Source organism: Coregonus clupeaformis, chromosome 40 (assembly GCF_020615455.1).
Source record: "Coregonus clupeaformis isolate EN_2021a chromosome 40, ASM2061545v1, whole genome shotgun sequence".
NCBI classification, from domain to species: Eukaryota; Metazoa; Chordata; class Actinopteri; order Salmoniformes; family Salmonidae; genus Coregonus; species Coregonus clupeaformis.
In genome coordinates, this window is record NC_059231.1 from 23,007,139 (window position 1) to 23,139,080 (window position 131,942).

General features: G+C 43.8%; 5 protein-coding genes across 8 annotated transcripts; 2 read left to right on the forward strand and 3 right to left on the reverse strand.

The window, feature by feature from the left end:
- Positions 1-4,144: 4,144 nt before the first annotated feature.
- Positions 4,145-6,093, reverse strand: LOC121572820 (NAD(P)H dehydrogenase [quinone] 1). Its single transcript, XM_041884848.2, has 6 exons — positions 6,038-6,093; positions 5,695-5,859; positions 5,413-5,543; positions 5,132-5,245; positions 4,925-5,026; positions 4,145-4,697 (listed from the first exon to the last, which is right to left on the reverse strand). The coding sequence occupies exons 1-6, from the start codon at positions 6,039-6,041 to the stop codon at positions 4,398-4,400; spliced, it is 816 nt and encodes a 271-aa protein (XP_041740782.2). The 5' UTR covers positions 6,042-6,093; the 3' UTR covers positions 4,145-4,397.
- Positions 6,094-46,357: 40,264 nt separating this feature from the next.
- LOC121571658 (helix-loop-helix protein 2-like) lies at positions 46,358-49,199 on the forward strand. The gene is made up of 2 exons (XM_041883251.2): positions 46,358-46,989; positions 47,784-49,199. The coding sequence occupies exon 2, from the start codon at positions 47,833-47,835 to the stop codon at positions 48,205-48,207; it is 375 nt and encodes a 124-aa protein (XP_041739185.1). The 5' UTR covers positions 46,358-46,989; positions 47,784-47,832; the 3' UTR covers positions 48,208-49,199.
- Positions 49,200-57,131: 7,932 nt separating this feature from the next.
- On the forward strand, positions 57,132-98,014 carry LOC121571657 (vang-like protein 1). Of its 2 annotated transcripts, XM_041883250.2 has the most exons (9): positions 57,132-57,214; positions 77,915-78,158; positions 78,773-78,947; positions 90,762-91,193; positions 91,311-91,486; positions 94,030-94,163; positions 96,100-96,265; positions 96,562-96,796; positions 96,938-98,014. In XM_041883250.2, the coding sequence occupies exons 2-9, from the start codon at positions 78,106-78,108 to the stop codon at positions 97,196-97,198; spliced, it is 1,632 nt and encodes a 543-aa protein (XP_041739184.1). In that variant the 5' UTR covers positions 57,132-57,214; positions 77,915-78,105; the 3' UTR covers positions 97,199-98,014. The 2 variants fall into 2 exon arrangements, with proteins under 2 accessions (XP_041739184.1, XP_041739183.1); XM_041883249.2 differs by having other exon boundaries at positions 90,762-91,486.
- A 2,557-nt stretch (positions 98,015-100,571) lies between these two features.
- LOC121571656 (calsequestrin-2) lies at positions 100,572-118,013 on the reverse strand. 2 transcript variants are annotated; one of them, XM_041883247.2, is made up of 11 exons: positions 117,424-118,013; positions 105,700-105,784; positions 105,423-105,523; positions 105,221-105,332; positions 102,856-102,929; positions 102,616-102,746; positions 102,330-102,375; positions 102,151-102,205; positions 101,653-101,753; positions 101,481-101,555; positions 100,572-101,350 (listed from the first exon to the last, which is right to left on the reverse strand). In XM_041883247.2, exons 1-11 carry the CDS (start codon positions 117,658-117,660, stop codon positions 101,009-101,011), a joined length of 1,359 nt encoding a protein of 452 aa, XP_041739181.2. In that variant the 5' UTR covers positions 117,661-118,013; the 3' UTR covers positions 100,572-101,008. The 2 variants fall into 2 exon arrangements, with proteins under 2 accessions (XP_041739181.2, XP_041739182.2); XM_041883248.2 differs by lacking the exon at positions 117,424-118,013 and adding an exon at positions 117,180-117,276.
- A 5,314-nt stretch (positions 118,014-123,327) lies between these two features.
- On the reverse strand, positions 123,328-124,364 carry LOC121572819 (potassium voltage-gated channel subfamily E member 2). 2 transcript variants are annotated; one of them, XM_041884846.2, is made up of 2 exons: positions 124,188-124,364; positions 123,328-123,982 (listed from the first exon to the last, which is right to left on the reverse strand). In XM_041884846.2, exons 1-2 carry the CDS (start codon positions 124,245-124,247, stop codon positions 123,644-123,646), a joined length of 399 nt encoding a protein of 132 aa, XP_041740780.1. In that variant the 5' UTR covers positions 124,248-124,364; the 3' UTR covers positions 123,328-123,643. The 2 variants fall into 2 exon arrangements, with proteins under 2 accessions (XP_041740780.1, XP_041740781.1); XM_041884847.2 differs by having other exon boundaries at positions 124,202-124,358.
- Positions 124,365-131,942: the final 7,578 nt, after the last annotated feature.

Genomic DNA, 131,942 nt, shown 5'->3' on the forward strand with positions numbered 1-131,942 from the left:
TATTTTAAAAAATTTTTACATTGTAGAACAATAGTGAAGGCATCAAAACTATGAAATAACACATATGGAATCATGTAGTAACCAAAAAGGTGTCAAACAAATCAAAATATATTTTATATTTGAGATTCTGATGATCCAAAAATAGCCACCCTTTGTCTTAATGACAGCTTTTCACACTCTTGGCATTTTCTCAACCAGCTTCATGAGGTAGTCACCTGGAATGCATTTCGATTAACAGGTGTGCCTTCTTAAAAGTTCATTTGTGGAATTTCTTTCCTTCTTAATGCGTTTGAGCCAATCAGTTGTGTTGTGACAAGGTAGGGGGGGTATACAGAAGATAGCCCTATTTGGTAAAAGACCAAGTCCATATTATGGCAAGAACAGCTCAAATAAGCAAAGAGAAACGACAGTCCATCATTACTTTAAGACATGAAGCTCAGTCAATCTGGAACATTTCAAGAACTTTGAAAGTTTCTTCAAGTACAGTCGCAAAAACCATCAAGCACTATGATGAAACTGGCTCTTATGAGGATAAGTCACCAGCCTCAGAAATTGCAGCCCAAATAAATGCTTCACAGAGTTAATTTTTTTGTCATTTCGCAGACGCTCTTATCCAGAGCAATTAGGGTTAAGTGCGTTGCTCAAGGGCACAGCGGCAGATTTTTCACCTAGTCAGCTCGGGGATTAGAACCAGCAACCTTTCGGTTACTGGCACAACGCTCTTAACCACTAAGCTACCTGCCGAGTTAAAGTCACAGACACATCTCAACATCAACTGTTAAGAGGGGACTGTGTGAATCAGGCCTTCATGGTCGAATTGCTGCAAAGAATCCACTACTAAAGGACACCAATAAGAAGAAGAGACCTGCTTGGGTCAAGAAACACGAGCAATGGACATTAGACCGATGAGAATTTGTCCTAATTGGGGATTTTTGGTTCCAACCGCCGTGTCTTTGTGAGACGCGGTGTGGGTGAACGGATGATCTCCGCATGTGTATTTCCCACTGTAAAGCATGGAGGAGGAGGTGTGGCGCAGCACATGTGCCACTAGAGATCCTGGTTCGAATCCAGGCTCTGTCGTAGCCGGCTGCAACCGGGAGACCCATGGGGCAGCACACAATTGGTCCAGTGTAGGGGAGGGAATAGCCAGCAGGGATGTAGCTCAGTTGGTAGAGCATGGTGTTTGCAATGCCAGGGTTGTGGGTTCGATTCCCACAGGGTGCCAGTATGTAAAAATTTAAGAAATAATGTATGCACTCACTAACTGTAAGTTGCTCTGGATAAGAGCGTCTGCTAAATGACTAAGGTGTGGGGGTGATTTGCTGTCTGTGATTTATTTAGAATTCAAGGCACACTTAACCAGCATGTCTACCACAGCATTCTGCAGCGATACGCCATCCCATCTGGTTTGGGCTTAGTGGGACTATCATTTTTTTTCAACAGGACAATGACCCAACACACTTCCAGGCTGTGTAAGTGTGTTGGAGTGCTGCATCAGATGACCTTGCCTCCACAATCCCTCAACCCAATTGAGATGGTTTGGGATGAGTCGGACGGCAGAGTGAAGGGAAAGCAGCCATCAAGTGCTCACCATATGTGGGAACTCCTTCAAGACTGTTGGAAAAGCATTCCAGGTGAAGCTGGTTGAGATAATGCCAAGAGTGTGCAAAGCTGTCATCAAGGCAAAGGGTGGCTATTTGAAGAATCTCAAATATATTTAGATTTGTTTAACACTTTTTTGGTTACTACATGATTCCATATGTGTTATTCTACAATGTATAAAATAGTAAAAATAAAGAAAAACCCTTGAATGAGTAGGTGTGTCCAAACTTTTGACTGGTACTGTACATGTTATTCAATAACTTCATCCAAACTGCTCACGGGCGTCTGAATAGCCAGGTGCTAAAACAGAACTCTCCCATCTACTCTCCTATCTACTTAATTGGTTTTCACGAGCATACTAACCCACTTGGATGACTGAAAGATGAAAGAAAACTAAAAACGAACTAGGTTTCCCCTTTTATCTGTGGATTAATTGTCGGAATATAGAACACACGATTTTGTATGACTCAAAAATGGGTCCACATTTTACAAAGATCCAGCAAAAAAAGGACCATATGCACTTCAGATAAAATAACAATCCAGTGTTTATCTCCCAGGATAAAAAAGATAACAGCAAGCTAGCTAAATGTCCATGAATGTTTCATGTGTGTTTCAACCTGTCCCCAAATTAATATATTTGTTTCACAGTTCTTTTTGGTATTTTAATCTGCATGTGATGAATGCGTCTGGTGGAGATAGACAAAATCAACATGCGCACGATGGCGCAACTGGCTCAGGTGAACTACAATCCCGACGCTGTGTTTTAATGTTTATAAACTTCAATGATCATCACTTGCGATACGGCTTTTGAAACATATGGCCCTTATCTTTCATCAGCGAGAAAGAAAAAGAGACTTACTGTAGGAGTTTTGCACAGATCCATCAGATGAAACTACATTTTCCGAGATATGCTTACACACAGATGTTTGTAGCACACTACATAGCTAATTAGCACTGGTGGTCGATTCTGTCTTCCATCTGTTTTCCATAAACAAGCGCTGTAACATGGAGATACAGTGCTATGAACAAGTATTTGCCCCCTTTCTAATTTTCTCTATTTTTGCATATTTGTGATACTGAATCTTATCAGATCTGTAACCAAACACTGCATTCCACAGTAAGAACATCATACCAAAGATCAAGCATGGTGGTGGTGGTGTGATGGTTTGGGGATGCTTTGCTGCCTCAGGACCTGGACAACTTGCCTTAATAGAAGGAACCATGAATTCTGCTCTGTATCAGAGAATTCTACAGGAGAATGTCAGACCATCCGTCTGTGAGCTGAAGCTGAAGCGCAGCTGGGTCATGCAGCAAGACAATGATCCAAAACACACAATCAAGTCTACATGAAAATAGCTAAAAAGCAACAAATTGGAAGTTTTGGAATGGCCTAGTCAAAGTCCAGACCTAATCCCAATTGAGATGTTGTGGCAGGACTTGAAATGAGCAGTTCATGCTTGAAAACCCACACGTCACTGAGTTAAAGCAGTTCTGCATGGAAGAGTGGAAGAGTAGGCAGTTAGCGCCTATGAATTGGGTAAGGCGTGCCCCATGCCTGAATGCTATTGGAGAACCACTGAAACAGATGGGGCGACTGGGTCTTGTCCGGATTGAGGCAGGCCGGGACGTATTGGAGAGGGGGAACAGTCTCCAAAAGAGGCACCACTGATATTCCCTCTCAGGCTGGATCACTAACTGTAAGTCGTTCTGGATAAGAGCGTCTGCTAAATGACTAAAATGTAAATTACGTATGCCAATCTGTCAGGCGTGAAACTGGTAGGACAGAGGGACCAAGTGGATGGATGGTCTAACACAGGGAGTAAGAACCAGGAATGGGAGCGCCACAGCAAGTCCATGATCTGCCTGCACCATCACTAGGGCCAGGTTAAAGAACAAGACCCTCCCCTGAAGGCAGACCGACCCAGAGGTTGCCAGAGCAATGGTCAAATGCAAAGTGAAAAACCAGGTGTGGGAGAACGTAAAATTTGCACTCAATCACTTAAGGTTGTAAATTACAACAGGATACAAAATAGGGCTACTGCAAAGTGTTTAAGTTCATTCAATTTTTACATCAGTATGTATTATGAGATTACTGTAGGATCTAGGAACACCATTTCACTACACACACAATATCTGCTAAGTGCGTATGCAGCCAACACAATTTGAAGTTTAAAAGTCCTTAGGTTATTTGCTTCTATCCCCTGGAGTGACAGCCATTTCCTCTGGTACGACACGGTCATACCAATAAAAATAAAGTCACTTCTCATAGGCCCCCACCCTTTTTAAAGGGAGTCACCCCAAAAGAAGAATGCAATACATCTGTAAATATATTTATAATGAAGCTTACAATTTGACCAGGCCATGTGCTCTAGCAATATCGTCGGTACTTCATTGCAAGAGAACCCTACGCAATAGTGCCCAAAAGCGTTAGTGTTTAAAACCGAATTGTGTCACACCGAGTGGACATTAGTGAACAAAATCAGAATTATTTGTAAATATAACTAACTTGGGACTATTGTTCCTTGAAATAAACTGTTAGAACTACAAGAGCAGGGAATTTTATTCATTAGTTATGTTCACAACCTTAATGAGAACAGTCACACCATTGGACAGTTGTCAAATCTGGATCAACATTAAGAAACCAAAATGATGCATGAATTTACTCATGATTGAAGTAAAGAAGCTTTTAGAAATATCACAAGCTACCCAATTTAAGTTATTCATTTGCCATCATGAAAAATGTTGTTACAGCAACTACCCAGGTACAGAAGAGCAAGACACTATCCCAGAATCCTTCACACCCCAGCTTTGATTTGGCTGTTGGGTGGTAGGGGCTTGCCCAGGTGGGTTCCAACCGTCAGGCCGAACTTTTTGGCTGCATGCTTCTCCTGGATATCCTCTTTAAGCTGGAAGCCCCGCCCACCATCGAAGCTGTCTGAGGGGGTGAAGGAGAGCGGAGTTTCTCCCAGAAGCCCTTCCAGCCTTGTGCGCCATGCCTCTAGCATACTGCAGCGAGCCTCAGAGGGGATGTGGGGTAGAGCCCAGAAGATCTGAGGAGCCAGAACCTGGAAGCCACAGTAGTGCAGGATGCCATTCTACAGGGGAAGACAATTAACTGGTTTAGCAAACATGCGCAAGTAGATAGTAAAACATGTATTGTCCAAATGAAGCAATCCTCCCATCATTGAAATGAGCACTTGCCAATCTGGAAGTGAAATGCTTGTAATAAAAGCAGACGTCAAATGGGAATAACAGAGCAAAGGAAAAGTGCATTATGCTACAGCAGTCGACATGCTGGTAGTGTCAGCCAAGCCCAACATACCTGCAGTGGCCACAGGGTGACATTCATGTCTCCATTGATGCCATTGGCACTGAACGTGGACTCATGGGATCCAGTGGTGAAGGACAGCATGGCCTTCTTGTCCTGGAGGAAGACAGGGAAACAACCAGGTAAATGATATGGAGGGACCACAGAAAAGGATTAACTATTTGAAGTTTAACAGGGATTATATGGGATTGTCTCACTTACCTTGAAGATGCCGTGGCTGTACCGCTTCTCAGAGGTGTATGCAAACCCCAGTGTGAGGACCCGGTCCATCCAGCCCTTCATGATGGCAGGAACAGTGAACCAGTACATGGGGAACTGGGACAGATAATGGCAGACACTAGTCAACCTGGAATGGTGCATTTCAACCATCCAAAACATAAAGCAGTCATTGTAAGAGCTGAAGGTGCTACACTATTAAAATTAATTTAAAAGGCCAAAGCCAGTTTTCTTAAGACACTTAACAGTACTGCAGGAGAGCTTACCTGGAATATGACAACCTCCGCATCAGAGAGTTTTTGATGTTCCTCAGTGATGTCAGCAGAGAGTCGGCCCTCCTTCCATGCCAGCATGGTCTCCTCTCCATACTGGAAGTGCTCAGCATCCTTCACCTCCCCTGGGAAAGAAGGACAGAATGGGGACAGTCACTAAAAAAAATAAAACCACTTGCAAAATAGTTCAGTGAACTACAGCAGTTAAGAGGCACTCAGGTTTACAAAAAACATGACCATTCACTACTGTAATTAAACAACTTATGATTAACTTACCAGTGACATCTTCAGCAGTAGCAGAGGCTTTGAACCTCATGGCATAGAGGTCAGACACCTCCACTTTACAGCCCTGAGAGATCAGAACCTCAACAGCTGCGTCTTTGGCTGCAGCATTAAACGACCCAGCACTCTGGTGGGCGTACACGATCAGTATCTTCTCAGCTGCAACACAAGATCACAGATAAGCCACAAACACATCAACAAGCAAAATATTGTAGTTATACAATGCTTTTCTTTCTCAAGAGGAAACTACAGTCGTTTCTCTAGTATAAAGACAAAGTCAAAATGGCACCCAATCTGGAACACCTAAAAGCATTTAGGACTGTTAGCAAACTCTCACCCATTTTAGTATGGTCTGCTGCGCTAAGGGTAAAGCTGGTTTGGAGAGAAACTATCACATACTGACAGAGGACTGAGATGGCCACTTTTATACTGCTCTCCTGCACCAAACATGTCATCTCACACAGCTGCCTGTCAATCAGAAATCAAGCTAATCATCTGTCAGCCAATCAATCAATCAGTCTGTCGTCTCTCTCTCCCTCCTTCTCCCACTCTCTCACGTTCACACATTCACGCACTATTACATAGTCAACCTGCCAAATGCTTAGCCAATGTACTATTGTGATGAACACAAGTTAAACTAATCACAGTCTTGGACAGTGTTTCTTATTGCCTGTGAAACATGCCAAGCATTGTTGAAGCAATTCTGGCCAATATTTGTATCCTGTGGTGCAGGCCAATGTGGGACAACTGTCCGAGGCCAACCAAGCGTGTGTACGTGCATGTGTACGTGTACGAGCTTACAGTACTTGCATGCTGGTGTCAGTGTGTGTTTACGTGTTATGTGTATAACTTCGCTATAGGCACAGTGAAGATGCGGTTGAGTAGCTCTGTGCTGTATCATGCTGCTGTAGTTCTGTTATACTTCCCCTCTCCAGGCAGTGGTCTCTCTGCTGTTGAACTGACTCACGGGTTGCGGTCTCATGAAAAGGAACCCTGACCAAAACAAAACGGGCATCAAAGCCAGCCTTGGCTGGCACACATCTGGAGACACACACGTACACACACACATACTCACCAACCCTGTCCCCATGGGGGTACTAAGTAACAGCTGCTACACATTATCACATGGGTATGCATGCATGCAAACACAGCATGAGCCAGAACATGAGTGAGACATATGTGTTCAGTTTGTCACCCCATTCTCTCCATATCTATCTCTTGTTTGCGTGACATCAGAATCACCTTTATTCGCAAAGTACATTTACACATACCTGGAAGTTGCCTTAGTGAGAAGGTGCTACCAGCAATAGATATACAAACAGAATATAGACACAAGTCCTCATAGACATCATGCAGAATACAGTGGTGTAAAGTACGTACTTAAGTAGTTTTTTGGGGTATCTGTACTTTACTATTTATAACTTTTACTTTTACTCCACTACATTTAAAAAAAGATATACTTTTTACTCCATACATTTTCCCTGACATCCAAAAGTACTCATTACATTTCGAATGCTTAGCAGGACAGGAAAATTGTCAAATTCAAGCCTCTGATCTGGCGGACTCACTAAACACAAATGCTTCATTTGTAAATTATGTCTGAGTGTTGGAGTGTGCCCCTGGCTATCCGTAAATAAAAATAGCAAGAATATTGTTTTTACTTCAATTTATTTGATCATTTAAAACACAACATAACCACACATGTGGATAATGCATTTCAAATCATCGAGGATGACACAAAAAAGTTTGAAAACGTATTTCCATTGTGGTCGTCCTAAATAAATGGCAGAAAAATGTACAAACAACCTAGTAGGCCCAGGCTACACAGTAGATCTAGCCAACTAGGCATACTTGGGTTACAGATCTAATAATAATTAACCTGTGTGGCGTTTTACAAATAATCTCAAAGTGTATAAAAAGTTAAACAATAAACAAGAAATTGAAATGATGGAGATTGAAAGTCTCAGTCTGCTTGGGGTGAAGTTGAGGCAATTTGGGTTGGAAAGGCAGTGGAGGTTCAGTGGAGGGGGCATTGATGGGACAGCCAAGGAGAAACAAAGATAGTCTGAAAAAACAGGTACTGGTACTGGTCCTCCATTGCCAGGAATGTAGCACCCACCTGGGTGATGCCATGGCTGCTGAAAAGCTCATGAAAAGCCACCACATCTTGGCAGTGGTTAGGAGCATTCCCTGAACAGTCCATGAACATCCTTTGCTACCTCTGGACACAGCATGCAGTCCTTCATGTAATATTTCCAAACAAATGAAACAGTAAGGTAGCCCACATTATTTCAATCCAAACAGCCAACTAGCAAGCTAGCTATCAAGCCAAAAGATAAAGATAGACTTTTCATCACGAGTCAAGACCACAGGATATAGTGATCAAACCCTAGAGCAGCCAAACCCCAAAAAATACATTAAAAGAAAAACCACGTACAAATAATAAAGAATATGTACAACATTTACAGAGCTCTCTGCCTAGGCTACCTTACAGTGCCATGGCAACCACAGCACCCCTCTGGTTTGCTTAATATAAGGAATGTGAAATGATTTATACTTTTACTTTTGATACTTAAGTATATTTAAAACCAAATACTTTTAGTCTTTTACTCAAGTAGTATTTTACTGAGTCATTTTCTATTAAGGTTTCTTTACTTTTACTTAAGTATGACAATTGGGTACTTTTTCCACCACTGGCAGAATTAAGCAATAAGGCACCTCGAGGGATTGTGATACAGTGCCTTCAGAAAGTATTCAGACCCCTTGACTTTTTCCACATTTTGTTACGTTACAGCCTTATTCTAAAATTGATTAAATAAATAAAAATCCTCAGCAACCTACACACAAGACCCCATAAAGACAAAGCAAAAACAGGTTTCTAGAAATCTTTGCAAATGTATGAAAAATAAAAAACAGAAATACCTTATTAACATAAGTATTCAGACCCTTTGCTATGAGACTCGAAATTGATCTCAGGTGCATCCTGTTTCCATTGATCATCCTTGAGATGTTTCTACAACTTGATTGGAGTCCACCTGTGGTAAATTCAATTGATTGGACATGATTTGGAAAGGCACATACCTGTCTATATAAGGTCCCACAGTTGACAGTGCATGTCAGAGCAAAAACCAAGCCATGAGGTCGAAGGAATTGTCTGTAGAGTTCAGAGACAGGATTGTGTCGAGGCACAGATCTGGGGAAGGGTACCAAAAACATTCTGCAGCATTGAAGATCCATCATTCTTAAATGGAAGAAGTTTGGAACCACCAAGACTCTTCCTAGAGCTGGCCGCCCGGCCAAACTGAGCAATCGGGGGAGAAGGGCTTTAGTCATGGAGGTGACCAAGAACCTGATGGTCACTGAGAGCGCTCTAGAGTTCCTCTGTGAAGATGGGAGAACCTTCAGAAGTACAAACATCTCTGCAGCACTCCACCAATCAGGCCTTTATGGTAGAGTGGCCAGACGGAAGCCACTCCTCAGTAAAAGGCACATGACAGCCCGCTTAGAGTTTGCCAATAGGCACCTAAAGACTCTCAGACCATGAGAAACAAGATTCTCTGGTCTGATGAAACCAAGATTCAACTCTTTGGCCTGAATGCCAAGCGTCACGTCTGGAGAAAACCTGGCACCATCCCTACGGTGACACATGGTGATGGCAGCATCATGCTGTGTGGGTGTTTTTCAGCGGCAGGGACTAGGAGAATAGTCAGGATCGAGGCAAAGATGAACGGAGCAAAGTACAGAGAGATCCTTGATGAAAACCTGCTCCATAACGCTCAGGACCTCAGACTGGGGCGAAAGTTCACCTTCAAACAGCGCAACGACCCTAAGCACACAGCCAAGACAACGCAGGAGTGGCTTCGGGACAAGTCTCTGAATGTCCTTGAGTGGCCCAGCCAGAGCCCGGACTTGAAACCGATCGAACATCTCTGGAGAGACCTGAAAATAGCTGTACAGCAACACTCCCCATCCAACCTGACAGAGCTTGAGAGGATCTGCAGAGAAGAATGGGAGAAACTCCCCAAATGCTGGTGTGCCAAGCTTGTAGCGTCATACCCAAGAAGACTCGATTATGTAATTGCTGCCAAAAGTTCTTCAACAAAGTACTGAGGAAAGCGTCTGAATATTTATGTAAATGTGATATTTATGTTTTTTATATTTAATAAATTACCCACAATTTATAAAAACATGTTTTTGCTTTGTCAATATGGGGTATTGTGTGTAGATTGATGAGGGAAATTTTTTTTAAATCAATTTTAGAACAAGGCTGTAACCTTACAAAATGTGGAAAAAGTCAAGGGGTCTGAATACTTTCCGAAGGCACTGTATATGGCCAATATACCATGGCTAACGGCTGTTCTTATGCACGACGCAACGCGGAGTGCTAGGACACAGCCCTTAGCCGTGGTATAATGGCCATATATCACAAACCCCCGAGGTGCATATTGCTATTATAAACTGGTTACCAACGCAATTAGAGCAGTAAAAATAAATGTTTTGTCATACCCATGGTATACGGTCTGATATTCCACGGCTTTCAGCCAATCAGCATTCAGGGCTCGAACCACCCAGTTTATAATATACAATATGGCGTATAGGCTGATTACAGTGGGAATATACAATTTAGAGATGGAATATATCTATATAAGCAGAGGGAGGGATTCTGCCGTGGCGAATATATACAGTGAAAAAGCACTGTACATCAGTACAGAACTGCCTTTTGGGGAGTCTTGTAAGTCTTTTTGTGTGTGGTATGTATTGCATCTGTATGGACTTGTACAGGACATTGCAAGATGGTAGCAGTCCAGTGTGAAGATATACAGCATATGTTTGGCCCATGCTGGTATGTTTTCCGGCTGTTGTGTGATGGTGTATCATGTGTTGCACTCACACTGGAATTTTTCACAGTCCACTGTAAAGGCATACACTGAGTGTACAAAACATTAGGAATACCTTCCTAATATTGAGTTGCACCCCCTTTTGCCCTCAGAACAGCCTCAATTCGTCAGGGCATGGACTCTACAAGGTGTCGAAAGCGTTCCACTGGGATGCTGGCCCATGCTGGCCCTATGCTTCCCGCAGTTGTGTCAAGTTGGCTGGATGTCCTTTGGGTGGTGGACCAGTCTTGATACACACAGGAAACTGTTGAGCGTGATAAACCCAGCAGCGTTGCAGTTCTTGACACACTCAAACCGGTTCGCCTGGCACCTACTACCAGTATGAAAATGTATGCACTCACTAACTGTAAGTCGCTCTGGATAAGAGCATCTGCTAAATGACTCAAATGTAAAAATTTAATACCCCGTTCAAAGGCACTTCAATCTTTTGTCTTGCCCATTCACCCTCTGAATGGCACACATACACAATCCATGTCTCAATTGTCTCAAGGCTTTTATATCCTTCTTTAAACTGTATCATCCCCTTCATCTACAAATGTTGATGTGGATTTAACAAGTGATATCAATAAGGGATCATAGCTTTCACCTGGATTCACTTGGTCAGTCTATGTCATGGAAAGAGCAGATGTTCATAATGTGTTGTACACTCAAGGTATGTGTTATGCTCAATATGTTGTGAAGATAAGGTATGTCATATGTTTTGCTTGGGGATAGGTTTCTTGTGAGTCTTGTCTATATCATGTGTTGTGCTGGGGGGGTATTTGTCTCACTGTGTTGTGAGGGTGTGTCATGTGTTGTGTACGGTTATGTGTCAGACTGGGGCACACAGGCTCCAGGCTCGTTTATAACACCACAAAGGAAACATCTGCAGCCCACCTTTAAGAGGTCCCCTTGTATAATTAAGACCATGCAGTTTACAGAGTGAACAGACCACACAAACTCACATGAAAACACATTCAAGTATACACATATTCATTCTGACGACATCAGGTGATGCTCAATTTGAGAATAGGGAGGTATTACCGCCATCTTGTGGTCATTGTAGTGTTACAGTGCACTTTATGAAAATTAAATAAATGTGTTTATGTTTCATGAAGTGCAAATACTAAGTGGAACAAATTTTAATTAAAAAAAAGACATGAAGAATGATGAGTTTTTCAAGGTTCACTCGTTTCATTTCAAATCCATTTGCAGAAACAAAAATGCTGATAAACGGCTGCATTTACACAAGCAGCCCAATTCTGATATTTTGCCCAATTATTGGCAAAATATGGTTTTGAACACTATAATTTGTTTACAAGCATGATAGCTGTACTTTTAGGTTATGGTTGACACAGCTTGTTTGCCAATCGCCATTTCTCAACAAGTTCAAAGCACGTGAATGCATCCAACTTGTATTTTCAACTTCACAACTGGTAAATACCACCTTCCCACTATAAATATGTATGTGGCCTGGTCACAGGATGTGTGTGATGCGTCTAGTGCAGTAGTAGTTAGTGCATACTGCATGACTGCTTGCCGCCTGCCTGCTTGCTGCTTGCTACTTTCTGCTTTAAGCTAATGCCGCTGGCTAGTCCCAGCAACTCTGCGGAGTGAAAGGAGGAGCTGTGTATGTAAGTACATAGCCTCTCCACCACCAAGACTCCAGTAGTGCCTCCCGTGACAACACATGGTAACTGGGTATCAAGCGACCCCAGGCTAAACTACAGGGGATCTCAGAGCAGTAGTGGTCCCCAGAGACGAGGTGTGCAGGCCCGCCGGTGAGTGGACAGACCCTGGCAGCCGTCAACCGCTACCTATGGGTTTAACACCTATGGGTTAAATAGCAACAATACATTGTGGAGTGCAAAAGGGCAGGACACACGTGTCCCTGGCAATCCACTGCAGCTGAAGAAGCTTCCTGCTGTAACGCCTCTGAGCCCAAGCTTAGGATGCTGAGAGAGTGGGACTGTCCCAGTGCAATGGCTCTCCCACTATAAATCAACTCACGCACAGGTAACTACAGCGATGGGGGAATGACGATGCGACAGGTGGAGATGATCACTGGCAGTTGTAGCCACAAACCTGCATGCAGGCAGTCCAGGATATTGGCCGCTCATCTTCGTAACTAGGACAGAGAAGATGTTCGGCAGCACCCTGGATGTCTGAGCAGCATTTTTTAGGACATCAATGCTCACCCTAACCTAGGGAAGGGGCTAGAAAAGGTGGCCAAGAAATTGCCTGCCCTGCTGAATCCGGCCAGTTTACCGTGGCTGGCAGATCATCCCCCAAACGGTAGAAACACAAGCCAAAAAATAAATAAAAGAAAACCAGGCAAACCGGACAAAAAGCAGCTCGTAATAGCTGCTTGGAATGTTAGAACAATGGACAAAAACTCTGTCCCATGTCCCGAGAGAAGAACTGCCTTGCTGTCCAGGAAACTGAGCAGATATAAGATCAACATAGCAGCTCTGAGTGAAACAACCAGGAAGTGACTATACGTTTTTCTGGAAAAGGAAATCAAACGATGAGGACAGAATACTGTACATGGGGTGGGACTTGCCATAAGAACCAACCTTCTCAGGCACCTGCAAGATTTACCCTCCGGCATAAATGAGAGGCTAATGAAAATCAGGATTCCTCTCAACAAGACCAGGCATGCCACAATAATCAGTGCCTACGCATCTACATTACCAAGCCCTGACAATGTGAAAGAGCAGTTCTACTCAGAGCTAGACATCATCCAATCAACTCCCCAGAGTAACAAACAAATCATTGCTGGAGACTTCAATGCCAGGGTGGGCAAAGACAGCACCAACTGGCAAGGAGTGATTGGCAAAGATGGGAATCATGAATGGAAATGGGCTCCTACTCCTGAGCAAATGCTCAGAGCATAGCCTCACCATCACCAACACCATCTTCAGGCAAGCAGGCAAGTACAAAGCTACATGGATGCCCCCAAAATCCAAGCACCTAATGGATTATGTCATTGTGCGACAGCGCGACATTAAGGACTTCAAAAGCCATGCATGGCGCAGAGTGCTGCACAGACCATAGAATGGTCAGAGCGATCCTTGGCATGTACATCGTGCCAAACCACCCAAGGCTGAACATAAAATCTAGAACCTCCACAGATTTCCAGAAGCTGCAAGATGCACACCTCAGGGCTCAGTTGCAAGGCAACATGGAAACCCAACTTGCAAACTGCATCACCCCCTCAGATTCGCCTTCAGGAAAATGGGAGAAGTTCAAAGAGACTGTACAGGAATCAGCAACAAAAATCCTTGGCACTAAAAAGAGAACCCATCAAAACTGGTTCGATGACAACAATGATGAAATCACGATGCTCCTGAAGCAAAAGAATGCTGCATTCCTGTCTTTCCAAAACAACCCCCAATCTACCTCCAAGAGGGTCTAGCAGATCACACACAAATGTATGCAGACACACACTGTACCAAACAGTGCTTTGAATGCCTCAAAACCATCTACGGACCGGTGAAGTCTTGAACATCACCTCTGAGATCAGCAGATGGCAAAACACTCCTCAGAGACAAAACAAGTATTGCAGAGAGGTGGGTGGAACACTTCAGCAATCTCCTGAAAAGACCATCCACTGTCGACTCCCTCAGCCATAAACCTGATGCCCCAAAAGGCCCTCCAACATCACCTGGACAAACCACCTACACTCCAGGTAACTGAAAAAGCTATCAGCATTATGAGCTCGGGGAGAGCACCAGGCAAAGATGGTATTCCAACCGAACTCTATAAGAGAGCTGGCCCAATGGCGACAGAAGTACTCCATGACATCTTTACCAGCATCTGGGAAACCGAGGAAATGCCCCAGGACTACAAAGATGCTACCATTGTTGCCCTGTACAAAAACAAAGGCAGCAAAGCGGACTGCGGCAACTATAGAGGGATTGCACTTCTCTCCATAGCTGCCAAGATCCTTGCCCGACTTATCCTCAATAGGCTAACCTCCATCTCAGAAGTGAACCTTCCAGAAGCGCAATGTGGATTCAGGCCTGATTGCAGTACAACAGACATGATATTTACCATCAGGCAAATACAAGAACAATTTATTGAGCTAAACATGGACCTCTACTGCATGTTCATAGAGCTCAGCAAGGCTTTTGACACAGTGAACAGGGAGGGGTTATGGAAGATCCTCCACAAATTTGTCTGTTCACAGAAACGAGTCAACGTCATCCATCTACTCCATGACGGAATGCAAGGGCAGATCCTCTGTGGTGCTGATATCTCTGAAGCCTTTCCCATCTCCAACAGCATCAAGCAAGGATGTATCTTGTGCCCGGTGCTGTTCAACTTCTTTTTCACTGCCACTCTAGAATGTCGACCACTTTACACATCTGGGGAGCACCATCTCCAAGGACGGTTCACTCGACCAATAAATAACTAGCAAAATCCAGAAAGCAAGCAAGTCATTGGGAAGGCTGAGGAAGAGGATACGAAACTATCACACAATCACTCTTTCCCCAAAGATGAAAATCTACAATGCGGTAGTCATCACAACTCTGATGGCTGTGAAACTTGGACCCTGTACAGTTGCCACGTCAAACAGCTGGAGACATTCCATACACGATCTCTGAGATCTATTACGGGAATACGGTGGCAAGACAAGGTCTCCAACCTGGAGGTAGTGCAGAAAGCTAACAGCACCAGCATTGAGGCTAAGATCATTAAGGCACAGCTCCGATAGACCGGCCACACCATCAGGATGCTGCAGTAGGGGCACCAGAAGACGACCCAAAAAGCGCTTCAAATACAACCTTAAACACAAACTCAAGTTCTGCAATATCCAGCCCAGCCAGCTCAGAGACATCGCCTCTTCCCGATCCACCTGGCACTCCAAAACCCTCACAGCAGTAGACAACTTACAGCGGGACAGAAACAATCGTCTACCTGCAGCCAAGGCAAAGCGTCATTCCCGCACAACCGGCCCCACAACCCCAGCGGCAGCAAACAGTATGTATGTCCCTCATGCCTCAGAGTCTGCAATTCAAAACTCAGAAGCCACTCAAGAACCCACAATAAACCGAAGTGACATGCATTAGTCGTCAACGTCGAAACTGACGGACTACCAGAGAGAGAGAGAGAGAGAGACTTGGTTATGAGTGCAGCATTAGTACAAATGGCTTTATTGTGGTTGCTAAAAAGCTGACCATAGACGTATCATCAAAGCTGTACTCACAGAGAGGGTCTATACTGATCCACAGACAGCCAGCTAGACAGTCTGCATCATTGAGCTATGATGATGCTTCACCCACCAGCTAATCCTGAGCCCAGGGAGCCAGTCCAGACCCCACCACAATTCTTACAACTTAATATTAGGAAGGTGTTCCTAATGTTGGGTATACTCAGTGTAGAAAAGCATAAAGGAGCCAGAATACATCTGACCTGTATGGCGGAAAGTTGGCTAAATTATTTAAATAGCGCTAGAATAGCCCTAGACGAAAGCTACAGGCAACTGCCAAAATAATAGAAACACTTGAGTAAATTAGGGACACAAAGTATATTGAAAGCAGGGTGTGTCCCTGAGTTAATTAAGACATTAAATCATCCCATCATGCTTAGTGTCATCTATAAAAAATTCCCAGTTGCCCATTATTTTGGCTACCATGGCTAGAAGAAGAGACCACAGTTACTTTGAAAAGAGGGGTCTCAAAGGAGCATAGGGGGTTTAAAGGGTGTGTATGTGTGTGTCTCAGTCACCAGATCTCAACCCAATTGAACACTTATGGGGGATTCTGAAGCGGTGCCTGAGACAGCATTTTCCACCACCATCAACAAAACTCTTGTGGAAGGCATCCCTCCAATAGAGTTCCAGACACTTGTAGAATCTATGCCAAGGCGCATTGAAGCTGTTGTGGCGGCTCGTGATGGCCCAACACCCTATTAAGACACTTTATGTTGATTTTGGCAGTTACCTGTGGTGTTCCTCTCTCTCCTGATGTAGATTGGGAGGAGGATGCTGGGGCCCATCTTCATCCAGGAAATCTATGTGGAAGGGGACCAGGAAATTCATGCTGAAGCACAGGGCTCTCATATGTTGCCTGAGGATCGGTCCACTGCAGGTAGCTATGCCTCAACACTTCAGCTTTACCTTAATGAATTCATTGATTTGCATGTTCATACTTTTAAATAATTTCTTCCATACCAATACTGAGCAGTATTTTATGAACATGTTAACTCCAGGCCCTTATGTATCCCAGGTGTGTCTGCAGAGGCAGTAGCCAGTGGGTTAGTTTCCAGGGACCACCCATAAGTAAAATGTATGCACACATAACTGTAAATCGCTTTGGATAAAAGCGTCTGCTAAATGGCATACATTTATTTATTTATTTATATATACATTTATTTATTTATATATACAGTACCAGTCAAAAGTTTTAGAACACCTACTCATTCAAGGGTTTTCCTTTATTTTTTACTATTTTCTACATTGTAGAATAATAGTGAAGACATTAAAACAATAAAATAACACATATGGAATCATGTAGTAACCCAAAAAGTGTTAAACAAATCAAAATATATTTTATATTTGAAATTCTTCAAAGTAGCCACCCTTTGCCTTGATGACAGCTTTGCACACTCTTGGCATTCTCTCAACAAGCTTCATGAGGTAGTCACCTGGAATGCATTTCAATTAACAGTTGTGCCTTGTTAAAAGTTAATTTGTGGAATTTCTTTCCTTCTTAATGCGTTTGAGACAATCAGTTGTGTTGTGACAATGTAGGGATGTTATACAGAAGATAGCCCTATTTGGTAATAGTCCAAGTCCATATTATGGCAAGAACAGCTCAAATAAGCAAAGAGAAACGACAGTCCATCATTACTTTAAGACATGAAGGTCAGTCAATCCGGAACATTTCAAGAACTTTGAAAGTTTATTCAAGTGCAGTCACAAAAACCATCAAGAGCTATGATGAAACTGGCTCTCATGAGGACCGCCACAGGAAAGGAAGACCCAGAGTTACCTCTGCTGCAGAGGATAAATTCATTAGAGTTAACTGCACCTCAGATTGCAGCCCAAATAAATGCTTCACAGATTTAAAGTAACAGACACATCTCAACATCAACTGTTCAGAGGAGACTACGTGAATCAGCCCTTCATGGTCGAATTGCTGCAAAGAAACCACTACTAAAGGACACCAATAAGAAGAAGAGACTTGATTGGGCCAAGAAACATGAGCAATGGACATTAGACCGGTGGAAATCTGTCCTTTGGTCTGATGAGTCCAAATTTGAGATTTTTGGTTCCAACCGCCGTGTCTTTGTGAGACGCAGATTAGGTGAACGGATTATCTCCGCATGTGTGCTTCCCACCGTGAAGCATGGAGGAGGTGTGATGGTGTGGGGGTGTACTCCTGAGTGGCGCAGTGGTCTAAGGCACTGCATTGCAGTGCTAACTGTGCCACTAGAGATCCTGGTTCGAATCCAGGCTCTGTCACAGCCGGCCGCGACCGGGAGACTCATGGGCGGCGCACAATTGGCCCAGCGTCGTCCAGGGTAGGGGAGGGAATGGCCGGCAGGGATGTAGCTCAGTTGATAGAGCATGGCGTTTGCAATGCCATGGTTGTGGGTTCGATTCCCACGGGGGGCCAGTATAAAAAATAAATAATAATATGTATTCACTAACTGTAAGTCACTCTGGATAAGAGCGTCTGCTAAATGACTAAAATGTAAATGTGCTTTGTTGGTGACACTGTCTGTGATTTATTTAGAATTTAAGGCACACTTAACCAGCATGGCTACCACAGCATTCTGCAGCGATACGCCATCCCATCTGGTTTGCGCTTAGTGGGACTATCATTTGTTTTTCAACAGGACAATGACCCAAAACACACCTCAAGGCTGTGTAAGGGCTATTTGACCAAGAAGGAGAGTGATGGAGTGCTGCATCAGATGACCTGGCCTCCACAATCACCCGACCACAACCCAATTGAGATGGTTTGGGATGAGTTGGACCACAGAGTGAAGGAAAAGCAGCCAATAAGTGCTCAGCATATGTGGGAACTCCTTCAAGACTGTTGGAAAAGCATTCCTTATGAAGCTGGTTTAGAGAATGCCAACAGTGTGCAAAGCTGTCATCAAGTCAAATGGTGGCTTCTTTGAAGAATCTAAAATATATTTGTATTTGTTTAACACTTTTTTGGTTACTACATGATTCCATATGTGTTATTTCATAGTTTTGATGTCTTCACTATTATTCTACAATGTAGAAAAAAATAAAAAGAAAGAAAGAAAATCCCTTGACTGGTAGTGTATATATATATGAGTGGTGATGGTGTTTGGCATGATCTCTGTGGTCATCCTGGTAACAGTCCTAATCAGGAAAAACTAGCCCACTAGCTGCTCCTGTGGTTGACCGATAGAGATAGATAGAGGACTCATCTTTGTATCTCTGACAGGGAGGTGCCATTGAAAATAGTACATTTTCTTCTTCTTTTGTGTTTGAAAAAAGCGTATAGCTAATATTGGGTCACTGACTACATTTTCAGATTGCCAGCACGATGCATGTCATAGCCAGTCTCTCCTTTTCACCACTAGATGGAGACCGATGTTAGCCTCTCATACCCAAGCCTCCCATGCCAGTCATGAGTGACTTGGGACTTTCATCTTAGAGTTTATGGTTTAATCATTGGGTTTCAGATTGTCTGCCATATCTCATTTAGGTTAAGTCCAAAGTGAATAATGAGCATCCCAAATGGTGGAACATGAATTGTGGCTATATTTTGGAAGGACACGGTGCCTCTAAGCCAGGGACGCAAACTCCAACCATAAACAGATTAATGTGACTGATCTAATCACAGTAACGACCACAAGTAAACACTGTCAGAATTTACTGTTAAGTCTTTGGCACTGGCACAACATTGCTAATTGGGTGGCAGACAGATTAAAATGACCTACTGGTAAATGTATAGGTGTGATGGGTATGTTTTTCAAATCAAATCAAATGTTATGTCACATGCGCCGAATACAACAGGTGTAGACGTTACTGTGAAATGCTTACTTACAAGCCCTTAACCAACAATGCAGTTTTAAGAAAATAGAGGTAAGAAAATATTTACTAAATAAACTTAAAGTAAAAAATTAAATAAAAAGTAACACAATAAAATAACAATTACGAGGATATATACAGGGGGTACCGGTACCGAGTCAATGTGAGGGGGTACAGGTTAGTCGAGGTAATATGTACATGTAGGTAGGGGTAAAGTGACTATGCATAGATAATAAACAGCGAGTAGCAGCAGTGTAAAAACAAAGGGGGTGGGCGGGTCCATGCAAATAGTAATGGTAGCCATTTGATTAATTGTTCAGCAGTCTTATGGCTTGGGGGTAAAAGCTGTTAAGGAGCCTTTTGAACCTAGACTTGGCGCTCCGGTACCGCTTGCCGTGTGGTAGCAGAGAGAACAGTCTATGACTTGGGTCTTTGACCATTTTTGGGGCCTTCTCTGACACTGCCTAGTATAGAGGTCCTGGGTGGCAGGAAGCTTGGCCCCAGTGATGTACTGGGCCGTACGCACTACCCTCTGTAGCGCCTTATGGTTGGATGCAGAGCAGTTGCCATACCAGGCGGTGATGCAATCGGTCAGGATGCACTCGATGGTGCAGCTGTATAACCTTTTGAGGATCTGGGGACCCACACCAAATCTTTTCAGTCACCTGGGGGGGGAAAGACATTGTCATGCCCTCTTCACGACTGTCTTGGTGTGTTTGGACCATGATCGTTTGTTGGTGATGTGGACACCAAGGAACTTGAAACTCTTGACCTGCTCCACTACAGCCCTGTCCATGTGAATAGGGGCGTGTTCGGCCCTCCTTTTCCTGTAGTCCATGATCAGCTCCTTTGTCTTGCTCACGTTGAGGAAGAGGTTGTTGTGCTGGCACCACACTGCCACGTCTCTGACCTCCTCCCTATACGCTTTCTCATCGTTGTCGGTGATCAGGCCTACCACTGTTGTGTCGTCAGCAGACTTAATGATGGTGTTAGAGTCTGCCACGCTGATCCTCAACAGGGGGGCCCCTCAGGGGTGCGTGCTTAGTCCCCTCCTGTACTCCCTGTTCAACCACGACTGCGTGGCAGATGTGTTGTTGCCTACCCTTACCACCTGGGGGAGGCCCATCAGGAAGTTCAGGAAGTTCACCATGTTTATTTATGTCATTCATTGATGACCCAAGATTGAACCATAGGCTACCTTCAGATGTAGAGGCCTTGCTTTAGAGTCCACAACTTAAAGATAAAGTTATTTAGGTTACCCTACTGTCAATCAGCTCTCTAACACAGCGGTGTAATCACTAGGAACCAAACAGAACAAAACGGGGAGGGACCTACCTGAATTTGTCCAATAGGATCTCTTGTTTTCGTTACAAAACGTTGTCCATTTGCAACTGTTTGGATCTGTTGCTAAGGTGTGCAGTGTGCACTAATGATTACACCCCTGTTGAACATACTCCTGTGCTGCAATTCTCAGCATCACTGATTCTATCACTGAGGTGTCATTTCACCCTTTCACCACCAGGAGGCAGAATTTTGCATGCGCTCAGGGCCCATGCTCTGACCACCCATCCCCAAAGACTAATATAAGGGAGCATCTGGGACCCCAGATAGAGCATAGTAGGGCTATCTGATCCCAAATGCTTTATTAACATGGCTTGTGATGGTAGCAGGTGCAGCGTAGATTAATGTTATGTTAGCCAAATTGTTCATTTGTATTTTATAAGCATTTCTGCTGTTTTGAGCCATCCATTGATAATTTGTAATTATTCTGATAGTGGCAATATCGCACTAAGGGATAATACTGTACACAATATAGGCCTATGTATTGGGAACACACACAAGCTACATTATGAGATATGTGTGATGAAACAGATGGGACTTCCAATAGAGACGTTAAATGTTATGTCTTGTTCCCTTGCAATGCTGTCAAACAGAGTGTTAAATTATCGGTTTTATTCGAGACAGATTTCAACATTATTGCCGCGGCTGTTAGGCTACACATATAAATCCTTCTCTTCTCGCATCACTGTCCAATAATATAGACCAACACGCCCTCCTCAAGGAGAAATAGATTAGATAAATATTATTGAAAAACAAATCAATGCAATATGAGGCCTATATCTTGGTTAGGCATTGTAAGGAGCCATGATTTTTGTTTTTCCTGTCCTATACTGAACTTCAATTTGAAAATATAAAAATGGTCATTAGATCTGGCCAAACACTTAATCGCACTGAACAAACTAAGCAATCAATTTTGATATGTTATACCACAGTGTGTGGGACTTCCCAAGAAAAATGTCCAAACAAATCTTAATTTCCCATCTTTGTCTACAGCTGTGGGTTTATAAATGGCATGATTGGCTTTGGGGCAGGTTCGGGTCCGTCCACCCTCGAATGGCTCGGTTCTGCTGCTAGAATCGATTAATTCCCGTTCCGTCACTCTTCATTCCCTGTCCCCAAGTTGCATCCATTAGCGCCGTATAATATTATAACAACAATCAGCCAAGGCGCGGGATGGAGAGGAGATGGGCAGATGGCGCTTAATTGGTTCGCGGCGCAAGCCAGGGGAGTCTACGCTTGCGGGTCTAGAGGGAGAGAACGTTTCTAAAAGTGCAGGTGCGTTGTGTTTTGATCAAAAATGGCCCCGAGGAACTGTTCGAGATTTAAAGCATCAAAAACCGATCCTCTCTTCAGATGAGAAACTTCTCAAAAGCACTTTTACTTAATTAGAGAAGGCAGGGTGCACCTGGACTCTCCAATTAAGTCCAAGGAGTTGAAACAACAGGGGGATTGGTTGGTTCCACCGCTTTATAGAGCCCCACAGTCGAGGGGTCATAATACCCATAAAACCTAGTGGTCAAACAGGGAAATGGTTCCAATCGTTTGCCACCATTCATTTTTCTCATAGGGAAACACTTAAAATAAGGGCTGTGTTTGGTGTAGGCTTACCCTGGTGTGACTTTTGATAATGTAAGTGTAAGTCTCTCTGAAACAAAAATGTTAATTAGCATCAAAGTAGACATCATGCAAGACTACAAATCCCTGCAAGCTCCTGCACATCATCTCTAGCTGGCACCTTTGCTAACAGGTATTGTGTCAATTTAAAACTTGCACAAGACAGTTCACAGAATTGTCCACTACATATTTTTTTGCAAATGTATTCATTACTACATTTAGCTAACATTTTATCGTTAATCCAGAGAATCTTACCTTTACCTTGATTCGGCAGTCTCCTCCAGATCATCATGGCATTTGTGACTGACCACCTCGATTTGGTCTTAAGAATCAACATTTGATTTTTTATTTTTTATTATTGGATAAAAGTAGAGACTCAGCGCTACAAAATGGTGTATCATACACTACAGTTGAGGAACAATGGGAAAGAAATTCTGCTTTGAAAGTCGATAAACTTCTAACCCCACTTTTGAGAAAATGGCCCTTGAATGTACACATGTTCATGAAATACAATAGATGGCCGTAATAACCCCAGACACACCTGGCTAACTTGATGGGTCATGTAATCATCTGGCGAAGTGGAGTCTTTTGTTTAGACATGTAGCTAGCTAGCTAAACAATGAACTGTAATCCCAACCCATAGCTACAGTACAAACGGATTGTCATCGATAGCCACAATGCATGAAATGCTGTAGTATGAATCTGCAGGTAGCTAAAGCTAATCAACTAGGTTCAATGTTAGCTAGCTAGCTAACATTAGGCTATAACTAGCAATGCAAATGGATTTCTGAGATACAAATAATATTACTACACAGATCATACACGTAACGTTAGCTAGCGAGCCAGCAAGCTAACGTTTGCTAGCTAGCTAACAGTACACTTTAACTTGCGATGAAAATTACTTTCTTACAAAATTAGAAACGCATAATATCCGAAAATGTAGCTAGCTAGACTCTTACCCATATACATGGACTAATGCTTCATGGCAGCTTGTCTTTTCCGTTGTTTGCAGCTAGCTACAGCTTGTTTGGCCTGTTGTGTCAAGTCACTCCGGTTCACACTGACTGTGTGCATAAAGTAATCCATTATAACTTTTTCCCACTGATCTTTGTCGATAGTACCTGCTAAATTCAGGGCTGCAATGTTGTTGAGAGCAGTAGCAACACTTTTTCAGTTCTCCATGGCTAACGTTATATCTTTCAAAAAAGCCACGGTAGAAAGGATTATCTACACATACTGAGCAGCTTTTATTATAGACAGAAGCGTGCTACATGGCAGACCAATCCGGACTCATCTCTCGGCATGTCCAGCCCATCCATTATCTCAGCCAATCATGGCTACATTTACATTTTAGTCATTTAGCAGACGACTTACAGTTAAGTGAGTGCATACATTTTCATGCTGGCCCCCCGTGGGAAACGAACCCACAACCCTGGCGTTGCAAGCGCCATGCTCTACCAACTGAGCTACAGGGAAGGTTCCTGTCTTTTCCGTGGCTAAATCAACTAGGCTCGTAATGTAACAATTGTATTCGTATTGACATACACGTTTGTTATTAAGGCACATGAAAATTCACAAGTTCCAGAAGGCATTTCTGCCAAAAAACATTTAGATTTAAAATAAAATAAAAAATAAAGGAACAAATTCAAATGCCTGTCCTTTGAAGTAGTGACTTGTGACATACGCCTAGCTTCTTGAAATCGGTAACATTTGTAGTTCTTTATGATAGCCACATTGCCAGCTAATTAGCATTTCATTTTTTGGGGGTAAATACAGGCGAATATATTGATAAAAGTCACCTTGTCCTAGAGAGATTTACACGGTTATCAAAACGTCATGCAAGGGTAAGCCTACACGGAACACAGCCCTTATTTTAAGTGTTTCTAAAAAAACCTATGGGAAAAATGAATGTTGGAAAAACGATTGGAACCATTTTACTGTTTGACTGCTAGGTTTGAGGTATTATGACTCCTAATGTGGTACTCTATAGTGTAGGCCTAAATTAATCTTTAGTAGGCCATACACATTTCCAAATCTCCAAATATAGATGGATGACACAGCATGACACTTTTAGGAGCTGTCAATATAAGCTACATTTCAGCTGCTGAATTGTAGCTTATATTCAGCACCATGGACAGCTTCGTGGATTCCACAGTCGTGGTGTTGAATCTGCACTCACTTTTCGCCAATCTTCCACTAGCGCCAACCACAGTGTGCTGTCCACGGTGCTGAATTATTTGGTGATCCTGTGGGTTATCAAGACGTAATAATCTTACTTGCAGCCTCTCTCCTACTAAATCTGCCTGTGGTAGGTCTATGTGTGTAAATTATACACTGAGAATAGGGATAAAAGAGGGCGCGAAGCCCTGAGCTGTCCCTACCAGTCCCATATCAACTGACTGACTTCCTATGTGGGGGATGTCACTGGAGGTTGACTTCCATATTACCCCCCAATGCACTCCTAAGCTTAATTAAATCATTGTTTCATCATCCCTCTGAAAACAAACTTACTATACACCTGGGGTGTGTCCTCATGGCACAAACACCTAACCATGCTAACAACGTTACCATGGGAGCTAGGCTAAAGCGTTTAGACTAATTGGTCTTTCGACCAATCACATCAGATGATTTCACATCAGATCAGAGCTGATCTGATTGGTCAAAAGACCAGTTAGTGAAAAAAAGGTCCGAATTTGGCTGATATGCAGATGTACCTCATCAGTAAGGTAGCAGGTCCAATGTACCTACAGAAATAGTCTGTATGAAATAGAATGTTCCATGAGAAATGCAGCAGAAATTGGATATGACACTGAGTTGTGCGGTAGCATTTTGCGAAGCCCTACTCCTGTACAAGACCCTCATCCTGCCTGTATCAGACTAATAAATTAGGCCCAGCTCCACCATAACAGGAGAATAAGAGTCTGACTTAGCCAACGGCTGTGACCCAGGGTTACCTAGCAACAGGTTGGGCCCAGAAAATAGTGCATAGGGTAGGTAGAGAGATACCTCATGCAAGTCTGAGAGAGATGGAGACAGAAGAGTGAGCGAGACACCCATACAGAGGAGAGATTGCGTCTGAGTAGTTATAAGTCTACGGGTCAGTTTCCCAGACACATACACTAAACCTTCGAAAAGTATTCAGAACCCTTGACTTTTTCCACATTGTGTTACATTACAGCCTAATTCTAAAGTGGATTTTTTTAAAACATCCTCAGCAATCTACACACAATACCCCATGATGAAGAAGCGAAACAGGTTTTTAGAGATTTTTGCAAATGTATAAAAAATTTAAAACATACCTTATTTACATAAGTATTCAGACCCTTTGCTATGAGACTCGAAATTGAGCTCAGGTGCATCCTGTTTTCATTGATCATCCTTGAGATGTTTCTACAACTTGATTGGAGTCCACCTGTGGTAAATTAAATTGATTGGACATGATTTTGAAAGGCACACACCTGTCTATATAAGGTTCGACAGTTGACAGTGCATGTCAGAGCAAAAACCAAGCCATGAGGTCGAAGGAATTGTCCGTAGAGCTCCAAGACAGGATTGTGTCGAGGCACAGATCTGGGGAAGGATACCTAAAAATGTCTGCAGCATTGAAAGTCCCCAAGAACACAGTGGCCTCCATCATTCTTAAATGGAAGAAGTTTGGAACCACCAACACTCTTCCTAGAGCTGGCCGCCCGGCCAAACTGAGCAATCGGGGGAGAAGGGCCTTGGTCAGGGAGGTGACCAAGAACCCAATGGTCACTCTGACAAAAACCAGTTTTTACTTTTTCATTATGGGGTATTGTGTGTAGATTGATGAGGGGAAAAAACTATTTAATCAATTTTAGAATACGGCTGTAACCTAACAAAATGTGGAAAAAGTCAAGGGGTCTGAATACTTTCAGAACGCACTGTACATACAAACATATATGGACACCCCTTCAAATTAGTGGATTCGGCTGTTTCAGCCACACCCGTTGCTGACAGGTGTATAAAATCGATCACACCGCCATGCAATCTCCATAGACAAACATTGGCAGTAGAATGGTCTTACTGAAAAGCTCAGTGACTTTCAACGTGGCACCATCATAGGATGCCACATTTCCAACAAGTCAGTTCGTCAAATTTCTGCCCTGCTAGAGCTGCCCCGGTCAACTGTAAGTGCTGTTATTGTGAAGTGGAAATGTCTAGGAGTAACAATGTCTCAGCCGCGAAGTGGTAGGCCACACAAGCTCACAGAACGGGACTGCCGAGTGCTGAAGCACATAGCGTGTAAAGATGGTTTGTCCTCAGTTGCGTCACTCACTACCGAGTTCCAAACTGCCTCTGGAAGCAACGTCAGCACAATAACTGTTCGTCGGGAGCTTCATGAAATGGGTTTCCATGGCCGAGCAGCCGCACACAAGCCTATGATCACCATGCGCAATGCCAAGCGTCGGCTGAAGTGGTGTAAAGCTTGCCGCCATTGGAAATGCGTTCTCTGGCTTCACCATCTGGCAGTCCGACGGACGTATCTGGGTTTGGCGGATGCCAGGTGAAAGCTACCTGCCCTAATGCATAGTGCAAACTGTAAAGTTTGGTGGAGAATGAATAATGTTCTGGGGCTGTTTTTCATGGTTTGGGCTAGGCCCCTTAGTTCCAGTGAAGGGAAATCTTAATGCTACAGCATACAATGACATTTGAGACGATTCTGTGCTTCCAACTTTGTGGCAGCAGTTTGGGGAAGGCCCTTTCCTGTTTCAGCATGACAATGCCCCCATGCACAAAGAGGTCCATATGGAAATTGTTTGTCTAGATCGGTGTGCGAGCCAGGCCAAATCGTCCAACATCAGTGCCAGACCTCACAATACTCTTGTGGCTGAATGGAAGCAAGTCCCCGCAGCAATCTTCCAACATCTAGTGGAAAGCCTTCCCAGAAGAGTGGAGGCTGAGAAGGAGGGACCAACTCCATATTAATGCCAATGATTTTGGAATGAGATGTTCGACAAGCAGGTGTCCACAAACTTTTGGTCATGCAGTGTATGAAGATAGTTATGGAATAAAAAGCTCCATTCATGGGGAATCTCCATTGAAAATGCTTTTAGTCCTGAACTAGGGTTAATATGTGTCTGGGAAATTGGATAGATCCCTTAGAGAGGGAGAGACTTAACAGACTGTTATTAGACTGACTCTGAGCCTACAGGCAAACACACATCTGTGGAAGTGAGCAAACAGGAAAGATGAGGCGGTCTTATCACACACATGCATGCATACACACACACACACAAACACATACACGCACACACGTTCTGCATGTCCTGGTACAGCCAACATAAATGATCTCCAGCCTGTATAGATTGCTCTGTGGCAGGTGAAGACCTTGAGAGCACAGTGTGTCACAGTCAGGTCTGAATATATGTATTAGACCCTGAGTATACTGCATGGTCATATAGTGGAAAGGTCACATTCTCCAAGGGTGTGTATTATCTTTTATTCTCCTCTCTCTCTCCTCCCATCCTCTCTTTTTTCTCCTCTCCTCTCTCTCTCTCCTCCCATCCTCTCCTTTTTCTCCTCTCCTCTCTCTCTCCTCCCATCCTCTCCTTTTTTCTCCTCTCCTCTCTCTCTCTCCTCCCATCCTCTCCTTTTTCTCCTCTCCTCTCTCTCTCTCCTCCCATCCCTCTCCTTTTTCTCCTCTCCTCTCTCTCTCTCCTCCCATCCTCTCCTTTTTCTCCTCTCCTCTCTCTCTCTCCTCCCATCCTCTCCTTTTTCTCCTCTCCTCTCTCTCTCTCCTCCCATCCTCTCCTTTTTCTCCTCTCCTCTCTCTCTCTCCTCCCATCCTCTCCTTTTTCTCCTCTCCTCTCTCTCTCCTCCCATCCTCTCCTTTTTCTCCTCTCTCTCTCTCTCTCTCTCTCCTCCCATCCTCTCATTTTCTCCTCTCCTCCTCCTCCTCCTCCTTCTCTCATAAGGATGATTGGGCACCCATTTTGGGATGTTTTTGTTTTCTTTACCTCTACTCCCTCAGGGCAAGGGGGCTGAAGTGATGTTCACTCATCCATAACAGAGAAAGCCCCGACACACGTAGAGGGCGTGTATAATAGGAAGTCTCTTGCGTGGGTCTGTACATTACTGTAGCATGTTACAGATCAACCGTACACTAGTTCATTGATCCTGACAGATATTGTTCAGAATCACTCCTTGGGACACCATGGGTCTATGGTAGGGTAGAGGCAAGTGGTAATCTTTCTTTCTTTCTTTCTTTCTTTCTTTCTTTCTTTCTTTCTTTCTTTCTTTCTTTCTTTCTTTCTTTCTTTCTTTCTTTCTTTCTTTCTTTCTTTCTTTCTTTCTTTCTCTCTCCCCATTTCTGTGGATTACAGGTATTACATTGTTCTTTGTGAATTTTTCAGAGGGACCCCTGTCACACTGACATACCCATCCAGTTCCCTCTCGGTCACCCTGTAAAGCAGAAACAGGTGTCCTGTCTGATGCCTATTTCAGTACATCACTGAGATTTTCATAGCATTTAGCGTGCATCACTAATTGAAGTGGATGTTTTTTTTAATGGGGAAGCTAACATTAGCGTTTCACCAACAGTCATATACACACATGGGGATTCCCAGCAGTGATGCTCTCAGTCTCAGGTGTGTGCTCTGCGCACAGCGAATGCATCTCCTCTGATTTTCCATTCACGCTTCTCTGAACCAATTACACATTTGCTAAGAGTTTGTTTTTCTGCTGATTTGTTTTTTTTCCCCCTCTTGCTTGTATTTTAATTACTGTTCAGTGTGGGAATTACGTGGAAGCTTGGGTGAAAAACTGGAGTGGATTAGAAGCTAAGTTGGAATGAATAGACTATTGTATTGTATTCTACTATTTTCTATATTCTATTCTATTCCTGACAGTCTTCATTAGAGAGGGTGAGAAATGTTGCTCGGGAGACCACTGCGCCAGTCTCCCGAGTGGTGCAGTGGTCTAAGGCACTGCATCGCAGTGCTAGCTGTGCCACTAGAGATCCTGGTTCAAATCCAGGCTCTGTCGTAGCCGGCCGCGACCGGGAGGCCTCAAGGGGCGGCGCACAATTGGCCCAGCGTCGTCCAGGGTAGGGGAGGGAATGGCCAGCAGGGATGTAGCTCAGTTGGTAGAGCATGGCGCTTGCAACGCCAGGGTTGTGGGTTCGATTCCCACGGGGGGCCAGTATGAAAAAATGAAAAAATAATGTATGCACTCACTAACTGTAAGTCGCTCTGGATAAGAGCGTCTGCTAAATGACTAAAATGTAAATGTAAAAAATGAGATGACTGAATGGGAAGTGTGTGGGGACGCACACACAGACACACACACAATGTCTGTATGTCTCTGAGATCTAGCAGCCAGACAGTTGGGCTAGTATTATTCCATAAATAAAATACCTCTGCCTATAAAATCATATTCCGATTCAGATCAATATGACATGGAAAACCTTGGAATAATTGTTCATGATTTCTTGGAATAATTGTTCTTGATTTCTGAAGGCACCTTTCCTGAGCTCAGTCTGTCTCAGCATGAACCTAAAAGCAGGGGATTAATTATTACCCCAATTCTTTTCAGCACACATGCAGCACTGGGGAATTTATTTAACATTATGGGGAATGTGAGTGGTCCTGTTGTGCGTAGTTGTGCACGCTTGTGTGTGAAGCAATGGAGTTCTCACTGCATCCCTCCTTTTATTCCCTCCCTTACTCCTCATCTCCTGTAGGTCCAGTAGCCATGGTTACAAAGCCGATCGATTAAATGCCATCTGATTCCAGACCAGCAGAAACAAAAGATGACAACAGATGGCAAACAGACGGAAAGAGAGAAAACAGATAAATGAACTGAGTTTCACTCTGCATGTTGGTCAATTACGGTACTTCAAAATCTACAGTTGATGAGAGTCACCACTCAAACAATGGAAGATACAGAGACAAGCAAACAGTCAGAATATGGGTGAGTGAGAGAAATGGGACAGCTTCAAAACCTTGGCAATTCAAACCGTTGTGATATAAACCTTGGACAGAAAACACTGTAGGGAGGAAGAGAGGAATGAGAGAGAGGGAATCGTGAAAGGAAGGAAAAAGAAAGCTTAATATAGGGAAACAGATGGTCCTCAAACGCACCCTGGACTCAAGGGAGACAGGGAGAGCGCACACAAATGCACCAACAGGCACACACACAGAATGACACATACACACACTAATATTTTATTGGAATCTACAATGAAACATTGAGCTACAAGGAAGGACCCATATTTTAAGGGGCCCAGATTGACTTGGTTTCACACACAGAGAGACAGATGAGAGAGGAAGTGATGGTTAGAGGTTTGAGGCTCCCTCCATCCTTTTACATGATGGAACAGATGGTGTCCAGGCTAGAGCAGACCAGGGGTACACCCAGGAGAGAGAGAGGAGAGAGGGGAAGAATGAGAGAGTGAGGACAGGAGGAAGAAGAGAAGAAGGAGAGTATTTGATTCAGTCACACAGAAATGTACTTGACAACAAAGTGACATTGTTTCTCTTGTACTATACAATTAGCATAGGTGCTTCCCATAAGGGCCAATTGTTTGGGTGGCTAACTGGTTGGTATAGGCTACCCACTGGGCACAGACGTCAGTTCAACGTCTAGTTTTGATTTACATTTGGTTGAGTTGTCAACTAACGTGAATTCAACGTGAAATTAACAAAACATTTCACCATGTCATTGGATTTAGGTTAAAAGGTGTGAAAAAAATACGAACTGCCCTTACGTTGATGACTTTTTGCAAATCAAATTCGTTTTCCACATTGATTCAACGCCATCACATCGATTTTTTGGGTTTCAATTACGTGAAAACAATGTTGATTCAACCAGTTTTTGCCCAGTGGGTACATTCTATCTGGACTGAGCACAGCTTGGTATAATTGATCTCCATTGATTCAGTGTTTAAGGCAAACTAAGCTGTTGAAAGGATTCCCAATTTGTCATCCTGTCAAAAGGAGCCACAGAAAATCAATAGTTGTGATCTATCCTTCCTGTCTGGGTGACAGGCAGCTGAATATGCTGTTGCACAATTACAGCACCACAACATGAGGACAACAAGGAACTGAGACGCTTCCTTTTCATAGTACTCAAAATTACTTCTCACACAAATCTAGTGGGCTTCATAATGCAAGCATGTTTCTTAATCTGCATAGTATTTCTGAAGCATTACCAAAAGTATGTTACAAATTAACGTTCATGTGGTGCTGTCGTATCATGTAAAGTTACAGGGAAACTGTATGTGTGTTTTTTTTGTGTGTGTGTATGTGTGTGTGTGGTCTCTGAACTGCGAGGAGTAACAGCGTATCCTACGTTGCTAACTACCATGACAAAGACCAAAGCCGGCGGGAGTACCGTTGTCGAGTACAGTGGTGTCTCTCTATCACATGTGAAGGATCTTTTAGTGCTTTGTCCAAATACTGGTGGATTCGACTAATAAAAGAATGGACGACCTGACCAGAGAGGTCCAGGCCCTAAAGAACAGTTTGCAGTTCTCCCAGGGTCAGCTCGATGAGTTGAAACAGGAGAACAGCAAGATTACAGCAATCTGTAAGTCATTGAGAGAGGACATCAGTTCTGTCTGTGAATCCATCATAACAATGACAGATAAATCAGACTATCTCGAGGGACAATCAAGGCATAACAACATGGTTGTGAACGGAATTGCAGAATCTCCACATGAGACCTGGACGGAGTCTGAGGACAAAGTGAGGGAAATGATCTCTGAGAAATTGAAGATGGACCACAGGAAGATTGAGGTGGAGCGCGCCCACAGGACTGGAAAAACCACCACCGGCCCAGGTGACAGGCCCAGGCCAATAGTGGTCAAGTTCCTGAGGTTCAAGGACAAGGTAACTGTTCTGGAAAGAGCCAAGAACTTGAGAGGAACGTATATCTTTCTCAACGAGGACTATCCTGAAGCTGTGTGCCAGAAGAGGAAATAACTTATCCCAGCCATGAAAGCTGCCAGAGCGTGTGGGGACTTTGCTTACATCCGCTATGACAGGCTCATTGTCCACCCTCCCTCCCAGAAGCCTGGAAGGGATGAGAGAGCCAAGCCTATGGGTTCGTAGCTTCAACTTCGCAGCACACACACACACACCAATTGATTAATGGACTGTATATTATTTTATATTGCTTTGTTTGCTCTTCCAGTATTACAGTGGGGGAAAAAAGTATTTAGTCAGCCACCAATTGTGCAAGTTCTCCCACTTAAAAAGATGAGAGAGGCCTGTAAAAATCCAGAAAATCACATTGTAGGATTTTTTATGAATTTATTTGCAAATTATGGTGGAAAATAAGTATTTGGTCAATAACAAACGTTTCTCAATACTTTGTTATATACCCTTTGTTGGCAATGACACAGGTCAAACGTTTTCTGTAAGTCTTCACAAGGTTTTCACACACTGTTGCTGGTATTTTGGCCCATTCCTCCATGCAGATCTCCTCTAGAGCAGTGATGTTTTGGGGCTGTCGCTGGGCAACACGGACTTTCAACTCCCTCCAAAGATTTTCTATGGGGTTGAGATCTGGAGACAGGCTAGGCCACTCCAGGACCTTGAAATGCTTCTTACGAAGCCACTCCTTCGTTGCCCGGGCGGTGTGTTTGGGATCATTGTCATGCTGAAAGACCCAGCCACGTTTCATCTTCAATGCCCTTGCTGATGGAAGGAGGTTTTCACTCAAAATCTCACGATACATGGCCCCATTCATTCTTTCCTTTACACGGATCAGTCGTCCTGGTCCCTTTGCAGAAAAACAGCCCCAAAGCATGATGTTTCCACCCCCATGCTTCACAGTAGGTATGGTGTTCTTTGGATGCAACTCAGCATTCTTTGTCCTCCAAACACGACAAGTTGAGTTTTTACCAAAAAGTTCTATTTTGGTTTCATCTGACCATATGACATTCTCCCAATCCTCTTCTGGATCATCCAAATGCACTCTAGCAAACTTCAGACGGGCCTGGACATGTACTGGCTTAAGCAGGGGGACACGTCTGGCACTGCAGGATTTGAGTCCCTGGCGGCGTAGTGTGTTACTGATGGTAGGCTTTGTTACTTTGGTCCCAGCTCTCTGCAGGTCATTCACTAGGTCCCCCCGTGTGGTTCTGGGATTTTTGCTCACCGTTCTTGTGATCATTTTGAGCCCACGGGGTGAGATCTTGCGTGGAGCCCCAGATTGAGGGAGATTATCAGTGGTCTTGTATGTCTTCCATTTCCTAAAAATTGCTCCCACAGTTGATTTCTTCAAACCAAGCTGCTTACCTATTGCAGATTCAGTCTTCCCAGCCTGGTGCAGGTCTACAATTCTGTTTCTGGTGTCCTTTGACAGCTCTTTGGTCTTGGCCATAGTGGAGTTTGGAGTGTGACTGTTTGAGGTTGTGGACAGGTGTCTTTTATACTGATAACAAGTTCAAACAGGTGCCATTAATACAGGTAACGAGTGGAGGACAGAGGAGCCTCTTAAAGAAGAAGTTACAGGTCTGTGAGAGCCAGAAATCTTGCTTGTTTGTAGGTGACCAAATACTTATTTTCCACCATAATTTGCAAATAAATTCATTAAAAAATGTGATTTTCTGGATTCTTTTTTCTCATTTTGTCTGTCATAGTTGACGTGTACCTATGATGAAAATTACAGGCCTCTCTCATCTTTTTAAGTGGGAGAACTTGCACAATTGGTGGCTAACTAAATACTTTTTCCCCCCACTGTATGTCCATCTCTGATAAGCTACCCAGGAAAGGGCTGAAAATAGCCCATATTAATATAAATATATATAGCCTTAGAAATAAGGTTAATGAAATCAATAACTTGCTAACATCAGATAACATTCATATATTAGCCATTTCTGAGACTCACTTAGATAATTCATTTGATGATACAGCAGTAGCAATACAAAAATATAACATCTATAGAAGAGACAAATGCTTATGGGGGAGGTGTTGCTTTATATATATATATATATATATTCAGAGCCATATCCCTGTAATGCTTAGAGAATATCTTATGTCAAGTGTTATTGAAGTGTCGTGGTTGCAGGTTCACTTGCTACATCTAAAGCCTTTTCTTTTGGGGTGTTGCTATAGGCCACCAAGTGCGAACAGTCAGTATTTAAATAATATGTGTGAAATGCTTGATAATGTATGTGATGTAAACAGAGAGGTCTACTTTCTTGGGGACCTGAATATTGACTGGTTTTCATCAAGCTGTCCGCTCAAGAGGAAGCTTCTTACTGTAACCAGTGCCTGTAATCTAGTTCAGGTTATTAATTAACCTACCAGGGTGTTTACAAACACTACAGGAACAAGATCATCCACATGTATCGATCACATTTTTACTAATACTGTAGAACTTTGTTCTAAAGCTGTATCCATACCCATTTGATGCAGTGATCACAATATTGTGGCTATATCCAGGAAAGCCAAAGTTCCAACAACTGGGCCTAAAATAGTGTATAAGAGATCATACAAAATATTTTGCTGTGACTCATATGTGGATGATGTAAAAATATATATTTGCTGGTCTGATGTGATTAATAAGAGCATCCAGATGCTGCACTTGATGAATTTATGAAATTGCTTCTTCCAATTATTGATAAACATGCACCTGTTATGAAATTGACTGTTAGAACTGTTAACACTCCATGGTTTGATGAGGAATTGAAAAACTGTATGGTTGAAAGAGATGGGGCAAAAGGAGTGGCTAATAAGTCTGGCTGCACATCTGGCTGGCTGACTTACTGCAAATTGAGAAATTATGTGACTAAACTTAACAAAAAGAAGAAGAAACTGTATTATGAAGCCAAGATCAATGATATAAAGAATGATGGAAAAAAAACTTTGGAGTACTTCAAATTCAATTCCATCTTTCATCAAATCAGATGGCTTATTCATCACAAAACCATTTGACGTTGCCAATTATTTTGGCAAAGTGGGCAAACTTAGGCAGGAAATGCCAACAATGAACAGTGAGCCATCGTATTCATGCATAAAAAAACAAATAATGAAAGAAAAAGCATTGCGAGTTTGAATTTTGTAAAGTTAGTGTGGGAGAGGTGGAAAAATTATTGTTATCGATCAATAATGACAAACCTCCTGGCATTGACAACTTAGATGGAAAGCTGCTGAGGATGGTAGCTGACTCTATAGCCACTCCTATCTGTCATATCTTTAATCTGAGCCTAGAGGAAAGTCTTTATCCTCAGGCCTGGAGGGAAGCCAAAGTAATTCCGCTACCCAACAATGGTAAAGTGGCATTTACTGGTTCTAACAGTAGACCTATAAGCTTTCTGCCAGATCGTAGCAAACTGTTGGAAAAAATTGTGTTTGACAAAATACAATGCTATTTCTCTGTAAACAAATTAACAACAGACTTTCAACATGCTTATAGGGAAGGGCACTCAACATGTACTGCACTGACACAAATTACTGATGATTGGTTGAAAGAAATTGATAATAAGAAGATTGTGGGAGCTGTACTGTTAGATTTCAGTACAGCCTTTGATATTATTGACCATAACCTGTTGTTGAAAAAACGTATGTGTTATGGCTTTTCAACCTCTGCCATATCGTGGATTCAGAGCTATCTATCTAATAGAACTCAGAGTTTTCTTTAATGGAAGCTTCTCTAATGTCAAACATGTAAAGTGTGTGATGTACCACAGGGCAGCTCTCTAGGCCCTCTACTCTTTTCTATTTTTTACCAATGACCTGCCACTGGCATTAAACAAAGCATGTGTGTCCATGTATGCTGATGATTCAACCATATACGCATCAGCAACCACAGCTAATGAAGTCAACGAAACCCTTAACAAAGAGTTGCAGTCTGTTTTGGAATGGGTGGCCAGTAATAAACTGGTCCTGAACATCTCTAAAACTAAGAGCATTGTATTTGGTACAAATCATTCCCTAAATTCTAGACCTCAGCTGAATCTGGTAATGAATGGTGTGGCTGTTGAACAAGTTGAGGAGACTAAATTACTTGGCGTTACCTTAGATTGTAAACTATCATAGTCATAACATATAGATTCAATGGTTGTAAAGATGGGGAGAGGTCTGTCCGTAATAAGAGATGCTCTGATGTTTTGACACCACACTCCAAAAAGCAAGTTCTGCAGGCTCTAGTTTTGTCTAATCTTGATTATTGTCCAGTCGTGTGGTCCAGTGCTGCAAGGAAATACCTAGTTAAGCTGCAGCTGGCCCAAAACAGAGTGGCACATCTTGCTCTTCATTGTAATCAGAGTGTCACGAGTTGCTAAGCCAGAACCCAGAAGCAGACCAGGACAAGGTAAGTTGAACGAAGGTGAGTGTTTATTTACAAGTTCAAGAGTGATGCTGAATAATCCAGGGAACAGAGCGGGCGGCGTTGATTAGTTGTTGGGGGTGCAGTGGTTGATCCCATCCTGGGTCGGCAGCCGCCGACCACCAGGCAGAGGTTGGATGAAGGTTCCGGACGGGTGACTGCAGATGGAACAAAACGGGGGTAAGTAAGCAACAAACCAACAAGGTGCAAAAACAACAAAACTAACGCTAGGCTCTAAGACTGATACTCTGGTAAACCTACTGTTCATGGCTAACGATCCGGCAGGAAATGGATGTTAGGCCAGAGCCTAAGAAGGGTGATGATCAGGACCAGGTGTGCAGATTGCTGATGGGATGCAGGTGCGGAAATCAAGAGAGCTCCCCGGAGCGTTCCAGAACCCTCGGGAAACTGGAGATCACGAACATAACAACTAGTCCACAGACAGGACCCGACTCAGACTGCCGGGATCGTTACAGTACCCCCCCTCCGACGAACGCCACCGGGCGGACTCCCGGAGCGCCAGGATGGAGGCGGTAGAAGTCACTGATGAGGTCAGCATCTAGGACCTGTCGCCGCGGAATCCAACTCCTCTCTTCAGGACCATACCCCTCCCAGTCCACGAGATACTGGAAACCCCGGCCCCGCCGTCTGGAATCCATGATGCGACGCACCGTGTAGGCAGGACCACCTCCGATCATCCGAGGAGGAGGAGGAGGAGGCGGAGGAGGCAACAGAGGACTGAGGAAAACAGGCTTGAGGCAGGAGACATGAAAGGTGGGATGGACTCTGAGCGTCCTCGGGAGTTTGAGTCGAACTGCCACCGGATTGATCACCTTCTCCACCACAAACGGACCAATGAACTTCGGTAACAACTTCCTAGACTCAGTCCGTAAAGGAAGATCCCGTGTGGCCAACCAGACCCTATCTCCGATGGTGTAGGTGGGAGCGGGGATCCGGCGACGATTCGCCTGGAGCTGATACCGGTCCGAAACTCTAAGGAGTGCTTTTCTGGCCCGATGCCAGGTCCGGTGGCAACGACGAATATGGACCTGAACAGAAGGCACTGAGAGCTCCTTCTCCTGAGAAGGGAACAAGGGAGGTTGGTAGCCATACAGGCACTGGAAGGGAGACATCCCAGTGGCAGATGTAGGGAGAGTATTGTGGGCATACTCAACCCAAGGCAACTGAGAGACCCAGGAGGTGGGGTTGGAAGAGGCCAGACAGCGTAGCGTGGATTCCATCTTCTGGTTGGCTCTCTCCGCCTGACCATTAGATTGGGGGTGAAAACCAGATGTGAGACTGACTGTAGCTCCAATGGCCAAACAGAAGGACTTCCAGACAGCAGAGGTAAACTGAGGGCCACGGTCGGAAACGATATCACTGGGCAACCCGTGGACCCTGAAAACCTCCCTAACCAGGATCTCGGACGTCTCCGAGGCAGAGGGAAGCTTGGCAATAGGCACAAAGTGGGCGAACTTGCTGAATCTGTCCACGATAGTCAGAACGACCGTGTTCCCCTCAGAAGCGGGCAACCCAGTGACAAAGTCCAGGGCCAGATGCGACCATGGTCGCCGGGGAATAGGAAGGGGGTGAAGTAGTCCAGAGCTGGGCCGATTGGTACTCTTATTCTGCGCACACACTGGACAGGCAGCAACATAACCCCGAGTATCCTCGGCCATGGCGGGCCACCAAAAACGTCTGCGAAGAAACGCCATTGTCCGAGCCACGCCAGGGTGACAAGCCATCTTGCTGGCGTGGGACCATTTGAGGACAGCAGGACGAACCGACTCAGGCACAAACAACCGACCGGGTGGACCGTTACCGGGACCGGGCTGAGTCCGAAGGGCCGCCAGCACCTCCTCCTCAATCTTCCACATAACTGCTCCCACGACGCAGTTCCGGGGGAGAATTGTCTCGGTCTTGGACCCACTCTCCTCCGTCTTGGAGAACATCCGGGACAAGGCGTCCGCCTTGCCGTTCTTAGATCCAGGTCGGAACGTCAGGGAAAACTTGAATCGTCCGAAAAACAACGCCCACCTGGCCTGGCCGGGGAGTTGAGACGTTTAGCCGATTGCACGTAAGCAAGATTCTTGTGGTCAGTCCAGACAATAAACGGTTGCTCCGCCCCCTCCAACCAGTGGCGCCACTCCTCCAAGGCAAGTTTCACCGCGAGAAGCTCCCGGTTACCCACATCGTAATTCCTCTCCGCAGGCGAAAGGCGACGAGTAGTAGGCGCAGGGATGGAGTTTACTGTCCGTGGAGCATCGCTGCGACAGGATGGCGCCAACTCCCACATCAGACGCGTCCACTTCAACGACGAACTGACGGGCCGTGTCCGGTTGAGAGAGAATCGGTGCGTTGGTGAATCGCCTCTTCAAATCCAGAAACGCTCGATCCGCCTCCGGATTCCACTTGAAGGTCCTGATACTGGAAGTCAAGGCAGTTAACGGAGCGGCCACACGGCTGTAATCCCGGATGAATCTGCGGTAGAAATTCGCAAACCCCAAAAATCTCTGGAGCTGCAATCTCGTACCGGGCTGGGCCCATTCCAGAACCGCTCTAACCTTCTCCTGGTCCATCCTAATCTCTCCCCTGGAGATGATGTACCCGAGAAAGGATGTCGTGTGGGCGTGAAACTCGCACTTCTCGGCCTTCACGAACAGGCGATTCTCCAACAATCGCTGCAGAACCTGCCGGACATGCTGGACGTGGTCGGAAGGTTCCTTCGAGAAGATCAGAATGTCATCCAGGTAAACAAACACAAAGAGACCGATCATATCTCTCAGGACGTCGTTCACCATACTCTGGAATACCGCTGGAGCATTGGTCAGTCCAAACGGCATCACCTGATACTCGAAGTGACCCATCGGTGTATTGAAACCCGTCAACCACTCGTCCCCCTCTCTGATCCGGACCATGTGATACGCATTGCGTAGGTCTAGCTTGGTGAACACCGTAGCACCCTGTAAGGAGTCGAAGGCAGAACTCATCAAGGGCAGGGGATACTTGTTCTTGACCGTGATGTCATTCAACCCCCGATAATCAATACACGGTCGAAGAGAGCCATCCTTCTTACCCACAAAGAAGAATCCTGCCCCCAGGGGGTGATGACGAGGGACGAACGAGACCAGCAGCTAGGGACTCCTTGATGTAGGTCTCCAAAGCCTCACGTTCAGGTCGGGAGATACTGTATAACCTTCCCTTGGGGTAGACAGCTCCAGGGAACAGGTTGATGGCACAATCATATGGTCGGTGGGGAGGGAGTGACAGAGCCTTCTGCTTACTGAAAACTTCCCCCAAATCGTGATATGTCTCGGGAACCAGGGACAAATCTGGGGGTTTAGCCTCAATCACCTGACTGGGAACCGAATGGGGCCAGGCAGTCTTGAGACAGTTAGCATGACAATCAAGGCTCCAACTCGTTACCTTGCCCGTCACCCAATCGAACGTGGGATTGTGTTCCTTCAGCCAGGGGTATCCAAGGACCAGAGGAACCTGGGAAGACGGCAGAATGAAGAATGAAATCATCTCAGAATGATTCCCCGACAACCGCATCTTAACCGGTTCAGTCCTCATCGTGATACGTGCCAGACTACTGCCGTCCAGAGTGGTAGCTTCAATGGCTTCCGGCAATTGCTCCTTGGAAAGCCCCAGCTGTTCCACCAACTCGGCATCTAGAAAGCTTCCATCGGCACCTGAATCGATAAAAGCGTTAATCGCTAAGCTCTGATTCCTGTTCATAAGGGTAGCCGGGAACGGGGGTCTGACAGAGGTATTGAGAGGTCGAAACTGGCTCGCTAAAAGTCCTCCCAACTTTAGCGAGCCGCGCAGTTTGACGACCCGACTGGAACCTGAGAAGCTGATCGGTTGGACGGAGCCCATTGCTTCTCCCTCCTTCGCTCTCGGACTCGATTATCCACCCGAATAGACAAGGCTACCAAGCTGTCCAGGTCACTAGACTCGGATAGGAGATCAACTCATCCTTGAGCTGCTCCGACAGACCCTGGTAAAAGGCCGCTTGCAGAGCCTCCTCATTCCACCCACTCTCCACAGCCAACGTCTTGAACTCGATCACGAAGTCGGCCACGCTGCGAGTTCCTTGGCGAAGCGAAAACAGGCGCCTAGCTGCGTCCCTCCCTCGGACGGAATGGTCGAAGAGCTTCCTCATCTCGGCCGTGAACCCCTGGTATGAAGCCATGCAGGGATCCTGTCGTTCCCAAACGGCTGAAGCCCACTCCAGCGCTCGACCACGCAGCAACTCAATCACAAAGGCTATCCTAGCCTTGTCTGTGGCATAAGAGTAGGGCTGTAGATCGAACACTAATCCACACTGCATAAGGAAGGAACGGCATCTTCCCAGCTCCCCCTCATATTTATCCGGTGTCGGAACCTTGGGCTCACGGAAGGACACAGCTTCAGAAGCGGCAGGCGAGATGGGTGAAACCGGTAGTGGATCTTCCACCGGACACTTGCGTTGGTTCTGGACCTCCGTCAGACCGGTAGAAAGGTTCCGAACTGACAACGCGATCTCCTGTAGTACCGTGCTATGATGGCCCAACATCTTCTCCTGCTGGGTAATGGCATGGCGAACAGAGTCCAGGTCCGCTGGGTTCATTACGGGCCGGATCGTTCTGTCACGAGTTGCTAAGCCAGAACCCAGAAGCAGACCAGGACAAGGTAAGTTGAACGAAGGTGAGTGTTTATTTACAAGTTCAAGAGTGATGCTGAATAATCCAGGGAACAGAGCGGGCGGCGTTGATTAGTTGTTGGGGGTGCAGTGGTTGATCCCATCCTGGGTCGGCAGCCGCCGACCACCAGGCAGAGGTTGGATGAAGGTTCCGGACGGGTGACTGCAGATGGAACAAAACGGGGGTAAGTAAGCAACAAACCAACAAGGTGCAAAAACAACAAAACTAACGCTAGGCTCTAAGACTGATACTCTGGTAAACCTACTGTTCATGGCTAACGATCCGGCAGGAAATGGATGTTAGGCCAGAGCCTAAGAAGGGTGATGATCAGGACCAGGTGTGCAGATTGCTGATGGGATGCAGGTGCGGAAATCAAGAGAGCTCCCCGGAGCGTTCCAGAACCCTCGGGAAACTGGAGATCACGAACATAACAACTAGTCCACAGACAGGACCCGACTCAGACTGCCGGGATCGTTACACAGAGGGCTGATATAAATACTATGCATGCCAGTCTCTCTTGGCTAAGAGTTGAGGAGAGACTGACTGCATCACTTTTTATAAGAAACATGAATGTGTTGAAAATCCCAAATTGTTTGCATAATGAACTTACACACAGCTCTGACACACACACTTACCTCACCAGACATGCCACCAGGGGTCTTTTCACAGTCCCCAAATCCAGAACAAATTCAAGAAAGCGTACAGTATTGTCACGTTCGTTGTATAAAGGATCGCACCAAGGTGCAGCGTGGTATGTTTAATATATTAAAGAAACACTTGACAAAATAACAAAAGCAACTGAACGTGAAGTTCTAAACGCTAACAGCAACAAGCCTAAACAGAAACAGAATCAGAAACAAGATCCCACAACATAGGTAGGCAAAATGGCTGCCTAAGTATGATCCCCAATCAGAGACAACGATATACAGCTGCCTCTGATTGGGAACCACACCCGGCCAACATAGAAATAGAATAAACTAGATTCTATCCAAATCACACCCTGACCTAACCAAACAGAGAATACAGGTGATCTCTAAGGTCAGGGCGTGACAGTACCCCCCCCCCAAAGGTGCAGACTCCGGCCGCAAAAACCTGACTCATTAGGGGAGGGTCCGGGTGGGCTTCCAGCCTCGGTGGCGGCTCCGGCTTCGGACGTGACGTAGGCAGTAAACTCCTCTTCCATCCTGCCTCCCCTTTGCATGCCCGGTCCGGTCTTGACCCCAGCGCGATGCTTCCCCTCTCAGTCCTCCCACGATGCACTAAGCCCTGTCTGGACCCTGGTGTGGGAGCCCTCGACCCTGGAGAGGGGCTGCCGTCTGGTCCCGGCCCAGCAGTCCTCCCACGATGCACCAAGCCCTGTCTGGACCCTGGTGTGGGAGACCCCGACCCTGGAAAGGGGTTAACGTCTGGTTCCAGCCCGGCAGTCCTCCTGCGATGCACCAAGTCCTGTCTGGACCCTGGTTGAGCGGATGGCTCTGGCATGGGGGAAGAGTAGACGACCGGACCCGGACTGGGCACCGGTGAAGCGGACTGTCCCTGCTCTGGTAGGGAGCAGATAACCAGAGCTGGACTAGGCACCGGTGGAGCGGACTGCTCTGGCACTGGAGTGAAACAGCTGACCGGAGCTGGACTAGGCACCGGTGGAGCGGACTGCTCTGGCACTGGAGTGAAGCAGCTGACTGGAGCTGGACTAGGCACCGGTGGAGCGGACTGCTCAGGCACTGGAGTGGAGCAGCAGACCGGAGCTGGACTAGGCACCGGTGGAGCGGACTGCTCTGGCACTGGAGTAGAGCAGCTGACCGGAGCTGGACTAGGCACCGGTGGAGCGGACTGCTCTGGCACTGGAGTGGAGCAGCTGACCGGAGCTGGACTCTTCGGGCCATGGATCATCACTGGTGGCTTCGTGCCAGTGCGGGGCGCTGGCACAGGACGCACCGGGCTGGCGACACGCACCACTGGTTTGGTGCGAGGAGCAGGTACGGGCCGTACAGGACTGGAGACACGCACCACTGGTTTGGTGCGAGGAGTAGGTACGGGGCGCACCGGGCTGGCGACACGCACCACTGGTTTGGTGCAAGGAGCAGGTACGGGGCGCACTGGGCTGGTGACACGCACCACTGGTTTGGTGCAAGGAGCAGGTACGGGCCGTACAGGACTGGAGACACGCACCACAGGTTTGGTGCGAGGAACAGGTATGGGGCGCACCGGGCTGGTGACACGCAACACTGGTTTGGTGTGAGGAGCAGGTACGGGCCGTACAGGACTGGAGACACGCACCACAGGTTTGGTGCGAGGATCAGGTACGGGGCGCACCGGGCTGGTGACACGCACCACTGGTTTGGTGCGAGGAGCAGGTACTGGCCATACAGTACTGGAGATGCACCACTGGTTTGGTGCGAGGAACAGGTACGGGGCGCACCGGGCTGGCGACACGCACCACTGGTTTAGTGCGAGGAGCAGGTACGGGCCGTACATGACTGCAGACACGCACCACTGGTTTGGTGCGAGGAGCAGGTACGGGCCGTACAGGACTGGAGACACGCACCACTGGTTTGGCGCGAGGAGCAGGCACGGGCCGTACCAGGCTGGGGACACGCACCACTGGTTTGGTGCGAGGAGCAGGTACGGTCCGTACCGGACTGGAGACACGCACCACTGGTTTGTTGCGTGGAGCAGGCACAGGCCATACCGGGCTGGGAAGTCGCTCTGGCGACTTTTTTATTACAGCCCAGTGCGTAGAGCCGGTGCAGGATATACTGGGCCGTGGAGGCGCACTGGAGGTCTGGAGCATAGAGCTGGCACAACCTGTCCTGGCTGGATGCCCACTTCCGCACGGCACGTGCGTGGCGCTAGCACAGGACGCACTGGGCTTTGAAGGCGCACTGGCGACACAGTGCGTATCTCCGCATAACACGGAGCCTGAACGGTCACACGCTTCTTAATGCGAAGGCGGGGAGTTGGCTCTGCTCTGAAACCTGGCTCCGCCAACCACCCCGTGTTCCCCCGAATTTTTTTTTATTGGGGCTGCCTCTCAGGCTTCCTTCCTAATCGTGCACTTTGGAGTTGCCGTTTTTTCTCCCTCGCTGCCTCCGTTTGCTCCCAAGGAAGGCGATCCATACCAGCCTGGATCTCTTCCCACGTCCATGATCCCTTTCCATTTAATATCTACTCCCATGTCCATGATGTCTGCTCCTCCTGGCCTCGCTGCTTGGTCCGTTGGTGGTGGGATCTTCTGTCACGTTTGTTGTGTAAAGGATCGGACCAAGGTGCAGCGTGGTATGCTTACATGTTTAATATATTAAAGAAACACTTGACAAAATAACAAAAGCAACTGAACGTGAAGTTCTAAACGCTAACAGCAACAAGCCTAAACCGAAACAGAAACAAGATCCCACAACATAGGTAGGCAAAATGGCTGCCTAAGTATGATCCCCAATCAGAGACAACGATAGACAGCTGCCTCTGATTGGGAACCACACCCGGCCAAGATAGAAATAGAATAAACTAGATTCTATCCAAATCACACCCTGACCTAACCAAACAGAGAATACAGGTGATCTCTAAGGTCAGGGCGTGACAAGTATTATATAGAGCCATTATTGCATGGAACTCCGTTCCATCTCCTATTGCTCAAATAAACAGCAAGCCTTGTTTCAAAAAACAGATAAAGCAACACCTCACGGCATAACGCCTCTCCCCTATTTGACCTAGATAGTTTGTGTATGTATTGATATGTAGGCTGTGTGCCTTTGTTTTTAAATGTATGTAGTTCTGTCCTTGAGCTGTTCTTGTCTATTAATGTTCTGTATTATGTCATGTTTCATGTTTTGTGTGGACTCCAGGAAGAGTAGCTGCTGCTTTTGCAACAGCTAATGGGGATCCTAATAAAATACCAATACCAAAAGGTGAGGGGTACAGCAGTCTATGGACCAATTACTGTAGACAGCTGCTTTATTGTGGAACACACATTCAACACACACACACACACACAGTCTCTATTTTTCTTACCTACACCCATACACACACACTCCCCTCCCCTGTGACAGTGTAACAGTGTGTGTTAGGTCTGACAGTATGGCTGCTGCCCCTATGGCCACCCTATTCCCATGACACCCCTACACAATCAGATTGGGATGGGGCCACACCATGGTTCCATATGTCCCTTTTTCAGCTATGCTGTTTCCTTCATTTATTAGAGTCTGTTCGTTTCTCTGTGTAAGAAGGAGCAATATTGTAGCATTAGCTTCATATCATGATATTTGGATAATTGGTCCAAGTAATAGAGTAACCTTTATTGAGCTTGCTGTTGATCTGTTTATGTCTCTCATTGATTATACAGTATAACATGTGACTTCCAATATACCTTCCATCTCTTCTCTGCCTCACCATCCCAACCTTGTATAGTAGCTTTATTATCTCCCCAGGCCAATTAAAGTGACAATGATAGCAGAGCAGGTGTTATGCTGTAGTTTTAGAGTGACAAAGCCCTATATTCTCTCCACCTTTACTGCTCCCAGATCGTCTATGAGCATATTGAACTGTTAAACTTCAATTTATCATCACCATGACCAGGTCCACCCAGGTGCTGGAACAGTTGGTATTCATTACATCAATCAATTGATTAATAAATATGTTATGTGTGGTTTGCTTGCACTGATCAACACCGTGATCATCTTACTAACACCTTTACTCAAATGGTCAAAGTGTGTCAGTACAGGGATCTGTCCAATACACACCACGATATGTCACCATTGGTGTCCATATACTATCGCAGGGGAGAGGAGGAGGGAGGGTGAAAGAAGAACGAGGCAGACAATACCATTCCACATATATTCCTCATGCTGCAGTCACTCCGTGCGAGGCTTTATTAGGGGGTCGGCTCTTCTTATCTCTCACACAATCTGGCACGCGCAAGAGGGTCGGCATGCGCGAAGGTGAGACATGAGGAGGCAGAAGGATTCCCTGTAATCGGTCCCCTCACAGAAGAATGGTCCCTGGCATGCAGTCTACTAAAGCGCATCTAACATTATCATAATATCACGGAAAAACAAGACGGACTACAGGAGTCACTCTCTCCACGAGCGCAGCCTGTCCTGACAACAACCTCCTTTATTTTCTACAGCAGAGGTCAAGAGACAACAGTTCAGAAAATCTGTCCTCAGACAATCAAGTGATGCTCAAATGAAGAGAACGAAAGAACGACAACAGAAACACCTGCCGTCCGCTTATAGTTAATGGACACAAAATAGTTTTGAATAGACAAACATCTAATTTGAAGACTTTTGTTCGCATCACTTATAATAAAATTAGTTTTGCGCGAAACTGAAATGTTGATGAGAGGGTTGAAGATGTGTGACCGTGAGTGACACCAACGAGAGACAGTTTTTACAGTGGAAATAACTCCTCAGGGGTGCACCCTTGGACAAAGTTGAACAAATTTAAACTGGTGAGTTTCAACATTCCTCAAATTGAAACTAATAACTGCTTTATGCTGGCTGGTTTTATAGCATATCTGTTTCCTCTTTACAGTTGGGCTACCTTTTATAGGCTATATCTGTTTATTTTATTACAGAAAAAAATACAGTGTTGTATGATCATTTTTGTTATCCCCTTTAAACTCTAAAAGTTCCATGTTGAATGTTGGTGCCTTTATATGACCCACCATATAAAGGATATCCCGTTTGTGTCTCGGCATATTTCAAACGCGCATCATTCAACCATACAGCGCGTGAATCGTCTGCAAGACAGATGATCAGCTGCTCAGGTGAATCCAGAGCTCTCCCAATAATTAATTTCAATTAAGTCAGATAATGATTTAATGTCTGCTGTGTTAGGTGGTCTCTGTTTGCAGCTATCGGATTTAATGAAATGCAGCCTCGAAATTTGCTTCGATAAAATGGGCAGATGAGACAGTTTAAAATGGGCAAGACTAGCCAGATTTGCAAAACTTTATGAATAGTAATAAGCTATTTTCGATAGATCCTACATAGGGCTTTTTAATAATCCAGATAAGACACGCCACATTGTATCAACCGGGAAAGAAGCACTTAAATCAGACAATAGGCCTAGACAAAAGTGATTTGTTAGAATCAGCACCAAGGACAGCGCACAACAGGTTTGCGAACATGCCCATCTTGCTAAAATATTCTATAATTTTTTTTAAATCGAATTGTCCACAGAAACTAAACATATTCTCTCACATATACTCTGTTATAAGACTAAACCCTATTTCTCCCACAGGGGTTGAACCTTTGATCTGAAAACAGACCACAAAACAGACGGCCTGAAGATGATGCTGAGTCCTGACCAGCCAGACGTCGACCTTCCCTGGGGGCAGCCCGACACAGAGACCCTGCTGAACAGCATCAAGATGGAGTGCGCCCCCCTGCCCGCAGAGCCCGCAGAGGGCGAAGGCAAAGCGCGCTCTCTGTCCATTCCTTCCCTCAGCAGAGAGGAGAAGAGGAGGCGGAGGCGCGCTACAGCCAAGTACCGGTCCGCGCACGCAACAAGAGAGCGCATCCGCGTCGAGGCTTTCAACGTTGGGTTCGCCGAGCTGAGGAAACTTCTCCCGACACTTCCGCCAGACAAGAAGCTGTCCAAGATTGAGATCCTCCGACTCGCAATCTGCTACATCACCTACCTCAACCATGTGCTGGATGCTTAGGGTACGAGTCAAGGATGGACAGCGTCAGTGAAGGAGAGAAGACTAAAGATGGAGACTGGGTAGGGTGAACTGCATAAGAATGCTTGATAGACATTGTTGCCACATATATGGCCTGGGAGCTCTGCTGTGCCTGTGGTGTGTCCCCAAGTGCCCTGTTTGCTGCCACTGTAGGCCAGAGTCACACAATAAAACAGGACCTACTGTCTTTCTCAGTGTTGTGACGGAGAGAAACTGCTGCCCCACTGGACTTACCCACAGACTTACCCAATCCAATCCAAATTTGCGGTGTCAGAAAACGCAATAATGTCGGGCCGTCCTACTTCTTATAGGTCTAGTAGCCTAGTATTGAAAAGCTGTCCTGTTAGCCAATATTTGCCATGGCGAAACTTCTCTCCGGACAGGGCTGATTTAAAGGACATATAGCTGTAGAGATTCGCTGAAATCAGTGATCAAGATCAAAGTAGAATATAAGTGCCACTTATTTACAGAAATTATATGGTGTATATTGTATTCGTCATTTGTTTTTAGATTAGGCTTAGTAAGTTTATTTATTGATCAATTCATGTTTAGTCATTTCTTATGTCTGGTGTTTGCACATGCATATTTATATGTAATATATGTATAAAACAATTATTTATACTCTGACAACAGAACGAATACTGTTGCTCTTTGATGCACTTTTTATCGGATTTTATCTAGTAAAAATTTCCTAAAATGTATTTGAAATCCCTGTTAAATCCAGAGGTTGCAATGGAAATTGTAGTATTTCATTTAGGAGGGTGAGACACAGTTTCAGCTTTAAGCCTACAATTTCATTATTCGATTTTGCGATTGTCCAGAAGTTTGTTGGTTTCATGTTGAGCTTTTTAAGACAATACATTTTTTTTCTGTGACAAAAACTCCATCGTTTCTGTAGACAATACCTGCTTTCCAAAGATTGCTTAACATTTCAGGGGGGCATAGATATAACACACTGAAACAGCTTTGCTAAATCAAATAAACACTTTTTTTTTTTAATGAAATGTTTGTTGTTGTATGGACATTCTGGCAGACGTTCAGGTGGAAATTCGACTAAAACATTTCTAAGCTAGAGATGTCTGTGACGCCAGGCTATTCCATCATTTCCCCAGATTGAAGAGGCGAGGTCTGGGCCAGTGTCTGAGCTGGGGCTTCGCTCTGCAGCGGGCGGCCAAACGCTCTCCCCACGGACGGGGCAGGTGTTCCTGCAGACGAGCAGAGACAATCACATTACAGCCCATCCGTCTGCCAAATCCCCCGGGACACGCGCGGGCACACACACGCACGCATACATTTAGGGAGAGGTGACATGGGTATTATGGACAATAGAAAAAGCATCATATTGGCTGGACAAAGAGAGCTTATTCAATCGAGAAATAATAAGAACAATAATTGTAGGCTGTAGGTCTAATAAAAATAGGCTAATTCTACGTTTATTATTTGAATTTGGATAGCCCATTGATAAATAATGCAACCTAAAGCAGCACAGCAAATACTGCATGAAAACCATTAAATATTTATAAACAAACAAGATTTTCTACATGGAAATTCATGTCAGTTTTGTGAATACAGAAGAAGCATGTTGTGGGCCTAATTCATAAAAAAAATAAAAAATAAACGATTGAAAAAGACTAGGCTAATACTTTGTTCAAGGTAATTAATTACAAATAAATAATCTATAAAAAAATATACAGCACCAGTCAAAAGTTTGGACACACCTACTCATTCAAGGGTTTTTCTTTATTTGTACTATTTTCTACATTGTTGAATAATAGTGAAGACATCAAAACGATGAAATAACACATATGGAATCATGTAGTAACCAAACAAGTGTTATAGCCCTTATACAGCCTGGAGGTGTGTTTTGGGTCATTGTCCTTTTGAAAAACGAATTATAGTCCCACTAAGCGCAAACCAGATGGGATGACATATCGCTGCAGAATGCTGTGGTAGCCATGCTGGTTAAGTGTGCCTTCAATTCTAAATAAATCACAGATAAATCACCAGCAAAGCACCCCCACACTATCACACCTCCTCCTCCATGCTTCAAGGTGGGAACCACACATGCAGAGATCATCCGTTCATCTAATCTGCATCTCACAAAGACACGGCAGTTGGAACCAAAAATCTCACATTTAGACTCATCAGACCAAAGAACAGATTTCCACCGGTCTAATGTCCATTGCTCGTGTTTCTTGGCCCAAGCAAGTCTCTTCTTCTTATTGGTGTCCTTTAGTAGTGGTTTCTTTGCAGCAATTCGACCATGAAGGCTTGATTCACGCAGTCTCCTCTGAATATAATCAAAATGGTGGCTTTGGGGTAAATTGTGCCATTTTGCCAGGGGCAAGTTGAGGCAATGGCTAATCAATATACCCCATAATGATTACACTTTGTCAGTTTTATGCACAGTACTTTGAAGACACCTTGCATTCGTGTGCTTAGTCAAATTCAAATAATGAAAAACGCCTTCCTGGGCCTCCCGAGTGGCGCAGCGGTCTAAGGCACTGCATCGCAGTGCTAGAGGCGTCACTACAGACCCGGGTTCTATCCCGGGCTGTATCACAACCGACCGTGATCGGGAGTCCCATAGGGCAGTGCACAATTGGCCCAGCGTTGTCCGGGTTAGGGGAGGGTTTGGCCGGGGGGGCTTTACTTGGCTTATCGCGTTCTAGCGACTCCTTGTGGCGGGCCGGGTGCCTGTAGGCTTTTGTCAGTTGAACAGTGTTTCCTCCGACACATTGGTGCGGCTGACTTCCGGGTTAAGCGGGCGGGTGTTAAGAAGCGCGGTTTGGCGGGTCAAAAAGGGGGTACATTTAAGTGCTTTCTTCCCAGGCGTAATGCAAGGCATTATCGCTGGGATATGAGGTTACACCAGGGCCTGAGCCTATGTTCTTTTTTTGTACAACGTGTTAGAATAGGCTTACCCTGACCCTATGTTCAATTTACCCTATACCTGGGGTAAGTTGTGCCAAGAATCCACTTTCTTTTGGATAAGCTATGTTTTTAAAACTGTTGTTTACATGAATTCTGAATATGTCCAGGGATACACAAAATCCTGAAATATATGTACAGTGCCTTCAGAAAGTATTCATACCCCTTGACTTGTTCCACATTTTGTTGTGTTACAGCCTGAATTCAAAATTGTTTTTTTTCTTACCCATCTACACACAATACACTATAATGATCAAGGGAAAACATGTTTTTATACATTTTAGCAAATTTATTGAGAATTAAATATAGAAATGTCTCATTTACATAAGTATTCACACCACTGAGTCAATACATTTTAGAATCACCTTTGGCGGCGATTACAGCTGTGAGTCTTTCTGGGTAAGTCTCTAAGAGCTTTGCACACCTGGATTGTACAATATTTGCCCATTATTCTTTTCAAAATTCTTCAAGCTCTGCCAAATTATTTGTTGATCATTGCTAGACAACCATTTTCAAGTCTTGCCATAACAAAGGGGTTGAATACTTATTGACTTAAGACATTTCAGGTTTCATTTCTAATAAATGTGTTAAAAAAATTCTAAAAACATTATTCCACTTTGACATTATGGGGTATTGTGTGTAGACCAGTGGCAAAAAATCTCTCTCTCGGCCATAGGGGGGATGGGGTATTGTCTGAGTCCCAAACGCCTCGAGGTGGGGGGACGGATAGTGGAGAAAAAGCTCTGTATGACTGGTAAAAGACGCAAAACCACACACACATAAACAGGTAGCCGAGTGGTTAAGGGCGTAATTGCTCCAGGGTCAATGTCAATAATGGCTGATCCCTGGTCGTTACCCCACTCTCCGAAGGTGTCTCATGGGGAGTTGGCATATGCAAAAAACACATTTCCAATTCACACATTTGTACATGTGTGAAATAGGACAAAAGCACCCACCCAAAAAAAATATAATAGAAACACACACACACACACAGACAGAATCAATGTCAATGGGTGTGAAAGAGTTCTGTGGTACAAGGCTGCCCTCTGTTGGTCTATAATACTATAGACTTTTGCAGAAATCCAGCCAGCACCAGCATATCAATGATTAGCAGCCCTTCAAATGTGAGTGCATTAAAAAGCTGGGAACACACACAAACAAATTGAGTAAGGAGAGTCTGGCAATTCTCAATTTAGATATTTAGCCACAACTACCCCTTTAAAATTCACAGATCTGAGAGAATTGGACAGGTAAAAGCGTAGGCTATCCTTTCACATCTGCAAAGACCGTATGAATTTAGTTTAATAAGACGAAGTGGCTAGGGACAGAAATGGTACAATGCTTCTGGGGGTCCTTATCTTTTGTACAGCAGAGTAAAGCCCAGACTACAGTGTCATGGATTAGGGTTGTCACAGCTGACTGCCTTTGACCCCTGTGTGTGTGTGTGTGTGTGTGTGTGTGTGTGTGTGTGTGTGTGTGTGTGTGTGTGTGCAGGCAAACACAACCGCATGGGTTCCAGTATTATTTCCAGCAACATTGCAAACTGTTTTAGAGACTGACTGACTGACAGACAGGGTCTGGTAGTGCTCCAGTTCTCCCTGTCAGAATAAACAACAGAGGAATTGGAAAGCATATCAACTCCTGTAGAAATGGCACTATGGTTATTGTGAGTAACCTAATTTATGTTCCTTTAACTCCGCCTTCTAGTGAGTTTATACAAACTGTCATCTCCTACGATTCTGATAGATTGGAGACTGTCATGAAACATGGTTGTAACATTAATAATTTGGTTGTTATTCCATTGGTTACCTCGAGGCAGATGCCCCAGGGGCAGAGTGGCGCTTGTAACGCCAGGGTAGTGGGTTCGATCCCCGGGACCACCCATACGTTAAAATGTATGCGCACATGACTGTAAGTCGCTTTGGATAAAAGCGTCTGCTAAATGGCATATTATTATTATTAATATGGCACTTTTAAATGTTAGAGCAATCACTAGTAAAACCTTTCTTGTGAATGACCTCATTACTTTGCGCAAAGTTGATTGCATGTTTCTCACTGTACACAGACTGTAGTGTCGCTCTATTTTTACTAATGCTCACAGCTGTAAGAACATTTTGTTTGGCAACTTTGGGTCTTTTGAGAATCATGCTATACTGTTTAAATGTCAGCCATCAGTGCTGGCCATAACCCTGTATAGGCCACCAAAGCATGGCCCCACTTCCTTTACTGATTTCTCAGAACTATTGTCTATTATCCTTGAGAACTATGATAAAAATCATTGTGTTGGGCGATTTTAATATTCTTGTTGACAAAGAGGCCGACTCCAATGTCATTGAATTTATGAATCTTTTGAGCTCTATGGAGTTTATCCAACATGTTACTGGGCCCACCCATAACCGCGGCCATACTCTGGACTTGGTTATTACCAAGGGGCTTCCTATTGACATATCCTCCATTGTTGATGTTTCTTTATCAGATCACCACTGTGTAGTTTTTAGTACCTTGTTGCCCATAGCACAGGATAATACATTATTAAGAAACACTATCTTACCTCTGAAGTTGCTACAGATTTGATTGATCGTATGAACAATACTCATTCACCTATTCTGCCTTCCTCTTGTGATGATTTAGTTGATAACTTTAATAGCAAATTAAGGGCAACCATTGATGCCATTGCTCCAGTACGGCTGAAAAAGGCCACATCCAAACAGAGAGCCCCTTGGATGAGTGATGAAACTAATCAATTCAAGAGAAATTGCAGAAAGGCAGTTAAGATAATAAACATTAGGCTGGGTATCAGTCAAGCAAAACCTGATGAGAAGTTTGATGATATGTGCCCTAGCCTACCACGCAAAGGCACTATGGATTATTTTCCCTGGTTGACACAGACATGCTCAAGAAAGTGATATCACAAATTAAGCCTTCTACCTTCCTTCTTGATCCTACCCCCACCACATCCTTCAAAACAGTTTTTAATTGCATATCTGAAGAAGTGCAAGCTATTGTTAATCACACCCTGTTCACAGGCACTTTCCCCACTGCACTATAAACTGCTATGGTGAAACCACTTCTGAAGAAAAGTATTCTAGATTCTTCAGCTCTTAGCAATTTTCGGCCAATCTCCAACTTTCCAAATTGGTTTTCAAACAGCTAAATGACAGCCTTAGTTAAAGTGATAAATGATCTTAGAGCCAAAACAGATGCCAAACAGTTCTCTGGATTTAAGTGCTGCATTCAACCCTGTTGACCATGATGTCCTTCTGAACAGACTGGAGAGGTGGGTTGGCCTCTCCAGTCCAGTTCTAAATCAGTTTAGGACCTATTTAACCAGTCAAGAGTTTTTTTTGTCACCCTTGGTGATCATAACTCAGAGAAAATACATATCACATGTGGCGTTCCACAAGGTTTGATTTTGGATCCGCTACTGTTCAGTTTATATATGTTACTCCTTGGCAGCGTTATCAGAAAGCACAGCAGACAATACACAACTTTACATTTCTGTGTCACCAGAGGATTTTAACTCCACTGATAAATTATTAGACTGTATTATTTATTGAAATACTTGCATGGCTCACAACTTCTTCCAGCTAAATCAATACAAGACCGAGGTACTTATTGTTGGAGTCAAAACACAGAGAGAGAATCTGGCCGCACATTTTAATTCACGGGCAAGAAAGATAAAACAGCAGGTAAAAAACCTAGGTGTCATTTTAGATTCTGAACTCAATTTAGAATCACACATTAGGAATGTGACCAAAATAGATTTTTACCACCTGAGGAACATTGCCAAGGTGTGGCCGTTTCTCTCTCAGGCTGATACAGAGAGACTCATCCATGCTTTTATTACAAGAAGGCTTAACTACTGTAATGCGCTCCTGTCTGGTCTACCCAAGAAAGCCATTGGTCAACTACAAAACATACAAAATGCTGCAGTATGGGTACTGAACAAGACCAGACAGAGAGCACACACTACACTGGTTTTAAGGTCTCTGCACTTGCTGCCTGTGAGTTTTAGAATTAATTTTAAGATTCTTCTATTGGTTTTTAAATAAATCCACGATTGCACACCGAAATACATGTCAGACATGCTTTTAAGTTATGTACCCAGTAGGTCCCTCAGGTCCTCTGACACTGGCCTTTTAACTATCCCAAAGCCTAGTACCAAGAGGCATGGAGAGGCAGCCTTAAGTTACTATGCCCCCAGCCACTGGAATAGCCTGCCAGAGAACCTGAGGGGGGCCGAAACTGTGGACATATTTAAAAGAGATCTTAAAACACACCTTTTTAGCTTTGCTTTTCCTTAGGGTGCTTTTTAGTTATTCCGTTTTCATTGTTATTCTTTTGTTTTTTATCCTCTTATGTTTGTTGTGTAGTAAATATCTACATTTTTATTTTCATAGTTTTTTCCTGTGAAGCACATTGCATTGCATTCCCTGTCTGAAATGTGCTGTATAAATAAAGCTTGATTTGATTTGATTTATAATTCTACAGAGAAAAAAAAGAAACCAACCATTTTCACTGGTAAAAAACAAAAAAACTCATTTATTCACTGCATGAATTGCTAATTAATTAAATTCAAAATTTGGGGCATGCTGATAACTGCCTACACACCAATGCCCCCTATTATACACACCTCTCATTGCCCATATCTCCCCCAGAATCCATTCACTGTCTGTCCACCACAATCGCACTAGAGTCGAACAGGCTTCCTGTGTAGATTAAGACACCACGGAGCTGGCGCGAGATATGGCTCCGAAAACATACCTCAATCCAGGGATGATGTGCCCTTGACTGCTAGTTTTTAAGTAAACTGATGTTTTTGTCCTCATGCTAGTCCCACCTGATCTTGCCTTCTCCCGACTGCCTTCCATTTTTGAAGACATTTATTTTCATTGTTAGAGCGGCCACTAGAGTATCTGGTCAATATATTGGATAATCTGTGTCCTTATGCTAGGTACCAGAAGCCACAGCAGCCATTATGGAATGGCACGTTGCGTTGAACAACAAAGGAGCTGATTGGCTGACACTGCCATTCCAAAATGGCTGCTGTGGCTTCTGCTACCTAGCATAAGGACACAGATTATCCAATATATTGACCAGATACTCTAGTGGCCGCTCTAACAATGAAAATAAATGTCTTCAAAAATGGAAGGCAGTCGGGAGAAGGCAAGATCAGGTGGGACCATTTTTGCCAATGAGAGGACAGATACGCATGTGAATAACAGGTACAAAGGTTTCCTCCACTAGTTAGTACAAGCACAAAGTCAAAATTGGCTATATCATAAAAAATTAATGAAAACAAACATTTGCTTTTTGGTTTTAATTTAAGGTTAGGGTTAGGCGTAAGGTTAGCAGTGTGGTTACGGTTAGGTTTAAAATCACGTTTTAAGAAGATAAATTGTAGAAATGCTTGGTTTGTGGCTGTTGTAACTAGTGATGACAGGCACAACTCCAATATAAAGTGTTTTACTGGGATGTCACATGTCCTACTTATATCAGTACAGTCGTAACAACCTAATCATTACGAAACTTTGATTCGATCAAATAAGCCACAAGTAGCAAATAAGCAATTACATTTTTTGTTAACCAAATTCGACTCTCATTAACCTCAATACATAAACTCCTCTCTTTGTGAGTGAAATAAAAACCAAAAATGCCACCCCTGGAGAAGACAGATTTTGGGTCCAGTTATCCCTCTCTCTTTGCCTCTTCCTCTCTGATAAGGACAAAAACAGCATTTTACTTCAACACTAGCAGTAGGTCAAACTTCTCAGTTGGGATAGTGGGACAATTAGGAGTTCAATGCATTTCTCATACCTGGATTGAGGTACATTTTCCGAGCGGTTACTCCCTCCAGCTCCGCCTTAATCTACACAGGAAGCCTGTTGGACCCTAGTGCGGCTGTAAGCGGGTTGGATCTGCTGGCTATCCGCTGGAGAAGCAGCAACACCGCCTCGGGATCAGTTGGATTTGCAGCCTAGGTGTGCCCAGCTGCAAGTACAGCAGGCTGTATTTCACGCCAAAACGCAGGTGAAGGAATGTCGCCACCGTAAAAAAGGTGAGTTATTAGCGATGCATGTGCGCATTGTAGATATCATGTAGTCAATTAATTTGTGCTTTGCATCGGAATTCAGCGGTATTCGGTGGCTCAACAACTGGAGCTCGAATCACGAAACCAAAATCAGAGGGAAGTTCAGAGCCGCTGCATCGAGTTGAGTACATTGAGTACGCTTTACATTGACGCGGTTGATATTTGTCACTGCTATGATAAATGGTTGATTTTCATGTAACATGCTACAATGTAACGCCATACATTCATGCATGCAGTTATTTGTCACAATGTAGGCCTAACTGCATAACGTTTGAAATTCGCCGATTCCTCGGTGGCATGTGAGCTGGCATGTCATTCATGATCCACTCGAAACCAGATACGGTGCATGTGACTGTCTGAAACTGTAGCCTACCCCGTGTAACAGATATTCGGCCCGTGTTATAGCTTTCTTGGGTCGTTAACCCTGGTCACTATATCTCAAGAGTCGTCTATTTTCTTTGAACTCGTGGATGGATTGATCGGATGCGGGTTCACTGGGTTATGTTCATCACTACTGACTATTGCTGGTGATAGTAGTACACAGCTGGAAGAGCCTGTTATAGACCCTTTGAAGGAGGAGGTCTATTTACACCAGGGTTTCCCAACTGGCAGTCCGTTTTATTTAACCCCCCAAGTTGTCTGAGGAACAATTGTTGTTGTTGTTGTTTTTTATTGCTGGACATAAAATACTAAAAACACCAGGAAAGCAGTTCCAAGTGATTAACATTTTGGAAATCTGTATCAAATCAAGTATTCCTACTCATAATAGAGACACGTGATCGTATACAAACGTAAGCAAGGTTGGAAATTATTAGGTTTTAGTCAAATATTACATATGTTTGGGCTTCTTGCGGTCAATTTAGAGTCTACAAATTATTTTATGTTCCGGCCCCCGGAACATAAAAGAGACCGATGCTCAAGAAAATATCGGCTCGGGGCTCAATCTAGTTGATGATCACGGTTTACACTGTTGTTGGCTGATGCTTATCCATCCTGTATACTGAAGTGACCAGTGGAGGCTGCTGAGGGGAGATCGGCTTATAATAATGGTTGAAACGGAGTGTTATGGCTGGTATGGAGTGAATGGAATGGTTTGATACCATTCCATTTACTCCATTCAAGCCATTAAGAGCCGTCATGCCCTCAGCAACCTCCACTGGAAGGGACCTCCTGCCCTTTCCTGTCATTATTCTCACTGTGATAAACATGCAAGGTGTTTGTATCATTATTTAGTGTATTGAAGAAGGTTGCTAGAGACCTAATCTAGGCCATATATTTTTCTATACCTTTATTGCCCACTGGCAATGCAGGAGACTTTGTGGCTGCCTGTCACCTGCCATGCACTCATAATGGATATATCAGTGGATGAGGTAGCCTACTACACTATGTGTTCTTTTGAGAGGCATCACTGGGGCGGAGCTCCCTGCCATCCAGGACCTCTATATCAGGCGATGTCAGAGGAAGGCCCGATTTGCTTTGAAAATTGCCAAAGACCCTGCTACCCAAGCCATAGACTGTTCTCTCTGCTACTGTCCGGAAAATGGTACCGGAGCATCCACTCTCGGACCAACAGGCTCCGAGACAGCTTCTACCCCCAATCCATAAGACTGCTAAATAGCCAGACTGCTAAATAGTCAGTTAATGGTACCCAAACTATCTGCAGTGACTCTGTTGCACTAACCCTAAGCACACTCACTAGACTATATATACACACTCACACACTCTACATTGACACTCCCACACAAAACCCACACACATACACACAACACAAACACACATTCATACACGTTACACACACACTCTCTCTCTCTCACCCACACACTTTTACACTCATTATTTGCTGCTGCTACTCTGTTCTTTATTTTACTTTTATTATTATCTATCCTGATGCCTAGTCACTTTATCCTGCCTTCATGTACATATCTACCTCAAATACCTTGTTCCTCTGCACATTGATCTAATACTGGTACTCGCTGGATATAGCTACATTCTTGTGTATTTGAAATGTTACTATTTTCTTGGGGGAAGGGAAAGGGGATACCTAGTCATTTAACCAAAATGTGTCTTCCACATTTAACCCAACCCCTCTGAATCAGAGAGGTGCGGGGGCTGCATTAATCAACGTCATCGTCGCCTGGGAAGCAGTTGTTGTAGGGTTAACTGCCTTGCAGAACGGCGTTGAGCAACGGCATATCCTGACCCTGTTACCTGTTAAGAAACATCCAGTCAGCCATTCAACCAGACAAGTGTTAGTTCTCAAGTCTTACAAGCCTTCCTTCTCTCATCCTGAATCATGATGCGCTGTACTTGGGCTACTATTTCATTTCACATGAAGGGGTTTGGAACCAGGGAGGTTGGATTGCGTACCAGAAAAGTGTGTCAGCTCGCTTCTCTCTCTTTACATTTGAGGTTCTGGGTGTTTGTGACTTATCAACTCTCTCTTCTCTTGTGTGTGTATATGTAGGACCTGTGTGTGTGTCTTAGCACAAATGTTCTCCCGCTAGCTGACCTTGGATGATAATATCTCAAGTGAATGCAGGTTTTTTTGTTTGTACTTGAACACACCAGTATGATGATTCATGAGTCATCATGTATTATGGTATCTTAACCAGCTCAATGAAAATACTAACTCGATGTACACACACACACACACACACACACACACACACACACACACACACACACACACCTCACACAAGCATACATAATATGTAACCATATGCATCCTGAGCTGTATATGTTTTAAAGGTTATGTTCTACCCTTCTGGCTTTATTTGACTCTCACTGTTAACCCACACTGTCAGACATGTCTGGCTTCACCAGGCAGAGTTCACAACACAAGCTGCAGGATTACCTCTTTCTGGGTCCCCACACTGCCCAAAGGCCCCCCTGTGTGTGTGTGTACACTGCAGTATTGTGTTAATCAACAGCTGTTATAGGCTTATCTATAGTCCATGGCCAGATTGCTCTCTCTATAAATAGCACTGTTAAGGTTCTCTGTCACCATTTATTTCATTTCCAACAGACTTAAACCTCATCATGTGCTTGCATGTATGTGTATGTCTTCCTGTGTTCCTATATCTGCCTTGGAGTCTGTGTGTGTTATTTGTTGTTTATTACTAAGTGTGTTTTTGTGTTTCTGTCTTCTTTCATCTACCTTGTTTGTTGTCCATGTAAATATGTTTGTGTTTAGGGTGGGGTGATGGGTATAGGCATATGTTTGACTGCTAAACAAACAAATACACGCTAAATGCCTGGCATATCGTGGCACTTTGCCACAATCAGGGCAGGACATTCAGAGAGAGAGGGAAGAGGGGAGGAGGGCTAATAGGGGTGGGTGGGTGAGGGAGGGCACAGTGTGGATGCCATGGTAACCAGGGATCCCTGCAGGCTAGGTTAATGTGTGCCACACAAGATGATGGCATGCTGGCAGGCTGCAAACAGCTGAATGTGTTGGCATCTCTGATCACACTCCCTTCCCCTCTACCCTGTCTATGGGCCAAATGATTCTACAACTGGGGTAAATTAGTACAAAGAGAGGTATATGCACACACACACATACAAACAAACACATTTTTAGTCCACACAGGCACGCACACATAGCACATAATTCCCTGGCTGTGTAACTGATGACATGAGATGAGAGTGATCTGTAGGGAAAAGGTTAATGAGTGACCTAACTAGGCCTGTTACAGTGACCTTATTACTGAGTCATGACTGCAGTCAAATTCCACGTGACCATTTAGTCACGGTAATTAGACTTCTCCAAGCTCTGCTGGTTATTAGTAGCCTACCAAACTTGCTAACTGCCTGGTACTCGGCACTCTATTGTCCCTCTAGTCACTCTGACATCAATGCAAATGAATTTCGAAAATCGAATCAAACACTTCATGAGAGCCCATGAGCTCATGTTGCGCAACATTTCTATAGGCTATGCAATTGCGTAAGAAAACGGAGTGATGGCCTCTGTTTAAAATAGGAGGATCCCATCAGCTTTCTGTTGGCTAGGCCTACTATATTTATTTCTCAACTTTCCTAATAATAAGCACATTGCTTCTTTTTACAACAGGAGTATAGCCTACCTGCCTGGCATGAAAATGAACCACGAGAAAAGCGTCCTCCATTCGCTATTTAAGTGCATAGATGACATGCATTGTTTTCCCCTGCCCCTGTTTCCAGACAGGTGCATGATAATGGTCCGTTCTAAATCAAAATAAATTTTACACATACATTATTTAGTATATGTAAAGACAAGATTAAATCAAGAATAGTCTGATGGGTGACAATATTAGCCTATCACTTGTGAATTATATAGTATCACTTGTGAATGATGCCCAGCTTGTGTGCAGTAAGGCAAGAAACAACGCATTCCTTTTCTTTGGAAACTTTTTCAAATTATAGTCGCACACCTCATGTAGCCTAGCCCATAGGCCTATATGTTTTGATAAGGTTCGTATCACAACTAAAGTGGCCAAATAACTTCTTAAAATTAAGCACATTAATCCACTTTACAAGGGGTTTAGAGCCTAACTGGCATACATACACAGCGTGTGAGTTTCACGTTTGGGGAAGATAATTTTCACCATAAAAATGCACCTTTATAATGAAAGCATTACATGCATAATCGCATTTGCGGTCACTTTTGAGAATGGTGTTTTCCCGCTAATTGATTGCATTTTGGAACATTTGCGCTTATAATGTGAAGTAATAGCCTAATAGTTTATCAACATTTTAAGCTAAATGTTCTGAGCTGTTGCGTAAGCCTCATTGCTTAACATTTTTTTTTTGATGCTAGTGGTTGTATTAATTTGGGATCTATTGCATCCCACAAATATCCCAGACTATGTTTGGAATATTTATTTCTCGCACAGAATAGGTCAACTTTTGTAATATGGGGGATAGTCGATTGACATAGGCAACCTATGTCAATCTACTATCCCCCATAGTACAAAAGTTGATAGGCTAGTGCTTTTGCTGTTCGTTAGGCCTACTCATCTTGTTGGCTGACGAAAAGTAAATATGGGAAGTTTTTCCAATATCTTCATTGTGTCCCCGATGTGTCTGTCTTCACTTGTAGCCTGTGAGAAAGCCCAGATCACGTGATGGGCATTGGCTAATAAGAATTGAGCTATCTGAGAGAGTGATGTGAGTGAGAGGTGCTTCGGAGCACACAGCACATTATTATATTCAGCCCAAGGGCACAACGCCCACTGACCGCAAAAGGCATGGATTTCTTTTAGGGGGCATTACGGCCACGCAAAGGGGATGCCGCTGGGAAATTCGAGGCATTATCAAGTGCTTGTCAAATTGTGAATGAGAGACTGATGAAATGTGTGCAGCCTGCGCAAATAACAAAGCAGAGCTCATGCCTTTCATGCAACTTTTTTCAAATCATCATTAGAGTTGCATCATACAGCCTTAGAATGTATTAAAAATACAAACGTTGGGCTATATGTTGTTATCACAATTAAAGTTGCATAAATAACTCTAAATTAGGCATATAGGAAGACCTGTTTCTTTGTTAACTGCTCAACACAGAGTAGTTGCATGTGCGCAGTCCCTCAGAAATCTTTTGGTGAAAACATCCTTTCTATTTTATTCAGTTATGTTCAATTGTATTCTTCATACTAAAATAATGCCATGGAATTCTAAGCAAATCTTGTCTGCTAAATGAACTAGTGTAGTCCTCAGCCATATGGCATAGCCAGATCAGGGCCTAACATAAGGACAAGGAGTATGCTATTCTGTTCTTCTGAAATAGACTACATTTTCTTCATTACATTTTAGTCATTTAGCAGACGCTCTTATCCAGAGCGACTTACAGTTAGTGAGTGCATACATTTTTCATACTGGCCCCCCGTGGGAATCAAACCCACAACCCTGGCATTGCAAGCGCCATGCTCTACCAACTGAGCTACAGGAGGGACTTCATATCATGTTTCTTTAGACCTGCCTAAAATACATAATGGATTTATTGTGATGGTGTAGGCTATGGATTTATTAGACTTTTAAAAATTGAGATGTTCCAAAGGTCTGCATCAGTGGCTTGTAGGCTACACGTGGAAGCCAGGAGATACTAAAAGTGTTTGTTAATTAACGGTCAGTTACCGTGAGACCAGCAGTTATTGGCTTGACAATCACCGGCTGACAAAATGTCATAACCGCCACAGCCCTAGACCTAACTGACCTTTTACACTGTATATGTCTCTCTCATGAGCACTATTTTTTTTTCATAGACTTCTCTTAAAGACACAGAAATGCTATTACTGTTATTAGTATGGATGTATGCATCTCTGAGGATGCTATAAACATGCTTATACTCCTGACCTCGCTTCACTGGCTCCCTGACCCTGCGTCTCAGTGCAAATCCTAGATAAACAGCCTAATGAGTGTTTTATATTACATTCGTTTCACTTTCTGCTCTCATGAATATGTCTGCCCAGTCCACTGAACCATAACCACATACATAAATGTAATTATAGCAAATACACTATATATACAAAAGTATGTGGATACCCCTACAAATTAGTGGATTCGGCTATTTCAACCACACCCGTTGCTGACAGGTGTATAAAATCGAACACACAGCCATGCAATCTCCATAGACAAACATTGGCAGTAGAATGGCCTTACTGAAGAGCTCAGTGACTTTCAGTGTGGCAACGTCATAGGACGCTACCTTTTCAACAAGTCAGTTCGTCAAATTTCTGCCCCGCTAGAGCTGCCCTGGTCAACTAAGTGCTGTTGTAAACTGTGAAGTGGAAACGTCTAGGAGCAACAGCGGCTCAGCCGCGAAGTGGTAGGCCACACAAGCTCACAGAACGGGACCGCCGAGTGCTGAAGCGCGTTTGTGCATAAAAATCGTCTGTCCTCGGTTGCAACACCGACTACCGAGTTCCAAACTGCCTCTGGAAGCAACGTCATCACAATAACTGTTCGTCGAGAGCTTCATGAAATGGGTTTCCATGGCCGAGCAGCCGCACACAAGCCTACGATCACCATGCTCAATGCCAAGCGTCTGCTGGAGTGGTGTAAAGCTCGCCGCCATTGGACTCTGGAGCAGTGGAAACGCGTTCTCTGGAATGATGAATCATGCTTCACCATCTGGCAGTCCGATGGACAAATCTGGGTTTGGCGGATGCCAGGAGAACATTACCTGCCCCAATGCCTAGTGCCAACTGGAAAGTTTGGTGGAGGAGGAATAATGGTTTGGGGCTGTTTTTTATGGTTTGGGCTAGGCCCCTTAGTTCCGGAGCAGCTCAATGACATTCTAGACAATTTTGTGCTTCTAACTTTGTGGCAACAGTTTGGGGAAGGCCCTTTCCTGTTTCAGCCTAACAATGCCCCGCGCACAAAGCAAGGTCCATACAGAAATGGTTTGTCGAGATCGGTGCGGAAGAACTTGACTGGCCTGCACAGAGCCCTGACCTCAACCCCATCGAACACCTTTGGGATTAATTGGAACGCCGACTGTGAGCCAGGCCCAACATCAGTGCCAGACCTCACTAATACTCTTGTGGCTGAATGGAAGCAAGTCCCCGCAGCAATGTTCCAACATCTAGTGGAAAGCCTTCCCAGAAGAGTGGAGGCAGTTATAGCAGCAAAGGGGGACCAACTCCATATTAATGCCCATGATTTTGGAATGAGATGTTCGACAAGCAACTTTTGGTCATGTAGTGTATACTTCACAAATGTACTTATGAACTATAGACATTTTAAGATGCTTTACTGAAGCTATTTAGGGACAGTTGAAAATGTAATTGGGTGGGAGGGGCTGGTCCAAAACTTTTTTTGGGGGGGATAGTGCATTTTTTCAGTGGTTTACCTTCCCCATTTTGAAGGTTTTACTATATAATTTCTTCCATATAGCCACATTTCCTAATCTGTTTGCATGCGCCTCCCCTATCAAGGTGTTTTGGTACTTCCCTTATACACTATGCTTTTCTGCGCTCTTACTATACAGTCAACTCTATTTTGCCCTCTATCCATATTGGCAATAGTGGTCGGTGGATCTTTTGTCCAGATCTGCAATAGGTTAACTAGCAATCATACCACACATAAAATAATTCTATATAAATCCACAATAACATAGAGGAATAGTTTATAGGCAGTGGAGAGGACAGGGGCTTCATTGCGCATGAAAGAACAGTCAAGACACGAGACACACAGCTCAAAAACCTCCCCTATTGATCTTGTTTAGGCCTTACAAATTGTATTTACTATTTAACGGATGCCCCTTTTCACGTTTCTCAAAATAGTTTAAAAAGAAAAGGTGATTAATTTAATTAATATAAAAAATATATTTTTTTTACGATTCTTTTTGATGAATTGAATGGTATTCTTCGCCATTGTAGTAGATGGGGTTCAGTTCAATCACTGTGAATTGAATCATGGGAGTCAAAATAATAATTTGTGAATCACAAACAGTAAAATGAAAACATTTACAGTGGGGAGAACAAGTATTTGATACACTGCCGATTTTGCAGGTTTTCCTACTTACAAAGCATGTAGAGGTCTGTACTTTTTATCATAGGTACACTTAAACTGTGAGAGACGGAATATAAAACAAAAATCCAGAAAATCACATTGTATGATTTTTAAGTAATTAATTTGCATTTTATTGCATGACATAAGTATTTGATACATCAGAAAAGCAGAACTTAATATTTGGTACAGAAACCTTTGTTTGCAATTACAGAGATCATATGTTTCCTGTAGGTCTTGACCAGGTTTGCACACACTGCAGCAGGGATTTTGGCCCACTCCTCCATACAGACCTTCTCCAGATCCTTCAGGTTTCGGGGCTGTCGCTGGGCAAATGGACTTTCAGCTCCCTCCAAAGATTTTCTATTGGGTTCAGGTCTGGAGACTGGCTAGGCCACTCCAGGACCTTGAGATGCTTCTTACGGAGCCACTCCTTAGTTGCCCTGGCTGTATGTTTCGGGTCGTTGTCATGCTGGATGACCCAGCCACGACCCATCTTCAATGCTCTTACTGAGGGAAGGAGGTTGTTGGCCAAGATCTCGCGATACATGGCCCCATCCATCCTCCCCTCAATATGGTGCAGTCGTCCTGTCCCCTTTGCAGACAATCATCCCCAAAGAATGATGTTTCCACCTCCATGCTTCACGGTTGGGATGGTGTTCTTGGGGTTGTACTCATCCTTCTTCTTCCTCCAAACACGGCGAGTGGAGTTTAGACCAAAAGCTCTATTTTTGTCTCATCAGACCACATGACCTTCTCCCATTCCTCCTCTGGATCATCCAGATGGTCATTGGCAAACTTCAGACGGGCCTGGACATGCGCTGGCTTGAGCAGGGGGACCTTGCGTGCACTGCAGGATTTTAATCCATGACGGCGTAGTGTGTTACTAATGGTTTTCTTTGAGACTGTGGTCCCAGCTCTCTTCAGGTCATTGACCAGGTCCTGCCATGTAGTTCTGGGCTGATCCCTCACCTTCCTCATGATCATTGATGCCCCACGAGGTGAGATCTTGCATGGAGCCCCAGACCGAGGGTGATTGACCATCATCTTGAACTTCTTCCATTTTCTAATAATTGCGGCAACAGTTGTTGCCTTCTCACCAAGCTGCTTGCCTATTGTCCTGTAGCCCATCCCAGCCTTGTGCAGGTCTACAATTTGATCCCTGATGTCCTTACACAGCTCTCTGGTCTTGGCCATTGTGGAGAGGTTGGAGTCTGTTTGATTGAGTGTGTGGACAGGTGTCTTTTATACAGGTAACGAGTTCAAACAGGTGCAGTTAATAAAGGTAATGAGTGGAGAACAGGAGGGCTTCTTAAAGAAAAATTAACAGGTCTGTGAGAGCCGGAATTCTTACTGGTTGGTAGGTGATCAAATACTTATGTCATGCAATAAAATGCAAATTAATTACTTAAAAATCATACAATGTGATTTTCTGGATTTTTGTTTTAGATTCCGTCTCTCACAGTTGAAGTGTACCTATGATAAAAATTACAGACCTCTACATGCTTTGTAAGTAGGAAAACCTGCAAAATCGGCAGTGTATCAAATACTTGTTCTCCCCACTGTATCTGTAGCCTTCCTTTCGCTGCAAAACTCATTTTGTAGATACTTTAAGTAGATTTGGACATTAAATGTATGGGACATTGCAACTCAATAGATGCTAGGAATCAGCCTGAAGTCAATACTTCTAAAGGTAAGATACAGCATAAAGCCTATCGGCTCTATACAATCCTCGATGCATGCTGAAACAGTCATTTTCAAAGTTTTTCCCCAAAAACCTTCCCAATTAAATGTTGACTGCAAAGTAGGCCTACCTGGCAGAATGATATCTGATTTGGTTCACTCTGACATCAATGCAAATGTAATTGAAAATCTAGAGAGCCCATGAGCTCATGTTGCGCAACATTTCTATAGGCTTTGCAATTGGCGAGAAAACAGAGTTATGGCCTCTACTAAAAATAGGAGGATCCCATCAGCTTTCTATAGGCTAGGCCTACTATATTTATTTCTCAACTTTCCTAATATTAAGGACATTGCTTATCTTTACAACAGGAGTATAGCCTACTTGGCTGGCATGAAAATGAACCACGGGAAAAGCGTCCTCCATTCGCTATTTAAGTGCGTAGATGACATGTATTTTTTCCCGCTGCTTCGAGACAGGTGCATGATATTGGTCCATTCCAATCAAAACAAATTTCACACATATTATTTAGTATATGTAAAGACAAGACTAAATCAAGAATAGTCTGATGGGTGACAATATTAGCCTATCACTTGTGAATGATGCCCAGCATAAAAACAGCCTTTTTTGGCGACTTTTTCTAATCATAGTCGCACACCTCATGTAGCCTAGCCCATAGACCTATATGTTTTGATAAGGTTTGTATCACAACTAAAGTGGCCAAATAACTTCTTAAAATTAAGCACATTCATCCGCTTTACAAGGGGTTTAGAGCCTGACTGGCATACATAAGCAGCGCGTGAGTTTCAAGTTTGGGGAAGATAATTTACCATAAAAATGCACCTTTATAATGAAAGCATTACATGCATAATCGCATTTGCGGTCACTTTTGATAATTATGTTTTCCCGCTAATGGAACATTTGCGCTTATAGCCTACTGCCAAGTGCGCATTGCTGCACTTATAATGTGAAGAAATAGCCTAATAGTTTATAAACATTTTAAGCTAAACGTTCTGATCTGTTGCATCAGCCACATTGCGTAAAAAAAGGTTTTTTGATGCTAGTGGGTGTATTAATTCGGGATCAATTGCATCCCACAACTGTCCCAGACTATGTTTGGAATATTTATTTCTCGCACAGAATAGAATAGGTTGACTTTTGTACTATGGGGGATAGTAGATTGACATAGGCTAGTGCTTTTGCTGTTCGTTAGGCCTACTCATCTTGTTTGCTGACGAAAAGTACGTGGACAGTTCTTCCAATATCTTCAATATGCACCTCAGAATTGGATAAGGATGCGAGCAGTTGCGTCCCCTATGTGTCTGTCTTCACTTGTAGCCTGTGAGAAAGACCCGATCACGTGATGGAGAGCCATGTGAGTGAGAGGTGCTTCGGAGTGCGCATCACTCAGGGAGAAGGGCACAACGCAGCACTCTAGGCCAAGGGCACAACGGTCATTGGCCGCAAAAGGCATGGATTTTTTTAGGGTGCATTACGGTCGCAAAGGGGATGCCGCCATGAAATTAGATTAGGCTACTTCAAAAGTGTCCTCTAGGCACGTTCATCCGCTCCACTCTAATATTCAGTGCCTCAGAAGGTATTCACACCCCTTAACTTTTTCCAAATGTTCTTGTGTTACAGCCTGAATTTAAAATCAATACAAATTAGATTTTTTGTCACTGGCATACACACAATACCCCATAATGTCAAAGATTTTTTGAGATTTTTTATATTTGTATTTTACCCCCTTTTTTCTCCCCAATTTTCTCCACCTCTTGTCTCATCGCTGCAACTCCCCAACGGGCTCGGGAGGCGAAGGTCGAGTCATGAGTCCTCTGAAACATGACCCGCCTAACCGCGCTTCTTAACACATTTTTACATTTTAGTCATTTAGCAGACGCTCTTATCCAGAGCGACTTACAGTTAGTGAGTGCATACATTTTTCATACCCGCCACTTAACCCGGAAGCCAGCCGCACCAATGTGTCGGAGGAAACACCGTTCACCTTGACGACCGAGGTCCGCCTGCAGGCGCCCGACCCACCACAAGGAGTCGCTAGAGAACGATGAGCAAAGTAAAGCCACCCCGGCCAAACCCTCCCCTAACCCGGACGATGCTGGGCCAATTGTGCGCCGCTCTATGGGACTCCCGATCACGGCCGGTTGTGATACAGCCCGGGATCGAATCCGAGTCTGTAGTGACGCCTCTAGTAGAACCCAGGTGGCCGAGAAATTTGTACAAATTAATTAAAAATGAAAAGCTGAAATGTCTTTAGTCAATAAGGATTCAACCCCTTTGTTATGGCAAGCCTAAATAAGTTCAGGAGTAAAAATGTGCTTAATAAGTCACAAAATATGTTGCATGGACTCACTGTGTGCAATAATAGTGTTTAACATGATTTTGACTACCTCATCTCTGTACCCCACACATGCAATTATCTGGAAGGTCCCTCAGTCGAGCAGTGTATTTCAAACACAGATTCAACCACAAAGACCAGGGAGGTTTTCCAATGCCTCGCAAAGTATGACACCTATTAGTAGATTGGTAAAAATATAAAAACAGACCATTGAATATCCCTTTGAGCATGGTGAAGTTATTAATTACACTTTGGATGGTATATCAATACACCCAGTCACTACAAATATAAAGGCGTCCTTCCTAACTCAGTTGTCGGAGAGGAAGGAAGGCCAATGGTAACTTTAAAACAGTTACAGAGTTTAATAGCTGTGATAGGAGAAAACTGAGGATGGATCAAAAATATTGTAGTTACTCCACAATACTAACCTAATTGACGGAGTGAAAAGAAGGAAGCCTTTACAGAATACAAATATTCCAAAACACGTATCCTGTTTGCAACAAGGCACTAAAGTAATACTGCAAATAATGAGGCAAAGCAATTCACTTTTTGTCCTGATTAAAGTGTTATGTTTGGGGCAAATCCAATACAACACATTACTGAGTACCACTCTCCATATTTTCAAGCATAGTGGTGGCTGCATCATGTTATGGGTATGCTTGTAATCAAATCAAATCAAATGTTATTTGTCACATACACGTGTTTAGCAGTTTAATAGTTATGGACTGGCGAGTTTTTCAGGATAAAAAATAAACTAAATGAAGCTAAGCACATATCACGGTTTCGGCCGAGGCTGCCTCTCTTCCTTGCTCGGGCAGGCTTCGGCGGTCGTCGTCCCCGGAGTACTAGCTGCCACCGTTGTATGTTTCGATGTTCGTTTGGTTTTGTCTTTATGTTGTACACCTGTTATCGTTTAGCGTTCATTAGTGTGTCCTATAAGTTCTCGTTTTGTTAGTCATGTGGCATGTGTGATTGCGCTTAATGTCTACTAGACTGTGTTTCGTTCCTCCTCTGGTTTGAAGAGGTTTTCGCACTTGTTGTGCGCGTTGTTTATTTTTCATGTGTGGTTTACGCCTGTGTGCGTAATCGCTGGCCTTACGGCTCTTTTGGATCATTTGGAGTGTTGGATCACTAAAGTCTGTTGGACTGAGCTTCTGCGTCCTGCGCTTGATTTCCTGCACCACATCTACACACAGCACCATCTGACAGCACAGGCAAAATCCTAGAGGAAAACCTGGTTCAGTCTGCTTTCCACCAGACACTGGGAGATTAATTCACCTTTCAGCAGGACAATATCCTAAAACACAAGGCCAAATCTACACTTGAGTTTCTTACCAAGAAGACGGTGAGTGTGGCCGAGTTAAATTTTTGACTTAAATCTACTTGAAAACCTATGGCAATACCTGAAAATGGTTGACTAGCAATGATCAACAACCACTTTGACGGAACTTAAAGAATTTGGAAAAGAATAATGGGCAAATGTTGCACGATCCAGGTGTGGAAAGCTCTTACATTTACATTTTAGTCATTTAGCAGACGCTCTTATCCAGAGCGACTTACAGTTAGTGAGTGCATTTTTTATTAATTTTTTCATACTGCCCCCCCCGGGAATCGAACCCACAACCCTGGCGTTGCAAACGCCATGCTCTACCAACATCCCTGCCGGCCATTCCCTCCCCTACCCTGGACTTACCCAGAAACATTCACAGCTGTAATCACTGCCAAAGGTACTTCTACAAAGTATTGAGTCAGGGGTGTGAATACTTATGTAAATTAGATATTTCTGTATTTCATTTTCAATACATTTGCAAACATTTCTAAAAACATGTTTTCACTTTGTAATTATGGGGTCTTGTGTGTAGATGGGTGAGAAAAAAAATCTATTCAATCAATTTTGAAGTCAGGCTGTAACACAACAAAATATCGAATAAGTCAAGGGGTAGGAATACTTTCTGAAGGCACTGTAATTCCAGCATACAAACTGCGCACCGGCCATTCGATGAATCGAAAGAGACATATGTTACGAAACACCAAAAGGTTTCATGACATTCGGGAGATTGCCAAGCCTTTGATACTGAGTAGGGAGTGGATGTATTTTCTGTTTGTCGAGATTGACATACTCTATTTGATTGTGATGTTGAAAACTCAAACCATGATGAAGCGCTTGAAGTCGGTAATCGGTATGCAGTAATGCGTTGCTTATTGGTTGTGTGTGGTGCATTGGCACAAAAACCTGTTGGTGGAAAATCATGGCATATATTTTAGATGATTATATTGCATCAAAATGTTGAAAATCTGATTTCTCCCTAGCTGATCATTGTCTGCAGCCGGCTCTGATCGTAGTGTAATGAGACAGGCAGGGAGAGTGAGCTCGTCCGTGGTGGTCGGCGAACCCTCAAACTTCTGGCCCGTAGCCCTGTGTGGCATCGACTGTGCCACAAAACCATGCTGAAGTGGTCAAGTCAACATCCACGTTTATAAAGGCAGGGTTGCTACATTATTGATTTATTTTCTATTAGTGGGGAGGGTTTGCCATATTTTTTACATTACAAGGGGAGGGTCATGTAAAAATATGTTTTATGTTGGGGAGAGGGGCAAATTTTTTTAGTGACAGCTATAGCCTAAAAATTAATACTGTAAATTGTGAAGCATTTGCGAGTGCGACACAGGAACATTAAGCGCTCAGCATTTAAACAGCAATTTGTTGTATTAAATCATTATAGTATAAATTGCGCATATAGGCTGTGACTTACTTAGAATTAAGTTTTTTTTTAAAGTAATAAAAATGCCTTATTAGGCTCAGTCTACAGTGCCTTTTGAATTCACTTTTTGAGTTTGGCCAGAGTCTGTGGCTTCAGGCTCATGCGATGGTGCCTGGAGAGCAGGCCAGCATTGGAGAATACTGGGGATGCTAAACACCTGCCGGGACATTTTTGCCAGGCTGGGCAGGGATGCAGAGTTTTTTTTCTATAGGTAGGACTAAAGGTTTTTAGCACAATAACCCTATCAAAACGGAAAGCTCCTTGAAAGAGGTAATATCTCAGGCCTATTGGGGCAAAATCAATGATAGCCTATTGTATAAATAATAGAACGAAAATTAACTTAACTTTTAAGAGATCTGATTTTTTGTTTACACGTAGTACACCATCATGCTTTCGGGATACGTGTCTTTTCAGATTCCACAATTATTCCTTAGTTGTGGACACTACATCACCGCACTCCCTCTCTTGCTCTTGGTCCTCCACATCTTTGTAAGTCACCTTGATTTTGCACCTGTGTGTTTTATCAGTTTCTTTCTGAAAATATTAAGCGAACTCCATGACAGTAGCTAAGCAATAGGCTATAGCAGCACACAAGTAGTCTATAAATGCATGCTGGGCCGGGCATGCCCTGAGCTCGAGAAGTGAGTGCTACTGGAGCAAAACTGGAGTGGACGAGAAGGCCGAAGCTCCAGCCTTTGGGAAACTCGCTCCGCGCTCCAGTCAAATTGGGCACGCTCCGCTCTGCTCCCCTCACATACTCTGGTTTCAACTGGAATTGTCCAACATGAATCGCTAGCTTGATTAGCTTGCTAGCTAGCTTGGTAAAACATGGTTGGCAACAGGCATCATTCTGGCTAGCTAGCTAAATTGTACAGCCAGCATTTTGTCTTTATCTATGCCGTTACAATTACCAAACGTTTGGATAAACAAATCATTTATGAAACCATGATGTGGTGTATGACAGGATTGAATGTTGCATTTACATTTACATTTTAGTCATTTAGCTGACGCTCTTATCCAGAGCGACTTACAGTTAATGAGTGCATACGTTTTCATACTGGTCCCCCGTGGGAATCGAACCCACAACCCTGGCGTTGCAAGCGCCATGCTCTACCAACTGAGCATGTAATGTCAATTGCACATAATGATTATTGCAACCACAGGGAGCCATATGCTTCTATTGTTACCAAGGCAACAGTAGACACTTCCATTCTGGGTGCTCTCTCTCCTTCACTCCATGGTTAGAATTTGATACTGGATTAAAGTTAGCCCCAGAGGGGGTATGTGTGCGTGTGAGTCGTTCCTCACCTTTTTGACTCGTTCATGCATTTTCCAGAGAATTTCTGGTGTGCTTGTGTTTTTATTTAGAAAGTAGAAACCCTCATCATTCTTAGGTTACATACTGCAGATGCTTTCAGCTGCGTTCATTGTATCATATATCTGGAGTCCTTACATTCCTCAGCTAGCCACATGCTAAAAACATGGGTAACACTTCATGCTTCAATATTATTTATTGAGCTGGGCAGTGGGCTTGGCATTGCATCCCATACAGTAGTCATGATATAATATATCATGTTCACTGTTTAACTCAAGGAAAAGAGAGCAGATATCCACACATAGAGGAATCACCATAAACACTGTGAATTTGCATGCTAATTTACTAAGTGTGCTATTTGGGTGTTAATGTGTCCCATTGGTCAAGGAGATCATTTATAAGCAAGGTGATATTTGCATAATTCTGAGACGAGTGGTGGCGATTGGCAGGGAGTTGTCGGGGCAACTGCATGGGGACAGATGAAGATGAAGTGTCACACATGACAGGGTGTGAAGAGTAAAGACCCCTGTCTGGAGCATGAATCACGCCAGAGCTGGGGTAACGGGGTTGGAGGGTTATAGTATGTGACTGCTGCCTCCAGTTTTGAGGAGTGAGAAAGAAGGGGCAAGACATGCTCAGTGACTCACACTCAAACACATGCACATACAGTGAGGGAAAAAAGTATTTGATCCCCTGCTGATTTTGTACATTTGCCCACTGACAAAGAAATTATCAGCCTATAATTTTAATGGTAGGTTTATTTGAACAGTGAGAGACAGAATAGCAACAAAAAAATCCAGAAAAACGCATGTCAAAAATGTTATAAATTGATTTGCATTTTAATGAGGGAAATAAGTATTTGACCCCCTCTCAATCAGAAAGATTTCTGGCTCCCAGGTGTCTTTTATACAGGTAACGAGCTGAGATTAGGAGCACACTCTTAAAGGGAAACTCCAAACTCTCCACCATGGCCAAGATCAAAGAGCTCTCCAAGGATGTCAGGGACAAGATTGTAGACCTACACAAGGCTGGAATGGGCTACAAGACCATCGCCAAGCAGCTTGGTGAGAAGGTGACAACAGTTGGTGCGATTATTCGCAAATGGAAGAAACACAAAAGAACTGTCAATCTCCCTCGGCCTGGGGCTCCATGCAAGATCTCACCTCGTGGAGTTGCAATGATCATGAGAACGGTGAGGAATCAGCCCAGAACTACACGGGAGGATCTTGTCAATGATCTCAAGGCAGCTGGGACCATAGTCACCAAGAAAACAATTGGTAACACACTACGCCGTGAAGGACTGAAATCCTGCAGCGCCCGCAAGGTCCCCCTGCTCAAGAAAGCACATTTACAGGGCCGTCTGAAGTTTGCCAATGAACATCTGAATGATTTAGAGGAGAACTGGGTCCAAAATCGAGCTCTTTGGCATCAACTCAACTCGCCGTGTTTGGAGGAGGAGGAATGCTGCCTATGACCCCAAGAACACCATCCCCACCGGCAAACATGGAGGTGGAAACATTATGCTTTGGGGGTGTTTTTCTGCTAAGGGGACAGGACAACTTCACCGCATCAAAGGGATGATGGACGGGGCCATGTACCATCAAATTTTGGGTGAGAACCTCCTTCCCTCAGCCAGGGCATTGAAAATGGGTCGTGGATGGGTATTCCAGCATGACAATGAACCAAAACACACGGCCAAGGCAACAAAGGAGTGGCTCAAGAAGAAGCACATTAAGGACCTGGAGTGGCCTAGCCAGTCTCCAGACCTTAATCCCATAGAAAATCTGTGGAGGGAGCTGAAGGTTCGAGTTGCCAAACGTCAGCCTCAAAACCTTAATGACTTGGAGAAGATCTGCAAAGAGGAGTGGAACAAAATCCCTCCTGAGATGTGTGCAAACCTGGTGGCCAACTACAAGAAACGTCTGACCTCTGTGATTGCCAACAAGGGATTTGCCACCAAGTACTAAGTCATGTTTTGCAGAGGGGTCAAATACTTATTACCCTCATTAAAATGCAAATCAATTTATAACATTTTTGACATGTGTTTTTCTGGATTATTTTGTTGTTATTCTGTCTCTCACTGTTCAAATAAACCTACCATTTAAAATTATAGACTGATAACCTCCCGAGTGGCGCAGCGGTCTAAGGCACTGCATCGCAGTGCTAGCTGTGCCACTAGAGATCCTGGTTCGAATCCAGGCTCTGTCGCAGCCGGCCGCGACCGGGAGACCCATGGGGCGGCGCACAATTGGCCCAGCGTTGTCCAGGGTAGGGGAGGGAATGGCCGGCAGGGATGTAGCTCAGTTGGTAGAGCATGGCGTTTGCAACGCCAGGGTTGTGGGTTTGATTCCCACGGGGGGCCAGTATGAAAAATACAAAAAATTATGTATGCACTCACTAACTGTAAGTCGCTCTGGATAAGAGCGTCTGCTAAATGACTAAAAATGTAAAAAAAATAAAAATGTATCTTTGTCAGTGGGCAAACGTACAAAATCAGCAGGGGATCAAATACTTTTTTCCCTCACTGTAGACAATTACAGTATGTATGAGTCGGTTAACTATTCTATATCCTGCACGCAACCATGTTCTCATGCACTGTATGTGTGTTTGGTGTATGTGTGTGTATATGTAAGACTCATCACAGAGGATCAAGCTGTCTAGTCTATGATGTGATGTGATGACCTGATGTACAGTGCATTCGGAAAGTATTTAGACCCCTTGACTTTTTCCACATTTTGTTACGTTATAGCCTTATTCTAAAATTGATGAAATTGTTTTTTTTTTCTTCATCAATCTACACACAATACTCCATAATGACAAAGCAAAAACATATTTGTAGACATTTTTGCAAAAAAAAAAAAGTAAGTATTCAGACCCTTTACTCAGTACTTTGAAGCACCTTTGGCAGCGATTACAGCCTTGAGTCTTCTTGGGTATGACGCTACAAGCTTGGCACACCTGTATTTGGGGAGTTTTTCCCCATTCTTCTCTGCAAAGCCTCTCAAGCTCTGACAGGTTGGATGGGGAGCATCACTGCACAGCTATTTTCAGGTCTCTCCAGAGTTGTTAGATCGGGTTCAAGTCCGGGCTCTGGCTGGGCCACTCAAGGACATTCAGAGACTTGTCCCCAAGCCACTCCTGCGTTGTCTTGGCTGTGTGCTTAGGGTCATTGTCCTTCAACCCAGTCTTAGGTCCTGAGCGCTCTGGAGCAGGTTTTCATCAAGGATCTCTCTGTACTTTGCTCCGTTCATCTTTCCCTCGATCCTGACTAGTCTCCCAGTCCCTGCCACTGAAAAACATCCCCACAGCATGATGCTGCCACCACCATGCTTCACCATAGGGATTGTGCCAGGTTTCCTCCAGACGTGATGCTTGGCATTCAGGCCAAAGAGTTCAATCTTGGTTTCATCAGACCAGAGAATGTTGTTTCTCATGGTCTGAGAGTCCTTTAGGTGCCTTTTTGGCAAACTCCAAGCGGGCTGTCATGTGCCTTTTACTGAGGAGTAGCTTCCGTCTGGCCACTCTACCATAAAGGCCTGATTGGTGGAGTGCTGCAGAGATAGTTGTACTTCTGGAAGGTTCTCCCATCTCCACAGAGGAACTCTGAAACTCTGTCAGAGTGACCATCGGGTTCTTGGTCACCTCCCTGACCAAGGTCCTTCTCCCCCGATTGCTCAGTTTGGGGGCGGGCAGCCAGCTCTAGGAAGAGTCTTGGTGGTTCCAAACTTCTTCATTTAAGAATGATGGAGGCCACTGTGTTGTTAAGTACCATCCCCAATGATGATGGGATTGGGTTACAAATCATCCTGTCTGTCGTCCTTTACCGTACTCCTCACATCACCTTTAATAACAATGAAATGGAGAATACTTCTGTTAAGATTCTGTCTACCAGGCTGTCTATCGCTATAACACGCTAGCCTCTAATCAACCGAGACAGGCTGGCACGTAACTCCTACATTTGCCTTCCTTTAAGCTTTAGCTGTGGTGTATTTTGTGAATAGGCCTCTGATAGCAAGCACAGAATTGAGCTGTATTTTTGATTGATGACAGACCTCTCTCTCTCTCACAGGTCAATGTGTCGACTAAAGGACCTCTACAGGGTTGTTGTCAACGTAGGTCCCTGACGTCTTCAGTCTGCTGCCAGTCTGTTTAGTTAGTTAACCCATCTCTTCCTGGATCAGACCACCATCAACCTCCTGCATCACACCCAGACACCCTCCTCAGACACCTGGCCAATCGCTGGTTCTGAACAGTGTTACCATGGACACCGAGTCCACCCACTCTGGGTACTCCAACAGATCCAACAGACATGGGTAAGAGCTCAGCTGACTTCATCTCTCGTTCTTTCTTTCCTAATTTCTCTCTCTTTCTGCTCTCTCTCCTCTCTCTGTCTTCTCTCTCTTTCTTTCGCTCTCTCTATATATCCTCTCTCGCTCTCGCTCTCCCCGCTCTCACTCCTCACTCACACGCACGCACGCACACACACACACGAGCGGATGTAATGTCAAGTTGCCAATGAGTTTGTTCAGATCCAGGCCTGTCTGTATCATCAGGGAGATGCTTATGTCTCTATCTGCCACTGAGCAACTGAATGCTGTTTGTCCCCACTGTGTATTGGTTTTTCATTTAAGCCTAGCCTCATGTCGGTTGTTGGAAAAACGTTTTTAAAAAGAGGGGGGGAGAGAGATGAGTGATGGGTAAAGCTCATGGAGTAGGGTTGTCACAGCTGACTGCCTTTAACCTATTTCACTGATTCACTCTGACTTGTTCTGTAAATGAGAGAGGGAGTGTGAGAGACTATTATGAGGGATTGGGCTTTCCTCTCCTCTCTCATTCCAACCTTCACCCGCTTGTTCATTGCCATATTCTTACTGTCTCTGTGTGTGTATGTGTGCGTGTGTGTGCGTGTGTGTGTGTGTGTGTGTAGGGAGCAGAGTCGGCGTGAACGGCGTAAGCTCAGCAGTAAGGACAGCAGCCGGTCGGAGAGGTCTGTGATCATCAACACCCCCTACGGGCCCACTCAAGCCTCCCCCAACCACAACAGCGAGCCCCTGCTAGAAGTCCCTACCTCCGTGGCTGGAGACGAGGCTCCAAGCCTCCAGGTAAGCTCCAACCCAACAAATCAAAACTCACGCAAACCATGGCTAAGTGATTCGAAAAGCCCTGCACAGCTATACTGTACAATACAGCACCTGCTGCACAGCTATACTGTACAATACAGCACCTTGTGCACAGCTATACTGTACAATACAGTACCTGCTGCACAGCTATACTGTACAATACAGTACCTGCTGCACAGCTATACTGTACAATACAGCACCTTATGCACAGCTATACTGTACAATACAGCACCTGCTGCACAGCTATACTGTACAATACAGCACCTTATGCACAGCTATACTGTACAATACAGCACCTGCTGCACAGCTATACTGTACAATACAGCACCTTATGCACAGCTATACTGTACAATACAGTACCTGCTGCACAGCTATACTGTACAATACAGCACCTGCTTACAGGAACCCTATACAAAAGCCATCTCCCAACCAATCTCATTCTCGCAGAGTCAAGCAGAACCCCCACAGGGAACCAGCTGAGTCCTACACCATGCTTTTCTAAACTCAAACAGCTGGGCACATCATAATCACCATAGTGACAGGGTCATAATCACCATGGTGACTAGGGGCCAAATAGGTCAAAGGATTTGCAAATCTCCCCTTGGCCTGTGTGAACTATACTTCCCATTCTTTGTTACTGCATGTGTATGTGTGTTTCTGTGTTGTGTGTGTGTGTGTGTGTAGTAATGTGGTTCTATGTGTAGTCGTGCTGTGTGTGGGTCAGAATGTGTCTTGATTTATATCCAAGTGGTGATTTTAAATCCACATATGGTTATCTCTGGAAGCAAGCCTATGGTTTAGATGCTCTGACAATGGGGTTGTGATTTAGCTTCGGGCTATTGAAGCTAGGGTCAGAAGGCTAGAGACTGGCTATAGAGGGAGATGGATCAGGTGAGCGAGACTGCTGCAGAGAGAGAAGGAGAGAGATGGATAAAGTGAGAGAAAGAGGGAGATGGTGATAGTTGTGTTAGGAGGAGTATACTCTGCCTCTTGCCCTGGGCTCCATTCACAGACTCTCTGACCTACATGGCTTTCTACGTGGAATAATTTTTACATTGTAGAGTAACAGTGAAGACATCAAAACTATGAAATAACACATATGGAATCATGTCGTAACCAAAAAAGTGTTAAACAATTCAAAATATATTTTATATTTGAGATTCTTCAAATAGCCACCCTTTACCTTGATGACAGCTTTGCACACTCTTGGCATTCACTCAACCAGCTTCACCTGGAATGCTTTTCCAACAGTCTTGAAGGAGTTCCCACATATGCTGAGCACTTGTTGGCTGCTTTGCCTTCACTCTGCCGTCCGACTCATCCCAAACCATCTCAATTGGGTTGAGGTCGGGGGATTGTGGAGGCCAGGTCATCTGATGCAGCACTCCATCACTCTCCTTCTTGGTAAAATAGCCCTTAAACAGCCTGGAGGTGTGTTGGGTCATTGTCCTTTTGAATAACAAATGATAGTCCCACTAAGCCCAAACCAGATGGGATGGCGTATCGCTGCAGAATGCTGTGGGAGCCATGCTGGTTAAGTGTGCCTTGAATTCTAAATAAATCACAGACAGTGTCACCAGCAAAGCACCCCCACACCATAACACCTCCTCCTCCATGCTTTACGGTGGGAACTACACATGCGGAGATCATCCGTTCACCCACACCGCGTCTCACAAAGACACGGCGGTTGGAACCAAAAATCTCAAATTTGGACTCCAGACCAAAGGACACATTTCCACCAGTCTAATGTCCATTGCTTGTGTTTCTTGGCCCAAGCAGGTCTCTTCTTCTTATTGGTGTCCTTTAGTAGTGATTTCTTTGCAGTAATTCGACCATGAAGGTCTGGTTCACACAGTCTCCTCTGAACAGTTGATGTTGAGATGTGTCTGTTACTTGAACTCTGTGAAGCATTTATTTGGGCTGCAATTTCTGAGGCTGGTAACTCTAATGAACCTATCCTCTGCAGCAGAGGTAACTCTGGTCTTCCATTCCTGTGGCGGTCAACATGAGAGCCAGTTTCATCATAGCGCTTGATGGTTTTTGCAACTACACTTGAAGAAACTTTAAAAGTTCTTGAAATGTTCCGTATTGACTGTCCTTCATGTCATAAAGTAATGATGGACTGTCGTTTCTCTTAGCTTATTTTTGCAGTTCTTGCCATAATATGGACTTGGTCTTTTACCAAATAGGGCTATCTTCTGTATACCCCACTACCTTGTCACAACAAAACTGATTGGCTCAAACGCATTAAGAAGGAAAAAATTAACTTTTAAGAAGGCACACCTGTTAATTTAAATGCATTCCAGGTGACTACCTCATGAAGCTGGTTGAGAGAATGTCAGGAGGGTGCAAAGCTGTCATCAAGGCAAAGGGTGGCTATTTGAAGAATCTCAAATATAAAACAGTGTCTGTCTGTCCGTCCGTCTGTCTGTCTGACTGTCCGTCTGTCTCATTCCATGTCTCTATGTGTATAGGGATGTTTGACTCAGCCTAGCGTGCTGCTAACATTCCACATTGTGGTGTCATTGGAAGCTTGTCGCTTACAGACCCATTGTCTGCAGTGTTGTTCAGCCACTGTCTACCAACTAGTGTAAAATGTCATCTGTAATCATATCACATTACCATTACAGTGCTGTGCTTCCAAATGGCACCCACCCATCCCTGCCACTGCTTTAAGAGCATTGCTCTTTCAAATGGCTACGGCTAATGCTGATATGCTCTGGCGCAGAGGAATTCACATAGGCTGAGATTAGCCTTAGCATGCAGCCAAACGCCACTCTGAGGAAAGCTGATATGGATAATCCTTAGCATTTGCATGCTTGCCTATGATGTAAGGGTGTATGTGTGTGTGTGTGTGTGTGTGTGCTTGCGTGGGTGTGTGTGTGCGTGTCTGTGAGTACTGTCAGTGTCTCATAGAGATTCATAGAGAGTTTGCCAACAGTGGATGTCAGACGGGTGAGAAGAATGTCATAAGGCAATGTTCTGCGTCATGGCACTGTTGTGTTGTGCCTGAAGGCCTGCTACTGTACTTCACTGGCAGTGTGTCACATGATGCAGGGCTGAGGCTTTTGGAAATAGTGGAAGCAAATAGAATTGGGAATGTCTTTGCTCTTTTGTCCTTTTGTCCTTTTGTCCTCGCAAACACACACACATACATACAGTACAAATGTCAGACAAACCTCTAGCCATACCATTGAGATTCCTTTGTGTGCCACTGAATGTCATTGCTCTTTTGTCCAGTATATCCATGTGACACACACACACACACACGTCAGAAGAACCTCCAGTCATACCAGTAAAGCTCTTTTGTGTGTTGGGTTAGTAGGTTACTGTATGTGTCTGTGAGCGAAGCAAAGCCTGTTAGTCAGTCAGTGTTAGTGTGTGTTGTTGTGTTTAGTGCCATATTATAGTGTAACAGGCCTAACCAGGGCTCTGAATATAATCTATATTCACCCTCCACCAGAGGAGAGGGCTGCCAAGCAAGCACCAAACACCACCCATCTCTCTCTCTCTCTAACCTTCTCTCTCTCCCTTTCTCTTTCTCTCTCCCTCTCTCTTTCTCTCTCTCCCTCTTTCTTTCTTTCTCTCTCTCTTTCTCTCTCTCTCTCTCCTGTAATTGTCTCCCTCATTCTTGCTTTCCTTCTCCGTTTCTCTAACTCTGTCTATCCCGTGTCTGTCTCACTTAGTCTGTGTCTCTGTCCTTCTCTGCCCCCTTCTCTCCCTCTCTGCCTGTCTGTCTGTATAACAGGGTATGCTCTGATTAGTATTGAGATAATCTGTGGGATTAAGCCGCTGAGAGTCAGTCAGTGTAAATGAAGAGCTTTTAGCCTGCATTTGCTCTACCATCGCTACACAGGCTCATTAGTTGTATTTACCATGCTTTAAGAGATGTTAGATAATATACAGGCTGTGTTCACTGATCTTTAACATGGAGATGAGAAGAGTGAGAGCACATTAAGATGATGTATGTAACAATGGGAGAGATCAGACAGGGGCCAGAATTATATAATGATTTAATAGGTTATAGATGTGATTAACACTCTGAGTGCCAGAATTCCATAACTACTAGAATGGCCATGATGGTCATTCTGACCACTGATATTTCAATTGTATAAATATTCCATAATAAATAATTAATTGCTAAATGAATGCATGTATTATGTTAAAATATGTATATAAGATACCTCAGGACACCAAATGCAAATTAGAAAATGTATTGATTGATCCAGAAGCACATAGACTGTAAATACTAAAATAAGATTATAGTGTATTCTCTGACTGTAAGACAACAGTTGCCCGCCCAGCTTGTCCGTCCAAACAACACCTAAACTATATTGAAACTAATTTCACACATCATAATAATAATAATAATAATAATAGATGTGGCCTAAAACAAAATTGAATTAACCACAGACCACGTGTAACCACGTCAGCCCAGAACCTCCACATCTGGCTTCTTCACCTGCGGGATCGTCTGAGACCAGCCACCTGGACAGCTGAAGAATTTCTGCACAAACTGTCAGAAACCGTCTCAGGGAAGCTCATCTGTGTGCTTGTCTTGACCTGACTGCAGTTCGGTGTCGTAACCAACTTCAGTGGGCAAATGCTCACCTTCGATGGCCACTGGCACACTGGAGAACTGTGTTCTTCACGGATTAATCCCGGTTTCAACTGTACTGGGCAGATTGCAGATGGCGTTTTGTGGGCGAGCAGTTTGCTGATGTCAACAGAGTGCCTCATGGTGGGGATATGGTATGGGCAGGCATAAGCTACAGGCAACAAACACAATTGCATTTTATCAATGGCAATTTGAATGCACAGAGATACCGTGATGAGATCCTGAAGCCCATTGTCGTGCCATTCATCCGCCGCCAACACCTCATGTTTCAGCATGATAATGCACGGCCCCATGTCACAAGGATCTGTACACAATTCCTGGAAGCTGAAAATGTCCCAGTTCTTCCATGGCCTGCATACTTACCAGACATGTCACCCTTTGAGCATGTTTGGGATGCTCTGGATCGACATGTACAACAGCGTGTTCCAGTTCCTGCCAATATCCAGCAACTTCGCACAGCCATTGAAGAGGGGTGGGACAACATTCCACAGGCCACAATCAACAGCCTGATCAACTTTATGCGAAGGAGATGTGTTGCGATACATTTACATTTGAGTAATTTAGCAGACTCTCTTATCCAGAGCGATTTACAGTAGTGACTGCATACATTTTAATTTGTACTGGTCCCCCGTGGGAATCGAACCCACAACCCTGGTGTTGCAAGTGCCATGCTCTACCAACTGAGCCACGTGGGACCATCATACATTAGGCAAATGGTGGTCACACCAGATACTGACTGGTTTTCTGATCCACGCCCCTACTTTTTTTTTAAAGGTATCTGTGACCGACCGATGCATATGTGTATTCCCAGTCATGTGAAATCCATAGATTATGGCCTAATGAATTTATTTAAATTGACTGATTTCCTTATATGAACTGTAACTCAGTAAAATCTTGTTGCATGTTGTTTATATTTTTGTTCAGTGTATAATCTCAAAACAGTGTACCCTATATCAGTCCACCAAATCCAAGCAGTTGTATTAGTCTACTCTAGGCCTACTTGGAGTAGGCTACACAGTGAGAGCGTGTGTAATTTACAATGGCAAGACCAAGACGAATGGATGCACAAGCTGCGTTAGCTTTGCTACAAGATGAAAACGACTCAGATGGTGGGGAAGAGTAGATCGTGACATCTCTGATGATTATTATTCTGATTCATGCTGAATGGCTTTCTATATCTGGGAAAGGATCCATATCAGGCAGCAGGTGAGCAAGTGTCAGATAATGTTTTGGATCAGATGGCACGGCTGTACTAGGTGAAAGGATGAACTCACCACTGGCCTGTTGCTGTGTTCTACATAGCCACAACATGCATGACTTGGCTGCTATCAACGCACACGCGTTGTTCAAGCAGTGCATGAACAACACCCATGAGCAGGAGGGAATAGAATAGAATAAAACTTTATTGTCCATCCAGGATGGACATTTTTCTTTGGCATCACCTTACATCAGGGTTCTTCAATTCCGGTCCTGGAGGGCCGAAACACCTCTGTTTTTCATCCTCTCCTTCTAATCAGGGGCTAATTCAGACTTGGGACACCAGGTGAGTGCAATTAACTACCAGGTAGAAATAAAAAACAGAAGTGTTTCGGCCCTCCAGGACCGGAATTGAAGAACCCTGCCTTACATCAAAAGGATCACATACACATACATTCTCACATCATACGCATTTGTCACGGATTCTGCCGAGGCTGCTCCTCCTCCTTGCTCGGGCAGGCTTTGGCGTTCGTCGTCCCCGGAGTACTAGCTACTGCCGATCGATGTTTCGGTGTTTGTCTTGTTTTGTCTGGAGTAGTACACCTGTTGTCCATTATGTTTGATTGTTTAGCCTATAATTTCCCTTGTCTCACGTTTGCTATTTGTGTGTTATTGTTGTATGTCTAAGTCGATGTTCGGCCTTGCTATTTTTCCATATTACGTATATGGTGTTTTTCCCTCCAGTTGTGGGCGTTTGTTTTGCACTTTACATTGAGTAAAGTAGTCTACCTGAATCTCTGTGTCCTGCGTCTGACTTCACTCGCCACGTACACATCACCTTCTGACAGAATAACACACCTTCATGGAGTCAGCAGGATCAGCGGTACCGACGGGGTCATTGGAGGAGCGCGTAAGCAGCCAAGACGCCATGATCCAGAGACTCGGCACCGCCATGCAGGATGTAATGGACACTTTGAGCCGATGGGAAAGAGGAGGTTTGCCCACACCTCCTCCAACAATACCACCACCATCGGCCAGACCCATCGTTCCATCTCCGGAGTCCAGTGGGATTCGGCTCTCGCTCCCGAGGGCTTATGATGGCACCGCGGCCGGGTGTCAGGGTTTCTGCTCCAAGTAGAACTCTACCTGGCAACCATTCACCCGGCCCCCTCGGGATACGAGAGCGTTTCCGCCCTCATCTCCTGTCTGTCCGGCAAGGCATTGGAGTGGGCCAATGCCGAATGGAGGGGAATAGACGCCGCCACCGTCAGTTATGCGGAGTTCTCCCGCCGCTTCAGGGCGGTTTTCGATCATCCCCCAGAGGGGAAAGCGGCGGGGGAGCGTCTGTTCCACCTCAGACAGGGGAAGAGGAGCGCGCAGGAATTCGCACTGGATTTCCGGACTCTGGCGGCCAATGCGGGATGGAATGAGAGGGCCCTCATCGACCACTATAGGTGCAGCCTACGGGAGGACGTTCGCCGAGAGTTGGCCTGCAGGGACACCAACTTAAGCTTCGATCAGTTGGTGGACATGTCGATCCGTCTGGATACCCTGCTGGCTACCCGCGGACGTCCGGAGCTGGGGCCGTCCATTCCATCCCCCAGCACCTCCGAGCCGAGCCCTATGGAGCTCGGAGGTGCTGGTGCTAGAGAGAGTAGGAGAGAGACCCGGAGAGAGGCCGTCCCCTGCACCAACTGTGGCCGTAGAGGACACACTGCGGTTCGGTGCTGGGGAGGGTCTCCTAGGGATCGAGGCAGCAGGTCACGCACTGATGAGTCAATCCAGGTGAGTACGCGCCCAACTCACCCAGAGCTCTCTGTTGTCCACTTGTGTATCCAAGTTGTGTTTCCCCAGGTTTCTTCTCACTCCCAGCATAAGGCGCTAGTCGATTCAGGCGCAGCTGGGAATTTTATTGATCGTAGTTTCTGTTATAGGTTAGGGATTCCCCTCATACCAGTTGATGTGCCCTTCCCTATCCATGCCCTAGACAGCCGCCCTTTGGGGTCGGGATTGATTAGGGAGGTCACGGCGCCACTTAAGATGAAGATGCAGGGGGGTCATGAGGAAATTATACAATTGTATTTGATCGACTCTCCTGCGTTTCCCGTGGTGTTGGGGCTTCCTTGGTTAACTACTCATGACCCCAACATTTCGTGGCAACAGAGGGCTCTCAGGGAGTGGTCTGATCAGTGTGTCGGGCGGTGTATAGGTGTTTCCTTAGGGGCGACAACGGTGGAAAGTCCGAACCAAATGCCCGCACTGCACATTCCTCCTGAGTATAATGATTTGGCACTCGTCTTCAGTAAGAAGAGGGCGACTCAATTACCACCTCATAGACAGGGGGATTGTGCGATAGACCTCCAGGCAGGCGCTGCACTTCCGCGTAGTCATGTGTATCCTCTGTCTCAAGAGGAGACGGCGGCTATGGAGACATACATCGCCGAATCTCTGGGACAGGGATACATACGGCCCTCCACTTCTCCTGCGTCCTCGAGTTTCTTTTTTGTGAAGAAGAAAGATGGAGGTTTGCGCCCGTGTATTGATTACCGTAGTCTCAATCAGATTACCATTAAATACAGTTATCCTCTCCCTCTGATTGCTCAACTGTGCCTGTGGTCAACCAATTACTTTGCTGGCTGTGTTTACTATTCTGGTCAGTTTGCTTTTGCTCCCCACCCTCAGATTACCATACCAGACTGTCATATTGAACGTGAGGATGCTCTCCACCCTCAGACTACCATACCAGACTGTCATATTGAACGTGAGGATGCTCTCCACCCTCAGACTACCATACCAGACTGTCATATTGAACGTGAGGATGCTCTCCTCCCTCAGACTACCATACCAGACTGTCATATTGAACGTGAGGATGCTCTCCACCAAGCTGCTGTACACCCTCTCCAGAACATCCTGGCTGACCCCAAACCCCTTCAATTTCCTGATTAAAAACAGGCGCTGGCTTGCTTTAAAAATAATACAGTCTGCATTTTCTGTAAAACTCAGCATGTTATCAATTTGTGTCCCTAAGTATTTGAAACACTCAACAACCTCCACTGGTTGGTCATTCAGAGAGAGTGGTTGGGACATTGGCAAGTTGTTGCCATTGATGATCAGCTCTTTAAAAAAAAAAATTCACATTGATGTGGAGGGTACTTGACCGGCATCATTCTTGAAGGTTGTTGGTCTGTTTCAAATGACGTAGCATTCTTAAAAAAGAGTCCCACCAGAACCATGTCATCCTCATACTTGAAAGGGCTCACATTGTTTCTTTGGATCTTCATCTCATTAGTGTAGATAGAGAGCAACAACGGTGAAAGGACACACCCCTGTGTTCAGGGTCAGTTCATCAGAGAGGGCCCCATTCATGAGGACCCTCTATGTGCCTTCATCATAAGTCTGGCACATGGGCTACATGAGAGAGGGCCAAGACTCCCGAGTGGTGCAGCGGTCTAAGGCACTGCATCTCAGTGCTTGAGGCGTCACTACAGACCACCTGGTTCGATTCCAGGCTGTATCACAACCGGACGTGATTGGGAGTCCCATAGGGCGGCGCACAATTGGCCCAGCGTCGTCCGGGTTTGGCTGGTGTAGGCCATCATTGTAAATAAGAATTTGTTCTTAACTGACTTGCCTAGTAATATAAAGGTCAAATAAAAAGGCAGTAGCAAAGATTCCACGCGAGCCATTGCGCAAGCCAAATTGTGCACAGCTCCCAGGGAGGAAAAACTGCAAGGTGGGCAGATGCACTCGGAACAGAACCAGACACCTGTTTCAGCTGCAAGCGACTTGTTTGTGCGAAGTGTTGCAATCAAGTGAAGGTGATGAAGATTTGTGGTGACTGTTAGGACAAGGGATAACAGCTAAATGAAATCCAACTGTTGTGTGAAGACTCACACCATACTGTAAACACGAGTGAGGCCACAAATAATGTGTCCAATAACTGACAATAATAGACTATTTTAGACGGCTCTCATACAGTATCAACACTTATTTTCATTATAATGCAGTTTGGGTATTTTTATTTGTTTTGTTGTTTATAAAAAAATAAGATTTTACTGTGTTTCAAAGCACATTATTTTTGTTTCATAGTTGTAACAAAGTCACTCCACCAATAAAATAGATTTTACACTTGAAATTCAGTTTTTTGTGCTTTTTCGTTTTTACAAATAGCCTACACAGTAACATGAACTAATGAAAATGTTGTGTTCTTTCAAATATTTACATGTTGGTATTCTAATGTTACCTAACACCTTCATAAACACAACCAAATTACATTGGCACGAAGGGGGGTCCAATGAGGCCTGGCTTTTCTAGTTAAATTGATTTATTTTTAGACTGGTGGCTATTGGTACTCCTCAAGGCCCGGCTATTCTACTGTTAAAAATGCATACGGTTAAATGAGGATAAAATGCTAAAAGTTTTTGTCTTTTATGATATTTGTCTGAAAGTACTGCTACAGTTTAAAATGCACATATTTAGGAAAAGTCGGGGACAGGTAGGGTCAAGGTGTTTATTGAAATTGGTCAGATTGACCATCTTGGCAGTTCTAGTGTTAAGATGATTTTAAAACAGCTGCCCCTTCTGTGACATCACTCTCTCAAATAGGGGTCACCAGGTTTATGTTTGTCTCCACTCTGTCGCTCTCTCCATCCTTCTCCCCTTCTCTCTCTCTAACATTTTGTCTCTTTCTCACCCCCTCTCTCGTTCACATTTTAGTCATTTAGCAGACGCTCTTATCCAGAGCGACTTACTTAGTGAGTGCTTACATTTTTTTTTTTTCATACTGGCCCCCTGTGGGAATCAAACCCACAACCCTGCCGTTGCAAGCGCCATGCTCTACCAACTGAGCTACACGGGACTACACCCCCTCACTCATCTCCTGTTTGGCAAAGTTGAATTAAAGGAAGGGGGATGATGGTGTGTAGGCCAGAACAGTGAACCACAGAGGGTTATTAAGCGGCCTTTACTCAGCAATCACAATGAGGATTTCTCCCACCCACCCTCCCTTCCTCTTTCTGTCCTGGTCTCTAGCAGTGTAATTTCCTAATGGCACGTCAGGTGGTGTGTCCATCTGGCAGAGGGATGAAGTTTTAGGGGTGTCGCGTGGGTAAGTGTTTGTGATCTGACAGAAGAAGGGGGCTAAAGTATAACAATTTACTTCTCATAGATTGGAATACAAAGACACACACACACACTGTTCCCAGCTCCTTACCAGAGAGCGAGCGAGAAATAATAAATAGCTGAATAACTGACAGTAAGAGAAATGCTCTCTTCAGCAGACAGGTCTTTAATCAGTCTCTCGCTGTGCTCCTTCCTCCTCAGGCACATTTATGTTAATCTCCATCCTGAGCAGGGAGAGGAGATTTGACTCTAATTTGCAATGATAGACCTGCATAACATCAGCCTTATTGTGATTCAGATGCCTGTGTGTGTGTGTGTGTTTGTATGTGTGTGTGCGCATCTGTGTCATCCCTACCTGGTCATGATGAGCAGTCTGACTGTGTAAGGTCATACTCTATGTGGATCAGTGGGGAGCTGAAAGCCTGTCACAATAACACAGAACCCCAGGAAAACCAAAGGCCTCTTTAAATAGGATTTCATGGGATTTAGTCAGTGTATCTCCAGTCTGTCTGTCTTTGTGTGTAGCAGAGACAGAGAATGGAATAAAACCAGCATTTATGTGTATCTATCTACCAGTGTGGATTTGTCACTTTGGTTTGTCTCTCACATCCCTTCCCTCCACAAAGAGTGTTTCTGTCATTATCTAATGTCTGTTTTCACTCTCTTCCTCTCTCTCTCCCTTCCTCAGCCTCTCTTCTCTGGATGTGTCTGTGCTATCAGTCAGAGGCGATCAACCATATGCTAAGTTTTAATCTTTTTGATCTCTTCTCTCTCCTTCTCTCTCTCCTTCTCTCTCTCCTTCTCGCTCTCCTTCTCTCTGTCCTTTCCCTCTCTTTATCTCCCTCCCCTCTCTCTGTTAGGATGATAACTGGGGGGAAACCACCACGGCGGTGACTGGCACCTCAGAGCTCAGCCTATCCCAGGAGGAGGTGGTTGGTCTGGGGAAGGGGTTGGAGGACGGCCTGAGGCAGGGCTGTCGGCGCTACGCTCCCCTAGCTCTGGGCCTCTGTGTGGGGCTACTGGTCCTGGCCACCCCCCTGGCCTTCCTGGTCCTCCCGGCGGTGCTGTGGCCGGCCAGGCTGCAGGCCTGTGGCTCAGCCTGCGAGGGCCTCTTCCTCTCTGTGTCCTGTAAACTCCTCATCCTCCTGCTAGCTGTGTGGGCTATCTTCCTGCGCCAGGCCCATGCTAGCCTGCCCAGGGTGTGCGTGTACCGAGCGCTCCTGGCCATACTCACACTGCTGCTCACACTCTCCTACTGGCTGTTCTACGGGGTCCGCATCCTCGACTCACAGGTGTGTATGTTTCATAATCATGTGTGCGTACGTGTGTCTGTCTATCCGTATATGTACGTGTGTGTGCATGCAACTTGCAAGCACGTGTGTGTGTGTGTGTTAACCCTGTGTTTCCAGGATGAGGACTACCAGGGTATCGTCCAGTTTGCTGTGTCTCTGGTGGACTCTCTGCTGTTTGTCCACTACCTGGCCATCGTACTGCTGGAGCTCAGACAGCTCCAGTCCTGCTACAGCCTGTGTGTTATACGCTCCACTGACGGAGAGACACGCTACTACAACCTGGGACAGCTCAGGTAATACACATACACATAGAAACACACTCACAGACACACAGACACACACTGAAAACCGACTGAAATATGATGTAGAGAAATTCAATCATTTCATAAGCATCTTAACATATTATAAAAAGCGAATCCATGCTGCTATAATCTCTTGATAAAATGGTGCAGCTGACTGTAGCAAAGTCATGGTTCTCCCAGCATTATGAACTCACTCTGTATACAACAGTGGAACCTCAGGGATCTGGCTGGTGTATTTATTGTGGCCCTGATGAACTGAGTAACCCTGTTGTGTCCACTATTGCCACTTAGCAGAAGCTAGTCAGCTGATCAATCAGCTAGCAGAAACATTTACAGATAATCAGACTATTAGAGAATGCCTTTAGAATGCCCCCACCCATACACACGCATACACACACTGTTGAACTTGGAGACTCATGTCCAGGGGGAAGCGTGGCAGTAATTTAGTTACTAAATCACCTTTCGCTCTGGGGGGCTGTTCTGGGAATTGGGAAAGGGGTGCTTTGATTGATTATGATGACTTCTCCCTCTAGTAACTGATCTAAGGTCAGTTTTGTGTTTTTCCCTCTAACGGTTAAAGTTAGGATTTGTGGAAGACAAACTGATCCTAGATCTGTGCCTTAGGACAACTTATACCCAGAGCTGTGCTGGGTGATTCCTCACGAAACTAGAACAAAACAACATCATGATTTTTGGGATTTTCACAAAATGTAATCCATAGAAGGATCCTTTGGAGGAAGGATTTGTATTTTATTTTTGTATTTTATTATTATTATTTGTTCAATCAATAGGCAGAATAAACAGCAGTGGTCAAATGACAAATGCTTTGTCAGCGCAACCCAAAATAAAACTCACTCCATGGATTGTTGACATATATTTGAATTGAGACAATTCATTGAAGTTGAAATATTTATGACATTTAGGCCTTACCCAGGCCTTTAAGACTCCATAATGTTTAATCTGGTAGGTGCTACAAATCAATAGTTGGTGTCATATGGCTTGTACTTTATGAGTAGTATTTTTATTTTTAAAAAAAAATAATTAATATCGAAAAATGTAAACATGAATATTGAAAATATACCACTTTTGATTTGGCAAATTTTTCAATATATTTTTGAACATAATATACTCTACTGACATATCAAAGTTCCAGAGTGGGATTTCTGCTAGTTTTAAAATTATGGCCATTTTATACAGATACAGTGGGGGAAAAAAGTATTTAGTCAGCCACCAATTGTGCAAGTTCTCCCACTTAAAAAGATGAGAGAGGCCTGTAATTTTCATCATAGGTACACGTCAACTATGACAGACAAAATGAGAAAAAAAATTCCAGAATATCACATTGTAGGATTTTTTATGAATTTATTTGCAAATTATGGTGGAAAATATGTATTTGGTCACCTACAAACAAGCAAGATTTCTGGCTCTCACAGACCTGTAACTTCCTCTTTAAGAGGCTCCTCTGTCCTCCACTCGTTACCTGTATTAATGGCACCTGTTTGAACTTGTTATCAGTATAAAAGACACCTGTCCACAACCTCAAACAGTCACACTCCAAGCTCCACTATGGCCAAGACCAAAGAGCTGTCAAAGGACACCAGAAACAAAATTGTAGACCTGCACCAGGCTGGGAAGACTGAATCTGCAATAGGTAAGCAGCTTGGTTTTAAGAAATCAACTGTGGGAGCAATTATTAGGAAATGGAAGACATACAAGACCACTGATAATCTCCCTCGATCTGGGGCTCCACGCAAGATCTCACCCCGTGGGGTCAAAATGATCACAAGAACGGTGAGCAAAAATCCCAGAACCACACGGGGGGACCTAGTGAATGACCTGCAGAGAGCTGGGACCAAAGTAACAAAGCCTACCATCAGTAACACACTACGCCGCCAGGGACTGGCAGTGCCAGACGTGTCCCCCTGCTTAAGCCAGTACATGTCCAGGCCCGTCTGAAGTTTGCTAGAGTGCATTTGGATGATCCAGAAGAGGATTGGGAGAATGTCATATGGTCAGATGAAACCAAAATAGAACTTTTTGGTAAAAACTCAACTCGTCGTGTTTGAAGGACAAAGAATGCTGAGTTGCATCCAAAGAACACCATACCTACTGTGAAGCATGGGGGTGGAAACATCATGCTTTGGGGCTGTTTTTCTGCAAAGAGACCAGGACGACTGATCCGTGTAAAGGAAACAATGAATGGGGCCAGTAGTCTGGTCTGGGGGAGTAGTGTAGATATGAAGCATGCTGCTCAGCTATTTAACATGTGAATCAAATCAGCAAAGGCAGTAATGGACTACCTGCTTCTTTTCTGACCTCTGCCCTCCTCTTATGCCTTTATTGCCTTTTTTCTCTCCCTCCCCCTCGCTCTCCCTCCCCTCTCTTTCTCTCGCTCCCTCCCATCTCTTCGTCCCCTATCTCTCTCCCTCCCCCCTCTCTTTCCCTCCCCTCTCTTTCTCTCTCTCCCACCCTCTCTCTCCCCTCTCCCCCTCTCCCCCTCTCTCTCTCTCTCTCTCTCTCTCTCTCTGTGTCAGTATTCAGAGGGCAGCTTTGTCTCTGCTGGAGTTCTACTACAGGGACTTCCCTCTCCATAACCCTGCCCTTCTTTCCGCCTCCAAGCACCGTGCCGCCAAGCACCTGGCCGGCCTCAAGGTCTACACCGTGGACGGTTAGTACACCTACGGTTTCTCTATGGATCCTCAATGTTTACATTTGGTTTGTGTCACTGTGTCGTCCGACTTCCTATCATCTCTCTTTTCCTCTTTGTAACTGCATCTTAATGTGAAACACTGTATGTCTTTCATTCGTTCTCTTTGTCACTCTGTCTCTCCATTCTCTCAGCTCTCTGTCTACTGTATTTGTTGCTTCGTTGTGATGCTCTCTCTTCATCTACTCTCCCATGCCACCCTAAGCAGCGTTTAAAGCTAAACTGAGAGCTTACCTTTTGGACAATGACAGTAAGTAAAGATTGGTAAAGATCTCTTATGTGGGCCCTCTCACATTTCACTAGTGTACACTACTAACCTCACTCCTCACTTCCCTTCCCCCACCCCCCAATGTTTGCACTGCTTCTATGCATGCACACACAGATACACACCAATCTAACCACCACTTTCATTCACCAGATATGCTTTACACACACACACACACACGCACAGGCACCAACTTCCCCTGGAGGACTTGGGCCTTCCCAGCTCAGTGCGAGACAGCTTTTATGGTTCTTCTCTATGTTCTTTGTAGCAGAGTTTGATAGAGGAGTATGCTGGTACATTGTCCTCACAGAACCCTCCCTCCCCTCGTGTAAGTATGGGGTGGGTGAGGGGATGGGGGAGGCAGTGCATTTGCATTTCAGCCTTTTAATAATTCATCACAGTAGCTCCTTCTGCACATTCCCATGCTATCTCTCGGTCTTTCTCTGTCTCTCTCTGTCTTTCTCTGTCTCTGTCTCTCTCGTCTCTCTCTGTCTCTCTCTGTCTCTCTCAGTCTCTCTCAGTCTCTCTCGTCTCTCTCTGTCTCTCTCTGTCTCTCTCAGTCTCTCTCAGTCTCTCTCGTCTCTCTCTGTCTCTCTCAGTCTCTCTCGGTTTCTCTCTGTCTCTCTCGGTCTCTCTCGGTCTCTCTCTGTCTCTCTCGGTCTCTCTCTGTCTCTCTCTGTCTCTCTCGGTCTCTCTCTGTCTCTCTCTGTCTCTCTCTGTCTCTCTCCTCCTCGTTCTCACGTTCACTCTCTCGCTCCCTCTCTCTCTCTTTCTCTCTCTCTCTCCCTCTGTATTTCGTACACCTTTTCTCAGTGTGTTCTCCAGTCAAGTCAGCAGTTGAAGTGTTTCTGTAGGCTAGCAGAGTGGGTCTTAAGGGTTACTAGTGTTTTTAACCAGCCCACATCTTTCCGCTCCAGATCTGCTCTAATGGAACTCACTCATATTTATTTGGGGGGATTTAGAAAAAATAGGAATGCAATGCATTTCATGAAACATTTATTTCTCAATCGGAAAAAGGCTGTGCTACCAAGCCTGTGCTTTGTTCAGCCTCACACACACACACACACACACACACACATACATACACACACACTCACACACCTTTGTGTTAATGATTCATCGATAAATCTCTCTTGGCCTGTGTCTGCCGGGGTTACTGTACTGAACTCTCCTCATACCCACATATCCCTCATAAATATGGACCAGATTCCACTACTCCATATTCATATCCCACAGGAACCCTAATTTATGTTTTTACTACTTCTGGGTTAGTTATTGGTATTCATCATAGAGAGAAATGAGTTATATGATCAAACTGGTAATATTGTCTTTGAAGATCGTGATGTTTTTATATTATGAATATTTACTAGCCTGGTAGCCAGATGTGTTCATTTCTGCTTTAGCCAACTCTGTTTTTATTTGGCAGTTGTCTAAACCATAGTCAGGTCTACCAGGTTAAATATTTCATCACTCTCACAGTGAAAGGATCTGAATTGTGAAACTGCCTAATGAGATATTTAGATGTTACACAGAATCCACACTAAGATCTGTGTTTTCCCCGGGTTACTGTCAATATGCTGATTGGGCCACACAGTGATCTTCCCATCATGCCTCTGTGCTTCCTGTTTGTAGGCCCAGGGAACCTGGCGGGGCCAGCTGGGGGGTCGGGGGGATCGCAGGTGGGGGGTCATTCGCGGGCCATGATCTCTGCAGCAGCCAGGCGCAGAGACGCCACTCACAACGAACTATACTACGAGGAGGCCGACCACGACCGACGGGTCCGCAAACGCAGAGCCAGGTGAAAGAGAAAGAGAGGGGAGGGGAGGAGAGAGGTAGGGGGAGGGGGGACTCTGAGTGACTTAAAAACAGAAGGGTGGGGTGAAAGGAAAGGAAGAAAGAGAGATGAAAGATAAAAAAGTATGCTGCTTAATGGAAGGATTAAAATATAGATGAGGGTTTAGATAGATGGACATAAGAATTGAGTAGGCTACAGTAGGTGAAATGTTGGCCTGTGTGTTTTTATAACGTGTAGGATGCAAGAACAGATGAGTGTACAGGATACTGAATGTTGTCTGTACATTGCTGTAACGTTAGGCTGGTGGTGGCTGTGGAGGAGGCCTTCATGCATGTGAGGCGGATGCAGCAGGAGGAGCAGAAAGCGTCCCCCGGGGATGTGATGGACGTACGGGAGGCGGCCCTGGCCATCTTCCCCTCCATGGCCCGCGCCCTGCAGAAATACCTCCGAACCACCAGGAGGCAGCACTGCCACAGTATGGACAGCATCCAGAGACACCTGGCCTTCTGCCTCACACACAACATGAGCCCCAAGGTAGGCAAGCTTCAACTACTCGGCCCCAGATCATCCCCCAGCCAGTATCACTACTAGACACCTCTTAGCCTTGGCCCAACGTGACAATAGCACCTCTATAGCAATATGATTGTGTGTCTGTCTGTCTCTGTGTCTCTTCAGGCATTCCTGGAGGCCTACCTGTCCCCTGGTCCTACGCTGCAGTACGGTCGAGAGCGCTGGATGGCCGGTCAGTGGACTCTTGTCAGCGAGGCTGCGGTCACTAGCGGTCTAAAGGAGGACACTGTCTTCTCACTGAGGTGTCTAGACTTCAGCCTAGCGGTAACGGTTAAGTCCATCCCCTACATTCAAATGACCGAGGAGTATGTCGATCCTAAGTCACACAAGTTTACCCTGAGTCTCCAATCTGAAACATCAGTCTAACAGACACATGTAGAACGACTGTGGGAATTCTAGACGTACCATTTTGGTTTCTTTTTTGTGTTCAGTTTCTTAAACCCTCTTTTACTTTGATATGTTCTTGTTGTGGTATTTTGCATCTCTCTTCAATTATTTATATTACTGGTTTATAAAGATTATTTTGGCTACTTTTGGATTTGTTATTTTACATAATTGATATGAACAGATGCAAATGGGATATTGTAACAAGATGAAGTGTTAGCTGTGCATAGTTAATAAACAGTATGGACCCCCAGCCATATGGCTCTTTTGGAGTGAAGATGACCGATGGAGAGAGTTGGGAAATATGCTCTGATTTCTATTGTCCTGAGGCGCACTAGAACATTGAATTATGTCAGGGGTTTTTCTATACACTGTAGATGACCCCTCCCGCATTTTTGTTCTCCCTCTGTGTGTTTGCACGTGTCTGTGTGTTTGCATGTGTCTGTGTGCGCGTGTGTGGGGGGGGGGTGTTTTCATATTGTCTGCCCTGCTAATATGAATGAAATACTACCTAATAATCACCAAAACAGTTCAGGTTCAGTTTTATCAAACTAAAAACGGCTTTTCTTTACCGTCAATGGATTGTACGTGTGTTTGTATATATAATGTATTGTGTTTTTATTTAAACATGTGTCTATTTTATTTGATTGATACTTTTCTACCTTGTCTGGCTGTCCAGGTATGGAATAGGTTCTGTTATTGTACTCCCCAGGATTCCTAGACATATCTGTAAGAGGTTGTCAGAATCGGTTGGGCAGAGAGAGAGAGAGAAAGAGAGAGAGAGAGAGAGAGAGAGAGAGAGAGAGAGAGAGAGAGAGAGAGAGAGAGAGAGAGAGAGAGAGAGAGAGAGAGAGAGAGAGAGAGAGAGAGAGAGAGAGAGAGAGAGAGAGAGAGAGAGAGAGAGAGAGAGAGAGAGAGAGAGAGAGAGAGAGAGAGAGAGAGAGAGAGAGAGAGAGAGAGAGAGAGAGAGAGAGAGAGAGAGAGAGAGAGAGAGAGAGAGAGAGAGAGAGAATATCTAATGACAAGACATATGCATTCGATGTGTCTCTTATCTCCAGATGAAAGAAAGCTGTTATTACATTTCTACAGAACCTAACCCTGTAAGCTAAGAGAAACAGATTGAAGCTAGAGTTTTTCGCCTTCAGATATGAGAAGACAACAGATTAAAGACGGATGCCACTATTCTCTCTTTTAGTCCCCATTTTATGGGAGTTTGAGAAGTGTGAAGAAAACACACAAAGAGAAGTACCTCTAGTAATGTTTTTTGTTCCAGACATGACTGACTGATCTGATACCGTAGCTTCTCCTCTACTGTCTCCAAGTCTGCATACACGTATCCTCATGTACTGAAAGTGATTCCAGTAGGCCCAAATTATACATTTCTAAAGTATTTTTTACGTTAATGTTTGATATGGTATATGCCTCAGTATTGATGTGCAGAGTGCAGACAGCAGTCTCCTTATAGTGAGGGAAGTCTAGTCACAACAGAGGCTGTAGTGCCATCTAGCCACAGCTAGTAAAACTGCCACAGCTATGGGATTTTTATACTCATCTCAATATTTATTTATTTTAATATTGTATTGTTTTAGCCAAATCTTCCGTATTACATGTGCATATTATTCAAGCCTATATTAGAATGAAATTGTTTTATTGTAATTGTACAATCATTGTTGTCACTAAAAAGTGAAATGTTTTTGAGGATTTTATAGTGATTAAATCATGGCTGTGAATATTGGCCTTGTTTGAATACTGTTCGAATTCACCCTTTATTCCTTGTTATCTTGAGGTAATCACAGGTTATAAGTGTTGGATAGGTTAAAGCAAGGTTGCCAACCAATTGCTTTCCCTAATCTAACCAATTCAGATATGTGACTACTTCAAGGAAGGGAGGATGTATTCTTAAAGTTTTCGACCAGGGCATTTGTCTCCTTGTATGCCTCCTTCATTACAAAGGTGCCTCTGTTTTAGAACAAATACACTACCAGTCAAAAGTTTTAGAACACCTACTCATTTCAAGGGTTTTTATTTGGTTTTACTATTTTCTACATTGCAGAATAATAGTGAAGATATACAACATATATGGAATCATTTAATAATCATAAAAGTGTTAAACAAATCAAAATATATTTTATATATCAAGAGTGTGCAAAGCTGTCATCAAGGCAAAGGGTGGCTATTTGAAGAATCTCAAATATAAAATATACTTTGATTTATTTAAAACCTTTTTGGTTACTACATGATTCCATATGTGTTATTTCATAGTTTTGATTATTCTACAATGTAGAAAATAGTCAAATTAAAGAAAAACCCTTGAATGAGTAGGTGTTCTAAAACTTTTGATCGGTAGTATATGATGTATGCTCAATGTGTTTGTGTTATTGTATGCAAGTATGTTCGTCCAATAATGTATGGTGTGTGTGCGTGTGCAATTGCCATCCTAAATGTTGTTCTGACCAATTCGTTCTCAAGTTTTCACTGATTGCTTTTTTAAGATTTACAGATATGGAATTACAATAACTGTATAAAGATTCACATTTGTAAAGTAAATATTTGTATTAACATTTTCAACATATTCATGACTTTATTTTGGGAACGCGTGTGTGTGTGGTGCTTTGTATTTGTCTGTGCACTAGAAAGTATGTAAGTGAGACTATTGGGTGAGAGAGTCTGTGTCTGCACTGTCCAGTTGAAGACAGAGAGAGTTAGTGGTTGTAATATGAAGGTTGAGTAGACAGTGAGTTAATAAGCGACAGTGATCCCCCTTCACCCTACTGTACCCTACAGAACACAAAGATCTCTCTCCTGCCACTTCAAATATTCTCTCATCTAATTGCCCACTGAGGTAGAGCGAGAACAAGGGATGAGTCAAGGAGGGAAAGAGACAGAAAGATAAAGAGAGAGTGAAACATGGAGAGAGAATACATGAGAGAAACTGAGGCTTGAGGAATTGGCATTCAAATAGGCTTTTCCTATCTGGGTGTGATGATGTTCTAGCTTTGCAGCTGCTGCATATTTGGATAAATATTAATAAATATTGTGAGATGGAGAGGGGAAAAAGAGTTGTGGAAATTGCACGGTGTGAATTTTTTACATTTAAGTGATTTAGCAGACTCTCATCCAGAGCTTCTTACAGTAGTGAGTGCATACATTTTCCCCCCATGGGAAATGAACCCACAACCCTGGCATTGCAAGCACCATGCTCTACCAACTGAGCCACATGGGACCCAATGGTAATAATAAAGATATAGCCCCTGTGGCATGGAGAGAAGGGAGTGTGTGCACTGAAATCCAGAAAGTCAAACCTAAAATACAATTATCTACACACAAAGCATGTATTAGAGGGCATGGTTTAGTGACCGAAAAACACACACTTTATTGAGGTTTAGGATAGTGTACAGCAGCAGTTCATTGATCAAACAAAAGTTAGATTTATGTCTTTGTCTTGGTCGCGAACCATTTTCATAAATTAGTAGTATTAAGGGAAGGATGGAAAGTACTGTTTGGAGTTTTCTCAAGTATCTCTGTTTGTCAACACATTGTTAATTCTCTCTTTCAGATCAATTTCAGTTTATCAACAGATTTCTTTCCAGATTCTTGAAAAACAAAAGCTGTTAATGGGTTTTCTTATAATGCAGAACGGTTGACTTAGGCCAGACACATTGTACAAAATATTATATAAAAGCTTTCAGGTCTATTTCTCTCACCCTGAACTTGTTCACTTTAATGATAGTACAGTAAAGCGACTATACAACAATGTTATGAATTCTAGATTACAAATTCACAGTTCTTGAATTATTCATCATCGTCGTCTTCTTCTTCGTCATCATCATCAGAGTCATCAGAGTCATCACCGTAGTCGTCGTCGTCTTCATCATCATCAGAGTCATCACCGTCGTCGTCATCATCATCAGAGTAATCAGAATCGTTGTCGTCGTCTTCATCATCATCAGAGTCATCAGAATCGTCGTCTTCATCATCATCAGAGTCATCAGAATCGTCGTCGTCGTTGTCATCATCATTGTCGTCGTCATCCTCGGTGTTGAACTTGCCAGACAGGACGTTCTCTATCCAGTCCGCCAGCTTCTGGGCTGTGGGCAGGTCCTGTTCTTCCATCTCCAGCCAGATGCTGTCAGCCTGTCCAGAGGAAGAGAGAGAGTTCAGGGGCCAAAGGTCATGGACCATCATGAGTTAGATCTGAGTTTCACAATTTCTGACTGGTTTCCACCAATTCCTCATGCTGTATTGGAGCTGTTCGGGGACTCACATCCGTAACGTTGACCACGCCGATCTGAGGTTTGAACAGGTCCACCTGGAAGGTCTTCTCCCAGTAGGGGATCAACTGAGGAGAGTGAGAGAGAACACACTGTGAGACCTGAGAACTGTAGGGACTTGAGTTCACTTAGTCCTGTCCGTCCATCCGTCTGTCTGTGCCTCACCAGGGGGAAGTCATCAGGGTCGATCCAGATTATGCTGAGACCAGGGTGGTGGGTGTTGTCTCTAGCCACCTCCTTCAGCAGCTCCAGGAACTCATAACCATCTGAACACCACCAACCAACACATCAAGAAGGTTAGTCTGTGTTTTATCACACCAGGAGAAGTTTGTTTGATTTCCTGAAAGCTTTTGATCCATTTCAGTGATTCTCAGTTTCAGATAAGACTGATATATGAGGTTGCTCTTTTAAAAGCTATGTCACGTTCATCCCCTCAGGAACCTATGTTGCAAAGCTGATGTTGGCCCTGATCAAAGCTGATGTTGGCCGTGATCAAAGCTTATGTTGGTCCTGATCAAAGCTAATGTTGGCCCTGATCAAAGCTGATGTTGGCCCTGATCAAAGCTGATGTTGGCCCTGATCAAAGCTGATGTTGGCCCTGATCAAAGCTGATGTTGGCCCTGATCAAAGCTGATGTTACTGTAATATTGATGTATTCTTTACCAGGGTCCTCCTCCTCTGCGAAGGCCACTATATGGCTCCCCTCCACATCGTCCTCCTGAAAATGAGACATCATGAGACTCTGTCCAAGGTTTGAAAGAAATTAACACACTTACTGTTGTACTTGCCTTTCTTGCACACTTGCACTTGCATAAGGTAAATGAACAGACAAAAATCCTCACCCATGTCTCAAACATGTCCTCAGCACGCAGCTTTCGCAGTGTTGGCCTGAAAGCATTACACAACGCTATCAGTCACAGACCATTGATCAAATCATCAGAATGAAATTACTGTGTTCTGACAGCCACACTAGGGCGGCAGGTAGCCTAGCGATTAGAGCGTTGGACCAGTAACCGAAATGTCACTAGTTAGAATCCTGAACCGACAAGTTGAGAAATATGTTGATGTGCCCTTGAGCATGGCACTGAACCCTAATTGCTCCAGGGTCGCCACTGATTCCTTCCATACCTTCTGTGTTCAGTGACGAAAGCCACAATCACCTCCTCAGAGTTGGGCCTGTCAGGGAGGGTGACAGGCTCCTCCATGAACGGCTCGTAGAAATCCACCTCGTTCATTTTAAGGGTCAGCTCCTTGGCCACCTTAAACACCACAGACACCTGAGTCAGCACCCAACTTCCTGCATTGACAGGAACCCTTCTCACAGACCAAGGAAATAGGATGTCAAGGTATTCATGTCTGTATACTCACAGCTTTCTCAAAGGTGGTGAAGAATTTGATGTAGGGTTGGAACTGCTCTGCAGCCTCCTTGAATGCACTGTAGTCTGGAGGAAATGAGAGGTTTAGGAAGAAGAGAAAGGAATGGATGGGAGGAAGGAGGGAGGGAGGGAGGAGAGGAGAGGAGAGGAGAGGAGAGGAGAGGAGAGGAGAGGAGAGGAGAGGGCATTTTACTTATTTTGAAGAGGGTGTACTACTGTATAACCACTACTCTATAACCACACCATTTATTATCCGTTGAAGAGAGGTAGACCTTCAGCATTTAGAATAATTCCCCTGCTGCTGCTATCACTTAGCATAGCTGTCAGCGAGCATCTACTAGCTTGTGCGTGCTAGCTAGACTAGGATTGGTCTTTAGGGAGATGCCATTGACACATACAGTGGGGAAAAAAAGTATTTAGTCAGCCACCAATTGTGCAAGTTCTCCCACTTAAAAAGATGAGAGAGGCCTGTAATTTTCATCATAGGTACACATCAACTATGACAGACAAAATGAGAAAAAAAATTCCAGAAAATCACATTGTAGGATTTTTTATGAATTTATTGGCATATGATGGTGGAAAATAAGTATTTGGTCAATAACAAAAGTTTCTCAATACTTTGTTATATACCCTTTGTTGGCAATGACACAGGTCAAACGTTTTCTGTAAGTCTTCACAAGGTTTTCACACACTGTTGCTGGTATTTTGGCCCATTCCTCCATGCAGATCTCCTCTAGAGCAGTGATGTTTTGGGGCTGTCGCTGGGCAACACAGACTTTCAACTCCCTCCAAAGATTTTCTATGGGGTTGAGATCTGGAGACTGGCTAGGCCACTCCAGGACCTTGAAATGCTTTTTACGAAGCCACTCCTTCGTTGCCCGGGCGGTGTGTTTGGGATCATTGTCATGCTGAAAGACCCAGCCACGTTTCATCTTCAATGCCCTTGCTGATGGAAGGAGGGTTTCACTCAAAATCTCACGATACATGGCCCCATTCATTCTTTCCTTTACACGGATCAGTCGTCCTGGTCCCTTTGCAGAAAAACAGCCCCAAAGCATGATGTTTCCAACCCCATGCTTCACAGTAGGTATGGTGTTCTTTGGATGCAACTCAGCATTCTTTGTCCTCCAAACATGACGAGTTGAGTTTTTACCAAAAAGTTATATTTTGGTTTCATCTGACCATATGACATTCTCCCAATCCTCTTCTGGATCATCCAAATGCACTTCAGACGGGCCTGGACATGTACTGGCTTAAGCAGGGGGACACGTCTCGCACTGCAGGATTTGAGTCCCTGGCGGCGTAGTGTGTTACTGATGGTTGGCTTTGTTACTTTGGTCCCAGCTCTCTGCAGGTCATTCACTAGGTCCCCCCGTGTGGTTCTGGGATTTTTGCTCACCGTTCTTGTGATCATTTTGACCCCACGGGGTGAGATCTTGCGTGGAGCCCCAGATCGAGGGAGATTATCAGTGGTCTTGTATGTCTTCCATTTCCTAATAATTGCTCCCACAGTTGATTTCTTCAAACCAAGCTGCTTACCTATTGCAGATTCAGTCTTGCCAGCCTGGTGCAGGTCTACAATTTTGTTTTTGGTGTCCTTTGACAGCTCTTTGGTCTTGGCCATTGTGAAGTTTGGAGTGTGACTGTTTGAGGTTGTGGACAGGTGTATTTTATACTGATAACAAGTTCAAACAGGTGCCATTAATACAGGTAACGAGTGGAGGACAGAGGAGCCTCTGAAAGAAGAAGTTACAGGTCTGTGAGAGCCAGAAATCTTGCTTGTTTGTAGGTGACCAAATACTTATTTTCCACCATAATTTGCAAATAAATTCATTAAAAATCCTACAATGGGATTTTCTGGATTTTTTTTCCTCAATTTGTCTGTCATAGTTGACGTGTACCTATGATGAAAATTACAGGCCTCTCTCATCTTTTTAAGTGGGAGAACTTGCACAATTGGTGGCTGACTAAATACTTTTTTTCCCCACTGTACGTGTACTGAAATAACTGAGCCCCGTTGACCCCTAGTTCTAGGCTCCCACAGTCGGTCAGGGGTGAGACAGCCGTAGTGCTTATCATGAGTGCGATGCGGTGTCTTACGGTAAATAGAAAAATATTTGGCCCTCGCAGCTGTGTGTGGAGGGAGGGTAAAATTGGACATGTAAATCCATGGTGATGGTGAGTTTAAAATGCTGCGGTTATTATCAAGGCCAGGGGATCAGCCAATAGCAATCCAACCCTGGCCATCACACTAGCATGACAGGGACCACATTTAAACAACCTTAACACATACACACAGAGACACACACAGACAGACTGGCAGAAAGACAGAAACACAGACACACACACACACTCACGTTCTGAGTCCTCGTTCTTAAAGTATCCAATGAGGCGGATGTCTTCCTCCATCCTGTCAAATGCCCTCAGCTCCAGAGCATTTCCTATCACCTCCACAGGCTCCTCCAAAAGCTAGAGAGAGAGAGAAAATAACATAACATAACAGTAAGCTGATCCTAGATCTGTGCGTAGTATCAATGAGGGCACTCCCAGACCACTCACGTCTAGTAGGAACTCCACCAGGGTGTTGGCAGAGAGCAGGCCGTCAAACTCAATCACACGGTCTGCCTTGAACACGTACACACTGCCCTCTTCCACCAGGCCTGGGGTCAGAGATCAGGGGTCAGATGGTCAAATACAGACCATTATTTACAGCCATTCACTGAAGGCTTTACAAAAACCTTTTGGTGCTTTCATGTAATGTGCTTCATAGTCATGCAGTATAATAATAATAATGAGCAACTATAGTGCGCACTGAAGTGTTAATGTGTTTCCTTACCCAGCTTCTTGGCAACCTTGGTGTCTTTGTGGGAGTCTACCATTCCAAACCCAATCTCCTTTTCCTCCATAACCTGAGCAGCCAGCTGGAGATGAAGACAAAAGACAGTTAGTGACATTCTTTCAACATCATCATAACACTAAAATTGGAACAGTGTCAAATAGAGCCCTTATTGTTCTATAGTCAGGAACTATGATCCAGTTTCAAGCATGTTTGGCAGGGGGACAGACAAACAGACAGACAGACAGACAGACCGGGCCGAGATTAGGCTTAGTTGGGGTGACGTTATTGAGTAGATAACAGAACAGCCCCAAGGCAACACAAACACACACACATACACACAGAGAGAGACAGAGACAGTCAGATGAGGACTAAAAGTACCATTGCTCCATATCCAGACCAGAATGCTGCAGCCATTGTGGGCTCAGTAGGTGAGGCTCTGCCAGCCAAGGCCTTGAGCTCTGACAGATCCCAAGGCAAATTGAGGCTAAGAATACCTGACTGACCGAAATATCAGAAGGTGAACAGACTGATTTGTCTTCATCCAGATAATACGTTGACAGGTGATCATTTAGGGCTTTGAAAATCATGTTTGAAAAGCACTTTATGAATACAGTTATCATTGTTAACATTTAGAGGCATGGATTCTCCATTGGTTATAGACAAGAAGAAAGGCTTGTATGTCATACTTTTGACAACCTCTAGCAAACCCAAACAAAGTACACATAGGCCTAGACATAATACAACACAACAGACATTACCACATGCAACATGGAACAAGTAGCCTTTGTCAAAGCATGAGACATTGACAGAGTGATGAAGAAGACCAGATGTGGACTCTTCAAACAAATCTCACTCTGTTCGCTCCTTATAAAATAATGGCACATGTATGTCATATTTTTTTTTATTTTTTTTTTTTTTAAGGGGGAATGGATCAGCTTAATATTGCAGATAGATTGTATCTTCTATCAATGTAATTGTCTGCATCACTTCCAATCCCCCATGTTTATTTTTATTTTTTATATATATATTCCCCTTTATTACTTTTCAACCCCACCATCCTTTCCCTACTTGGAGTAAATTAGTGAACAACAACGCCCAGGCCTCTACTTCCGGTCTATACTTACTATCTACACCTTATGGACAGAGTTAATTTTACAATAATTCTATATATACAGTGGGGGAAAAAAGTATTTAGTCAGCCACCAATTGAGCATGTTCTCCCACTTAAAAAGATGAGAGAGGCCTGTAATTTTCATCATAGGTACACATCAACTATGACAGACAAATGAGAAGAAAAAAATCCAGAAAATCACATTGTAGGATTTTTTATGAATTTATTTGTAAATTATGGTGGAAAATAAGTATTTGGTCAATAACAAAAGTTTCTCAATACTTTGTTATATACCCTTTGTTGGCAATGACACAGGTCAAACGTTTTCTGTAAGTCTTCACAAGGTTTTCACACACTGTTGCTGGTATTTTGGCCCATTCCTCCATGCAGATCTCCTCTAGAGCAGTGATGTTTTGGGGCTGTCGCTGGACAACACGGACTTTCAACTCCCTCCAAAGATTTTCTATGGGGTTGAGATCTGGAGACTGCCTAGGCCACTCCAGGACCTTGAAATGCTTCTTACGAAGCCACTCCTTCGTTGCCCGGGCAGTGTGTTTGGGATCATTGTCATGCTGAAAGACCCAGCCATGTTTCATCTTCAATGCCCTTGCTGATGGAAGGAGGTTTTCACTCAAAATCTCATGATACATGGCCCCATTCATTCTTTCCTTTACACGGATCAGTCGTCCTGGTCCCTTTGCAGAAAAACAGCCCCAAAGCATGATGTTTCCACCCCCATGCTTCACAGTAGGTATGGTGTTCTTTGGATGCAACTCAGCATTCTTTGTCCTCCAAACACGACGAGTTTAGTTTTTACCAAAAAGTTCTATTTTGGTTTCATCTGACCATATGACATTCTCCCAATCCTCTTCTGGATCATCCAAATGCACTCTAGCAAACTTCAGACGGGCCTGGACATGTACTGGCTTAAGCAGGGGGACACGTCTGGCACTGCAGGATTTGAGTCCCTGGCGGCGTAGTGTGTTACTGATGGTAGGCTTTGTTACTTTGGTCCCAACTCTCTGCAGGTCATTCACTAGGTCCCCCCGTGTGGTTCTGGGATTTTTGCTCACCGTTCTTGTGATCATTTTGACCGCACGGGGTGAGATCTTGCGTGGAGCCCCAGATCGAGGGAGATTATCAGTGGTCTTGTATGTCTTCCATTTCCTAATAATTGCTCCCACAGTTGATTTCTTCAAACCAAGCTGCTTACCTATTGCAGATTCAGTCTTCCCAGCCTGGTGCAGGTCTACAATTTTGTTTCTGGTGTCCTTTGAGAGCTCTTTGGTCTTGGCCATAGTGGAGTTTGGAGTGTGACTGTTTGAGGTTGTGGACAGGTGTCTTTTATACTGATAACAAGTTCAAACAGGTGCCATTAATACAGGTAACGAGTGGAGGACAGAGGAGCCTCTTAAAGAAGAAGTTACAGGTCTGTGAGAGCCAGAAATCTTGCTTGTTTGTAGGTGACCAAATACTTATTTTCCACCATAATTTGCAAATAAATTCATTAAAAATCCTACAATGTCATTTTCTGGAAAAAATTTTCCTCTATTTGTCTGTCATAGTTGACGTGTACCTATGAAAATTACAGGCCTCTCTCATCTTTTTAAGTGGGAGAACTTGCACAATTGGTGGCTGACTAAATACATTTTTCCCCCACTGTATATATATATATATATATATATATATATTATTTTTATTTTTTTGCTCCTGAACTTCTTCTACTCTCAACCTCTCCGATCATATTCATGATGTCCATCCGGTTTGCTTCTAAATGCCATATCTTTCTAACTGTGCTCTTTCCCAAAAGCTCCCAACATACAACCTATATACTTATTATGGACACAGTATGCTTACATTATTAGCTATCTTTGTTATTATTTGTTGTTATTTGTTATTAGTCCCATCCTTCAACTCTATTCAATACCTCCCATCTATCTCTTAACACCATCCATATAGGATTTCTATTTGCCATATATATTTCAACCGTACTGTGATGTTTTACAAAAGTTCTGAACCTTTCTATTCTCATTGCTTCTACAGATTGTGAATTAAAAATAAACATTTTTGCTAAAAGTATTATTATATTATTGATTGATTGACTATGACTTTTCAGATCACCCAGTAATGCTATCTGCAAGGTTAGTTCCAGGTAAATATTGCAATCCTTTAGCCATTCCTGGACCTGTGTCCAAAAACAAGCTACAAATGGACAGAACCAAAACAAATGATCTAATGATTCTGTCTCTTCACAGCAAAATCTGCAGAGCTGGGAAGATTGTATCCCCCCATATAAATAACATTCTATTGGTAGCAAGAATTTTATATAATAATTTAAATTGAAAGATTCAAATTTTTGAATCCGGTGTCGCTTTTGCGTGTCAGTTCATAAACACTATGCCATGGGATCGGTACGTCAAAGATCTCTTCCCAACTATTTTGCAATCTATATGGGACGGCTGTCAATCCTTTGGTCCTTAAGTGAAACTGATATACTTTTTTATTTATCACAGTTTTCCTTAACCAATTATGTTCTTTAATGCAAGGCCGACAGACAAGTTCCTTACTTTCTCCCCCTTCAACTTTCCTCTTCCACTTTTGCGGTAAGGCTGCAATTATTTGGTTGTAATTTTGGGTAGAGCAGACATTTCCATATGTTTTTGTTAGCTGCATGTGCGACATAACTCCACCAGTCCTACCGATTATATCATTTACGAAGATTATACCTTTTTTAAACATTCTGTCAAAAAATAAAGGTTTTTTGTCAATTAGTATATTTGAATTTAACCACAATATTTGTTGCATTATTTGTTCTGTCGTTTCTGGAGGATTAAATTGAAATTGCAACCAACTTTCTATGGCTTGTTTTAGAAATAGTGACATTTGGGAGATTATTTCCTTTTCAAATAACTGAAAGTGAGAGGTTGTAATCTGAATAAAGGGAAAAAGGCCTTTCTTGAACAGTGGGTGAGACAATCTTACTAATTTGCTTGAGAACCAGTTCGGATTTAAGTATAACTTTTGGATGACTGAAGATATTACTGATAGGTCTAATGCTTTAATATTTAATAATTTCTGTCCTCCGAATTCATATTCATTATATAAATATGCTCTTTTAATTTTGTCTGGCTTGCCGTTCCAAATAAAATTGAATATTTTTTTCTCATATAATTTAAAAAACTGTTTTTTAGGCGTAGGCAAGACCATAAGCAAATAGGTAAACTGGGATAATACTAAAGAGTTAATCAGGGTGATTTTTCCACAAATTGACAGGTATTTTCCTTTCCATGGTAGTAAGATCTTATCTATTTTTGCTAACTTTCTATAAAAATTTATTGAAGTGAGATCATTTATTTCCTTTGGGATATGTATTCCGAGTATATCCACATCACCATCAGACCATTTTATTGGTAAACTACATGGTAATGTAAAAATTGTATTTTTTAGTGATCCAATACGTAATATAGTACATTTGTCATAATTTGGTTTTAATCCAGAGAGGTTAGAAAATGTATCTAGATCCTCTATGAGGCTGTGGAGGGATTCTAGTTGTGGATCTAAAAGAAAACATGAATTATCTGCGTACAATGACACCTTTGTTTTTAAGCCCTGTATTTCTAATCCTCTGATATTATTATTGGATCTGATTTTAATAGCTAACATCTCGATGGCCACAATAAATAGATATGCCGATAGTGGACAACCTTGTTTCACTCCTCTTGACAGTTTAAAACTTTCTGAGAAATAGCCATTATTTACTATTTTACACCTAGGGTTACTATACATGATTTTGACCCATTTTATAAGAGATTCTCCAAAATTGAAATGCTCCAGGCATTTATATATAAACCCCAGTCGAACTTTATCAAATGTCTTTTCGAAGTCTGCTATGAATAGCAGGCCTGGTTTCCCATTTTTTCCATAGTGTTCTATTGTTTCCAATACTTGCCTTATATTATCTCCAATGTATCTTCCATGTAAAAAACCTGTCTGATTAGAATGAATAATATCCGACAATACCTTTTTAATTCTATGCGCTATACATTTTGCTAGGATTTTTGCATCACAACACTGAAGTGTAAGGGGCCTCCAATTTTGTAAATGGACTGGATCTTTATACACTGCTCACAAAAATAAAGGGAACACTAAAATAACACATCCTAGATCTGAATGAATACAATAATCTTATTAAATACTTTTTTCTTTACATAGTTGAATGTGCTGACAACAAAATCACACAAAAATTATCAATGGAAATCAAATTTATCAACCCATGGAGGTCTGGATTTGGAGTCACCCTCAAAATTAAAGTGGAAAACCACACTACAGTCTAATCCAACTTTGATGTAATGTCCTTAAAACAAGTCAAAATGAGGCTCAGTAGTGTGTGTGGCCTCCACGTGCCTGTATGACCTCCCTACAACGCCTGGGCATGCTCCTGATGAGGTGGCGGATGGTCTCCTGAGGGATCTCCTCCCAGAACTGAACTAAAGCATCCGCCAACTCCTGGACAGTCTGTGGTGCAACGTGGCATTGGTGAGTGGAGCGAGACATGATGTCCCAGATGTGCTCAATTTGATTCAGGTCGGGGAACGGGCGGGCCAGTCCATAGCATCAATGCCTTCCTCTTGCAGGAACTGCTGACACACTCCAGCCACATGAGGTCTAGCATTGTCTTGCATTAGGAGGAACCCAGGACCAACCGCACCAGCATATGGTCTCACAAGGGGTCTGAGGATCGCATCTCGGTACCTAATGGCAGTCAGGCTACCTCTGGCGAGCACATGGAGGGCTGTGCGGCACCCCAAAGAAATGCCACCCGACACCATGACTGACACACCGCCAAACCGGTCATGCTGGAGGATGTTGCAGGCAGCAGAACGTTCTCCACGGCGTCTCCAGACTCTGTCACGTCTTTCACATGCTCAGTGTTAACCTGCTTTCATCTGTGAAGAGCACAGGGCGCAGTGGCGAATTTGCCAATCTTGGTGTTCTCTGGCAAATGCCAAACGTCCTGCACGGTGTTGGGCTGTAAGCACAACCCCCACCTGTGGACATCGGGCCCTCATACCACCCTCATGGAGTCTGTTTCTGACCGTTTGAGCAGACACATGCACATTTGTGGCCTGCTGGAGGTCATTTTGCAGGGCTCTGGCAGTGCTCCTCCTGCTCCTCCTTGCACAAAGGCGGAGGTAGCAGTCCTGCTGCTGGGTTGTTGTCCTCCTACGGCCTCCTCCACGTCTCCTGATGTACTGGCCTGTCTCATGGTAGCGCCTCCATGCTCTGGACACTACGCTGACAGACACAGCAAACCTTCTTGCCACAGCTCGCATTGATGTGCCATCTTGGATGAGCTGCACTACCTGAGCCACTTGTGTGGGTTGTAGACTCCGTCTCATGCTACCACTAGAGTGAAAGCACCGCCAGCATTCAAAAGTGACCAAAACATCAGCCAGGAAGCATAGGAACTGAGAAGTGGTCTGTGGTCACCACCTGCAAAACAAGTCCTTTATTGGGGGTGTCTTGCTAATTGCCTAGAATTTCCACCTGTTGTCTATTCCATTTGCACAACAGCATATGAAATGTATTGTCAATCAGTGTTGCTTCCTAAGTGGACAGTTTGATTTCACAGAAGTGTGATTGACTTGGAGTTACATTGTGTTGTTTAAGTGTTCCCTTTATTTTTTTGAGCATGGTTTTTTTCACTTGTATCCTGTTTCAGTAATAATGAGATCAGACCTTCTTCTTGAGTGTCAGATAATCTACCATTTACATAGGAGTGGTTAAAACATGCTAATAACGGTCCTCTTAGTATATCAAAAAAGGTTTGGTATACCTCGATTGGTATGCCATCCAACCCTGGAGTTTTCCCGGACTTAAAGTCTTTAATTGCATCCAGAAGTTCCTCCTCTGTAATTTCACCTTCACATGAGTATTTCTGTGTGGCTGTTAATTTGACATTATCAATAAAAAAAAAATCTCTACAATTAGCTTCAGTTAGAGGAGATGGAGGCGGCTGAAAAGAAAACATATGCTTAAAGTACTTTGTTTCTTCCTTCAAAATATCATTTGGTGAATTATGGGTGACTCCGTCAATTGTAACCAGTTTCATTAAGTTCTTTTTGGTAGCATTCCTATGTTGAAGATTAAAAAAGAATTTTGTGCATTTTTCCCCATATTCCATCCAGTTTGCTTTATTTTTATAATATATTACACTTGATCTTTCTTGAATAAGTTTTTCCATTTCTTTTTGTTTTTCCTCTAATTTATTCTGAGCCTCTATGTTACAGTTTTTATTGCCATCTATCTGTTCTGTTAGACTTTCTATTTCCTTTCTTAGTATAAACTCTTTTGACCTAAATTGCTTTTGTTTTCGAGATGAGTACTGAATTGCATGGCCTCTAAAGGCACATTTAAAGGTGTCCCATACAATAAGGGGATTCGCTGTACCTATGTTATGTTGGAAAAAGTCAGTTATAAATTCCTTTGTTCTAATTATAAATAAATTATCATCCAATAGGCTTTGATTAAATTTCCAATATCCTCGCCCACGTGGAAATTCAGTCAGAGTAATGTATATGCCTATTATATGATGGTCCGACCGCATTCTGTCCCCTATCAACACTTTTTTTTTACTTTTGGTGCCAACGAGAATGAGATAAGAAAGAAGTCAAGACGACTAGCTTGATTCAGTCTCCGCCATGTATATCTCACTAGATCAGCATATTTAAGCCTCCATATATCTACTAGTTCTAATGTATCCATAACATTCACAATTTCCTTAAGAGCATGTGGGTGATTGTTTGTGGTGTGATTTCCTTTTCGGTCCATTAAGCTATTTAAAACAGTATTATAATCCCCCACCATAATAATATTGTCTTGAGTTGCTTGCAGGCTTGATAATTTATTATATATATTGTCAAAGAATTGTGGATCATCATTATTTGGTCCGTAAAGGTTAATGAGCCATATCTGTTTATGGTCCAATACCATATTTAAAATAATCCATCTACCTTGCGTATCTATTTGGACAATTTGCACATTCGGATCGAAATTACTATTAATTAATATCATCACCCCTTTTGAATTTCTTTGCCCATGGGAGAAGTATATTTCCCCCCCCCATTCTTTTTTCCACGCTACTTCATCTCGAATTGTTGAATGAGTTTCCTGTATACAATAGATATTATATTCCTTCTCTTTGAGCCATGTAAATATTGTTCTTCTTTTGTTATTATCAGCTAAGCCATTACAATTATAACTGGCTATACTTATTTCACCATACACCATAATGAGATACAAGTTTCAAGTCTATTTATCATTATATATGTTTGTAAATTTACCAATAAAAAATAGCGTAATGATTGAGTGTCCATATAGCTGTACCGTGATATTTGCATTGCTACGGAGTAACCCTTCAATTGTTCTCCACTAATTCCCCCGCTAAAGCCCCTCCCCATCCCAAGTTGAGCCGTCACCCCAGTGATCAGCATCCCACCCACATCCCTCCGTATCCCTAAGGCCCCGAGAGGCCAGGACCCATCCATCGAAAACAGCACACAGTGCCACCCACAAAACAGAAGCAGATTAACCGCCAAAAGCATTTCCAATGCTTTCACCTCTATATATATATATCTATATAACTATATATATATTTTTAATTATGCATATCCTATTTTCCATCATTATCAATTAATATGTGTAATAATGTCGGCAGTTCACGCATAGGATTCTAACATATAACCCGGATTGCCATTGTATTACATTTAATTCATTGACAAGCAATTATTATCCTAGCAAATAATTCCTGCGGTCCATCCCATACCCCCCCAACATCCCCACTCCCCCACAACAGATGCCAGACAAGCACACACGCACATACTCACATACTCCAACACACTCAACCCCCCTCCTCCACAATCCACCATAAAATCCGATACTCAACGGCTGTTATATCCCCAGAGCCCAACTCGAGAAATAACTTGATCTACGAGTGCACATACAGTTAAAGCTGATTGAGAAAGCATGCAGATTGAGCAGAAATTGATAACAATGTGAGATTTGATTAATCTACTTAATCTATGTCAAGTCCTAGGTGATGGAGATCAGATCCACCCTCTTCACCTGAGACACAAACACTCTGATCCCCTGTTGTAACCATTTTCCCAAGCATCTCCATGCGGTCAGACCTTTGATTATTTTGTGCCACCTGGGCCACAATGATAAACCCCCTCTCTGATTGTCCGAGTGTGACCCCCTCCCCATGGGTTACTGCAGCCAGTGTTGCCAGCACTGCCACTACCTGGGTGGGCGTACCCCACCGGAATCCCCACCGGCTAGGTAAAAGGTCGTCAAGGTTCTCATTAGCAGCTTTGAGAATTTCCCTTGTATATTATGCTCTCCCATCAGGGGGCTCTGGCTTTGTAGGACCAACCCTGCCAGGCAGGCTCAGAATCTTGAGGGGGCGGTGCTGCTCAAGTAGGTCTCTGACCGCATTTATTTCTCTGTTTAGGCTGCATATTCACAGCAGGTCCATAAAATAGATGGGAACTTCTCTTTGGTGTATGGGTCACTCAGGTGGGTGTCCAGGTTATAGGGTTAGGGATCTTTCCATCATGATAGGACAATGAATAATTAGATTAGATGTATACTATATTTAAAAATGTATATCCCTCATCTACACAAAATTGAAAGCTCTCTCTCTCACTACCCCTGCTCATAGACCCCCGGGTCGGCTCTGGGATATGCAACCATTTCCCCTCTCACTCACTTAACGCCGCACCTTTTCAAACACAAAAATGCACACCACATGGTTGACTGCGGAAGAAATGGGCCGAGCGTGCAAACGCACCCGCATCCACATCTGCCGCAAGGGGGAAAGGACGCCAGAGAGAACACAGGACCAACCACAACAACCATCCGCCAAAACAACAACCTCCCGCCAAAAAAAGCCATGTTCTAATTATTTGTATTTAAAGATGTATTATTCTGCTTGTTATATCGTTTTATCCATTTATAAAATACTATACTTACTATAAATGTTATTTAATATTACAATCCCTATCATTGCTAGTATCAGGTGCTCCAATATTTGACTCCTCTATTACAACTTTTAGAATAGCCATGGAGTAGTCTTTGTGTCTCTGAACATTTGGTTGTCAATATATAATTTATCCACCACTAGTGCAACACGTTTCCCTTTTAATCTGTTTTCCTTGAAGATTGGATACAGAACTTTGCGCCTTTCTACAATCTCCTTCGGGAACTGATCATTCATGCCTATTTTCGTGCCAGCAAGTCTTTTTCCCAGGCTTTTCACCATAGCTTTATCCTTAAAAAAAGCTATGTAATCTTATACAGATAACATTTAGTGAAGCAAAAGAGCAAGTAAAGTTCATCATGATTACCCTGGGCCCTAAACCTAGTCCGGTCCACCTGTGGTGAGTTAAATATCTGGGGCTATTAGGAGTGGGAGACTGTGCTCAGGCTAGCTGCTGCACATCACACTCTAACTCAACACAAGCCATGAGGAACACAGGACAGCTAGGGAGAGGAGATTAGGCCAAAGTAGCCCACTGTAGCCCACTGTCACAGCTCAGAAACCACACACTGCTGCAGTAGGATACTAACTGACACTTTACTTGAAGTAGCTTCTTATGAAGTGCTCATTTCCTAATAAACATATTCATAAAACATTAGGACATGGTATAATCAATTAGCTAACCTTCTAGTGATTAAATATACATGTCATTGACATAGTATTTTAAGACCAACTCAATCTAAGCGTAAGCAAAAGAGCATCTGCTGGTAGAGCACGGCGCTTGTAACGCCAAGGTAGTGGGTTCGATCCCCGGGACCACCCATACACACACCAAAAAAATTGTATGCACGCATGACTGTAAAACGCTTTGGATAAAAGCGTCTGCTAAATGGCATATTATTATTATAGCAAAACAGGGAGAGAGACAGACCTACTGCAATGCCCTTCACATGTATAGCTCAATAATACAGAACTGGGCAGCCTCACACACACACACACACACACACAAACACTGCACATACACAGTAATATCTCAAAGTCATAAGAATCACTGATTGACAGGGTAGCTCAGCATTCAATCCAATTCAATCAGAGTTGATAAATGTTTATTTGCATAATAGCCATTTTATGACAGTCTCGCATTCTAGCTTCTTCTGCACTCTTAACCCCTTCAGTAAATTGTGGGCTCTGTGCCCATTGGAACACAGTGTCTTGGTACTGTAAATTATTTATGGAGTGGGTCAGTGACCCCAGATTGTTAAATCACCTCAGTCCAGCCCAGGTGCTCCCCCTCCCTGGTGACTCTCCCCTTTCTACTCTACCCACCTTCTCTTTCTTCTCCTCCTTCTCTTTCTCTCTCTGCCCTGTCCTCCTTCAGTGTATCTTCATATTTTCTCCACCATCTCGTTCCTAGGATCCTTCATCCCCACCTCTTACTTCTTACTTCCTTCTCCCCCCACTCCTTCATCCCCACTTCTCCCTCCTCTTCCACCTCCTTTCATCTCTCCTCCCCTACCTCCCTCCTCCCCCACCATCTCCCCTTTTCTCCCCTCCTCCTCCTCAGGCTTACCTCCAGCACCATCTCAATCATCTGGTGTTGTTTCTGCAGCTCCTTGCCATCAGGGATGGGTTTGTGGTACAGCAGACACAGCATGGTGTACTTCTTCATGGCCTTCTTGTAGTTCTTGTTATTGATGTCGATGACTCTGTCTTTCCCGTCATAGCGAGGGAACTCCAGGCCCTTCTCGGCCGGGATGAGGGGCGCCAGAGACAGGCACGGGAGCAGGAGCATCCACAGGGCATGCATGGTCTAGGGACAAGTTAGGAACAACCACACACCCCAAGAATCACAGAGTAACCTTTAATCACTAGATAAGGCCTCCACAAGAGCACTTAGGCTGAGGAAGGTCAATAAACTCCCCAAAATGAAAATATATATTTTTTTAAACAATAGAAAGATAGGTGTAGGTTGCCCTTAAGTTATAGTATAAATCTCCTTGGGTCTCCTTCCAAGCCGTGCTCTATAGTCCATGCCGCTTGTTCAGGAACCAGCGATCCTCTCTCTCCCTGTTTCACTCTCTTGCTCCCTCTCTCCAGCTAAGACAAAGGGAAAGAACAGCCCTGACAGACCTGGAGCGCTAGGGGGCTAGATACCGTACATAGCAGCGCCCCTCTCCCCCTGGCCACCACACACAGGCCCATTTTTAGGAGACCAGTTGTTTAGGTGCTAAAAATAAATAGGTGAGTGAGAGAGAAAGAGAGAGAGCGAGAGAGGAGATAGGTTTTTTTTTTTACAGGCCTCCGCTCTCTGCTCACACTCTTACACCATTACGTTTCTACTTGGCATGCTGGGAAGAATGAGAGAGAAGTGTGCTGAGGAGATTTGGGGGTGTAGAGATTTTGGGGTGAAAGCAATCTGGGGTCTGCATATCTACAGTTCTAACAGTCACTATAGATTGGGTTTGTAACCATGAGCATAAAAAGAGACTCCTGAGCAGTGCCCAGCACCGTAAACCAGGTATTCCCAACAGGTTAGCATTATGCTAACAGTGTCCCACACCACAAGGTCTAGTGTATGTTGATAGATGCATGCAGTGACAGGCTAATGGACAGCGCCTGAATGCAATTGGCCTGAAGGCAACTACAATATCATTGCGATAGCTTTATAGTGGCTACTTTAACACCAGCTGTCCTATTGCTGTGGTAGTTGGTGCAGTTGTCTGTTAGAGCATACTGTTGGAATCAGACTAGGGTAGGGGAGGTGTTGGCTGGGGGGTTACAGTTACAGTCAAAAGGAATAGCCAGACAAGGAAACTCTGACATTGTGTGTGTGCGTGCATTCGTGTGCCTGTTGACAGCCTATGGAGTGAAGGTAAATATACTCTCCTTTGAGAGGGTAGGCTTAACTGGGATATTAGGCAGGGTTGGGTAGGTTACTTTCTAAATGTAATCCATTACAGTTTCTAGTTACCTGTCCAAAATTGTAATGAATTACTTTCCCCATAAGAAGCATCATTAGTTTCTCTGACTTGTGGTTAGACTTCAATGCTGAATTTAATGTCATTGAGAAAACAGAAAGGTGTCATATAATGTATTTTTTCACAAACATCCTTTCTGAATTTAAAAGTAATCCATAAGTAATCATCTAGTTTTTCAAAAGTATCCCCCAAATGCATTGACACTGAAACTATTCCCCTGACACTTGACCCCAGGGATGTGCTGACAATCACTGAAACAGCTATGTATACACGTGTGTGTATGCATGAATGTGTGTTAGCATGTGTGTATATATCACAGGAGGTTGGTGGCACCTTCATTGGGGAGGATGGGCTCGTGGTAATGGCTGGAGCGGAATTCGTGAAATGGTATCAAATACATCAAACGCATGGTTTCATGCGTTTGATGCCATTCCATTTCCTCTGTTCCAGACATTATTAGGAGCTGTCCTCCCCTCAGCAGCCTCCTGTGGTATGCATGTGTGAGCATGTAGTTTACCCGTTGCCAAGGACTACATGCAAAGCAAAACAAAGGCTTGATCTCAGCTAAATATAAACCGTGTGACACAGGCACCATTTTCTTTGAGTACACTGCCTGTGTGACTATGTGTGTCTCTGGCTAGTCCAACTGATGAGGACAGTAACATCGTGAGAGATGCCATCTCTGGCACTGAGACTTTTTTGTCAAGGTTTTTTTTTGCCCGGCAGAGACAGTAACCTGATCTCTCTGCTCTCTCATTGTCACTGGGGCTAAAATGGAACAGCCTGGGCTTACAGTACATTGTATGGCTCAGAGTCGCTGATGAAGAAGTAACCTGCTAGCAGGCCGTGCTTGGTGTTATCACAACTTCAATGTACTGTGATGGTTAGTGATTACCATTACTAAGGTTTATACTGGCAAAGAAGGAAGGTTGTGTGTTTGTTGAGTTCACTTGCAGGAAATGTCACAGAGTCAACTCCAGACTTCACCATCCCTGCTGTAGAAAGAGGAGAATTGTAGCTTGTCTTCATACTATGCAACCTGGACTCAGGGGTAGAAATAATATAGTAAAAGTACATCTGTGAGACTCAAATTTGAATGATATGTTACATTTGGTATGGTATGTGATTTGCGGATGTCCATCATCCATTTTGTATGATATGTTTTGAATTACAATTCGTATGATATGTTACGAATTGCAATTCGTACAATATGTTAGGAATTTGCAATACATATATGATATGTTACGAATTCCAATTTGTTGTGGCTAATGTTAGCTAGGTGACTAACGTTAGCTATGCTAGTGGTTAGGGTTAGGGGTTACGGTAAGGGTTAGCTAACATGCTTTGATTTGATTTTATTAGGATCTCTTTTAGACCTCATTTGGACTAATCTTCCTAGAGTCCATGCTAAGTAGTTGCAAAGTATTCACACCCTTTCTCCTGTCTCAGCCTCCAGTATTTATGCTGCAGTAGTTTATGTGTCGGGGGGCTGGGGTTAGTTGGTTATACCTGGAGTACTTCTCCTGTCTTATCCAGTGTCCTGTGTGAATTTAAGTATGCTCTCTCTAATTCTCTCGTTCTCTCTTTCTCTCTGAGAACCTGAGCCCTAGGACCATACGTCAGGACTACCGGGCATGATGACACCTTGCTGTCCCCAGTCCGCCTGGCCTTGCTGCTATTCCAGTTTCAACTGTTCTGCCTGCGGCTACGAAACCCCTACCTGTCCCAGACCTGCTGTTTTCAACTCTAAATGATCGGCTATGAAAAGCCAACTGAGAGACCTGAGCCCTAGGACCATACGTCGGGACTACCGGCCGTGGTGACTCCTTGCTGTCCCCAGTCCGCCTGGCCTTGCTGCTATTCCAGTTTAAACTGTTCTGCCTGCGGTTATGGAACCCCTACCTGTCCCAGACCTGCTGTTTTAAACTCTAATGATCGGCTATGAAAAGCCAACTGAGATTTATTCCTGATTATTATTTGACCATGCTTGTCACTTATGAACATTTTTGAACATCTTGGCATGGTTCTGTTATAATCTCCACCCGGCACAGCCAGAAGAGGACTGGCCACCCCTCATAGCCTGGTTCCTCTCTAGGTTTCTTCCTAGGTTTTGCCTTTCTAGGGAGTTTTTCCTAGCCACCGTGCTTCTACACCTGCATTACTAGCTGTTTGGGGTTTTAGGCTGGGTTTCTGTACAGCACTTCGAGATATTAGCTGATGTAAGAAGGGCTATATAAAATAAAATTGATTGATTGATTGATTTTGACTTTTTCCACATTTTGTTGTGTTACAGCCTGAATTTAAAATTGATTACATTGAGATTTTTGTGTCACTGGCCTACACGCAATATACAATGATGTCAAAGTAGAATTATGTTTTTAGAAATGTTTACAAATTAATTAAAAATGAAACGCTGAAATGTCTTGAGTCAATAAGTATACAACCACTTTGTTATGGCAAGCCTAAATAAGTTCAGGAGTAAAAATGTGCTTAACAAATCACATAATAAGTTGCATGAACTCACTCTGTGTGCAATAATAGTGTTTAACGTGATTCTTTAATGACTACCTCCTCTCTGTAGCTCTGTCGAGCATTGAATTTCAAACACAGATTCAACCACAAAGACCAGGGAGGTTTTCCAATGCCTCGCAAAGAAGGGCACCTATTGGTAGATGGGTAAAAGTAAAAAAAGCAGACATTGAATATCCCTTTGAGCATGGTGAAGTTATTCATTACACTTTGGATAGTGTATCAATACACCCCTCACTACAAAGATACAGGCATCCTTCCTAACTCAGTTGCCGGAGAAGAAGGAAACCACTCAGGGATTTCACCATGAGGCCAATGGTGACTTTAAAACAGTTTCAGAGTTTAATGGCTGTGGTAGGAGAAAACTAAGGATAGATCAACAACATTGTAGTTACTCCACAATACTAACCTAAATGACAGAGTGAAAAGAAACGTAATGGAGCTGAACACAGGCAAAATCCTAGAGGAAAACCTGGTTCAATCCAACAGACACTGGGAGACAAATTCACCTTTCAGCAGGACAATAACCTAAAGCACAAAGCCAAATATACACTGGAGTTGCTTAAGAAGATGACATTGAATGTCCCTGAGTGGCGTAGTTACAGTTTTGACTTAAATCGGCTTGAAAATCTATGGCAAGACTTGAAAATGTCTTTCTAGCAATGATCAACAACCAACTTCACAGAGCTTGAAGAATTTAAAAAAGAACAATGTGCAAATATTGTACAATCCAGGTGTCTTCAAGCTCTGTCAAGAAAGACTCATAGCTGTAATCGCTGCCAAAGGTGATTCTAACGTATTGACTCAGTGGTGTGAATACTTATGTAAATGATATATTGTACGGTAGCAGCTGCACCTCTATTTTTTACTGGTCTTATTATTCCTATTTTCATCTCTTTCTCTCTATCCCTCTCTCGTTCTCTCTCTCTACGGTCTGTCACCCCTTTCCTGTCTCTCTCCCAGTCTACCTCGGTCTCCCTCTCTCTTTGCTCTCAGTTTGTCTTTGTAAATATATTTTTGGTGGGAGTGTGTGTGCTGCTCTCTACGGGGCACTCGTGGTTTGACAGCCCCATTACTTGTCCCTACTTCTTTAGCGCAGACATACTCCTAGTCAGAGGCCAGATAACCACATCAGTAATGATAGATCCACTTTTTTTTAATACAATCCATGATTAACATATTAGTTATACAGTCACTACAACACTTTTGTTACTAATGGATACCACAAGATTATTTTACTTTCGTACCACAGAGCTCACCAGTTTGTAGTCCTAAAACCCGGAAATGAGTTACCTCTGGTTTGTTCAGCCATTCCTATGGGGAATATTAATGGGGAAAGAATAGAGTTTTGGGTTAAACGCCGAAATATAAGGTCTGAGGTTAACAGGCTTAGGAGATCTTATACATTTTGTTCTATGAGATATTTTTTTACATAAATGCTTCAAAATTCACAAAAAGTGACGTTAGCTGATGTAGATTATCTCATAGAACAAAACGTATAAAATCTCCTAAGCCTGTGTTTACCACAGACCCTACAAAAACTCCATTCATTTTCCCTTAGGCTTTGTCCAACGAACCATGGTGAAGTTAGTGCCTACAAAAAGACAGCATTACTATTCCTCTCTGTGCGTGTGTGTGCCTGTGTGTTTGTACATGGTATATGTGTGTGTTTGTCAGTGGTGTAAAGTACTTAAGTAAAAATACTTTAAAGTACTACTTAAGTAGATTTTTGGGGTATCTGTACTTTACTTTACTCATTTACATTTTTGACAACTTTTACTTTTACTTCACTACTTTCCTAAAGGAAATAATGTACTTTTTACTCCATACATTTTCCCTGACACCCAAAAGTACTCGATACATTTTGAATGCTTAGCAGAACAGAAAAATTGTCAAATTCACACACTTATCAAGAGAACATCCCTGGTTATGCCTACTGCCTCTGATCTGGCGGACTCACTAAACACACATGCTTCGTTTGTTATGTCTAAGTGTTTGAGTGTGCCCCTGGCTATCCGTAAATAAAAAATGTAAAATAAAAATGGTGCAGTCCAGTTTGCGTATTATAAGGAATTTGAAATGAGTTATACTTTTACTTTTGATACTTAAGTATATTTAAAACCAAATACTTTTAGACTTTTACTCAAGTAATATTTTACTGGGTGACTTTCACTTTTACTTGAGTTATTTTCTATTAAGGTATCTTTACTTTTACTCAAATATGACAATTGTGTACTCTTTCCACCACTGGTGTTTGTATATGGCGTGTGCATATACATTAGGTTAGTTGGCCGTGGGATTGTTGATGACGAAACTCTGCTGTTGGAGCTGGGCGGTCCAGTCTTCCTCGATGTATTTATGGTAGGGGTCGTTAGAATGCTCACGCCGCTTCGACTTCACCGTGCTCACCAGGATCGCCACGACGATGAAGGCAAACATTCCGATCATCACTATCAGATACCAGATGACGTTCCTGAAGTTCTCCTCTGCCAGGGTGTTGTCCAGAGCCTGTGCTGCCTTCGAGGAGTTCCGGCTCCAGTTGTCAAGGTAATGGCCCAGGGCACGGGTCAGAGAGTCCTCCAGGTGGAGGGTCATGTTTGACCAATTAGGCAGCATGATCACCTGGTGGGCGGGGTAAGGAGAGAGCGAATTGGATCAATGACAGAGGAGGAGACATTGACATTGTACTGTCTTTCTGTGATCTGTGCACTGAATCTGCATATAAGAATACACAAACAAGCACATACACAGACAATACCGTATATACAGAATCAGACAGTGAACCTTCATACCACCCAGTTGTGACTTAATCAAGAAAGCATCTAACCTGTTCAGGGTTACCTGTATCGCTCCAGAGAGGTTGAGGAGATGTTACAATCACAGGCATCAAGATAGAGGCAGGGTCCTGGAGGAGGGAAGTAGGACGAGAAAGAGACAAATACCACACAACCGACCAACTAACCAGCCAACCTCAGTCTAGGACAGAGAGCCAGGGACAAAAAGAAACACTGCTCATATTTGATCTACAGTGTTTGCCTGTGTGTGTGTGTGTGTGTGTGTGTGTGTGTGTGTGTGTGTGTGTGTGTGTGTGTGTGTGTGTGTGTGTGTGTGCGCGTACGTGTTTCTGATGACCTTGAGAAAAGCATCAAGCTCAGCTGATATGGAAAGGGGAGTAGAGTGTTGAGGGTCACTCTCACCCTGCCACACAATTACAAACACACACACTGTAGCCTACATTTGAATCCTAAACAGTGGCACCACTATCAATTGTAGAATATGTTGTAATACTTGAGAAGTCATGTACTCAAAAATGATCTAAAAAAAGAGATACAATCTTATCCCTGAGCAAAAGGACATGACAAACATGCTAGCATTCAAGACAATAGTGCTAAGTGTAATAGTCTTTGCAAACGTGTATAGATAAAGTTTGACGTTAGTGGTGGAGCTCTTCTAATAGCCTACCCCACTGTCTTGCCTTCTGCAATTCACTGTAGTACTGACAATGTTCCTGCTTGTGAAATTCCATACCAGTACCCAAATGTGCCACTAGATCGCAGACAAGTTATCCTGATGTAATGTCATCACGTATACCTCAGGGTTTAAATTGGGCATTCGGAGGTGAGGGAGACCTATTTGGAGGGTTTAGGGTTGAACATACGAACATAAGAGTTCATATTATGGCTAGGGTTAGGGTTGAATTGGGGTGTGGACATGAAGCTAGGGTTAGTGTTAGGGTTAGGACTTTTATCCTACTTTCTATCCTACTCCTCTTTGGACCCTTAAGGTGCTGGAGCTCAGCTTCACCTGGCTCTCTTTTTGACCCAAGGTGCAAGAGCCCGGAACCGGCTGTACCCCGCCAGTTCCTCACAGATTTGTGTTAGGCCTTAAGCTGTTCACCTGAGGATGGTTATACTCTATTACATAACCAGACAGGACTCTGTGTTGTCCATGTCAAACAGTTGAGGAAAGTTGCTGAACCTGTTCCCATGGTCACACCCCTGCCACTCCCCTGGGGTGAAGGACATGGAACATGATAGGTACAGCACTAATAAACCTGAGGTACTGTTTGATGTGGCTGAGAGCCAGCAAACACACAGACACACACACATACACACACACTCACATACACACGCACACTCTGTGAGTCATTCCGGTATGAGTTTGAGGCCTTTTATGTGAATGATGAGACAGGTTTATCATCAGCTTAGTCTGTGTAATCAGGGGAAGGATAAGGACCAGAGAGCAATACTGCATAGTAGCTCCACTACATGGAAGGGTTAGCGCTCTCTCACCCTGCACCACCACCACTATCTTTCATGTACAAATGGAATATATCTACAGATATGCTAATATACAGTACAATACATGCATTCACAGTGTGCTCTATTCTCTCTGCTCTCATCTCAAAGGGTCAGGTGTCTAATATCAGTGTGTCCAACAAAACAATCATCTGCAGTGGTACACCTCTCTTTCTCAGTTCAACATTCATCCAGGTTATGTTGGCAGCTAATCCTTTCATTTTTTAGAGTGCCATCTCCTCTGCAGAAACAAAACGCTCAAAATGTACTTACACAGTTCTTTGTTTATCAGTGCATTCAGGAATCAACCATGAATACTAGCATTATTTTATAATGTTGTTTGTAAGTAAGATATTGTTTGGTATTATTTGTTATGTAATGAAACCACCACCCAAAAGTCAATTTAATGAAAGGAGGGCATGTTTGGAGACTGGAGGTGTTACTGGAGAACTAACACTCTCTGTTGGTGTGAATTGAGAGGTATAACAACACTGGAAGGTCATTTGATACGTCTCACCCCAAGATGACTGGAGGGACATTTAAAGACGTAACACGCACAGGCAGGGTCAGAGGTTGACCGGAATAACAGAGGAGAGCTGGAGGGAGGACTATGTTACGAGAGCAGCAACACAGGAATCAATGTGTCATGGACCTCCTTTTAGAGACTCATGTTACATAATCAGAGAAATGGATGCACCAACCCCGCATGTCCTGTTTCTGTGTACATATGTGTGTGTCTGTGTCTGTGTGCATGTGTGCGTGAGTGTGTTGAGACCTAACCTCCATTTACCAAACCCAATTTTTCCTGTGTCTCCGTCCCGTGTCCCTATTTCACAACGTCATTGCCTCACGACTCACACAACACCACCACCACCAATGTTACGCACAAAGGAGGAACTATGTACATTGTTAAAACATTATTGGCTGTGGAATGTTAAATCAAACAATACAGTAAGAGGAAAATGACTAGCTAAGTGAGCTGAGCTTATGACAAGCCTCATTGACTGTCCACTGATTCCCATGTCCCCAATAGACTGCTCATTCCAACACTGATTCCAAAGAGAGGTAAATATTTCCTTTTGCCATTGAGGTCTTTTTTCTGTGGATTAATTCTATGATCTGCTGAATCCCAGACACGCTGCCCATAGTTTGGTCAGGAGTGTGTGGTATGAGCGGAATGTGTCGGTTGTGTGTTTGCGGTATATTCCACAGTGTTAGTTAATGCTCGGACCACATTCCCGCCATGGTTGATTCCGGACTGTCACCCCCATGAGCGGGAATACCTGGGAAGTGTTTACGTTCTCATAACCATTAGTCAATGACTCACTCACTGGTGTAGGACATTCTCAATCACACAAGGCAATTAACTGTACAGAGTACTGCATATCAAATTCATTCAAAAATGTTGCCGGTTTTTATCATTCAAGTCACTGACTAACCAGGGAATAATGCTGGCGTGATGTTCCCAGTGAATTTCCTTCTCAGTTTGGTGGGGAGTGGGCTCTGACACACACACACACACACACACACACACACACACACACACACACACACACACACACACACCGTGTGTTGTGAGGATGATGGTGTGATGTTCCCAGTGAATTTCCCTCTAAGCTTGGTGGGGAGTGGACTCTGACACAGACACACACACGTGTTGTGAGGATGATGGCGTGATGTTGCCAGTACATTTCCATCTCAGCTTGGGGGCAGTGGGCTCTGATGGACTCTGCAGTTGAAGCTCTGCTGAGTGAGAGGCAGCAGGTAGAGCACCAACATCCTTCCAGCTTTGTCTATCTCTAACACATCATGGAAAGTGACTACTGTGTGAAAAAGTTAACCTTCACGCAAGAGATTTGGACTAGTTCAGAGGAGCCATATCTTATCCCTGTCTGGTCCTGCTGTGACGTGATTGGTGTATTGTTGTCAGAACCAGACCTTGAGGCGATTCTTCTCAACCCTGTCATGGGCATCTCCATGGAGACAGAACAGAACTCCAGAGCTAAACTGATAAGTGGTGTAACTGACTTAAACATACTATAATTATTTTTTTAAACATGAATGTGAATTTATATTTAATATAAATGTAATATACTTGTAATATAGGCTACTTAAATGTTTACCAAAATAACAAGAGTAAAAGAACAAACACTAATGTAATAAACAACAATTAACAAAGAGTGGCCTGACTGCCAGTAATTTTCCACCAAGGAGGACGATATCATTGGTTTCTGCTGGGGAGGGGGAAAGGCAGATGACTGATCCCAACCAATGAGAAACTGTTAGATCCCGTGGATTTCACTCACTTTGAGAATGTGAGACTGAGACACCATTGACACAACAGCAATACCACCCTGCAGGCAGCATGTATACACTCAGAGGAAACAGGGAGCTTAGTCAACCAATAACAGACATTCATTAGGCTAGCTGAGAATATTAACAGCAGTGCTGATGCATGGCCAGCTAAATAGAGAGATACTTGTAGGAATATCACACATCCATTTGAAAATCATATTTTTGTGAATAGACCAATAAGTGAGATTGTGGCTTGGTTTGGTCAACGACATGATGACACTGAGCTTCTGTTACATGTTGTCACCTGTCCCCTTTCAGAATCCCTGCAGCATAACTTTCATTAGCGAGGCAGTGTTCATGTGTATCAACCCCAATTTCCTGCTTGGCTTAATTCGAAATGAAATAGGCTTGAAACACTAGACCCATCTCTGAGTGACAGTCTTATCAAATGAGTGTGGGACAAAGGTGTTGATCATATGCACGTGGTTTCTATGTGTTTGATGCCATTCCATCAACTCTGTTCCAGACATTATTATGAGCTGTCCTCCCGTCAGTAGCCTCCTGTGGTTCATTCATTGCCATGGAACATCATTCATACTGTAGGACTCACTCATCAGGCCTCTACATGCCTTCCATTGACTGTAAGTATTCTATAATCATGTTTAAAAAGTATGAAGCAATTTGTTTGACTTAAAAGCAGTGTTTTACTGCAAACGTCAGGCATGTCACTCTACTGTGGAAAAGAGGGGGAAGAAGAGACAGTGGATGATGATAAAGAAAGATATGGAGGAGGCGGGAGAAAGCAGAGAGCTGTCACTGTCCCTGTATATAGCTTCCTCTCTTATTTTGATATTGAATACTGCACTGTTGGGTAGGGCTTGCAAAAATACAACTTGAAACTGGAGCGCTGATGTGATAGAGACATTTCTGAGGAAATGATCCCGTCATCTGTAAAGAAGCCTTGAATCATCCAATCCCCTCCAACCTTGGAACAGATTAATAATAGGCCCAAGGGTTACATAACCAGTCAGTCAGGTGCCACAGAGGTACTAAACCACAGTGATTTATGAACTTGTCATATGACAACTATGTTATTTTTATACCCTTTTAATTAATTTTAATTAAATGTAAGGACAATTCTTTTTAAAAATACATTCGAAACACATTTACTTATTTTCCAAAGGAACTTTATTAGTTGATTTCTTTTCAACTTCAAAAATAGAACCCATCAAATTAACATATTTCTCTTAGAAAAAGAAATGTTTTTACATCTCTTCTTTCTCTTCTTAATACAGTATTCAGGTCCCAGTTTTTCAAAAGCTATCTGGATTTCGCCTATCGAAAAGGATTAAATGCATAGAAATGGAATGAATAGAATTGACAAATAATTGCATGGATGGGGACTCCCGTTCTATTCATTATATTTCTATGCATTTAATCCTATCTAATAGGCGATTCTCTGAGATATATAGACAATAATCCTCCATTTACCAGACTCGGAACAGGGATGGTTAGCGAAGCTTTCATTTTCAGCAAAACAACTACAGGTCTGAAATAGCATGTCTACTTTGCAAATGAATCTCCATAGCTACGCTATTGAGGATTTGCCACTAGTTCACTACAAAACATTAGCTGATTAATAGCATGGCTTAATAATAACCATAGAATTCACTGCTCAAATTAGCATTGTTTTTCAAGAAGACACAAAACAAAACACATTTTTTTCTTTAACATTGCACACTAAGACACATTTGGTAAGAGGTTTCACTCAAATCAGATAAAATGACAAACCATTTAAGGTACTGCAATAAATTCATGAATGTACTGTGTGTGTATATATATATAAATAAATAAAAATAAACATCCTCTCACTGTCAACTGCATTTATTTTCAGCAAACTTAACGTATAAATATTTGTATGAACATAACATTCAACAGACATAAACTGAACAAGTTCCACAGACATGTGACTAACAGAAATGGAATAATGTGTACCTGAACAAAGGGGGGGGTCAAAATCAAAAGTAACAGTAACAGTCAGTATCTGATGTGGCCACCAGCTGCATTAAGTACTGCACCAGATTTGCCAGTTCTTGCTGTGAGATGTTGCCCCACTCTTCCACCAAGGCACCTGCAAGTTCCCAGACATTTCTGGGGGGAATGGCCCTAGCCCTTACCCTCCGATCCAACAGGTCCCAGACATGCTCAATGGGATTGAGATCCAGGCTCTTCGCTGGCCATGGCAGAACACTGACATTCCTGTTTTGCAGGAAATCCCACACAGAACGAGCAGTATGGCTGGTGGCATTGTCATGCTGGAGGGTCATGTCAGGATGAGCCTGAAGGAAGGGTACCACATGAGGGAGGAGGATGTCTTCCCTGTAACGCACAGCGTTGAGATTGCCTGCATTGACAACAAGCTCAGTCCGATGATGCTGTGACACACCGCCCCAGACCATGATGGAGCCTCCACCTCCAAATCAATCCCGCTCCAGAGTACATGCCTCGGTGTAACGCTCATTCCTTCAACGATAAACGCGAATCGGACCATCACCCCTGGTGAGACAAAACCGCAACTCATCAGTGAAGAGCACTTTTTGCCAGGCCTGTCTGGTCCAGCAACGGTGGGTTTGTGCCCATAGGCGACGTTGTTGCTGGTGATATCTGGTGAGGACCTGCCTTACAACAGCCCTACAAGCCCTTAGTCCAGCGTCTCTCAGCCTATTGCGGACAGTCTGAGCACTGATGGAGGGATTGTGTGTTCCTGGTGTAACTCGGGCAGTTGTTGTTGCCATCCTGTACCTGTCCCGCAGGTGTGATGTTCGGATGTACCGATCCTGTGCAGGTGTTGTTACACGTAGTCTGCCACTGCGAGGACGATCAGCTGTCTGTCCTGTCTCCCTGTAGCGCTGTCTTAGGCGTCTCACAGTACGGACATTGCAATTTATTGCCCTGGCCAAATTTGCAGTCCACATGCCTCCTTGCAGCATGCCTAAGGCACGTTCACGCAGATGAGCAGGGACACTGGGCATCTTTAGTGTATTACGTTTTCATAACTGTGACCTCAATTGCCTATCCGTCTGTAAGCTGTTAGTGTCTTAACGACCATTCCACAGGTGTATGTTCATTAATTATTTATGGTTCATTGAACAAGCATGGGAAACAGTGTTTAAACCCTTTACAATGAAGAGCTGTGAAGTTATTTAGATTTTTACTAATTATCTTTTAAAGACAGGGTCCTGAAAAATTGATGTTTCTTTTTTTGCTGAAATATATATATATATATATATATATATATATATATATATATATACACACACACATACATACATATATATATATATATATATATATATACACACATACACACACACACACACATATACACACATATACACACACACACTTAACAAAAATATAAACGCAACATGTAACGTGCTGGTCCCATGTTTCATGAGCTGAAAAAAATATCCCCACATTTTTCCATACGCACAAAATGCTTATTTCTCTAAAATGTTGGGCACAAATTTGTTTACATAGCTGTTAGTGAACATTTACATTTACATTTTAGTCATTTAGCAGACACTCTTATCCAGAGCAACTTACAGTTAGTGAATACATTTTTTATTTTTTTTTATACTGGCCCCCCGTGGGAATCGAACCCACAACCCTGGCGTTGCAAACGCCATGCTCTATCAACTGAGCTACATCCCTGCCGGACATTCCCTCCCCTACCCTGGACAACGCTGGGCCAATTGTGCGCCGCCCATGAGTCTCCCGGTTGCGGCCGGCTGCGACAGAGCCTGGATTCGAACCAGGATCTCTAGTGGCACAGTTAGCACTGCGATGCAGTGCCTTAGACCACTGCGCCACTCAGGAGCCCATTTCTCCTTTGCCAAGATTAAACAGCATGATCATTACACAGGTGCACCTTGTGCTGGGGACAATAAAAGCCCACTCTAAAATGTGCAGTTTTGTCACAACACAAT

Coding starts and splice junctions, on each gene's coding strand:
- LOC121572820 (XM_041884848.2), bottom strand. Junction 5,544..5,694: donor TACTGCTGAAGATGTCACTG/GTAAGTTAATCA, acceptor CTTCTTTCCCAG/GGGAGGTGAAGGATGCTGAG. Junction 5,027..5,131: donor ACAGCCACGGCATCTTCAAG/GTAAGTGAGACA, acceptor GTCTTCCTCCAG/GACAAGAAGGCCATGCTGTC.
- LOC121571658 (XM_041883251.2), top strand. CDS start 47,833: ATGATGCTGAGTCCTGACCAGCCAGACGTCGACCTTCCCTGGGGGCAG.
- LOC121571657 (XM_041883249.2), top strand. CDS start 78,106: ATGGACACCGAGTCCACCCACTCTGGGTACTCCAACAGATCCAACAGA. Junction 91,487..94,029: donor TACAACCTGGGACAGCTCAG/GTAATACACATA, acceptor TCTCTGTGTCAG/TATTCAGAGGGCAGCTTTGT. Junction 96,266..96,561: donor GTCCGCAAACGCAGAGCCAG/GTGAAAGAGAAA, acceptor CTGTAACGTTAG/GCTGGTGGTGGCTGTGGAGG.
- LOC121571656 (XM_041883247.2), bottom strand. CDS start 117,660: ATGCATGCCCTGTGGATGCTCCTGCTCCCGTGCCTGTCTCTGGCGCCC. Junction 102,376..102,615: donor TTCGTCACTGAACACAGAAG/GTATGGAAGGAA, acceptor TAATGCTTTCAG/GCCAACACTGCGAAAGCTGC. Junction 101,351..101,480: donor GCGTGGTCAACGTTACGGAT/GTGAGTCCCCGA, acceptor TCCTCTGGACAG/GCTGACAGCATCTGGCTGGA.
- LOC121572819 (XM_041884846.2), bottom strand. CDS start 124,247: ATGCCTGTGATTGTAACATCTCCTCAACCTCTCTGGAGCGATACAGGT. Junction 123,983..124,187: donor ATACAGGTAACCCTGAACAG/GTTAGATGCTTT, acceptor CCCGCCCACCAG/GTGATCATGCTGCCTAATTG.